Source organism: Hyla sarda, chromosome 3 (genome assembly GCF_029499605.1).
Source record: "Hyla sarda isolate aHylSar1 chromosome 3, aHylSar1.hap1, whole genome shotgun sequence".
NCBI classification, from domain to species: Eukaryota; Metazoa; Chordata; class Amphibia; order Anura; family Hylidae; genus Hyla; species Hyla sarda.
In genome coordinates this window covers 73,150,171-73,256,783 of record NC_079191.1, presented here as the reverse complement: position 1 = coordinate 73,256,783, position 106,613 = coordinate 73,150,171, and the positions used below count along the sequence as shown (strand labels likewise).

The following is a 106,613-nucleotide window of genomic DNA, read 5'->3' as shown; positions in this document are numbered from 1 at the left end:
TATGATGAGTGATATACTGTTCTCTGTATAATATAATAGTGTATACAGTGCTGTACTGTAGATATATATGATGGGTGATATACTGTTCTCTGTATAATATAATAGTGTATACAGTGCTGTACTGTAGTGATATATATAATAGTGTATACAGTGCTGTACTGTAGAGATATATATAATGGGTGATATACTGTTCTCTGTATAATATAATAGTGTATACAGTGCTGTACTGTAGTGATATATATGATGGGTGATATACTGTTCTCTGTATAATATAATAGTGTATACAGTGCTGTACTGTAGAGATATATATGATGGGTGATATACTGTTCTCTGTATAATATAATAGTGTATACAGTGCTGTACTGTAGAGATATATATGATGAGTGATATACTGTTCTCTGTATAATATAATAGTGTATACAGTGCTGTACTGTAGATATATAGATATATATATATATATATATATATATAATGGGTGATATACTGTTCTCTGTATAATATAAGTGTATACAGTGCTGTACTGTAGTGATATATATGATGGGTGATACACTGTTCTCTGTATAATATAATAGTGTATACAGTGCTGTACTGTAGTGATATATATGATGGGTGATATACTGTTCTCTGTATAATATAATAGTGTATACAGTGCTGTACTGTAGTGATATATGATGGGTGATATACTGTTCTCTATATAATATAATAGTGTATACAGTGCTGTACTGTAGATATATATGATGGGTGATATACTGTTCTCTGTATAATATAATAGTGTATACAGTGCTGTACTGTAGTGATATATATGATGGGTGATATACTGTTCTCTGTATAATATAATAGTGTATACAGTGCTGTACTGTAGAGATATATGATGGGTGACATACTGTTCTCTGTATAATATAATAGTGTATACAGTGCTGTACTGTAGATATATAGATATATATATATATATATATATATATATATATAATGGGTGATATACTGTTCTCTGTATAATATAAGTGTATACAGTGCTGTACTGTAGTGATATATATGATGGGTGATATACTGTTCTCTGTATAATATAAGTGTATACAGTGCTGTACTGTAGTGATATATATGATGGGTGATATACTGTTCTCTGTATAATATAAGTGTATACAGTGCTGTACTGTAGATATATATATATGATGGGTGATATACTGTTCTCTGTATAATATAATAGTGTATACAGTGCTGTACTGTAGATATATAGATATATATATATATATATATATATATATAATGGGTGATATACTGTTCTCTGTATAATATAAGTGTATACAGTGCTGTACTGTAGTGATATATATGATGGGTGATATACTGTTCTCTGTATAATATAATAGTGTATACAGTGCTGTACTGTAGATATATATGATGGGTGATATACTGTTCTCTATATAATATAATAGTGTATACAGTGCTGTACTGTAGATATATATGATGGGTGATATACTGTTCTCTGTATAATATAATAGTGTATACAGTGCTGTACTGTAGTGATATATATGATGGGTGATATACTGTTCTCTGTATAATATAATAGTGTATACAGTGCTGTACTGTAGATATATAGATATATATATATATATATATATATATAATGGGTGATATACTGTTCTCTGTATAATATAAGTGTATACAGTGCTGTACTGTAGTGATATATATGATGGGTGATATACTGTTCTCTGTATAATATAATAGTGTATACAGTGCTGTACTGTAGAGATATATATGATGGGTGATATACTGTTCTCTGTATAATTTAATAGTGTATACAGTGCTGTACTGTAGTGAGATATATGATGGGTGATATACAGTTCTCTGTATAATATAATAGTGTATACAGTGCTGTACTGTAGTGAGATATATGATGGGTGATATACTGTTCTCTGTATAATCTAAGTGTACAGTGCTGTACATAATATCCACAGGGCAGGTAAGTACATGATATGCACAGTGATATGGGAGCAGGTCCCTCTGTTTACATTAGTCCCAGAAGTTAGATGAGTTTTTGCTTCTGTGTTATAAGGACTGGGTGAAGCGCAGCTATTCTAGAACTACAAGTCTCAGCATGCACAGTGACAAGTCACCTATCTGTATGAACCTGGAGCTTAGACATGGGGGAGGCAGATGCCCCCTCAGACACTCACCTGACGGGCTGGGTACGGGCGGGGCAGCCTCTTGTTGTTGGCGGTCAGTGTGCTCAGCTCTGGGGCTTTCTCCATGTCAGGAGGGCAGTGTGTGAGGGCAGGGGTGCAGTGCGGCCTACAGCCTCTAGAGGGCGAGGAGGAGGCGGCACTGACAAGGGTGTGGGGGATGGACGCCCCTCACCGCTCCTCCGCCTGTCTGAGTGACGACCACCGACTGCAACTGTGACAGGAGAACATTTCCTCCAGACTTCATATACAATCTGATACAATTTAATGCGATTTTATGGGCAACACTGTTCTTATTCACCAGTTATGTCAAAAGTAATAGAAGCTTTAGGTATGTGTTTCCCATCCAGGGTGCCTCCAGCTGTTACAAAACTACAACTCTCAGCCTTCGGCTGTCTGGGCATGCTGGAAGTTGTAGTTTTGAAACAGCTGGAGGCACCTTGGTTGGGAAACACTTCTTTGTGTTATGTTAACACAGCAGATTTTCCGTAAAGAATTTACTTTAATGGTCTATCCACAGGTACAGTATTCTGTGCAGATTTTACGCGCAGATTTGTTGCGCAGGATTTTCTGCTGCAGATTTCAATGTAAACTGAACACAGCTTGAAATCCTGCGCATCAAATCTGCGCAGAATACTGTACGTGTGAATAGACCCTAAGGCTAAAATTCCACTGAGGTGTTTGCACTGCGTTTTTTTTTAGGCTTAAAAACATCAGAAAAACTACCACTGTCTTTTGCCGTTTTTTCTGGCGTTTTTAACTGTGTGGAATTTGCCTTTTTTGCAGTAGGGATGGAGAAAAATGTATTTAACAAAATGTTTATTTTTTTTATTAAATTTTAATTAATTTTGTAATAAACTGTGTCTGTTTCACTTTTTTTTCTTCCCTTTTTTATTTTTTTATTTTTTACATTTTTTAGGTAGTACTACTACTCCCAGCATGGAACAGACTGTTCCATGATGGGAGTAGTAGTACCTGTACTAATAGACATATCGCCCCTGGTGTCACTTCTGACACCCGACGCGATCGTCCATAATATAGCAGAGATGTGGAGCGGCTCTATACAGCGCTCGCATCTCTGCTCTGTACTCCGGCCAGTGATGTGAATAGAACATCACTTATTCATATTTTCCGCCCAGAGTGGTGATTGGCCGGATGGTTGCAGCCAATCACAGCTCTCAGAGGGAAATATGAATGAGCGATGTTCTATTCACATCACTGGCCGGAGTATGGTGCAGAGATATGGAGCGCAGGAGAAAGTCGCTCTGCATCTCTGTAATAGATTGGACGATCACAGCGGGCATCAGGAGTGATACACGCTGTGATCTGTTCTTAACTGCAGGTACAACTACTCCCATCATGGAGCACACTCTGCTCCATGTTGGGAGCTGTAGTACCTGCATTAATAGGCAGATCGCAGCGAGTGTAACTTCTGACACCTGTTGCGGTCTGTTTATTAATGCAGGTACTACAGCTCCCAGCACTGAGCAGAGTGCGCTCCATGTTAGGAGTAGTAGTTCCTGCAGTTAAGGACAAATTACAGCAGATGTAACTCCTGACACCCGCTGTGATCCTCCGGTATAATGTATAGATGCGGCAGCCGCTCTTCTATGGTCTCCTGCACTGCCGTATATATACACCTATTCATGTTTCCCACAAAGAGTTGTGATTGGCTGGAACCATCTGGCCAATCACAGCTCTGCGGGAAATATGAATATGTTTATATACGGCAGTGCAGGGGAGCATAGAAGAGCGGCCGTCACATCTATACATTATACAGGAGGATCGCAATGGACCGGGGGGATCTGTCAATTAGTACAGGTACTACTACTCCCATCATGGAACGTTGTGTTGCTGGGAGTAGTAGTACTACCTAAAAAATGTTGAAAAAAAAGTGAAAAACACACACACTAAATTTTTATTATTGTCGGCTACATTTTTAGTGCCCTACCCACACACATAAATTAATCCCTGTTTAAAAATTAATAGAAATGTCATTATAAAATAGATACATTTCGTTAAATACAATTTTTACCATCACTACTGTATCTTTTTTATTATAATTTCAAGTACAAAAAAGAATAAAAACCGCCGGAAAAAACGCCTAAGTTAAATCAACATGGCGTTTTTCTTGGCATTTTTGCTCTCCCATAGACTTCTATGGGAGGAAAACGCCACAATTTCTGTGCAAAAAAACGCCAAACTAGGTTATGTTGGGCGATTTGAAAAAACAGCCTCTGAGCCCAAAATTACTGAAAAATGCCAAAAGGATAAAAAAAAAAAAAAAAAACGCCAAACTGAAAAACGCCAAGTGGATCTGGCATTTTGCAGCTTACTTTTGACTTGCAGTTAAAACATCTAGACACAGCGTTTTTTCGCTGAAAAAAAAACCACTGTGCCGGAAAATTGGCATTTTTTACGGCGTTTTTGCAAAAAGATCCTCAGTGGAATTCCAGCCTAATGGGATTCTGCTGTCTGTGGCAATTCTGCTGCCTAGATTCCGCAAAATTGAAAGACCTGTGTTTAATTTTGCGGAATTTAGCAATGGAATCCCATTAAAGTCAATGGGGCTTTGAATTTCAGTAGAATTATGTGTCTTGAGAACACAGGATTCTGCCAAAATTCCTCTGAAATTCTGCAATTCCGGCATTTGTGCCAAATTCTGCCGTGTGAACATGGCCTTAGGCGTATTTGCAAATACCATCATGTCTTCTATTCACAACAGGTATGAGGGATGCTAACCAGAGCCATAGAGGGGTGCAGAGGTTTCCAAATTTGTTACACAGGGTACATCTCTGTTCTTTTTTTTTTTTTTTCTTTTGCCCAAACACCAGGCAAATTTCCCAACATCTTCAACAATTACATACATAGACGCCTGTTACAAAAACAATAATAATTGTTTTGCGCTGTATTTATTTTTATTTTGTTTCAATTTTTTATTTTTTATTTTTTTGCAGGATGCATTGCAATAATAATATACCAAAAAAAAGGAGCTACTCACAAATCCAGTGAAAAAGATATATAAATTTTATTAGGACAAGTGTAATACACAATAAAAACATTTAAAAAGGAGGTATAGACAACAGATGGCTGGCATCACCAGGACTGAAAGATATAGAAGAAAACAAATTTTCTCTTACCTGCTTAGGCTCCCCCGGTGCTCCAGTACAGGTGTTCGGTCCCCGGGCTGTATTCTTCTTGCTTCCTGTTAGCCCGGCACGTCACACGGAGCTTCAACCTATCACCGGCCGCAGCCATGTCCCGCCTCGGCCAGTGATAGGCTGAAGCTTCGTGTGACGTGACGGGCTAAAAGGAAGTAAGAAGAATACAGCCCGGGGACCGAACACCTGCACCGGGGGAGCATAGGCAGGTAAGAGAGAGCCTATTTTCTTTTTTTTTTTTTTGCAGCCTGGAACGGATACAATAAGAAAAGTGAGCACTGGACATGTCCTTTAATGATTAATAGGGAGGTACAACAAACAATATAAATGCAAGGAATATAGAATGCTCGTTGCTAGGGGAAACCCCCGGACGAAGATCTCTGGACTGAAACACGTGTTGGGGGTAGTAGTTTTGCAATTGCATAGTGGTTGGTACCTTTGTTTTACTGTTTCTGCTAAACTCTGTTACTAACTAGTCAGCCAGTCTTTGTTTGGTTATACTTGAAGTAAAGAAATCCCAGTGTGAGGTGGTTTTTTGCGCGCAAAAAAAACACCTCACACCGGCACTCGTAGTATTTTTCCAATGAATTTTTTACTTGTCAATGGTATATAGCACACATAGGACGCAGCACACGTTCCGGCTCTGTAGCCTTTCTCAACTGCCAGGCAGTTGAGAGGCTACAGAGCCGGAACGTGTGCTGCGTCCTACGAGTGCCGAGATTTCTTTACTTCAACTATACTCATTCATCCACGTGCACCGGACTTTTAACTGCAGTGCCGACTGATTATTATACCTTTGTTTGGTTATACAGCCGATGCACTTTGCACTTTATATGTTGCCTTTTTGGGCTTTCCCCTAGCAACGAGCATTCTATATTCCTTGCATTTATATTGTTTATTGTACCTCCCTATTAATCATTAATTATGGTCAGGTATAGACCCTTCTATATCTTTCAGGCCTGGCGATATCGCCAATTTGTTGTCTATTTCTTCTTTTTAAATGTTTTTATTGTGTATGACACTTCGCCTAATAAAATGTATATGTCACGGAAGAAATGCGGAGCACTCACCAGGTATGTAGATCAGGGGCTTCTTTATTGTGGTTCGGTACAGTCGGGTTTACTTGGAGCGAGATGGAATAGTTGCGAGGGTATACAAGCTGGTGATGGACCGTTTACGTGCCGGATCGCTTCATCAGGCCGGTGGCCTGATGAAGTGCTCCGGCACGTAAGCGGTCCATCACAATAAGTCACAATTGCTTTTTATGCCATTTGTCATATACAACAGTATACCTCCCTGTGTGTGTTTTTTGCTTCTTTGGTATTTTTTATGCGCTGCATTAAAGCATAGTCAACTTTGTAGAAAAAAATTAAGTTATGCCGATACAACCCATACAAACCTATGCTAAAAGGATAGTCTTCTTTCTTACATTGATTCCACTGATGCCCATAGATGTTTTTGTTATTGAAAGAGCTTTATTGATCGTTCAGCTATTTCATGTCATACAATAAATTGCTACAATCACACAAAGCATTACAGTACAATACATAGCACAGGTTCCCTAAGCTATACATCGCACCGCATGCTACTCTAACACTCCGACGCTTGATCCTGAAAGAAAAAAAGCAGCAAAAATCAAAATAACCAAACAATACAATCTGTGATTGGGGGAGGGGCATGAAAGACTATGGGGGTAGGGAGGTGAGGGATCACAGGGCCAAACTACTGGGCAATAACTTCTGGGGGACATGGAGAAGGAGGGGGGGGTCTTCACTCCTCTTCTTCATCGACAACTGGGCTGTCTAAGATGGCATAAATGTGTTTGTTGTATGTATGTATGTAAAGAACTAAGTGTAAACATACCATATGTTATCCTGTCCTCCTAGGACTTGGGGACCACAGTCCCATCCCTCATGGTTCCTGGAGATCTGAAGGTAAAGTCTAGTGGCCATGATAAGGAGCCACTTACCTCCAAGTGCTGCAAGGACAGACAAGTGGTGAGCTGGCAACTGGCTAATGTGTGCCCAAGGCTCATTGATGCATGTGTGGGACAAAGCCTAGCCTAGCAGTTTATAACTCTATAAAGTGTGTATGTGCTGAAAGAAAAATTAACCCTTAAATCATTACTGTCTACACAGAGAAATGGACCGATCTCTCTGCTGGCCAGAAGGCTGAGCTCAATGCCGGCAACCCTTCCGACTAACAACTCATGATGCATTGGCATAGCACTGATCAGTCTGAAAAGTCTCACAAAGCCCCACAGATATTTTAGATGCCGTGATTAGTATTGATCACGGCATCTAAAGGATTAATGGCAGGCATCAGCATGATCAGTGATGGCCGCCGTTAGCGGCAAGTCCCAGTGGTCTATGAAGTGAGTGCTGTTCCTACACTTCCTTCATAGATCGGACATCCCACCACAGGGCGTAAATGTATGCATTGGTGTGCTAAATTCCAGACAGCCAGGGCTTTTATTCATGCATCCTGTGGCCTCTAGGGGTTATACATTTTAAAAATTATAAAAATAAAACCACTAAAAAAATGTAAATAAAATAAACATATTTGGTATTGTCACATGTGGAATTGTTTGAACTATTATATTATTACATTCTTGATCCTGCATGGTCAGTGGCGTAAATGCAAAAAAATTCAAAGCTCCTAAATTTCTGATTTTTTTTGTCACGTCACGAACAATAAAAAATGTAATAAAGTGATCAAAAAGTCAAAACTATGCAAACATATCAACATGAAAACTACAGCTCATGGCACCCAAAAAAATTAGCCCTCACACAGCTTCATAAGTGGAAAAATAAAATAAAAACGTTTATAAGGGTCAGAACGTGGTGTTGCATAGATTATTTAATTATTCCTTAGGTTTAATTTTTTTACTTTTTTTTTTTTTTTTACATTTGCCTTCAAACAAATCTGGCCATATAATACATTATATGGTAAAATAAAAGGTGGCAGTATAAAGCAGGGGTGTAGAAATAAAAATAAAATAAAAACTACTTGTCTACTACTAAAACAGAGTCCCTCATGAAAATCCACTTGTCCTGATAGACAAAATAATTTCAACCAAAATAGTACGTAAATAAGGTCTTTATTAGTTATTGCCCTTTCGGTTTTTCCTCCATGTCCTATAATAGCCCCAACTCTTATTTTTCCATCTACAGACTCATATGAAGCTTGTTTATTACAGGACCAAGGATACTTTGTAATGACACCTTATGCTCGGAAATTTGGGGGTTTTCTCTTTTTTTCGCCATTTACCTTGTGATTAAACTTACATATTATTTTAATACTTTAGGTCAGCCTGATTACACCAATACCAAATATAATTTTTTTTTAACTTTAAATTTTTTTTTTTGACCCCTATAACATTTTTATACTGGGCTGTATGATGACAAATTTTTTGGGCCGTCATCTGCTGTTTGTATCAGTACCATTTTGGTATTGATCTGACCTTTTGAACACTTTTTACTTCATTTTTTTCTGGGATATGATGTTATAAACATAACAAACGCAATTCTGATTTGGTATTTTTTTTCTACGTTAACGCCATTGACCGTACAGGATATAAAACACAGTCATGGCGGTAAATGTTGGCACCCCTGTAATTTTTCTAGAAAATGAAGTATTTCTCACAGAAAAGGATTGCAGTAACACATGTTTTGCTATACACACATTTATTTCCTTAGTGTGTATTGGAACTAAACCAAAAAAGGAAAAAAGGCAAATTGGACATAATGTCACACCAAACTCCAAAAATGGGTTGGACAAAATTAATGGCACCCTTAACTTAATATTTGGTTGCATACCCTTTGGAAAAAAAAATAACTGAAATCCGTCGCTTCCTATAACCATGAATAAGCTTCTTACACCTCTCAGCCGGAATGTTGGACCACTCTTCCTTTGCAAAGTGCTCCAGAAGGGCGCCTTTATTGGAAGGGCGCCTTTTCCCAACAGCAATTTTAAGATCTCTCCACAGGTGTACAATGGGATTTAGATCTGGACTCATTGCTGCCACTTCAGAACTCTCCAGCGCTTTGTTGCCATACATATCTGGGTGTTTTTGACATATGTTTGGGGTCATTATCCTACTGGAAGAAGCAAGATTTCGGACGCAAACCCAGCTTTCTGACACTGGGCTGTACAGTGCGACCCAAAATCCGTTGGTAATCCTCAGATTTCATGATGCCTTGTACACGTTCAAGGCACCCAGTGCCAGAGGCAGCAAAACAACCCCAAAACATAATTGAACCTCCACCATATTTCACTGTAGGTACTGTGTTCTTTTCTTTGTAGGCCGTTTTCTGTAAACAGTAGAATTATGTGCTTTACCAAAAAGCAATATCTTGGTCTCATCTGTCCACAAGACGTTTTCCCAGAAGGATTTTGGCTTACTCAAGTTCATTTTGGCAAAATGTAATCTTGCTTTTTTATGTCTGTGTCAACAGTGGGGTTCTCCTGGGTCTCCTGCCATAGAGTTTAATTTCATTTAAATGTCGACGTATAGTTCACGCTGACACTGATGCTCGCTGAGCCTACAGGACAGCTTGAATATCTTTGGAACTTGTTTGGAGCTGCTTATCCACCATCCGGACTGTCCTGCGTTGACACCTTCATCAATTTTTCTCTTCCGTCCACGCCCAGGGAGATTAGCTACAGTGCCATGGGTTGCAAACTTTTTGATAATGTTGCGCACTGTGGACAAAGACAAATCTAGATCTCTGGAGATAAACTTGTAACCTTGAGATTGTTGATATTTTCCCACAATTTTGGTTCTCAAGTCCCCAGACTGTTCTCTTCTCCTCTTTCTGTTGTCCATGCTTAGTGTGGCACACACAGACACACAATGCAAAGACTAAGTGAACTTCTCTCCTTTTTGTCTGCTTTCAGGTGTTATTTTTATATTGCCCACCCCTGTTACTTGCCCCAGGTGAGTTTAAAGGAGCATCACATGCTTGAAACAATCTTATTTTTCCACAATTTTGAAAGGGTGCCAATAATTTTGTCCAGCCTATTTTTGGAGTTTGGTGTGACATTATGTCCAATTAGCTTTTTTCCTCCCATTTTTGGTTTAGATCCAATACACACAAAGGGAATAACATGTGTATAGCAAAAAAAATTATTACTGCAATACTTTTCTATGAGAAACACTTAATTTTCTTGAAAAATGTCAGGAGTGCCAACAATTACGGCCATGACTGTATTCGTTTTTAATAGGTATTAATATGGTATTATTTTTATTATGTTTACATATTTTGTATATGGAAAATGGGGAAAAGGGGGGTGATATGAACTTTTAATATGGAAGGGGTTAAGGGGTGTTTTTAAAACATTTCTTAAACTTTACTTTATTAGAATGAATCCTTAGATTTCTCATACAGATGAATGCAGTTCTATTGAACTCCATTGATCTGTGTTCATTTTGTTGAGCTTGCTCAAGGTAGGCTCAATCAAATGCAGATCCATGGGGGCATCCAGGCTATTAGTGGCAGCCCTCGGCTACTGAAATTAGTATGGAGCGGGCTCGAGTCAGGAGCCCGCTCAATACACCCTTGGTGCCGTTGTGAGGTGCAGACTTGTGTCCTATGCAAGTCTGCATCTGCTCCTGCACCTCACACTGGCATTATAAATAAAAAGGGGAAGTCGGTCCGGCCCTGCTTGCCCGATACAGGGCTAAATCTATGAAAAATTCACCTGCCCGGCATCCAGAACTACATGTCCCGGGTGTCGGGCAATAGGATTTGCACATCCCTGATAAAGTACAACTTGCTTCACAAAAAAGAATAATAAAAAAAAAAACCTATTACAACTAAAGAAGTTAGGTTTTAGAAGATGAGGAGGAAAAACACAGACGCTCCAAAAATTCTGTCTGTGTGCGGTTGGGAGAAACTTCCAGAAGGACAACCATCACTGCTGCACTCCCCCAAGCTGGTCATTATGGCATAGTGGCCAGAAAGAAGCCCCTCCTCAGTGTGAGAAGGTGAAAGGTATTGTGGTGGATGGGCATTATGTGTCACCAAGGCTCCTGGCTTTGGTGAAGTAAGAGCTTCAGTGTCTGTGCTGCGATGCAGACTGACACTGTGGCCGTAGTATGGTTGGAAGGCCAATCCGGGACGGCTCTTACTGGGAATGACCAAGTGCAGGGTGGGGATCATTCCCCACAATCCAGGCCGCCTTTTGTTGGATTTTAAGGCAACCTGTTTCACCAGCTGAGGGGGATATGCTAGTTGTAGCTCACACTGCCAGAGAGAGCTGCATGTGGAGTTCGTCCCTGCGTTTTCTCTAAGGTTGGAAGCTGGTGAACAGCATGCCTGAAGGCCTGGAAAAGACTTGTTTGATGCCTCATGGCATGGACTCAGGTGTGAACAAACACCTAAGGAAATAACAGGTTGTCTTTTGTTATGTTTTCCTTTTTGTTCTGCATTCAAAGACTGCTGTGTGACAAGTGTGAATAAAACACTAAACTTTCATTTGAAAAGTACTGTTTCCTTGCCTCTATACTGCAACCGCATCTATTTGCAAGAGCGAGTCATCACAATTGGTGGAGGATGCGGGCAATGCAGAGAGGTCAGCAGTTGAATTGCAGTACGCAAGCCTGGGAGATCCCATTGGAGATGTTGCTAGGGGCAAGGAACCTGCCGACAAGTAACAGTCTGTTTCTCCAGTGAGAGGCAAAGCAGTGCTCCAGTGTCTGCAGTGATTCGGTATCTGCAGTCTTGCCAAGATGGAGGCTGTTGTAAAAGCACTCATGGAGGCCAACTTGCAACTGCGGCAGTCCAACAAGCACCAGCAGGAAACCAACCAGCTGCTGTTACAGCACGTGATGGCACTACAGACTGCAGTGATAACCCGGGCCTGCCCCGATGCCTGGAAAGCTGTGTGGACAGCGATCCTCAAGATGACCCCCTCGGATGATGTCAAGACCTACCGGGCGGTCTTCGAGAAAGTGGCCACAAGCGAGAAGTTACCCCAAGAACAGTGGGCCGAGGTCATCCCTCTGTTCCTGTCATTGGGACCCCAGCAGGCCTACTTCGACTTACCCGACGAACAGGCTGTTGACTACGAGGTTGTCAAAGGTGAGATCTTGGCAAGACTTGGGGGTGAATGTGTTGGTCTGGGCCCAGCGGGTTCATCAGTGGGAATACAAGCCGGCTGAGCCTGCCAGGCCCCAGTATTACGACCTGTTGCACCGCCTGCAAAAATGGCTGCAGCCAGAGGTACTAAGTCCCCATGTATTCTGGAGGGCTTTGCCAAATTCTCTGCAAAGCTGGATTGGCCAGGTAACCCCTGACAACGCCCTTGGGATGGTGGACCTGGTGGAGGAGTTCAAGGCCACCATGAAACTGCGGGAGGGGGCTGTGAAACCCAGGAGGTCCCCACCCTTGCCCAGGCGGCTAGAAGGCCCTAAAAGTCCCTGGGAGGTGTTTTCAAAGGTCCCACTCTGTTGCTGTGTTGGGGGTGTCAACAACCGGGACATGTTAGGGCTAATTGTCCCCAGCAGGAAAAACTTATGGAGACCAACTACGCACTCCGCTCGTCCCTGTATGCCCATAGACTGTGTGCCACAGGTGTTCCCAGGGCAGCAGACTCTGATCATCTCTGCCAGGTGAGGGTGGGAAATACTGTCATGGTGGCCCTGATTGATTCAGGTAGCATGGTGACTTAAGTGAGGTCCAACCTGGTGCCGCCCACCGAGTACACGGGACGACAGGCTGGAGTGTTGTGCATACACGGGGACTTAAAAGACTATCCAACTGCCTTGGTGACTGTCAACAGCAACTGGCTGCTGGACTCATGAGATGGCCGTTACCACAAAGTTGCCATATGAGATAATAGTTGGGAGAGACTTTCCAGGGTTCGTGTCTCTGTGCCCCCAGACATGAGTTCCCCAGATCTGCGAGGCAGGGGTGTCCCCAATAGACTGGCTCTACTCAGGGGTGACCCCGGAACCCGAGTCAGAAACAACGGCAGTTGGGGTGACTACCACTATGGTGGAGGAGGAGAAGGTGTCGTCTCCACTGAGGGTAATGGTAGGAGATGTGGAGGATCTGCCATCAGGGCCAGAGTTGGCAGACCTCAAGGTTACAGAAGAAAATTTTGGCACAGCACCAGGATCCAACACTATCTCGGGCCTGGGAAAATGTTTTAAAGGGGTTTTCCAGTGCTTAAACATCTTATCCCCTATCCAAAGGATAGGGGATAAGATGCCTAATCGCGGGAGTCCCGCAGCTGGGGACCCCCGGGATCATGCACGCGGCACCCTGTTTGTAATCAGTGCCCGGAGCGTGTTCACTCCGGGACTGATTACCGGCGACCGCAGGGCGGCGGCGTGTGACGTCACGTCTCCGCCCCCGTGTGACGTCACGCTCCGCCCCTCAAAGCAAGCTGACAGGAGGGGGCGTGATAGCTATCACGCCCCCTCCCGTAGGCTTGCATTGATGGGCGAAGCGTGACGTCACAGGGGGCGGAGGCGTGACGTCACCCGCCCTGCGGTCGACCATAATCAGACCCGGAGCGAACACGCTCCGGGCACTGATTATAAACGGGGTGCCGCGTGCATGATCCCGGGCATCCCCAGCTGCGGGACTCCCGCGATCAGGCATCTTATCCCCCATCCTTTGGCTAGGGGATAAGATGTTTAAGCACCGGAGCACCCCTTTAATTGTTGAAAGTGCTGAACAACAACAGGGAGCTGAAATTGTCTACCCCCGTTTTGTGGTCCACCAAGGGATGCTGCACTGGGTAAACCAAATTCGGGGTGAGAATGTGGAACAATTGGTGCTGCCTAAAGCATATCGGAGGCTGGTGTTAGAGTTAGCCCATCAGCATGTTCTAGGGGGACACCTGGGCCAGCAGAAGACGCAGGACCGAATTTTGAAGCGCTTTAACTGGCCCAATGTGTATAAAGAGGTCGAAAGGTATTGTGAATCCTGCCCAACCTGCCAAATCACTAGCCCCCAGCCACATTACCATAGTCCCCTGGTCCCTCTCCCGATCATCAAGGTTCCATTTGAGTGGATCGCTATGGATCTGGTCGGCCCATTGCCAAAATCAGCTAGGGGGCACCAACACATCCTGGTAGTCCTGGACTATGCGACTCGGTATCCTGAGGCGCTGCCTCTGCGACATACCTCGGCCAAACTAATGGAGCTAATGGAATTGTTTTCCCGAGTGGGCTTACCTAAATAGGTATTGACTGACCAGGGCACCCCCTTAATGTCAAAGGTAATGAAAGAGGTTAGTAATTTACTGCAAGTAAAACAGCTACGGACCTCAGTCTACCACAGATGCAGACGGCCGGCCTGGTATAAAGGTTTAACCAAACGTTATAAAATTTGTTAAAACGGGTGGTGGCTAGAGATGGAAAAAAATGGGATCTTTTGCTGCCCTATCTCATGTTCGCAGTGCGAGAAGTGTCCCAGGCTTCTACTGGGTTCTCGCCCTATGAACTGCTATACGGCAGACATCCACGTGGTCTGTTAGACATAGCTAAAGAGGCGTGGGAACAACAGCCCACACCGCACAAAAGTGTAGTTGAGTATATCACTCAGTTGCAGGAACGGATGGAGACAGTGTTCCCCTCAGTTAGGGAACATATGGAGGCAGCACAGCAAGCTCAGAGCAGAGTTTATAATCTCCAGGCACAGGTTCGGAATTGTAACCTAGGAGATCAGGTTCTGGTACAAACGGTCAATATAAAATTTCTGGCTAGGTGGCAGGGTCCCTACAAAGTGATCGAAAAGGTAGGGGAGGTGACGTACAGGGTACACCAGACTCGGTGAAGGAAGCCAGAGCCAGTGTACCATGTAAACTTGTTGAAGCCTTGGAAAGACAGGGAAACTAGTATGGATGACAGCCCCTGGCCAGGTTACATAGTTACATAGTTAGTACGGTCGAAAAAAGACATATGTCCATCAAGTTCAACCAGGGAATTAAGGGGTAGGGGTGTGGCGCGATATTGGGGAAGGGATGAGATTTTATATTTCTTCATAAGCATTAATCTTATTTTGTTCCAGGAATGTATCTAATCCTGTTTTAAAGCTGTTAATTGTTCCTGCTGTGACCAGTTCCTGAGGTAGACTGTTCCATAAGTTCACAGTTCTCATGGTAAAGAAGGCGTGTCGCCCCTTGAGACTAAACTTTTTCTTCTCCAGACGGAGGGAGTGCCCCCTCGTCCTTTGGGGGGGTTTAACCTGGAACAGTTTTTCTCCATATTTTTTGTATGGGCCATTAATATACTTATATACGTTTATCATATCCCCCCTTAAACGTCTCTTCTCAAGACTAAACAATTGTAACTCCTTTAATCGCTCCTCATAGCTAAGATGTTCCATTCCCCATATTAGTTTAGTCGCGCGTCTCTGCACCCTTTCCAACTCCGCAGTGTCCCTTTTATGGACAGGTGCCCAAAACTGAACAGCATATTCCAGGTAAGGCCGTACCAATGATTTATAAAGGGGGAGTATTATGTCCCTGTCCCTTGAGTCCATGCCTCTTTTGATACATGACAATATCCTGCCGGCTTTGGAAGCAGCAGCCTGACATTGCATGCTATTCTGTAGTCTGTGATCTACAAGTACACCCAGATCCTTCTCTACCAGTGACTCTGCCAGTTTAATCCCCCCTAAGACATACGATGCATGCAGGTTATTAGTACCCAGATGCATAACTTTACATTTATCCACATTGAACCTCATTTGCCAAGTGGATGCCCAGACACTTAGTCTATCCAAGTCATCTTGTAACTTATGCACATCCTCTATAGACTGTACTGTGCTACAAAGCTTGGTGTCATCTGCAAAGATAGAAACAGAGCTGTTAATACCATCCTCTATATCATTAATAAATAAATTAAACAACAGCGGGCCCAGTACAGAACCTTGGGGTACACCACTAATAACCGGGGACCAATCAGAGTACGAATCATTGACCACCACTCTCTGGGTACGATCCATGAGCCAGTGTTCAATCCAGTTACAAACTAAAATTTCCAAACCCAAAGACCTTAACTTACCTGTCAGGTAAGAGGTTTGTTAGGGGTGGAGTTTTGCGTCCCTCAGTCTGGTGCGAGGGAAAATTGCTGACAGCCTTTCCTCTGCACAGACTCAGGAGGCCAGGGAGTTAGTCAGTAGGAACCCTGATGTGTTCTCAGACCTTCCTGGGCGTACTTCTGTCATCCGCCATGACATTTTCACTGAATCCCAGGTAAAAATACGGTTGAAACCATTCCGGGTACTTGAGTGGCGGCGACAAGCCATCTCAGAAGAAGTACAGCAGATGTTAAAATTGGATGTCATCGAGGAATCAAAGAGTGAGTGGGCCAGTCCGATAGTCTTAATACCCAAGCCAGACGGTACTAAACTTTTTTTTTTTCTTCGAAATTTAGATACGTGAATGCGGAGGACTATGTCAGATTTGGTGGATTGCGACGATGAACAGCGTTTTTTTTTTTTTTTTAAATGTCCATAAAAAGGTTAACGAGTGCTGTGGGGGGAGTGTTTTTTTTTTTTTATTTTTTTTTTTTTAATGTGTTGTGTTTTTTAGAATTTAATTTTCAGGCTTAGTAGTGGAAGACATCCTGTAGACAGAATCTATTACTAGGCCGGGGCTTAGCCCCCAAATCAGCTAGCGCTAACCCTCAATTATTACGCCGTTACCCACCGCCACAGGGGTTCTGGGAAGAGCCGGTACCAACAGGCCCGGAGCGACAAAAATGGCGCTCCTGGGCCTAGGCTGTAACAGGCTGGTGTTGTTTAGGCTGGGGAGGGCAGGTATCAATGGTCCTTGCTCACCCTCGTAACGTCAGGCTGTTGCTGCTTGGTTGGTATCTGGCGGATAATGAAAAAATGAGGGAACCACACACTTTTTTTTAAATTTATTTATTAAAATAAATATAAATAAGAAACTGCATAGGGTTCCCCCTATTTTCAGTATCATCCAGATAGCAACCAAGCAGCAACAGCCTGACGTTACGAGGGAGGGCGAGGACCATTGTATCTTGCCCTCCCAAGCCTAAATAACGCCAGCCTGTTACCTCTTAGGCCCAGGAGCGCCATTTTTGACACTCCAGGCCGCGGGTACCGGGGTAATAATTAGAGGTTAGCGTTATCTGATTTTGAGGCTAACACTAAGCCCGACTTAGTAATGGATTCCGTCTATATGACAGCTTCCACTACTAACCCTGAAAATTAAATTATAAAAAAGACGACAGATTGAAAAAAAATTTCTTTATTTAAAAATAACACTTCCCCACAGCCCTCGTTAACCATTTTATTGAAATAAAATCGTCCCAGTCCACCGAATCTGACGTAGTCCTCCGCATTCAGGTATCTGAAATGAGAAAGAACAAAAAAAAAATGTGGGTTAGTACTTTTTTTTTTTTTGCGCTCTCCCCTGCGAAGAGCGCACATAATGCAGCGTGTTCCTAAACAGGGAGCCTCCAATTGTTGCTAAACTACAACTCCCATCGTGGGGGGGCTGTAGTTAAGCAACAGCTGGAGTCTCCCTGTTTGGGAATACACTGCCAGAAAGGCTCTGTTTCCATTATGCAAAATGCATAATGTGAACAGAGATCTGTCCCTCTGCCCTTGGACTACTACTCCTATCATGGGACAGAGTCAGTCCTATGATGGGAGTAGTTGTAGTACCGCGGTGTTGCTGAGAAATGGCACTTGCACATCCCCCGGCTGCAGGACTTTTAGAACTACTACTCCCATCATGAACAGACTCTACCTATGATGGGAGTTGTAGTCCAGGGGCTGAGGTGCAGAGACCCGCATTTAACAACTATACAAACCGGCGGTACATGCGTCTACATTGCGCTGCCGCCGGCTTCTATATACAGCTGTCATAATTCATAATCCCCGCCGCCATGAGAGGGGAGCTCTGATTGGTCAATAGCTATTCACCAATCAGAGCTCCCGTGTTCCGGTTGCGGCAATTATGAATTGACAACTGCATATAGAAGCCGACGGGGTGCGCAGTGTAGATGCATGTACCGCCGGTTTGTATGGTTGATAAATGCGGATCCCAGCGGATCTCCAGAGAATGATCTGCTGAGATCCGCATTTAAATTAAAAAGCAGGTGGTACATGCGTCTACACTGCACTGCACGTCGGCTTCTATATACAGCTGTCATAATTCATAATCCCCACCACAGGGAGAGGGGATCTCCGATTGGTCAATAGCTAAGCTATTCATCAATCAGAGCTCCCCTCTCTCACGGCGGCGGGGATTATGAATTATGGCAGAGTATATAAAAGCCTGCAGGCAGCGCAGTGTAGCCGCATGTGGTAGTCACTCACAGTTTAAGGCCTCACATTAAGGCATCCTTGACACTACTACTCCCAGCATGGACAGGTCGCCCCTGGTGTCACTCCTGACACCCGATGCGATCGTCCTTTATATTGCAGAGATGTGGAGTGGCTTTCTCCTGCGCTGAACTCTGGACCGGCCAGTGATTCATACTTTCCGCCCAGAATGGTGATTGGCCGGATGGTGGCAGCCAATCACCGATCTCAGCGGGAAGTATGAATCAGTGATGCAAATTTGGAAAGGAGGTGGTAATCCAGCTACACCCTAAAACATCCCAACTGCAGCACAGACAGGGACAGATCAGTTTCCGAAATTCAAATGGAGCAAGCAAGGATTGTTCAGCGCAGTAGTTTTCTGTAAAATCTTATTCTTTATTCCAAACAGACATGAAGAGTAACATGTGAAGCGTTTTGGCTGTCTTACGCAGCTTTAGTCGTACAAGTTACAAAAGTGAAGCTCTTATATAGCGAGTGCAGGGAAATCAGTCGTCACCCATAACAGGTGCGGCCAATATATTAACCCTGCAATCACCATTAACAGTTAACCAATGAGAATAAACATTAATACCACTGATATTAAAAGCATAGGTATAAAGCATGGTACAAAGACCAAGTAACAGCAGATATTAAAATTCCCTGAGAAAAATGTATAAATCAGCACTAACGAGATCACATATACATATATCAATATATAAAATGATTATGATCAGTGAACTCACCCATTAGGGGGAGATTAATAAAAATTAAACATATCTTATATTTATTAGGCTGTAACAACTATAGTCATATGATAGAACCTAGAAAAAGCAGCAAAAAACAGTAATAGAAAAAAACGCACCAATATGAACTGTGTCCAATGTGAGGGCCCTCAAGATTGATTCATACAGATATATATATATATATATATATATATACACACACACATTGAAGTGGCAAGTGGGCTTGTACTTTTTGATCAAATTGTATACTAACAACCTGTTAATTTTTGAATTTATGCTGAGAAGCAATCAGATCAAAATACAAATTGTGGATGTGCGACCATGTCTGTTTTCTCTTCTTGAATTCACATTGTGTTTTCCATCTCCTTTTCTTTTTGTTTTTCTTTCTTGGTCTGCACTCTAGCCCAACCCTATATAAAATGAGCAGGAAGCTGCTCAGGGCCCTTTCTTTTCTGGTAGCCTCCCAGTCTGACTGGGAGCACATTGTTAGGGAGCTTTTACACCTTGTTCACACTGGGTTGGTGCTGTGTGGCGTCCATTGCTGGCGTGGCACAGTGTCTGCGGGGAGGTGTGGCCCAGGGACTGGTTTGAGTGCCATTGGGGCTGCACTGCCAGTGGGTCGTTCCCCCTGTGGGCACTGGTGTTGCGGCGGTGGTGGTCGCCGCCCAGTGCTACGCCATTTTATGCTAGGGACCTACTCTAAATAGGTGGCCTTGATGTGGCGAGTGGGCTTGTACTTTTTTTAATCAAAATGTATACAACAACCTGTTAGTTTTTGAATTTATGCTGAGAAGCAAGTAGATCAAATTACAAATGGTGGATGTGCGGATATGTTTCTGTCTTGTCTACGTGAATTTACATATATATTTGTGATCTCGTTAGTGCTGATTTATAAATTTTTCTTGGGGAATTTTAATATCTGCTGTTCCTTGGTCTTTGTATCATGCTTTATACCTATGCTTTTAATATCAGTGGTATTAATGTTTATTCTCATTGGCTCAGTGTTAATGGCGATAGCAGGGTTAATATCTCAGCCGCACCTGTTATGGGTGATGACTGACTGCCCTGCACTCTCTATATAAGAGCTTCACTTTTGTAACTTACTTGTACGACTAAGGCTGCGTAAAACAGCCAAAAATGCGTCACGTTACTCTTCATGTCCGTTTGGAATAAAGAATAAGATTTTACCAAGAACTACTGTGCTGGACAATCCTTGCTTGCTCCAAGTGATGTGAATTTATAGCCACATCACTGACCGGCCTGGAGTTCAGAATAGAGATGCAGAGGGCAGGAGAAAGCCGCTCCGCATCTCAGAAGGATGATCGCAGCGGGTGTCAGGATTGACACCCGCTGCGAATTGTCTATTAATGCAGGTACTACAGCTCCCAGAATGGAGCAGAGTGTGCTCCAAGTTGGGAGCAGTAGTACCTGCAGTTAAAGGGGTTCTCCACTGCCCTGCCTTCCGGAGCTCCGCTTACAGCGTCCAGAAGTTTATTACTCTGAACGCTGTGTGCGTGCTTCCGTGTTTGAGTCCGCCCCCTCATGACGTCATGCCCGCCCCCTCAACGAAAGTCTATGGGAAGGGGGCGCGACCGCTGTCACGAGGGGGCGGCCTTGAACACAGCGTTCGGAGTAATAAACTTACGGACGCTGCGAGCGGAGCTCCGGAAGCCAGGGCAGTGGAGAACCCCTTTATGGACAGATCACAGCGGATGTCACTCCTGACACCCGATGCGATTGTCCTGTATAACGTATAGATGCGGGCAGCACAGCAGCTCTTCTATGGTCCCCTGCACTGCCATATATATATATATACCTATTATTCATATTTTTTTATGATTAAGGGATCATTAAAATTTTGATAGGAGAGGGGATTATTTGTGGGGGTATGTGAAAAAGAAATGTGACCAAGATGCCAAGTTGCGCCAAATTCATCCTGCCACATATGACCAAGCTTTTTCTGCTTCCCAAGACACATTTATGTGTACAGGGCCACTGCTATCCACTTAAAGGGGTACTCCGCTGCTCAGGGTTTGGAACAAACTGTTCCGAATGCTGGAGCCGGTGCCGACAGCTCGTGACATCATAGGGGGCGGGGTGTGACAGCATGAGGCTTGGGGCTATGACGTCACGAGCTCCCAGTGCCGGCTCCAGCAATCGGAACAGTTTGTTCCAAACGCTGAGCAGTGGAGTACCCCTTTAAAGGCTGCAGATGAAGCCTGAGCTGGTGACAATGGAACAGCGCTCAGAAGACTAGAGAATTTATGAAGACTGGCAAATAATTTTTTAACGTGCACAGTTATTTATATCACAAAATGTCCTAAAGCCCAAAATATAAATCTATAATTACTCCTGCCAAGCATAGATTTATTACGTTTTCTGGCTTTAAACTTATCACATTTGTTGGATTATAAATGGCCATGACTGATGCTAAACCCCACTCAAACTACAGGGTAAATATCCATCCCAATATTGGACTTAACAACACAAAAATGGTGCAAATTAAATAATAGATTCCCCACAGTTTGCCCATTACATGTATACAATAGTATGTTTTGACTACAGCCGTGAGCAAGCACCATGGCGCCCTTTATCTGGAACCAAGGTCTGTGTTTATTCACACCTGAGAACCAACAACAAAAGACAAGAAAGTTTAAGCAGTTTAAAATGTTTAATTTATAAAAACAGAACCTAAAAAATATTAAATTATCCAAATGCACGGCAATCTTTACAAGGCAGCATGCAGATTAATAAGCTTCCTTTATAATGAGCTGTCAGCAGGGGGAGCCGGTGAGGGCATGTGTAGAGAGGTGCAGGCTTTCTGCTGATAAGCTGGAGTAAAAGAGTGATTGTTGTGTTCAGCAGAAGAAAACACTGCGTTCCCTTTATACCTCATACCAGATGCCCTGAAGGAAGAAGGGGAATACCATCATGGTAACGTCACTTGTAATCCTCTTGAGGAGGATGTCTGCTGCAATAGCATAATTCCTAATAATATTAATGAGGTATCCTAATAATTCTTAAATCCTCGTCAATCAGATGTGCTAGAATTTGTTCAGGCCTTGCTTTTTTTTTTTTAAACCACAAGATCCCCACGTGTGGACAAGCCCTTTGAGCAGTGTTCCTTAACATGCAGCTCTCCCACTGTTTGAAAACTACAACTTCCATCATGTCACAACGGCCAAAGGCTGTCATGGCATGATGGGAGGTATTGATCTGCCACCCCTTGGAGATCTATAGGGTGGAAAACACTGCTTAATGGTACGTTCACACAAGTGGATCCCCAACGTGTATTATGCTGCGGATACGCCGCTGAAGGACCGCTGTATGCTGCCTTTACAGGTGCCTGATCAGCAAGCAGACACACTGCTATGTGTGATATCCCCGCACATCGCGGCAACTCTTGGCCTAGCTCATAGACCAGGGGGAGCTGCCGCAATGCGTGAGAGTACACCGCGCATGCGCAGCGACTCGCACATCGCTTCAGTGTGTCTGCTCGTAGCGGCGTACTGCCGCTCCGAGCAGGCACCTGTAAAGGCAGCATAGAGCGGTCCTTCAGTGGCGGATCCGCAGCATAATACAGGTATTTTATGCTGAAGATCCGCCGCGGAAGGCCTGCTGCATGGTGGCTTTACATGTGCCTTCCCGGAGCAGCAGTACGCCGCTATGAGCAGACACACTGCTACGTGAGAGTTGCCGGGCATGCGCGGTGTAATCGCACACATCATGGCCACTCCCCCTGCTCTATGAGCTTCACAGAGCTCCAGCGATGTGCGATTATACTGTGCATGTGTGCTGCGACGTGCACACCGTGTGTCTGCTCGTAGCGGCATATTGCCGCTCCAAGTAGGCACATGTAAAGCCACCATGCAGTGGTCCTTCAGCAGCGGATCTGCAGCATAAAATACTCTGTGGGTCCGCTCGTGTGAACGTACCCTTAGAGAGGTTGGGTTTTAGCAGCCACCAACATTTTGCTATGCAGTTGTTACAGTCGTTTTTCTAAAGCACTGTTTCCCAACCGGGGTTCCTCCAGCTGTTGCAAAACTACAACTCCCAGCATGCCCGGACAGCCTTTGGCTGTCCGGGCATGCTGGGAATTGTAGTTTTGCAACAGCTGGAGGAACCCTGGTTGGGAAACACTGTTCTAAAGTGACAACAGAAGTGCAGCCATATTGGTTGTCACTATTGAAGTGAAGTCATTTTTTATTTAAGATGAATAAGTGCACAGCACGGCTACATGAGAGTCACTGCATAACCCTTACCCGTCAATCCAATAGAAATTGTTAGAAAATAGTAACAGGGAAAATGGCCCAGAAGAGAGACAATGAACCAAAGACTGTCATGTCTGTGGAGGCAAAATGGTTGGTACGGACCATAAAAAAAAAAGAACGTAAAAAAAATTATCAGTCAAGCTTAAATGCATCATACACCATTGTTTTTGTCATGAATATTAGAACAATCATTGTTTCATGAAGAAATGATAACAAAAGTTTGAAGAAAATGTTTCAGCTTGTGGATTCACACATGGCTTAAAGGGGTACTCCCGTGGAAAATTTTTTTTTTTTTTTTTTTAAATCAACTGGTGCCAGAAAGTTAAAACAGATTTGTAAATTACTTCTATTAAAAAAATCTTAATCCTTCCAGTACTTTTTAGGGGCTGTATACTACAGAGGAAATTTTTTTCTTTTTGGATTTCTCTTCTGTCACGACCACAGTGCTCTCTGCTGACCTCTGCTGTCCATTAGGAACTGTCCAGAGCAGCATGTGTTTTCTGATGGGGATTTTCTCCTGCTCTGGACATATCCTAAAATGGACAGCAGAGGTCAGCAGAGAGCACTGTGGCTGTGACAGAAGAGAAAGCCAAAAAGAAAAAAACATTTCCTCTGTAGTATACAGCCCCTGAAATGTACTGGAAGGATTAAGATTTTTTTAACAGAAGTAATTTACAAATCTGTTTAAAAGGGGTACTCCTTTGCCTTGCTTTCGGAGCACCGCTCCCCAGCCTCCGGAAGTTTATTGTTCCGAACGATGTGTGTGCGGGCTTCAGTGTTCAGGGCCGCCCCTCGTGACGTCACACCCGCTCCCTCAACGAAAGTCTATGGGAAGGGGGCGTGACGGGAAGCCCGCACACACATCGTTCGGAACAATAACTTCCAGACGCTGGGGAGCGGAGCTCCGAAAGCAAGGGAACAGAGTACCCCTTTAACTTTCTGGCACCAGATGATTTAAAAAAAAAAAAAAAAAAAAAAAAAAAAAAGTTTCCACGGGAGTACCCCTTTAATTTTACGCACACAGGTATTTGCTGCACAATCTGCACATTTTAAATGAGGATTTCAGTCTTTGGATTTAATGGAGTAAAATCCACAATGTGCAATTGGGACATGCAGATTTTGTGGCGTAATGTTACACAATGTATGACTCCACCACTAAGAACCATTAATCTTGCATGCTCTGCCAGGAAGTTTACCAGTGATGATAACCACTTATAACCTACTTATTGCCACAATAATACTGTAAAGCAGTGGTCTCAAACTGTGGCCCTCCAGATGTTGCCAAACTTCCACTCCCAGCATGCCCGGACAGCCATTGGCCCTCCAGATGTTGCGAAACTTCCACTCCCAGCATGCCCGGACAGCCATTGGCCCTCCAGATGTTGCGAAACTTCAACTCCCAGCATGCCCGGACAGCCGTTGGCTGTCCGGGCATGCTGGGAGTTGAAGTTTCGCAACATCTGGAGGGCCACAGTTTTTGACCACTGCTGTAAAGCCATCTGGAGCAGAAATATCTGCAGAAGAAACCTGAGGGGAATGGGTTGTTGTGTAAGTAAGTGCACCCTGCAATACAGAACCTCACAGTGTAAAGCGGTACAGGGGGCTCAGCAGTCTTCAAGGCAGCGCGTCTGCACACAGGGACAAAGATAGAGCAAGGCATCCAGGACAAGCCCCCTGGATTTGTACAGTGTTCACAGTGCTGCTTAGATTTCACACACACAGAGATCCCTAAGCGCCAATCTCGTTCCCTCAGATGGAGATGCCCATTGCCGATGCCTCCTGGACTAAGAGTCCCTTAAAGGTTCTGTGGTTTTCTGCTGTCTCTGCACCAGGACAGCATTCTGCAGCTGAGCTTCCTGAATGGTGACCGACTCATCCAAAAGGTCCCGCAAAGGGAAGGAGGTCGCCAGTGTGAAGGGGATCTTCTCCGATTTACACGGGAGGCGCTCCACAAAATTCCTGACATCACTGATCCTGAGGAAGTAATAACAGAGAAGGAGTAACGGTCAGACTGTGAGATGCACATTATAAATGCATATGACAGGAAATAAAGTATTAAAGAAGAAGTGTGCAAGATTGCACATCAGATATTCCACTTAAAGGGGTATTCCAGGAAAAAACTTTTCTTTATATATATATCAACTGGCTCCAGAAAGTTAAACAGATTTGTAAATGACTTCTATTAAAAAATCTTAATCCTTTCAGTACTTATGAGCTTCTGAAGTTAAAGTTGTTATTTTCTGTCTAAGTGCTCTCTGATGACACGTGTCTCGGGAACCGCCCAGTTTGGAAGCAAATCCCCATAGCAAACCTCTTCTAAACTGGGCGTTTCCCGAGACAGGTGTCATCATGGAGCACTTATGCAGAAAAGAACAACCTTAACTTCAGAGGCTCATAAGTACTGAAAGGATTAAGATTCTTTAATAGAAGTCATTTACAAATCTGTTTAACTTTCTGGAGCCAGTTGATATATATAAAAAAAGTTTTTTCCTGGATAACCCCTTTAATATATATTTCAGTCTGAAGTATTAGAGTATGGAGGATCTATAACACCCTGGACATTACAAATCCTCTGTGCCCTGGAATTGTTTACATATAATACAATCTACTAAAACTAGAAGATGCTGAGGACATCTACTGGGCAGATCTTGTACTGCAACAATTAAAGGGGTACTCTGGAAGAAAATGTTTTTTTTTTTTTTTTTTTTTTAAACAGCTGTTGCTAAAAAAATTAAACATATTTGTAAATTACTGAACGTCTATTTAAAAATCTTAAAAGGGGTATTCCTGGAAAAAAAAAAAAAACATTTTAATCATAATATATATATATATATATATATATATATATATATATATATATATATATAATATTTTTTTTAAATTTTTATTTTTTTATTTATATATAATCTCAACTGGCTCCAGAAAGTTAAACAGATTTGTAAATTACTTCTATTAAAAAACCTTAATCCTTCCAATAATTATCAGCTGCTGAAGTTGAGTTGTTCTTTTCTGTCTGGTGCTCCCTGCTGACATCTCTGCTTGTCTCGGGAACTGCACAGAGTAGAAGAGGTTTGCTATGGGGATTTGCTTCTAATCTCGACAGTTCCCGAGACACGTGTCATCAGAGAGCACTTAGAAAAGAACAACTCAACTTCATCAGCTCATAAATACAGAAAGGATTAAGATTTTTTAATAGAAGTAATTTACAAATCTGCAAGGTAGAGAAAAAGATGGCACTCACCCACTTCAAAGGACTTGTGAAGGTGACTTTAATCCGAACTAGTCATCCAAAAGTGCATGTCCATAGCAGTTTTCAGCAAACAGGCAGGTGAAGGCAGGCAAAAACGCCGGGAGACCCAGCGTGCAGGTTACAGCTGTCTCATATGGTCTCATGAAGCACGGAGGTGCGAGACAGCTGTAACCTGCACGCTGGGTCTCCCGGCGTTTTTGCCTGCCTTCACCTGCCTGTTTGCTGAAAACTGCTATGGACATGCACTTTTGGATGACTAGTTCGGATTAAAGTCACCTTCACAAGTCCTTTGAAGTGGGTGAGTGCCATCTTTTTCTCTACCTTGCATTTTTGGAAGATTTCTGCCATTTTCTGTGATTGAGCACCACCCCTAGGACTGTATTCACACTGCACCCAGTCGCGGTTTTTGTTCACTCCTTGCACAGCAGTGCCGGATAGTGTTTCTCTCTGGTTTTACTGTAATTTACAAATCTGTTTCACTTTCTGGAGCCAGTTGATCTATATAAAAAAGTTTTTTCCTGGATAACCCCTTTAACCCATTAAGGACCAGGGTTTTTTCAGTTTTTGCATTTTCGTTTTTTCCTACTTACCTTTAAAAAATCATAATTCTTTCAATTTTGCACCTAAAAATCCATATAATGGCTTATTTTTTGTGCCACCAATTCTACATTGTAATGATATCAGTCATTTTACACAAAAATGTATGGCGAAACAGAAAAAAATCATTGTGAGACAAAATAGAAAAAAAAACCCCACAATTTTGTAAATTTTGGGGGCTTCAGTTTCTACACAGTACATTTTTCGGTAAAAATGACACTTTATCTATATTCTGTAGGTTCATATGATTAAAATCATACCCTATATATGTAGGTTTGATTTTGTTGTACTTTTGGAAAAAAATCATAAATATATGTAGGACATTTTATACATTCAAAATTCTCATCTTCTGACCCCTATAACCTTTTCTGCGTATGGGGCGGTATGAGGGCTCATTTTTTCCGCTGTGATCTGAGGTTTTTAGCGGTACCATTTTTGCATTGATAGGACTTTTTGCACTATTTTGGACTTTGGAATTTTTTTGCGCGCACGCCATTGACTGTGCGGTTTAATTAATTATATGTTTTTATAGTTCGGACATTTCCGCACACGGTGATACTACATAGGTTTATTTTTATTTACACTTTTTTTTATGGGAAAAGGGGGGTGATTCAAACTTTTATTAGGGAAGGGGTTAAATGATCTTTATTCACTCTTTTTTGCAGTGTTATAGCTCCCATAGGGGACTATAACACTGCACACACTGATCATTGTTATCCCATAGGGACCTATAACACTGCACACACTGATCTTTTACATTCATCAATGGTTTCTCATAGGAACAGGTACACAGGGCTGCAGTCAGGGGGTACAGCCAATACATCAGTAAGGGACCCAGGCTCCCAAGGGACCCTGGCCCCCACTGCACCCCCCTGCAGCAGTCCCAGCACAGAAGTCCGCTGTTTAAACAGTGGTCTCCTGCTTCTGTACGTTCAACAGCCACATCATCCGTCCCCCCGATACCCTTGTGCCACTTTATTACCCCCTGTGCCACATCATTTCCCATTGATCCACACCACCCAACCCCCCCCGGCTATTTTATTCCTCCCTTTATTACTTTTTGTGCAAATTCATCACCCCCTCTTTACCATCCCCTGGGCCACTTCATCCCAATTGTGACATTTCATCCCCCTTTCTCCCAAAGTGGCACAGGGTATAAGGGGGGATGAAATGGTACAGGGGGTTGATAAGGGATGATTAAACGGCACTGGGAGATCCTACTGTAATAATGCTTTATTTTTTTTATTTTAGTATTCAGTCATTTAGAAAGATTTTTGAGCCTTTTTTCTCAATAGCAGACACTTTTTTTTTTTTTATTCCCTGTGAGTGTCCGCTATTGGGAGATTTTTATTTTTGGAGAGGCAAAATGAAAAAAAAGATTATTATTATTTTTTTTTCTAACCCCTTCATGACCCAGCTATTTTTCTTTTTTGCTTACTTTTTTGCTCCTCACATTCTAAGACCCATAACTGTTTTATTTTAACACTTATGGATCATTTCGATTTCAACGATACCAAACTTGGGAAATTTTTGTTTCACTTTAAAAAGGTAAGAAGAAAAAAAAATAAATAAATAAATAAATAAATATGGGTTTAATGCCATGTTTTACCCCTATAAAACTTTTATAATTTGCCACCTACAGAGCTGTGTTAGGGTTTATTTTTTGCGCCATAATCTGTAGTTTTAATGGTTCCACTTTTCATTATGTATGACTTTTTGATCACATTTTATTGCGTTTTTTCTGGGACGTGAGGTGACCAAAAAACATCAATTTTGGTGTCTGGAACTTCTTTGCGTTTACGCCTTTTACCGTGCAGCATCAGGAATATCATCTAATAGTTCAGACAATAACGCTTGCGGCGATACAGAATAGGTTTATTATTATTTTTACAGTGTTTTATTAGAACAATGGGCAAAGAGGGGGGGGGGGGTGATTTGAACTTTTATTGGGGGGAATTTTTTCATAGTTTTTTTTTTTAAACACATTTTTTGGCCCCCATATTTTATTTATTTATATAGCGCCTACAGATTCCGCAGCGTAGATGGCTTACATAGATCAGTATAATTCTATTGCGGCACTCGATTGCTAAGGGCTGCCTTAACCCCTTCCCGCAGAATGTCATATATAAACGCCGGGTTGTGCAGTGCGTTCGCGCATCCCGGCGTTTATAAATGACATGCAGTTAACCCGGCGATGCGCAGCATCGCACGGGTTAACTGGCAGAAGTCCCGCTGTTTCCAGCAGGGGACAACTTCTGCTTCACCCCCAGGACCATCCATTGATGGTCCTGGTCAGCGATCACTGTGATTGGTCCCTGTGGACCAATCACAGTGATCTGGGGTGAAAGTTCAGATCCCCCGCATTGCCCGCCCCTGGAAGTCGGGCAGAACGGGGGACGAAGGCTGCAGGGGCTCGCGGGGACCTGCGGCATTCGGGGGGAACACGTGGGGACCGGCGGACTTACCTGATCCAGCGGCGGGACCGAGGAGCAGCGCGGGACCGGCCACGTGGACGAGCAGCGACGGGTAAGTATGTGGTCCTCAGAGGCAGCAGTGAAGATCTTCACTGCTGCTTCTAGGAGTCTGAAAACTACAACTCCCAGCATGCCTAGACAGCCTTTGGCTGTCTGGGCATGCTGGGAGTTGTAGTTTTGCAACATCTGGAGGGCCCCCGTTTGGAGACCATTGTATAATGGTCTCCAATCTGTGCTCTTCCAGCTGTTGCAAAACTACAACTCCCAGTATGCACTGACTGTCCAGGCATGCTGGGAGTTTTAGTTCAGCAACATCTGGCCATTCAGATGTTGCCGAACTACAACTCCCAGCATGCCCTTCAGCTGTCTGGGCATGCTGGGAGTTGTAGTTTTGCAACAACTGGAGACACACTGGTTGGGAAACATTGTCTGTTTCTAACTCAGTGTTTCCTAACCTGTGTGCCTCCAGCTGTTGCAAAACTATAACTCCAAGCATGCACTAACAGACCATGCATGCTGGGAGTTGAAGTTTTGCAACATCTGGAGGGCCCCAGTTTGGAGACCATTGTATAATGGTCTCCAATCTGTGCTCTTCCAGCTGTTGCAAAACTACAACTCCCAGTATGCACTGACTGTCCAGGCATGCTGGGAGTTTTAGTTCAGCAACATCTGGCCATTCAGATGTTGCCGAACTACAACTCCCAGCATGCCCTTCAGCTGTCTGGGCATGCTGGGAGTTGTAGTTTTGCAACAACTGGAGACACACTGGTTGGGAAACATTGTCTGTTTCTAACTCAGTGTTTCCTAACCTGTGTGCCTCCAGCTGTTGCAAAACTATAACTCCAAGCATGCACTAACAGACCATGCATGCTGGGAGTTGTGGTTTTGCAACAGCTGGTGCACCCCCCCCCCCTGTGAATGTACAGGGTACATTCACATGGGCGAGGCTTTTACAGTTGGTTTCTCGCATCTTGAGATGCAGCAAATTTTGCGCTGGGAAACTCGCTGTAATCCCCCGCCCATGTGACTGTACCCTAAAAACACTACACTACACTAACACAAAATAAAATAAAAAGTTAAAAACACTACATATACACATACCCCTACACAGCCCCCCTCCCCCAATAAGAACGTCCGGTACACCACTGTTTCGAAAGCAGAGCCTCCAGCTGTTGATAAACAACAACTCCCAGTATTGCCGGACAGCCGTTGACTGTCCACGCATGCTGGGAGTTTTGCAGCAGCTGGAGGCACCCTGTTTGGGAATCACTGGCGTAGAATACCCCTATGTCCACCCCTATGCAAATCCCTAATTTAGGCCTCAAATGCGCACGGCGCTCTCACTTTGGAGCCCTGTCGTATTTCAAGGCAACAGTTTAGGGCGACATATGGGGTATCGCCGTACTCGGGAGAAATTGCGTTACAAGGTTTGGGGGGCTTTTTCTTCTTTAACCCTTCATGAAAAGGAAATGTTGGGGTCTACACCAGAATGTTAGTGTAAAAAATTAAATTTTTTACACTAACATGCTGATGTTGCCCTATACTTTACATTTTCACAAGAGGTAAAAGGGAAAAAAGCCCCCCAAAATTTGTAACGCAATTTCTCCCGACTACAGAGATACCCCATATGTGAGCGCAAAGTGCTCTGGGGGCGCACAACAAGGCCCAGAAGGGAGAGTGCGCCATGTACATTTGAGGTGATTTGCACAGGGGTGGCTGATTGTTACAGCGGTTTTGACAAACGCAAAAAAAACAAAACCCCACATGTGACCCCATTTCGGAAACTACACCCCTCACGGAATGTAATGAGGGGTGCAGTGAGAATTTACCCCCCACAGGTGTCTGACGGATCTTTGGAACAGTGGTCCGTGAAAATGAAAACTTGTACAGCCCACTGTTCCAAAGATCTGTCAGACACCAGTGGGGGGCAAATGCTCACTGTATCCCTTGTTACGTTCCTCAAGGGGTCTCGTTTCCAAAATGGTATGCCATGTGGTTTTTTTTGCTGTTCTGGCACCATAGGGGCTTCCTACATGCGATATGCCCCCCGAGCAAAATTTGCTCTCAAAAAGCCAAATATGATTCCTTCTCTTCTGAGCATTGTAGTTCGCCCATAGTGCACTTCAGGTCCACTTATGGGGGACCTTCATACTCAGAAGAGAAGGGGTTACAAATATTGGGGAGTATTTCCTGCTATTAACCCTTGCAAAAATGTGAAATTTGGGGGGAAACACACATTTTAGTGGAAATTTTTTTTTTACATATGCCAAAGTCGTGAAACACCTGTGGGGTATTAAGGCTCACTTTATTCCTTGTTATGTTCCTCAAGGGGTCTAGTTTCCAAAATGGTATGCCACGTGAGGGGTTTTTGCTGTTCTGGCACCATAGGGGCTTCCTAAATGCAACATGCCCCCCAAAAAACATTTCAGAAAAACGTACTCTCCAAAATCCCCTTGTCGCTCTTTCCCTTCTGAGCCCTCTACTGCGCCCGCCGAACAATTTACATAGACATATGAGGTATGTGCTTACTCGAGAGAAATTGGGCTACAAATATAAGTATACATTTTCTCCTTTTACCCCTTGTAAAAATTCAAAAATTGGGTCTACAAGAACATGCGAGTGTAAAAAATGAAGATTGTGAATTTTCTCCTTCACTTTGCTTCTATTCCTGTGAAACACCTAAAGGGTTAAAATGATGACTGAATGTCATTTTGAATACTTTGGGGGGTGCAGTTTTTATAATGGGGTCTTTTGTGGGGTATTTCTAATATGAAGACCCTTCAAATCCACTTCAAACCTGAATTGGTCCCTGAAAAATAGTGAGTTTGAAAATTTTGTGAAAAATTGGAAAATTGCTGCTGAACTTTGAAGCCCTCTGGTGTCTTCCAAAAGTAAAAACTCGTCACTTTTATGATGCAAACATAAAGTAGACATATTGTATATGTGAATAAAACATTTTTTTATTTGTAATATACATTTTCCTTACAAGCAGAGAGCTTCAAAGTCAGAAAAATGCAAAATTTTCAAATTTTTCATCAAATTTTAGGATTTTTCACAAGGAAAGGATGCAAGTTACCACAAAAATTTACCACCATGTTAAAGTAGAATATGTCACGAAAAAACAATCTCGGAATCAGAATGATAACTAAAAGCATTCCAGAGTTATTAATGTTTAAAGTGACAGTGGTCAGATGTGCAAAAAACACTCTGGTTCTTAAGGCCAAAATGGGCTTGGTCCTGAAGGGGTTAAGCAATCGATCTACGGAGCATCAGAAAAGGCGGTTAAGTCCCCGTTCTTCCCCGGCAACCCATCTGCAGCGATTGGATAACGTAGCTGCAAATGGGTCCCCTAGACCCCAGGGATTACCAGCATTTAATGTTTAAATGGTGTGATTGCTATTGATCACGGCATTTAACCATTTCAATGACAGACATTGGAGCCAGCTCTGATGTCCATCATTACCGGCAGATGTCAGCTGCTGATAGCAGTAGGGATCTGACGGTTATGACGCGGACTCAACCCAAGGGCCCGCGTCATGTTCCCCACACCTGACCCATGACGTACCAATATGTTATAGGTCGGGAAGGGGTTGTGCATTAAAATTACATGTTACCATTATGTGGGTCAGAACAATTCTGGTCCCAATTTTTTAGGTTTATTTTTTGTGTTTTTCATCCTTTTTACAACAAAATCTTACAACTTTTTTTTACGTTGCTATACTCTGACAGCCATAACCTTTTACATTTTTGTACTTTATGCGAGACGAGCTATACTTTTTATTGGTACCATTTTTTGTGATACATGCTACCCTATGTCCATTTTAATATGCAATCCTGTAGATACATTGGTCAGGACTGATCATCTACAGGGTTTAACTGCCAAGACCCATGCAATCTGCAATCTTTGCAGTTGCCTTTAGCCCTGCATCTTGCAAGCAGGGCCGGTGAGGTGCAGAATGGACGCGGTTCGCACCTCACACCTGACCTCTAATCGCCATGGTAACTATTAACCCTTTAGATCGCTGCTGGTAGCTTTGACAGTGGCGATCTAAAGAGATCTTACCACAATCCCTGATGGTTCACCCCCAGTGCAATCGTGGAGGGGCGATCCACTATGGAGGTAGCCGGAGGGCTTACCTCTCATCCCATGGCTCCGATCTGTATTTGATTGAGCCTGCCTTGAGCAGGCTCAGCCAAATGGGCACAGATCACACAGTTCAATGGAGTATGGAACTCTATTGATCTCTATGAGGAATCTAATGATTCCTTCTCAAAGTCCCCTAAGGGACGAATAAAGTGTAAAAAAAAAAATAATAAAAGTTTAAAACACACACATTAACCCCTTCCATAAAAAATAAAAAAAATCTTTAAAAAAAAATCACATCACCCCCCTTTTCCATATAAAGAACATGTAACCATGATAAAAAATAAACATTTGGTCTTGGCGTGTGCGTAATTGTCCTAACTATTAAAATATAACATTAAATATCCCATACAATCAATCGCGTTAACGTAATAAAATAGTAACCTTAGAATTTAGTTTTTTTCATCACAGAAAAAATAAAGTAAAAGTGATCAAAAAGTCCCATCAATACCAAAATGGTACTGATACAAACAGCAGATTATGGCGCAAAAAGTGACCCTCATACAACCCAGTATACAGAAAAATTAAACTGTTATAGGCATCAAAAAATATATTTTTTTAAATTAGTAAAACATGACGGAAACCAAACAAATCTGGTATTGCTGTAATCAGGTCAACCTAAAGTATCAAATAACAGGCAAGTTTGACCACAAGGTGAAAAAAAAAAAATTGCTAAATTATTTCACATCACAAATAATAATGTTTTTTTGTTTTGGAGCATTTGTTATGGAAAAATGAAAAGGTGTCATTACAAAGAATATTCGGTGCTGCAAAAAAGACCTCATATGGCTCTGTAGATGGAAAGAGAAGAGTTATGGTTATTATAGGGTGAGGAGCAAAAAAGAAAAGCACAAAAACTAAAACTAATAAAGACCTTATTTACATGCTATTTTGTTTCAAATTATTTTGTGTACCAGGACAAGTAGATTGTGCTCTGTTTTAGTCCCTTGGACAAGTAGTTTTATTTAAAATTTCATTTCCTGTGTGTGTGTGTGTGTGTGTGTGTGTGTGTGTATATATATCTATCTATATCTCTATATTAGAGATGAGCGAACTTACAGTAAATTTGATTCATCACAAACTTCTCGGCTCGGCAGTTGATGAGTTATCCTGCATAAATTAGTTCAGCTTTCAGGTGCTCCGGTGGGCTGGAAAAGGTGGATACATTCCTAGGACTTTATCCACCTTTTCCAGCCCACCGGAGCACCTGAAAGCTGAACTAATTTATGAAGGAAAAGTCATCAACTGCCGAGCCGAGAAGTTCGTGACGAATCGAATTTACTGTAAGTTCGCTCATCTCCACTCTATATATTACACACACACACACACACACACACACACACATCAGACTCCAGAAAAAAAGGCGAAATGCAGCACTCCAACAATCCAATACAAATTTTATTATTTACGCATCCACACAGGTACAGTAGGGTGTGTGTGTGTGTGTATATATATATACACATACACATATACATACATACACACACATGGGTGTGGAAATTAATAAAACAAACAACTACTTGTCCAAGGGACTAAAGCGGAACACAATCTACTTGTCCTTCAAGAAAATCCACTTGTCCTGATAGATTAAATAATTTCAACCAAAATAATACAATAATAGGGTCTTTATTAGTTTCTGCACTTTCGTTTTTTCCTCCTCATCCTATAATAGCCATAACACTTATTTTTCCATCTACAGACCCATATGAGGCTTGTTTTTTGTGGGGAAGTATACTTTGTAATGACACCTTTTCATTTTCCCATAACTGAAACAAAAAAAAATATATTTGTGAGGTGAAATTGAAAAAAAAAAAATGAAAATTTTGAGGTTTTCTTTTTTTCGCTATTCATCTTGTGGTCAAAATTATATATTATTTTGATACTTTACGTCGGCCAGATTACACCAATACCAAATTTTAGTTTCCGTCACGTTTTAATAATTATTTTTTTAATTTAAAAAAAAGAGAATCCCTGACCCCTTTAATATAAATTTTTTCCCGTATACTGAGCTGTATGAGGGCTTATTTTTTGGGCCGTAATATACTGTTTGTATCGGTACCATTTTGGCATTGATCAGACTTTTTGAACACTTTTTTACTTCATTTTTTCTGGGATATGATGTTATAAATATAAAAAAGCAATTCTGTGATTTGTTTTTTTTTTTTAACGTCAACGCCATTTACCGCACGGGATATAAACATTTTTAATAGATCACTCAATTATGCACGCACCAATACCAAATATGTTTATTTTTATTATGTTTACATATTTTTATATGGAAAAGGGGGGTGATATGAACTTTTAGGGTATGTTCACACGGGCGGAAAAATCTGCTGTGGACAGCAGAAAAGAGACCGCGCCCTTTCAAATACACAGCAGGAAACCTGCAAATAAATCCGCCCGTGTGAATGTACCTCTAATATGGAAAGGGTTAATGGGTGTTTTTAAACTTTTATTAAACTTTTTTTTTTTATACATTTTTTTTTTTAAAGAGGAATCATTTAGATTCCACATATATTAATGCATTTCTATTGAACTCCATTTGATCGGTGTTCATTTGATTGAATCTGCTTATTGGGGTCTTGCGATCCACCCCACTAGACCACCAGGGATGGTTAAAAGATCCCTTTAGACACCGCTGTCAACTCAGCGGTGATCTAAAGGGTTAAAAGCAGCCCGCGGCGATCACCGCAAGCCGGGCTATTAGCGGCGGCCCCCGACATCTGAAATCAGCCGAGGGCCGCCGAGTACAGATCGGGCAGGAGTCAGGAGCCCGCTCTGTAAACCGATCGCCGGTGTGAGGTGCAGACTTGCGTCCCATGCAAGTCTGCATCCGCTCCCACACCTCACACCGGTATTATGGAGAAAAAAAACGGGGTGGGTGTCGGCGGTGGGGCTTTCGCAGCGGCCCTGCTTGCCCGATACAGGGCTAAAGCTATGAAAAATTCACCTGCCCGGCGCCCGGAACTACATGTCCCGGGTGTTGGGCAATAAGATTTCAACATCCCTACACACACACGTGCCAATTTGCAGGACATGTTCCTTCCTGTGAGGAATATATACACATGCAAAAGGGTAGGATGGGGTTAATGGAGTTAGCAATGTACATGCACTATCCCCTCTTCATTCAGTCTCTGTCTAGATATAGAAGTGACAAGTTGCTTGTTGATAACTAGGAATTTTCTTCTATACTGCACATAACCAAAGCCGATTATAAGGTGGAGCTTCAGTATATATTTTACAATATTGATAGAAGGAATGTTGTATGACAACGCGTAGTCACGAGTAGCAGCATTACCTGTGCGTAGTGTTAAATTTCTGAACTATCCTCTTGCCATCAGAGAGCCAGATCTTGATGTTGGTTTGAGGTTCCTTGGCATCCAGCACTACAGTTGAGAGAACCTGTTCATCTCCATTCTCTATTTTGGTGATTAATTTCGGGGTTGCACTGTGGAATAACAGAAATGTATAGGAACATATTCACATCCTTTTCAACCCTCCTACAATTTCACAATTTGTAGCAATAAGACAAAGTACATAAACTCCCAGATCTCTCTCTTACTGTGACCTTGATTGCTGTGGGTAGGCCTTCAAATCTTATGTGCCCTCTAAAAACAAACAACCTAGCTTTATATCTTGTTGCCACATTTAAAGCATTAATACCCCTTAAATGGAAATAAACTAACCCCCTACATTGGTGGAATGGAGAAATAAAGTTAATCAGGGGGTCGCTTTGAGGAACTTATCAGTTAGGGAGAAAGGTCACATGACAAAGGTTTTAAGGAAGGAAGGATGGAAGGATTTAAACCTCTACTCCCCACAATCGGAGGTTCCCCAGAACCCAGAGGTGCTTCTATAAGTGACTGAGAAGTCTTTGTTGTCCCATTGTACATTCTCCTACTATTTATAACTCACATAATATACATCCACTCTCCCCCCATTGTCTCTCTTTTCTTATTCTCTCCTTTACGTTTTTGATTGGCTTCTCATGACTTTTTATTTTATTATTCTTGTGGGATTGTAGTTTCTACATTTACCTTTTTGGCGCACATATACAATCACAGTCCGTCTCACACTGAACTGCTCTCAGCTTTATGTAGCAGAGCGAGGGAGGAAGTTCTCCCCTGTATGGCTTCAGATGATGTCACGCCTGCTGGGGAACACCCCTTCGCAGTCTGTGGAGACTACTGAGACTGAGCAGAATATACAGCACAATATCAAGGTAAAAAACTGGGAGGAGTCAACTTGGAGGATTAAAAAATGTATCAGGATCATGACAGGTACTCTGACTATTCCCAAGACAGATGTACAGAGCGTTGTACAGGCCTCACCTTCCCAATCGGTGACCCTGGCCAGAGAATGGATCCACAAGCTTCTTTCTTATGAAGTACTCTTCACTTTTTCTGTCTTCAACATTCACTGACACTTCTTTCTTTTCAAATGTCTTGTGAAGCTCTGGGGGGAGCTCTCTGATATGGGAGAATATAAAACATCCATTAATCTTGTGCAAGGGCAGAAACCGTTTCTAGTACATTACTCTGTAATCTGTGCAACTCAATTTACAATTACACTTAGATTAGTTCCTGGTCTATGTAATCTGACATCACCAGCAATGAACATCACTAAATGGTTTGAACTGCCAATGCTGTTGGTCAACTATTGGGAACCTATGAACCAATGTTTTGTCAACCAAACCACCATAAAATAAAAACAAAAAACATACATTCGGTTGTCCCGATTCCCCCGAGTGTCCATCCCATGGTGCCTGAATCTGGCTAAGCAGAAATTCCTATTTTTGTTTTAACATACAGCAAGAGCCCGCATGTCCCTGCATCCAGGCTTGGACTCTGTGGGTCAGACATGGCAGGGAATCAGGGCAGGTGAATGCCAAGCCAGAATGCATATTAATTTTCTTAGAACATTTTTAAATTCAAGGGGTTCAATAACTGATTTTCTCCAAAAACAGCACAACTGTTCATTGTTCTGGTTTAGCTTTAGTTAAAAGGGTTTTTTTCAGAACTACAACATTTAAAACTACGCTTAGTGCCCTTTTAAAAGGAAGAAAGAAAAAAAAAATGTACTCTCCTGTCACTGATCACAATCCCCCCCCCCCCCCAAGTGCAGTTTACAGTATCAGCACCACCTCTTCTCAATCCTAACATTCCCAAAGTGTCCACAATACACAATCTCACAAGCAGCGGAGCGATCCTCAATTGTCAGAGATTTATTAAATAAATTGTACCAGACTGGTACCACAAAATAACCCAAAATATGCAAAACATAATGCAAGCCAAACAAAATCACTTGTTACTCCTACCTCTCTGAAGTGAATAAGAGAAAGTAGGTGGCAACAGGAGTCATATAATAGGGGGCTAAATATGTGCATTATTGCTGCAGATTACTGGTACACATGTACACCAGCCATGAGGGGGTGTAATGAAGAAGCATTTGAACAACAGGCCTAGCAAAATGTATCAATATATTATGCCACGTGCAGGATTCTAATTAGTTTGCCAACAGATATACTATGATTGTCATTATTGGTAGCACAGCATTGATCAGTGTTATTGACACTCCACTTCTACAGGCTGCCTGCAGTGTTGGAGCACCAATCGGACAGGATAAGAGACCTGCACCCGTCACTTTGAGGTGATCAGGGCCACACAATTTCCCTGATCCCTGATCAGCAACCCTGATATACCGGCAAGCTCAAGTCAGGACTATTAAACGTTGTTGAATTTTGATTGTGGCATTTATAGGGTTAAATGCAGGACATTGGCGCGATCGGAAATGTCTGGCATTAGCCATGGCTTTTGTCTGCTAATAGCAGTGAGGACCAACCTGGTATGAAGCACACTCAGCTCCTGAGCGTACTTCATAGAATGGGAGGGGGCGCACATTTACGCCATGCATCCTTAAATGGGCACTGTCAGATATAAAAAGTACCTGTACGCCCTGCACCCGGTCCCGGTATTTAAAACGGGGTCACGCCTTGACCCCGCATCATACCGGGTCGGTCACGGCGGCTTATGATAGCCGGGACCCTGAGCTAATAGCGTGCGGCACCGATCGTTGTGCCGTGCACTATTAACCCTTTAGACACAGCTATCAAAATTGATTGGCGCGTCTAAAACAAAAGGAAAAGCTTCCCGGCAGCTCAGTGGTGCTGATCGGGACTATCGCGATAAAATCACGATGTCCCGATCAGCTAGGACACGAGCGGAGGCCCCCTTACCTTGCTCCGTTGCGTCCGATCGGCGTTTGATTGCTCCAAGCCTGAGCTACAGGCTTGAGCAATCAACCCCCTATAACGCTGATCCATGCAAAGCTATGGCTTTGCAGGGATCAGTGTGTACAGTGTTATAGCCCCCTAAAAAAGTGAGAAAAAAAGTTAATAAAGGTCATTTAACCCCTTCCCTAATAAAAATTTGAATCGCCCCCCTTTTCCCATAAAAAAAAAAACTGTAAATAAAAATAAACATGTATATAGCCGCGTGTGGAAATGTCCGAACTATAAAAATTTTAAATTATGTTGTTAATTAAACCGCGCGGTCAATGGCGTTCGCGCAAAAAAAATCAGTCCAAAATTGTGTATTTTTGGTCACTTTTTATATCAAGAAAAAAAATGAATAAAAAGCGATCAAAAAGTCCAATCAATACAAAAATGGTACAGATAAAAACTTCAGAACACAGCGCAAAAAATGAGCCCTCATACCGGCCCATACGTGGAAAAATAAAAGTTATAGGGGTCAGAAGATGAGATTTTTTTTATGTATAAAATTTTCCTGCATGTAGTTATGATTTTTTTCAGAAGTACGACACAATCTATATAAGTAGGGTATCATTTTAACCGTATGGACCTACAGAATAATGATAAGGTGTCATTTTTACCAAAAAATGCACTGCATAGAAACGGAAGCCCCCCAAAAAATGAAATTTTTTCTTCAATTTTGTCGCACAATGAATTTTTTTTGCGTTTAGCCGTGGATTTTTAGGTAAACTAATGTCACTGAAAAGTAAGCCATCATATGGAATTTTATGTGCAAAATTTAAAGCGTTCTGATTTTTAGAAGGTGATGAGGAAAAAAGAAAAATGCAAAAATGGAAAAACGCTGAGTCGTTAAGGGGTTAAAGAAAACTGCCTTTGAAAATCCCATCACTAGGGGGTCCCCATACCTCCTAGGACAGTGATGAGTCCCCCAGCAGCATGAGGGTGTCCAAGGGTCATGGACACGAGATGGCTGATTGAAAAGGAAGCAGGAGAAACACAGCCTGCAGCAACACTGCTGTAACAGAGTTTTACCAAACATGTGCCTCCAGCTGTTGCAAAACTATAACTCCAAGCATGCCTGTACAGTCAAAGGCTGTCTGGGCATGCTGGAAGTTGTAGTTTTGCAAAAGCTGTAGGCACATAGCTGAAGGAAACACTGCTGCAAAATAAGAGTTATCCAAACACTGTACCTCCAACTATTCCAAAGCTACAAGTCCCAGCATTACAGGACTGCCTAAGGATGACACACATGAATGACATAGTAAGATGTAAGTTATACACTCACCATATTGTCTTTGGTAGAGTACAGGCTCTCTCCAATAATCACGGTGTGTGGGTGTGTGGGTGTACAGCATAAATCCAGAGAGGAAAGGGTTACAGAGCAGGGCTGCCAGGCTCCTCCAAGAGCAGTGAGTCAGCAGAGTGAGGGAGGGGTCCTCACAGTGCAGGCAAGAGAAGGACACACCCCCTCCCTTTGAGAAGATGGAAAAGACATTAAAGGGGTACTACCCTGGAAAACTTTTTTTTTTAATCATCAACTGGTGACAGAAAGTTAAACTGATTTGTATATTACTACTATTTAAAAATCTTAATCCTTCCACCACTTATCAGCTTCTATTTGCTCCACAGGAAGTTATTTTCTTTTTTAATTTCCTTTTCTGTCTGACCACAGTGCTTTCTGCTGACACCTCTGTCCATTTCAGGAACTGTCCAGAGCAGGAGAGGTTTGCTATGGGTATTTGCTCCTACTCCATTCCTCTGTTTAGTTCCTGACATGGACAGAGGTGTCAGCAGAGAGAAAGGAAATTCAAGAAGAAAAGAACTTCCTGTGGAGCAAATAGAAGCGGATAAGTACTAGAAGGATTAAGATTTTTAAATAGAAGTCATTTACAAATCTGTTTAACTTTCTGGCACCAGTTGATTTAAAAAACAAATGTTTTCCAGGGGAGTACCCCTTTAAGCAGCTGTAATATGCTATTTTGTAGTGAAATATGGGTGATAGAGACATACAAATGACATGTACATGATCAAGATGAGGTACTGAGTAACAATTTTTGTGGGATCTGACAGGTACACTTTAAGGTGTTCAAGCATCTCTTTTAGAAGATCAAAAGACTAAGTAAATATAATAAAAGGAAGACCAGATGGACCTCGTGGTCCATTTCTGCCAACAAACTTCTGTATTTTTTAAAATTCACCCGTAAATCATAACAGTGCACTTACCCCTTCCTCATGGAGTCCATAAACTGACGATTTGCAGCATCTGTATAATCCCTGAGTTGACCGTCATTGATTGTAAACCCATTCTTCCACATCTTTATTACAACTTCAGCCTGGAAAATTAAATCAACAATCTAAATGTATTGCAAACAATATGTGCAATGCCTGGCCATTATAACTCTGTTGGCTCAGTCATTTGAGACTGGCAGCAGAATAAGCCTAAGGTGTAAGGGAATTCTGTCAGCCAGCACTACAACTGAGAGACAGTAAGACAGTGTTTCCCAACCAGGGTGCCTCCAGCTGTTGCAAATCTACAACTTCCAGCATGACCGGACAGCCGAAGGCTGTCCAGGCATGCTGGGAGTTGTAGTTTTGCAACAGCTGGAGGCACCCTGGTTGGGAAACACTGTAGTAAGGAGTCTATTCGCACACTGCAGATGTTTTTGAACATCTGTTCCATACATCAAACATGGTTGTGTTAGTGACAAAAAGTTTACTTCATTTACCCTTAAGTGCTTCCAAAAATGCTTGTGCTTGTCAATAAAACAACTCCACTTTAGAACAGATTTTTAAGCATATCTATATTTCAGGTAACTTTTCAGGGTAAGTGTGTGTACATGAGGGGCAGCATTATTTCTTTATTATATTACTTGTGTATGGAATTTCCCCCTAACTTTCCTTTCTGCAGGCTCCACCTCTAACTTTCTATTGTCCCTGAGCAAGTGGGTGGAGCCCAGCATATATTAAATCTCCTATATACACTGCACGCATACAGAACAAGGGATCCTATAGCACATGCTTAGAAAAAGCAGCAGCATGGAGGACATTATAGATCAGTACTGAGAAGTCTAAGCTTACAAGGTTGTCTGTCTCTCATCAGTCTTTCCGCTCATGTATGCCTAGCTTTAACCAGATCTACAAACTCTAAACGTAGATATGTAAGGTCCCACGTTAGACCGCGCTCTGGCGCATAATCCACCCAGCATATAATAGAATCAATGAACAACAAATTATAAGTGTGTTCAGGGTAGTGCCTAAAATATAACTTTTATTGGGATCATTAAAGAATAATAAATCACCCATGTATGTGTTCAGTGACCAACACCAGTTAAAATAAGTATATACAGACGACACCTTCTACAGGCGGCTAAAACGGTAATCCCGCGACATTGGCGCTCCTCAGAGGCCCCTACTGTGGAGGAATGGGTTGCTGAAGTAGCCTCTACTCAACGCATGGAAGAACTCTTGGCTGTGTCCCCCCTGACATCACCCGTTACGCTGCCACTTGGTTGCCTTGGTCTAGTTTTTGTTCTTCTGATGCCTTTCGCTCTGGGCCCTCCTCCCTGAGGGCTGCTACTGGATAGTCTCTCGGTTTTTCCGCTCCTCCTTCCCCTCCCCTCCCTACTGCCTCGGCTGCACAACCTGTTCTTTTACCCCCTTCTACTCCTTTTGTCTGTACTCTCTACCTTTGATGTCGTTTTTGACAGAACTCTGTTATTCTACGATGTTTTCTGATTTACATTCATTCCTGCTCTGCTTTCGTCCATACTCTTCCTCCTCTGCCCCCTTTATTCTGTTCTCCTTCTTGCCCCTTCTATGTGCTCCTCTTCTGCTCTCAACCCTTCTCCCCCTTGTTGAAAATATTATGCCATTTATTCTATGTTTGATACCGTTTGAGCATTGTATGTGTTACCCGGACCTACATGGTCATCTATGTATCCACACTGCCTTTCATTGCATGCTCTATGTATGTTCATGTGTTATTTACTTAATAAAACCTTTTTGAATTGGAAAAAAAAATAAGTATATACAGGCCACAGGGAGCTGAATCATGCCTTAGGCAATTAGCGCTCACCCTGTGCCACAGATAGATAGTGACAATGGGTTTGTCACCAATGTCATACATCCGCCAATATATTAAACCACTGACGCGTTTCTACCATATATATTATAATGGCGTCCTCAGACAGACAGACGCCGACAGTTCGCTCACTGTAGCAAATAGAGCTGGACGGAGCCAGCTCCCTGCGTCACAGCAGGTTGTCGCACCCGCCCCGTAAACCAGGGAACCGTGGACCAGCGGACTCTGTCCTGGCAGACCATATAGGGACAGCGGTTTACTGCTATATGATTACACTGCTATTGTCTTTTCCCCCTACAGGAAATTAGGGACAGTCCACTTTTCTTTTGCAGCAGGATCGACTGTTACATATGCCAAGGACATATAAAAAAAAAAATTCTATACCGATCTAGTATATTGTATATGCCTCCCTGAGGACGCCATTAAAATATATATAGTAGAAACACGTTGGTGGTTTAATATATCGGCGGATGTATGATGTTGGTGACAAACCTATTGTCACTATCTATCTGTGGCACAGGATGAGCACTAATTGCCTAAGGCAAGATTCAGCTCCCTGTGGCCTGTATATACTTATTGTAACTGGTGTTGGTCACTGAACACATACATGGGTGATTTATTATTCTTTTAATTAGTGTTAGTGTAGGGGTTAGTGTAGGCTTGATGAGAGGAGGAAATAAATAAATAAAGAAGCATTTTTCTCTGATGATATCTAACAAAATTTCTTATATTCTCTCGTACTATTGACTTTAATATTGAAGTGAAAGTGAATGGTAACAAAGCCTGCACTGTACATTTATCAATGTGTGATTTTACTCTGAATATCCTTGAATACACTGTGTCTGATCAGCTTTTTACACAATGACACACAACGTACATCATCTTCTGGTGAAGCGTTAAGGACGCCTGCGTCGTTTGCTTCTTCAAACAAGCTGTTCACAAAGGAGTCACATCTCTTTCTTTCGCTGCTCCTCTCCCCCATCCTGAAAATTCTGAAACAATGCAAAGACAACATACAAAGGATTTAGACCAGTTGTGCCAAGGAATACTATCAACACTTTAGTCAATGTACAGTATATTAACATGGGAAATACTGATCATCAATATGTGACTGGTGGAGGCCTGACTCCAGGAACCCCTACCAATCATCTGAGCGAAGGGGCTTTGGCGTTTTTAATTGGCAGGAGACTGCATATGGGTTTCCACCTAGCATTCTCGCAGCCCTCTGGCAGGGAGCACATGGTAGGTGTTCACACTGGTGTGGTGCTCTGTGGCGGTCATTGTCACTGTGATGTTTTGCCTGTAGGGTGGTGTGGCGCGAAGCCAGGGGATTGGTCAGGCAGCAGTGGGGCTGCCTGGTCATTGCGTCATTCCCCCGGTGGGCTTTGTGTCGCAGGGGTGGTGGTTGTCGCCCGGCACTACGCCAGTGTTAGCTTAGGGACCCACTCTGACTAGGTGGCTTGTACTTTTTGATTAAGATGTATACTAACAACCTGTTAGTTTTTGAAATTATGCTGAGAAGCAAATAGATCAAAATACAAATTGTGGATGTGTGGCCATGTTTCTCTATTTTTGTGGCGCTTATGAGAGTGCTGACGCCCCTTCACTTCCTACGAGGCTGTACCTGGTATTGCAGCATGTCCTACTGAAATGAACAGAATAACCTAGAGTCCCAGGTATTTTCCCCACAACCCTGTCAATCAGGTGATAAGCGGGGGTCCCAGGAGTCAGACCCTGCAACCTAACATTGATCGGACCCTGAAACCTAATATGGAAGGCCTATCCTAAGCAAAAGTAATAACACAGTCAATTCGGTCAAAAATATTTCATTTTGTAAGGCCCCTTTCACACTGGTGTTGGTGCCCGCAGTGTGACGGCCACTGCAGAAAAGCAGAGAGAAATTACAGCATGTGCCGTCTTATTCTCCCGCTATTCATTACAGCGCCCCCCATAATAGTAAATGGGAGCCGCCGGGACCAGTTGAACAGCCGTTCTCTTAACGGGGAGCAACAGCAAACAAGTCAGAAAAAAACAAAGTGACTGACTTTCGACGGGGAGTGTGAAAGTAGCCTAGGACTTTAGGCTGTTAGTAAGTGTCCTATGACTGCATCAGGTTAGAATATTTATAAAGCAGGAGACTCACAGTAATGTACTCAACAATTATTTATTACATAATACCCAGTTGTCCTAATATAGAAAACAAGAGACAAGTAAAACCCTATGAAGAGACTCCGCACCTGTCTTGAGGCTTCATTGTGTCCGTCTTGTCAGCTTCCCTCATCTTTGCACCGCTTCATCTTCCTGTACATAAGAAAAACTGGGATAAGTTGGTTTTTACATAACGCTGCACAGAGAGCTGGCTTATTGGCCAGAGTCACCTATACCGAAACAGACCTCCAGACCTTTTGTATAACCATTGTTACACCCCCACTGCTAGGGGGAACACTGTGTAAATCAACTCCATAATAAAACATTGCGCTGTAAGTGCTCCAGGTCACTTCGTTACATTCGGGAATATACACATTATACATACTGTGAGAAAGAAACAGGAATGGTCATTGGGAATCGCTTTACTTCCCCAAGGTATGGGGATACAAGGTTCAGGGAAGAGCTTATCTTATCCAGAGAAAGTTGGGGGAGATATAATATAAGAAAGTTAAGGGGGTACTCCAGCAACAGACTTTTTATCCCCTATCCAAAGGATAGGGCATAAGATGTCTGATCACGGGGGTTTCGTCACTGGGACCCCCCGCGATCTTGGAGCAGCACCTGCATTCTAAACTGTATGATTAGAACGCTGGGTTTGGGCAGCTGGAGATGTGCCATGATAGCATGCCCCCTCCCATAGACATGAATGGAGGGGGGGGGTGGTGTGACATCACTTCTCTAGCTGGGTGCTGCAGGGAAATTGCAGGGGATCCCAGCAGCAGGACCCCCTGCGAACAGACATCTTATCCTTTGGATAGGGAATAAGATGTCTGTGGGCAGAGTACCCCTTTAACCCCTTCAGGACATTGGGGGTTAAATGTAAACCCTTGTTCTGCTCCTGTTGTATGAAGTGCTAGGTGCTATGGCACAGCATGGTTCGGAGTCTGCAATGGAAAGTTTGCATGTAATAGTTCCCTATGGGAAACAAAATTGTTACAGCGGTACTCCGGTTTTAATCAATTGGTGCCAGAAAATTTAACAGATTGTAAATGACTTCTATCACAAAATCTTAATCCTTCCAGTACTTGGCTGCTGTATGCTCCACAGGAAGTTCTTTTCTTTTTGAATTATTTTCTGTCTGACCACAGTGCTCTCTGCTGCCACCTCTGTCCATATCAGGAACTGTCCAGAGCAGGAACAAATCCCCATAGCAAACCTATCCTGCTCTGGACACTTCCTAACATGGATAGAGGTGTCAGACAGCACTGTGGTCAGAATGGAAAGAAATTCAAAAAGAAAAGAACTTCCTCAGTATTATACAGCAGCTGATAAGTACTGGAAGGATTCAGATTTTTAAACAGAAGTGATTTACAAATCTGTTTAGCTTTCTGGCACCAGTTCATTAAAAATAAATGTATTATTATTCCCCTTTAACAAAAATGTAAATAAGCCTCTTGCCTAATAAAAGATTAAATCACCCTTCCCTTCTATTTTACCATTTTTAAATAAAATATTGCGAACAATAAACATGATGGCCGTAAATGTTGGAACCTTTGAAATTTTTCTAGAAAATGAAGTATTTCTCACAGAAAAGGATTGCAGTAACACATGTTTTGCTATACACATGTTTATTCCCTTTGTGTGTATTGGAACTAAACCAAAAAAGGGAGGAAAAAAGCAAATTAGACATAATGTCACCAAACTCCAAAAAATGGGCTGGACAAAATTATTGGCACCCTTTACTTAATATTTGGTTGCACAACCTTTGGAAAAAATAACTGAAATCAGTCACTTCTTCTATAACCATCAATAAGCTTCTTACACCTCTCAGCCGTAATGTTTGACCACTCTTCCTTTGCAAACTGCTCCAGGTCTCTCTTACTGGAAGGCGCCTTTTACCAACAGCAATTATAAGATCTCTCCACAGGTGTTCAATGGGATTTAGATCCGGACTCATTGCTGCCACTTCAGTACTCTCCAGAGCTTTGTTGCCATCCATTTCTGGGTGCTTTTTGATGTATGTTTGGGGTCAGTGTCCTGCTGGAAGATCCAAGATCTTGGACGCAAACCCAGCTTTCTAACACCGGGCTGTACAGTGCGACCCAAAATCCATTGGTAATCCTCAGATTTCATGATGCCTTGTACACATTCAAGGCACCCAGTGCCAGAGGCAGCAAAACAACCCCAAAACAGCATTGAACCTCCACCACATTTCACTGTAGGTACTGTGTTCTTTTCTTTGTAGGCCTCATTTCGTTTTCGGTAAACAGTAGAATGATGTGCTTTACCAAAAAGCTCTATCTTGGTCTCATCTATCCACAAGACGTTTTCCCAGGTTTTTGGCTTACTCAAGTTCATTTGGTCAAAATGTAATCTTGCTTTTTTATGTCTCTGTGTCAGCAGTGGGGTCCTCCTGGGTCTACTGACATAGTGTTTCATTTCATTTAAATGTCACGCTGACACTGATGCTCCCTGAGCCTGCAGGACAGCTTGAATATCTTTGGAACTTGTTTGGGGCTGCTTATCCACCATCCGGACTATCCTGCGTTGACACCTTTCATCAATTTTTCTCTCATGTCCACACCCAGGGAGATAAGCTACTGTGCAATGGGTTGCAAACTTCTTGATACTTTTGCGCACAGGGGACAAAGGCAAATCTAGATCTCATAGGATGGACTTGTAACATTAAGCATAGAATATGTGAACTTCTCTCCTTTTTATCTGCTTTCAGGGGTGATTTTTTATATTGCCCACACCTGAAACTTGCCCCAGGTGAGTTTAAAGGAGCATCACATACTTGAAACAATCTTATTTTTCCACAATTTTGAAAGGGTGCCCATAATTTTGTCCAGCCCATTATTGGAGTTTGGTGTGACATTATGTCCAATTTGTTTTTGGTTTTTTTCTCTCCTTTTTTTGGTTTAGTTCAAATACACACAAAGGTAATAAACATGTGTATAGCAAAACATGTGTTACTGCAATTCTGTGAGAAATCATTTTCTAGAAAAATTTCAGGGGTGCCAACTAGAGATCGACCGATTATCGGCTTGGCCGATATTATCGGCCAATATTCACGATTTTGGACGTTCTCGGTATCGGCAATTACCTTGCCGATAATGCCCCGCCCCCCGCACCGAACCCTCCACCACCGCCCCGGCCAGAGACCACCGCCGCCGTTGCCCCATTGCCTCCCCCATCCATGGTTTTATAATTACCTGTTCCCGGGGCACGGGCTACTTCTGGCTCCTGTGTTACGCGGTGCGCTGCGCAATGACGAGTGACGTCCTCAATGCGACGTCACTGTCAGTGCGCACAGTGAAAGCTCAGGAGGACGCCGCCGGAGCCAGAAGTAGCACGGACCGCAGACCCCCGGAACAGGTAATTATAAAACCGGGAATAGGGCAGCGGCGGCGGTGGTCTCTGGCCGGGGCGGTGGGGGGTGCGGCAGCGATCGCGGTGATAGGACTCAGGAGGACCCCAGGACAGGCAGGGGGAGAGAAGCAGGTGGCGGTGGCGGTCTCTGGCACAGCAAAAGCCGGCTGCAGTTCATTGATTTAAAGCGCCCACTTTAAATCAATGATCTGCAGCGGTGGGATATATAGCCAATAACTTATACCGGAATATCGGTATAAGTTATTGGCTATCGGCCCTAACCTCCACAGAGTATTGGTACTAAAAAAAAATAAAAATCGATATCGATCGATCCCTAGTGCCAACATTTACGGCCATGACTGTATCTTGATCTAACGATTCATATTGCATTAAAAGAGTTGGATACAAGTTGAGGTGAGTTACTTACCTGCCCCATCACTACCAATCCAATGGTGCCCGAGTCTCCACTTTCTAGTCCTGTATCAACAACACCAAGTGCCGCTCAGTCAGTCACTGGTTGAGGCAGGTCAGTGCTGCAGCCAGAGACTAGATAAGGGAGACGAAACCTGATCAGACAGTAGAGATCAGCGAGTCCCGGGCACTGTCTGAAAAGCAGAAGCTGTGACTAAGGCTGGCGAGTCATTTTCTTTATTATTATTTTTTTTATCTTTTTGTAATGCCAGCCTGACCTCTTTATTTAAACACACAACTGTATCGGAGCACGAAAAGCCCTTAAATATACTCTGCTCTGGTTCCTGTGTTCTAACCAGGGAGCTGATCCTCCATACAGGTAATTATAGAGTTACAGGGCTTCCAGATGGCAGCATACGCCACATGATATTTACAAGTGACAGATGGCAAGAAAATGCTGAGTTATGGGATATGAGTCACTGAGATTACACGGGATCCAGCCTCAGCACAGCTATATATACAGGTACAAAGCACACATAATACCATATATACGCCCAGCAACAACAACTGCCCACAATTATAAGGAGTGCCAGCCTGTGTCTACATGCACAGTGCTGGATTACCCTGCAGATCTTAGATCAGTGTTCCCCAACCAGGGTGCCTCCAGCTGTTGCAAAACTACAACTTCCAGCATGCCTGGACAGCCCGTGCAACACATTCTAGTCCTAATAAAAAAATATATAATATAATAATTAGGGGTGTGGAAATTTAACAAAAAACTACTTGTCCACGGGACTAAAATGGAGCAAAATCTACTTGTCCCTCATGACGATCCACTTGTCCGGCCAATTTTTGTTTTTACGCTCTGATTTTTTCCTCCTCGCCCTATAATAGCCATAACTACCTACTATAATGACACCTTTTAATTTTTCAATAACATATTCTCCAAACCTAATATATATATGTATATATGTATACATATCATAGGTGAAGTGAAACTGAAATAGTAAAAAATTATTTTGCAAATTTGGAGGTTTTCTTTCCTACACCATTGACCTTGTGGTTGAGGTAACATGTTATTTTGATACTTTAGACCGGCCTGATTACAGCAATACCAGATTTGTATCTTTTTTTCCCCGCATACCAGGCTGTATGAGGGCTCATTTTTTGCGCCATAATCTGTTTTTTGTATCGGTACCATTTTGGTATTGATGTGGCTTTTTAATCACTTTTTTTTTCTGGGATATTATAAAAATTGCAATTCTGTGGTTTGGTATTTTTTTTACATTTACGTCAGTTACCGTATTGGATACATAATGTTATATTTTAACAGTTCGTACAATTACGCACGCAGCAATACCAAATATGTTTATTATTATTAGGGTTACATGTTTTTATATAGGAAAAGGGGGTGATTTGAACTTTTAAACATGGAAGGGCTTAAAGGGGTACTCTGGCGCTAAGGCATCTTATCCCCTATCCAAAAAGGATAGGGGATAAGATGCCTGATCGTGGGGGTCCCGCCATGATCTTGCAGGCCGCACCCCGTTAGAATCAGTCCCCGGAGCGTGTTCACTCCGGGTCTAATTACTGTCGATCATGGGGACGGAGCGTTGTGATGTCACGGCCCCGCCCCCGTGTGACGTCTCGCTCCGGATCCTCAATGTAAGCCTATTAAAAATATCTTAATCCTACCAGTACTTATTAGCTGCTATATGCTCCACATTAAGTTATTTTCCTTTTTAATTTCCTTTCTGTCTGACCACAGTGCTCTCTGCTGACACCTCTGTCCATTTTAGGAACTGTCCAGAGTAGGAGCAAATCCCCATAGCAAACATATCGTGTTGTGTACAGTTCCTGATATGACAGCAGAGAGCACTGTGAAACAGAAAGGAAATTCAAAAAGAAAAGAAATTCCTGTGGAGCATACAGCAGCTGATAAGTACTGAAAGGATTAAGATTTTTAAATAGAAGTCATTTACAAATCTGTTTTACTTTCAGTTAAAAAAAAAAAAAATGTTTTCCAACAGAGTACCCCTTTAAAGGCTCGTTCACACGGACAGATCTGCAATGTATTTTACGCTGGGGATCTGCCGATGATGGATCCCTAAAGTGTGCCTCCAGATGTGCCTGCTCTGAGCGGCAATACGCTGCTACGAGCAGACACACTGCTGTGATGCGTGCGAGTATACTGCGCATGCGTGCGGCGACTCGCGCATCACAGTGTGTCTGCTCAACACTGTAGGGGTCCATGGTTCGTGGATCCGCAGTGTAAAATATGCTGAGGATCTGCAAATGTGAACAAGCTCTAGAAATTCAGATAGGAAATTCTGCTACATAAAGTTAACATTGTGGTAAAAGGGATTTCCACTGTTCCAGTCACACAGATTTTCTGAAGCGGAATTTCTGCAATCCTGATTCAGCAAAAAAATGAAAGTGTCAATTTTATTGGCGTTTAATGTGCGTGAAAACACATGGCTGTGGATTTTCTATGTGTGTTCCTGCAGTGCCGACAACTTTAAAAAAAAATGATAAAATAAAATCATGACGGTTCCTCATTCTTGGCTGCTTCATCCGAGCTGCTGAGCTGTGATTCACAAAAGTGGAAGGATGACTGAAGAGTCACCGGCCGGCAAAAACCAGGATACTTGGTTACCTGCAGAAACAAACATTGTAACCAAAGCACCATGTGTGACATAAGCCAAAAATCCTATGACAGCTGACAGCAAGACAGCGCAGCGACAGTAACATGGCATTAAATGGAATCCGTCACCAGAAGAAGTCAACATCACCTAAAGGAGTGTCATGTGACCTGAATCAGAAAATAAATGTATTGGGTGACAATGTTATATGAGTGCCTTTAAACGCCCCCTCCCCCCAAAACCTCACTCATTTAGGGTATAATCTTGTAACAGCACCAGGTAGCACCCACACAAGTCACAAGAAACTTTATACTTGTATTTACAGTTGTGGGTCTATGTCCGTATTCAAGGGATCAAAGCATTAGAGCAGTGTTTCCCAACCAGGGTGCCTCCAGCTGTTGCAAAACTACAACTCCCAGCATGCCTGGACAGCCTTTGGCTGTCCAGGCATGCTGGTAGTTGTAGTTTCGCAACAGCTGGAGGCACCCTGGTTGGGAAACACTGAGTTAGGGTGCATTCACACCACGTTTTTTGCAATACAGTTCCCGTATACTTTTCAATTTGAAAACCGTACAGAACCGTATTGCATCCTGTACGGTTTTGTCAGTTTATTTCCGTACCCAAAACCGTAGCCTACCACGGTTTTCGGTCCGGGTGAAAAACCGTATTGAAACCGTGAACATTTATTTTTTTAACATGGGAGTCATTGGGAACCGTACAAAATCGTATGTGCATAAGGTTCCATCCGGTTTGCACAGGTTTTTTTCTTGGAATTTTAATCAAACAAGTGAAACTTTATTCATAATGGAATGAAAAGTTAAAAACGTATACAGTATTTTTATAAAAAAAATGGATGCAACCGGACATTTTTCAAACCGTATACGGGTTAAAATTTGTACACACGTTTTGATATAGTTTAGTCAGGTTTTGAGGAATCCGTTTTTCATCAAAAACCTTATACGGGAACTGTATTGCAAAAACGTGGTGTGAATGCAGCCTTAGAGGGATGGTAATGCTAGATGTGGACTTCAGGAATTAAAGGGGTATTCCAGGCAAAACCTTTTTTTATATATATCAACTGGCTCCGGAAAGTTAAACAGATTTGTAAGTTACTTCAATAAAAATTCTTAATCCTTCCAATAGTTATTAGCTTCTGAAGTTTTCTGTCTAACTGCTCAATGATGATGTCACGTCCCGGGAGCTGTGCATGATGGTAGAATATCCCAATAGGAACTGCACAGCTCCCGGGACGTGAGTCATCAGAGAGCAGTTAGACAGAAAATAACAACTCAACTTCAGAAGCTAATAACTATTGGAAGGGTTAAGATTTTTTAATAGAAGTAATTAACAAATCTGTTTAACTTTCCAGAGCCAGTTTTCACCTTAAGGACTGAGCCCTTTTTCGCAATTCTGACCACCGTCACTTTACGAATTAATAACTCTAAAACGCTTTTACCGAATATTCTGATTCTGAGATTGTTTTTTCGTGACATATTCTACTTTATTTTGGTGGTAAATTTTCGCCGTTAATTGCATTCTTTTTTGGTGAAAAATTCCAAAATTTCATGAAAATTTTGAAAATTTTGCATTTTTCTAACTTTGAAGCTCTCTAATTGTAAGGAAAATGGATATTCCAAATAAATTTTGTTGGCATCATAAAATGGACATATTTTTGCTTTTTGAAAAATTTAGAGAGCTTCAAAGTAGAGCAGCAATTTTCAAAAATGTCATGAAAATTGCTAAATCTGAAGGGACAGATGTTACAGAACTACAACTCCCAGCATGCCTGGGCAGTCAAGGCATGCTGAGAGTTGTAGTTTGGCAACATCTGGAGGGCTACTGTTTGGGCACCACTGTAACAGTGGTCTCCAAACTGTGACCCTCCAGATGTTGCAAAACTACAACTCCCAGCATGCCCAGACAGCCTTTGGCTGTCTGGGCATGCTGGGAGTTGCAGTTTGGCCCCCCTAGTGGTTGCCACAGTAAAGATAGATTTACTTTCACTTTCAATTCCCTACCTGATCAGGATCCTGCAGGCTCCAGCGAAGATCCCAGGTCCCCAGGCATCTTCTCCTGAAGGTACGGCATCCATCTTCTTCCCAGAGCCCCTCGACATCCAGGGGCGGGCAGAACGGGGGGGTTGCCATGGCAACCCCCTGTCCTGCACTGCCATTGGTCAGAACTCCGTTCTGAGTAATGCCAGGGGATAGGAGTAGATCACAGCTTTGCGACCTCACTCCAATCCTTTAGGCTGATCGGGGCTGTTGCCGGCAACTCCGATCAGCCCTATTTTCCGGGTGATCGGGTCACCAGAGACCCGATCAGCCCGGAATTGGAGAAAATCGCATGTCTGAATTGACATCCGATTTTCTCCGATCGCCGACATGGGGGGGGGGGGGGGGGTGTCTCAGGACCCTTCTGGGCGATGTGCCAGGGTGCCTGCTGAATGATTTCAGCAGGCATCCGGCTCCGGTCCCCAACCAGCTAGCGGTGGGGACCGGATTTCCCATGGGCGTATGGATACGCCCTCGGTCCTTAAGGACTCGGAATGCAGGGCGTATCCATACGCCCTGTGTCCTGAAGAGGTTAATCTGATCCCCATGGATCTGCCAAGTGAAAACTTTGGGGGAAATTTATCAAAACCTGTCCAGAGGAAAAGTTGCTGAGTTGCCCATAGCAACCAGATTGCTTCCACGCTACTTCTGGCTCCTGCAGCGTCCTGCAGTGTTGCTGTGCGCTGCGCCATGACGAGTGACATCCTCAACGCGACGTCACCATCAGTGGCCCGGCGCACAGTGACAGCTCAAGACACCGCCGGAGCCAGAAGTAGCGCGGACCCCGGGTACATGGGGATGGGGGAGGCAATGGGGCAACGGCGGTCTCTGGCCAGAGGATAGGCAGGACCGGTAGGGGGAGAGAAGCGGGTGGGGGCGGCGGTCTCTGGCCCCGCAAAAGCTGCCGCAGGGCAGCGGCGGTAGTTGGACTCAGGACAGGCAGGGGGAGAGAAGCAGGTGGCGGAATATCGGTATAAGTTATCGGCCTGAAAGTTCACATGTTATTAGTATTGGCTCTAAAAAATCAATATCGGTCGATCCCTCGTATATAGACAAGATACTAATCTATGACCCAGATGGTGCTTCCAGGAAGTTACTTGTGAGCGGATCTAATTTACATTTTTCTGCTAGACAAACTTGGCACCAGGGTCAGGATCGTCTGGCACAAAATCTATACCACTGGCATCACTCACTTGTTTTAATGTATCAGAAGATAGTATGAAGACCCATATACTGAACAAGCTACCATATATAAAGTGACACCTCCCCAAAACACCACCCCCTTACACAGATTGTATTTCCCGTATTATACATACAGTCATGGCCGTAAATGTTGGCACCCCTGAAAGATTTCTAGAAAATGTAGTATTTCTCACAGAAAAGGATTGCAGTAACACATGTTTTGCTATACACATGTTTGTTCCCTTTGTATTGGAACTAAACCAAAAAGGGAGGAAAAAAAAAAAAATTGGACATAATGTCACACCGAACTCCAAAAATGGGCTGGACAAAATTATTGGCACCCTTTCAAAACTAGGGAAAACTAAGATTGTTTCAAGCATGTGATGCTCCTTTAAACTCACCTGGGGCAAGTAACAGGTGTGGGCAATAGATAAAATCACACCTGAAAGCAGATAAAAAGGAGAGAAGTTCACTTAGTCTTTGCATTGCGTGTCTGTGTGTGCCACACTAAGCTTGGACAAGTGCAAGATAATGCACCTGGAGCGTAAAAACCCTCGGGCAGAATATAGAAAATTTGACACAGCCCTGACCTCAGTATCTGAGGAAAGGGATTTAGGAGTAATTATTTCAGAAGACTTAAAGGTAGGAAGACAATGTAATAGAGCAGCAGGAAACGCTAGCAGAATGCTTAGATGTATAGGGAGAGGTATAAGCAGTAGAAAGAGAGAAGTGCTCATGCCGCTGTACAGAACACTGGTGAGGCCTCACTTGGAGTATTGTGCGCAGTACTGGAGGTCGTATCTCCAGAAGGATATAGATACTCTAGAGAGAGTTCAGAGAAGATACTTAACTAGTACATGGATTGTAGGATACAACTTACCAGGAAAGGTTAAAGGACCTTAACATGTATAGCTTGGAAGAAAGAAGAGACAGAGGGGATATGATAGAGACATTATATATATATATATATATAAATATAAAGGGAATCAACACGGTAAAGGAGGAGAGCATATTTATAACAAGAAAAACTACCACAAGAAAACATAGTATTAAATTAGAGGGGCAAAGGTTTCTGCAGTAATATCAGGAAGTATTACTTTACTGAGAGAGTAGTGGATGCATGGAATAGCCTTCCTGCAGAAGTGGTCGCTGCAAATACAGTGAAAGAGTTTAAACATGCATGGGATAAGCATAAGGCTATCCTTCATATAAGATAGAGATAGGTATAAGGCTATCCTTCATATAAGATAGGGCCAGGGACTATTCATAGTATTCAGATTATATGGCAGACTAGATGGGCCAAATGGTTCTTATCTGCCGATACATTCTATGTTTCTATGAAAGAGGAGAAGAGAACAGTCTGAGGACTTGAGAACCAAAATTGTGGAAAAATATCAACAATCTCAAGGTTACAAGTCCATCTCCAGAGATCTAGATTTGCCTTTGTCCACAGTGCGCAACATTATCAAGAAGTTTGCAACCCCTGGCACTGTAGCTAACCTCCCTGGGTGTGGACGGAAGAGAAAAATTGATGAAAGGTGTCAACGCAGGATAGTCCAGATGGTGGATAAGCAGCCCCAAACAAGTTCCAAAGATATTCAAGCTGTCCTGCAGGCTCAGGGAGCACCAGAGCGAACTATCCATCGACAAGTAAATGAAATGGAACACTATAGCATGAGACCCAGGAGGACCCCACTGCTGACACAGAGACCTATAAAAGCAAGACTATATTTTGCCAAAATCCTTCTGGGAAAATGTCTTGTGGACAGAGGAGACCAAGATAGAGCTTTTTGGTAAACACATCATTATACAGTTTACTGAAAACGGAATGAGGCCTACAAAAGGAAAGAACACAGTGCCTACAGTGAAATATGGTGGAGGTTCAATGATGTTTTGGGGTTGTTTTGCTGCCTCTGGCATTGGGTGCCTTGAATGTGTACAAGGCATCATGAAATCTGAGGATTACTAACGGATTTTGGGTCGCACTGTACAGCCCAGTGTCAGAAAGCTGGGTTTACGCCCGAGATCTTCCAGCAGGACAATGACCCAAAACCAGGGCTGTCGAGTTGGAGTCGAGGAGTCGGACGAAATTTTGGGTACCTGGAGTCGGCAAACAATGCACCAACTCTGACTCCTAATAAATTTAGATTGGAATTTAAAAAAAAAAAAAGCAAGTTTAAATGTCCCAATTCACAAAAAGTTATAATTAATGACTAATAAAGACCAATGCATGCAGTGCCTCACGTAACCGCAAAACGAACACATTAAGTGACCGTGAAGAAGCATGCTTTTCATGTGCTTTACTATATGGCACGCAACGCACAATTAGGAGCGGCAATACTTATACTTTCCATAGTGTTGTGTTCTGCTGTTACAGGGAACCCATGGGTAACCTAGCCTCTCACTGATAATGGGTTAAGGAAATATGTTTTTTGCAGGTCTAGAGACACTTATATAAGTGAAGGGAATGGAGGGTCAATAGTTCAAGACTGAAGCTGTAAACCATTGGAAAAACTGCTGCCATTCAGCTAAGGCTATAAAAATTTGTAAACTCGATTGTTAGCTTAAAGGGGTACTACGCCCCTAGATATCTTATCCCCTATCCAAAGGATAGGGAATAAGATGTCAGATCGCCGGGGTCCCGCTGCTGGGGACCCCCGGGATTGCCACTGCAGCACTGCGCTATCATTACTGCACAGACCGAGTTCGCCCTGCGCGTTATGACGGGCAATACAGGGGCAATACAAGTCTATGGGAGGGGGAGTGGCGGTCATCACGCCCCCTGCCATAGACTTGCATTAAGGGGGCAGGCAGTGATGCCACAAGGGGCGGAGCCATGACATAACGATCCCGGTGGTCCCCAGCAGCGGGACCCCAGCGATCTGACATCTTATCTTATAAGATGTCTAGGGGCGGAGTACCCCTTTAAACATGACTATGGGATTCTACTAGGGAAATCATGTTTTATAATAAATGCCCCTTCCTGGATCCTCCCACTGCCCTATCTTCAGCAGCAGATCAGCACACAAACTGTTCAATACAGTAGACTGTTGGCTTCCCAGCCAGTAGTCCTGTGGTAATGGCATGTATGTTGCCTTTCTTTCCTTCAAGGAATGTATAAAATACATTCACATATTAATACAGAGGAGTCGGAAGTACAGAAAACTGCAGAGTCGGATCATTTATCTACCGACTCCACAGCCCTGTCCAAAACATCCGTCAAAAATCACCCAGAAATGGATGGCAACAAAGCGCTGGAGAGTTGTGAAGTGGCAGCAATGAGTCCAGATCTAAATCCCATTGAACACCTGTGGAGAGATCTTAAGCGTACGTTCACACGAGCGGACACACAGAGTATTATACGCTGCAGATCCACCGCTGAAGGACCGCTGCATGGTTGCTCTACATGTGCCTGCTCGGAGTGGCAATATGCTGCTATGAGCCAACACACTGCTATGTGCGAGTCGCAGCGCGCATGCGCAGCATACTTGCACATCGCAGATGCTCTCTGCCTAGCTCATGGAGCAGGGGGAGCGGCCGCAATGTGTGCGAGTAGCCCACGCATGCGCGGCTACTCACACATCGCTTGTAGCGGCGTATTACCACTCTGAGCAGGCACATGTAAAGACACCATGCAGCGGTCCTTCAGCGGCGGATCTGCAGCATGAAATACGCTGTGGGTCCGCTCGTGTGAACGCACCCTTAAATTGCCGATGGGAAAAGGCGCCTTCCAATAAGAGAGACCTGGAGCAGTTTACAAAGGAAGAGTGGTCCAACATTCCGGCTGAGAGGTGTAAGAAGCTTATTGATGGTTATAGGAAGTGACTGATTTCAGTTTTTGATCCAAAGGGTGTGACACCAAATATTAAGTTAATGGTGGCAATAATTTTGTCCAGTCCATTTTTGGAGTTTTGGTGTGACATTATGTCCAATTTGCTTTTTTTCCTCCTTTTTTGGTTTAGTTCCAATACTTCATTTTCTAGAAAAATGTCAGAGGTGCCAACATTTACAGCTATGACTATACATCCCTACTTCTTTGAAAAGACCGCATTTAATGCAATAACGGGTGTTCTAAGTCTACGCTACCATTAACCCATTGAGGCAGTATACCATAGGATAAGTCAATGGGCCCCATAGGTGTCTGTTATGCCCTGGATCATGTGGCTCCATTTTTCTGTAGTGAATGAAATCTGTGGTGCAGCATCTGACGTAAATGTGAAGGACACCATATATGTACATCATGTTAATCCAACTGGCTAAGGCTGGATTTACACAGGCGAAAAATGTGCATGCGATGAGGGGACACTAATGACTGACACACAGGGAGAGATGAGGGGACACTAATGACTGTGACACACAGGGAGAGATGAGGGGACACTAATGACTGACACACAGGGAGAGATGAGGGGACACTAATGACTGACACACAGGGAGAGTTGAGGGGACACTAATGACTGACACACAGGGAGAGTTGAGGGGACACTAATGACTGTGACACACAGGGAGAGATGAGGGGACACTAATGACTGTGACACACAGGGAGAGATGAGGGGACACTAATGACTGACACACAGGGAGAGATGAGGGGACACTAATGACTGTGACACACAGAGAGAGATGAGGGGACACTAATGACTGACACACAGGGAGAGATGAGGGGACACTAATGACTGACACACAGGGAGAGATGAGGGGACACTAATGACTGACACACAGGGAGAGATGAGGGGACACTAATGACTGTGACACACAGGGAGATATGAGGGGACACTAATGACTGTGACACACAGGGAGATATGAGGGGACACTAATGACTGTGACACACAGGGAGATATGAGGGGACACTAATGACTGTGACACACAGGGAGATATGAGGGGACACTAATGACTGTGACACACAGGGAGAGATGAGGGGACACTAATGACTGTGACACACGGAGAGATGAGGGGACACTAATGACTGTGACACACAGGGAGAGATGAGGGGACACTAATGACTGTGACACACAGGGAGAGATGAGGGGACACTAATGACTGTGACACACAGGGAGAGATGAGGGGACACTAATGACTGTGACACACAGGGAGAGATGAGGGGACACTAATGACTGACACACAGGGAGAGTTGAGGGGACACTAATGACTGTGACACACAGGGAGAGTTGAGGGGACACTAATGACTGTGATACAAGATTAGATGGGACACTAATGACTGTGAAACAGGGAGAGATAATGGAGAAACAAAATGACCAATCACATGACACAACACAACATTAGCGATGTATGGCGTACTAGCTCCTAACTTTATTTGCTGTCTGCCGGATTCACAACAAATCTGTTTCCTACAACCTGTCCCAGAAAAAACAAACCCTGACACCGCTACATCATACAAACATTGTGGTCACACAGATTATTATTTTTCTATTCATCAGGTTTGTATGGTGAAACTTTATCAAAATGTAAACAAAAAACAAACAAACTAACATTCACACAGACCTATAGAATAAAATTAACTTGTCATTATACTGCACTGTAAAAGGCAAAACCAATGCCAGGATTGAAGGGTTATGTTTATTTAGGATTATTAAGATTATGATTATTTTTTATTTTTACTGCAAAACTACAACTCCCAGCATGCCAGTTTTGCAACATCTGGAGGTTTAGTTTGGAGACCACTGGTACAGGGTGCTCATTGCACTCCTGATGATCCTGGGGGTACCAGCAGTCCCCCCCCCCCCCCCCCCCAATACGGTGGGGAGGAGATTACCTGTGATTTTGGAAAAGGTCCTTTAAAATGAATTGTCCAATACCAATGACATCATGGGATGACGTCATCTACAGACGTCCCCATCCTCAGCATAGACCATGTCAAGGCTGCTTTTACTGAAAGCGCCGACACACATGACGTCACCGGGGGGGGGGGGCTACAACCTTCCCCCATATACCTCTGCCCCCCACAGTCACCACCGCACCACGTACACTTACCGCTGTCACCGCAGCCGCAGCCCTTGGCACGGACCTTCTTCCATTTCTGCGCAGCTACCAAACACCGGAAGTGACGTTCGCGCCGCATGACGTCCAGACATATTTTTCCCGTGCGAGGTCCCGCGAGATGATGAGAGGATATGATTGCGAGCCCGCCATTTTTATTTTGGGACGTGCCAGGAGATATGAGTACATTTTTCTTTAATCGCTTTTGCAAAACAAAAAAATTTTCATGGTATTAAAAAAAGTTTTATTACTTCTTTTTTTTTAATTTTTTTAAAGGTGATGCCCATTTTATTATACTGTTTGCTGATCTGTGTCTGTTGAAAAACTACAACTCTCGTCAGGCTCAATGAGCTTTAGATATGGGGAGTGTCCAGGGTTAGGAACATAAAACAGCACCACACGTGTCCTAAGGTTGTGTGCAGTATTACAACTTGTTTCCATTCACCTCAATGGAACAGAACTGCAATACCACACGCTACCTGAGGACAAGAGGGGCGCTGTTCCTGGAAGAAAGAAGCTATTTTTTCTAGTCCTGGACAGGCCCTGTATATGTATGATAACTGTGGGATCCCACCCCTGAGACCCAAACCTATCAAGATTAAAGCCAAATCTAAGCTGGAGGTGATCATGAAGCCAAAAACAAATGAACAGGTATTTTTATGACAGTCATGAGAAATGCGCAACTTGAGAGTTATATGAACAGTGCAGATTGTGGTGCTATTATACTGTCTCCACAACTCCCACATGTTGTTTATCAAGGTGCGTACATCAAGATAAAATTCCTTTAATGGTTAAGGTGCAACGCGTTTCATTGTGCAGGCGCAGCTTCCTCAGGCATCTGAGGAAGCTGCGTCTGCGCAGTGAAACGCGTTGCACCTTAACCATTAATGGAATTTTATCTTGATGTACGCACCTTGATTGACTTCTCCTCGATCAGCGCCACGAAAATTCCCGGTCTCTCCGTAGTTCCCTGGTCTCCTTAATCTTCACAGGAAGGCTGCAGATGGGTCCATGAATATTGGGTCCATTGTTGTGTATGCCGGTACACAACCAGAGTGGGTAAGTGGCCATTGTGCCCCCCCCTCTGTATAATTACCATCCAGCGCGTGTGATCCTCCACAGGGAGCGCCTTTTTGTTGCTTTTATATTTCACATGTTGTTTATGGGAGTTACACAAAATATTATGGGAGTTACACAAAATAAATAAAACAGATCTGGCTTCCAGATCAGATGGGACCTTCATCTCAAGATAGGTTTAGGTCACAGAAATGAGACATGCACCTATCAGACATTAAGAGCTTATTCAGTGGATATGCCATAGCTGTCCAGATAATGTATATAAATCCAGTATAAGCAAATGTAAAGAATATGGCACAATTCTAGAGAATGCTTCAACCAAAACTCACAGAAAGGCCAAGGATGGCATTAACCAGAGAAGAAAACCTTTGATATGTTGTAGTGTTCAGACCCTGACTAATCACAACACTGGAAAAAAAACAATGACAATGGTGAGGAATGGAAACACAAAGGCCCTGACTTACTAAAATCCGAGCGTTCTTTCTGGAGTGTTTTAGATTTCACTCCTCTTTTTCTGGGAGCTGATTTACTAATGTGTCGCACGTGTTGGTTCATTTTCTGTCGCACAGGTTTGTTTTTTTTGTGTCGCACAGGAAAATGTGTCACACATACTCTGAGTTAAAAAAGAAACAAAAAAACATGAGTATAGCATCCAAATCATCAAAAGCATGTGCCAAACCAAACAAGCAAGATTTACCGGGAATTAAAGGGTTATCCAGGAAAAAACTTTTTTATATATATCAACTGGCTCCAGAAAGTTAAACAGATTTGTAAATTACTTCTATTAAAAAATCTTAATCCTTTCAGTACTTATGAGCTTCTGAAGTTAATGTTGTTCTTTTCTGTCTAAGTCCTCTGTGATGACACGTGTCTCGGGAAACGCCCAGCTTAGAAGCAAATTCCCATAGCAAACCTCTTCTAAACTGGGTGGTTCCCGAGACAGGTGTCATCAGAGATTACTTAGACAGAAAAGAACAACCTACACTTCAGAAGTTCATAAGTACTGAAAGGATTAAGATTCTTTAATAGAAGTAATTTACAAATCTGTTTAACTTTCTGGAGCCAGTTGATATATAACAAAAAGTTTTTTCCTGGAATACCCCTTTAAGCAACAAAATAGAACTAAAAAAATTAGATGACTTAGACCGTCTAATATAGGAGTTTAAAAAACACACACACATGAAAAATACAATTACAGTGATCCCTCAACTTACAATGGCCTCAACATACAATATTTTCAACATACAATGGTCTTTTCTGGACCATTGTAACTTGAAACCAGACTCAACATACAATGTACAGACAGTCCAGATCTGCGAAACATGTCACAACTGGAGGAACTGACCAATCAGAATGGGCATTTTAGTGGTAAACCACCTGTATTACTGAAGTGCACGCACTGACTGGTGTCTGGTAGCGCCCACTACAGTACAGGGAGGAACTACAAGTTCTGTACTACTCCTTACCTGTGCCAGGGTTAGCTGCTCCTTTGGACACCAAGTAAAGGCGGCTCCATTTGGGACACTGTGCGTACTGTATAGGACCCTGAAGAAGCTCCTGTCCTCCACATAAACCATTGTTTCCCAACCAGGGTGCCTCCAGCTGTTGCAAAACTACAACTCCCAGCATGCCCGGACAGCCAACGGCTGTCCGGGCATGCTGGGAGTTGTAGTTTTGCAACAGCTGGAGGCACCCTGGTTGGAAAACACTCACATAGACAGTGATTTACAGCTTTCTTACTCTTATATGTAAGGATTTGCTTTATCTGTATTAGTTATCTACTTATTTTTCTTTAATCCTCACCTTTTCCTATTTTTTGGATGACATTTTGGTGGCTCCAGAACCAATTACCAGGTTTCCATAGAGTTATGGTCTCAACATACAATGGTTTCAACATACAATGGTCGTCCAGGAACCAATTAATATTGTAACTTGAGGGATCACTGTAAAGGCATATTTTAAAGTTTAAAATGCATTACATATTCTAAAAAAAAAAATTCTTGTGTAGAACTGTATAACAATGAAAAAAGACAAAAATAGTTTAAGCACTCACCACCACGTTAAGCTGTGCCTTTTCCAAAATCACTCACTTTTGGGGTGCGTTCCCACCTGGCGTATACCATATCGGGGCCATGTGGCGGCGTGACTGTGACACGCGGCTCCGCCTCCAAAACTCACTGCACACATAGCGCTGCCGCTAGAAAGCCCTGTGTGTATAGTGAGCAAGGAATACGCAGCGTATTTCCCGCTGCTGCTGTAAATTTTGCGCAGCGTGAAATACGCCAGGTGGGAACGCACCCTTGGTAGTTCTTACACATCCTCTTGGTTGTCGGTTTTTCAGCAAACACAATTCACACAATTTACAGAGCGTTTTCCAACATACTCGGAGTGTTTTTAGCATTTTGTCGGGACCACGCCCCTTTTAACAAAAAACACGCATTTTCTTGGTTCAAAAAAATACTCTGTTTGCAAAACTGTCGGTTTTGCGGTGTAAATTTTTGGCGCACATTTGGACGCACAAACCGATAAAAACAGTCAGGAAGCCATTAGTAAATGAGGGCCAAAGAATATTAGAGAACGGTAAAGCTAATATTACCCAAATTTTATTTATATAAAACAAGATGTTCCTTTAACCCTTCTTGCCCCAGACGGTTCTGACATTTTGCATCTCTTAAAGCCAGGACAATTTTCAAACTATTGACACGTACAAATGGCAGATGAAAAAATCCACAATTATACACACAAACACCTTTAGTGATAATTGTTCATAAAAAATATATAAAAACTCATGTTTGTGGCTAAAGGTGTGATCCAGGCTGAAGAGTCGACACTCATCACCACCTAAAAATAGGAGCTCAGGATGTACATACCGTATTTTTCGCCCTATAGGACGCACCGGCATATAAGACGCACCCTATTTTAAGGTGCAAAATCTAGAAAAAAAAGATTCTGCACCCAACAGGGATCTTCAACCTGTGGACCTCCAGATGTTGCAAAACTACAACTCCCAGCATGCCCGGACAGCCGTTGGATTGAGCCCTTTTTTGCAATTCTGACCACAGTCACTTTATGCATAATTAATAACTCTGAGATGCTTTTACTGTTTATTCAGATTCCGAGATTGTTTTTTTGCGACATATTCTACTTCAACATAGTGGTAAATTTTCGTTTCTTGGTGAAAAATCCCCAAATTTCATGAAAATTTTGAAAATTTAGCATTTTTCTAACTTTGAAACTCTCTGCTTGTAAGGAAAATGGATATTACAAAAAAAAATATTGATTCACATATACAATATGTCTTCTTTATGTTGGCATCATAAAATTGACATGTTTTTACTTTTGGAAGACATCAGAGGGCTTCAAAGTTTAGCAGCAATTTTCAAATTTTTCACGAAAATTTTAAAATCTGAATTTTTCAGGGACCAGTTCAGTTGAAGTGGATTTGAGGGGCTTTATGTTAGAAATACCCCATAAATTACTCCATTATAAAAACTGCATCCCTCAGAGTATTCAAAATGACATTCAGAAAGTTTGTTAACCCATTAGATGTTTCACAGGAATAGCAGCAAAGTGAAGGAGAAGATTCAAAATCTTCATTTTTTACATTTGCATGTTCTTGTAGAGGCATTTTTTCAATTTGTAGAAGGGGTAAAAGGAGAGAAATCACCCCAAAACCTCATTTCTCTAGAGTAAGGAAATGCCTCATATGTGGATGTAAAGTGCTCCATGGGTGCACTAGAGGGCTCAGAAGGGAAGGAGCGACAATGGGATTTTGGAGAGTGAGTTTTTTTTAAATAGCTTTCGGGGGGCATGTGACATTTAGGAAGCCCCTATGGTGCCAGAACAGCAAAAAAACACATGGCATACTATTTTGGAAACTACACCCCTCAAGTAATGTAACAAGGGGTACAATAAGCCTTAACACCCCACAAGTGTTTGACGACATTTCGTTAAAGTTGGATGTGTAAATGAAAAAAAAATATTTTTTTCACTAAAATGCTGGTTTTTCCCCAAATTTTACATTTTACAAGGGGTAATAGAAGAAAATGCCCCCAAAATTTGTAACCCCATTTCTTCTGAGATTGGAAATATCCCATGTGTGGATGTCAAGTGCACTGCGGGCGCACTACAATGCTCAGAAGAGAAGGAGCGCCATTGGGCTTTTGGAGAGAGAATTTGTTTGTAATGGAAGTCGGGGGCCATGAGCATTTACAAAGTTCCCCGTGGTGCCAGAACAGTGGATCCCCCCCCCCCCACATGGGACTCCATTTTGAAAACTACACAGCTCACAGAATTTAATAAGGGATGCAGTGAGCATTTACACCCCACTGGCGTTTGAGAGATCTTAAGAACAGTGGTCTGTGCAAATGAATCAAATTAAAATTTTCATTTTCACGGACCACTGTTCCAAAAATCTGTCAGACACCTGTGGGGCGTAAATGCTCACTGCATCCCTTATTACATTACATGAGGGGTGTAGTTTTCAAAATGGGGTCATATGTGGGGGGGGGTCCATTGTTCTCGCACTATGGGGGCTTTGTAAACACACATGGCCTTAAATTCCAGACAAATTTCCTCTCCAAAAGCCCAATGGCGCTCCTTCTGTTCTGAGCATTGTAGTGCACCCGCAGAGCACTTTACATCCACATATGGGATATATTCTTACTCAGAAGAAACGGTTACAAATTTTGGGGGGCTTTTTTTCTATTTTCCCTTGTGAAAATGAAAAATTTAGGGTAACACCAGCATTTCAGTGAAAAAAATGTTTTTCTTCATTTTCCCCATCCAACTTTAATGAAAATTCGTCTAACAACTGTGGGGTGTTAAAGGGGTACTCCGGCGCTAAGACATCTTATCCCCTATCCAGCCTCCAGCTGTTGCAAAACTACAACTTCCAGCATGTACTGATCGCCAAAGGGCATGCTGGGAGATGTAGTTATACAACAGCTGGAGGTACGCAACTACAACTCCCAGCATGGCGAGACAGCCGTTTGCTGTTCGTGCATGCTGGAAGTTGTAGTTTTGCAAGATTTAGAGGGCCACAGTTTACAGACCACTGCACAGTGATCTCCAAACTGTGGCCCTCCAACTGTTACAAAACTACAAATCCCAGCATGCCCAAACAGCAAACAGCTGTCTGGGCATGCTGGGAGTTGTAGTTTTGCAACATCTGGAGGGCTACAGTTTAGAGACCACTGTATAGTGGTTTCCAAACTGTAGCCCTCTAGATGTTGCTAGGCAACTCACTGGCTTCCGTAGTCTGCACAAGGGAGCCAGCCGCACGCCATCGCCGCCTGCTGCTGATGGTAAGTGACCTCCGGTCACAGGACAGTTCCCCCGTTCTGCCCGGACTACTGTGGGTGGGCAGAACGGGGGAACCGATCTGCTGTTGGTTGGTGCTTCTGACTGACCAATAGCAGGGATAGGAGGGGTGGCACCCTTGCCACCTCACTCCTATCCCTTCAGGGGGATTGTGGGTGTCTTGGGCAGCTCCAATCCCCCTAATTTTCCGGATCACCAGAGATCCGTATGACCCGGAATCGCTGCAGGGCCCCCCTAGGCGATGTGCCGGGATGCCTGCTGAATGATTTCAGCAGGCATCCCAGTCCAGTCCCTGACTGGCTAGTGGCGGGGTCCGAAATTCCCATGGGTGTACCTGTACACCCTCAGTCCTTAAGGACTCTGAAATGGGGGCATACAGGTACGCCCTCTGTCCTTAAGGGGTTAAGTAATGTAATAAAAATAATGATATGTGGTACCGCCACGTGCATAAATGTCCGAACTATCAAAATATAAGGTTAGCTAAACTGCATGGTCGATGGCGTACACGTAAAAAAAATACCAATCCTCAACATACTAATTTTGGTGTATGTAGTTATAATTTTTTAAGTAGTAAAATAAAATAAAACCTACATAACTTTGGTATCCTTGTAACCCTATGGACCTACAGAATGATAAGGTGTAATTTTTACCGAAAAGTGCACTGCGTAGAAACGGAAGCCCTAAAATTAGCAAAATGGAGTTCTTTTTTTAATTTCCCCCCACAAATATATATTTTTTTGTTTTTCCGCAGATTATGTTATAAAATAAGTGATGCCATTACAAAGTACAATTGGTGATGCAAAAAACAAGCCCTTATTTGGGTATATAGGTGCAAAATTTAAAGCGTTATGATTTTTAGAAGGGGAAGAGGGAAAAAAAGAAAATTCACCTTAAAGGGGTACACCTTTTTTTTTTTTAAATCATCTGGTGCCAGAAAGTTAAACAGATTTGTAAATTACTTCTATTAAAAAATCTTAAACCTTCCAGTACTTTTTAGGGGCTATATACTACAGAGAAAATGCTTTACTTTTTAGATTTCTCTGATGTCATGAGCACAGTGCTCTCTGCTGACCTCTGCTGTCCATTTTAGGAACTGTCCAGAGCAGCATATGTTTGCTATGGGGATTTTCTCCTGCTCTGGAAAGTTCCTAAAATGGACAGCAGAGGTCAGCAGAGAGCACTGTGGTCATGACTTCAGAGAAATCCAAAAAGTAAAGCATTTCCTCTGTAGTATACAGCCCCTAAGAAGTACTGGAAGGATTAAGATTTTCCAATAGAAGTAATTTACAAATCTGTTTAACTTTCTGGCACCAGTTGATTTAAAAAAAAATCGGGAGTACCCCTTTAAGGAGTTTAACCCCTTCCCGACCTATGACATACCTGTAAGTCATGAGTGGCAAGGTGTTCCCGACTCATGACATACAGGTACGTCATGAACATTTTTGCCGCTACTCGCGGCATCCCGCAGCGCCCGGTAAGATGGTGGCTATCACTGATAGCCAGCCATCTTACCATGCGACCACGGGGGGTTTCATCCCCCACCCCCCCCCCCAGCGATCGCTGCTATCAGCTGGTCAAATCTGACTAGCTGATAGCAGCGTTTCGCTATCAGAATACTTAGCAGCGCGGTGTGTGAGTCCCGATCACGGGGATCGGGACACACACCGCTCCCCCCGTGTCACTTACCCGGCCATGAGGTGTCCCAAGCGGTCCCGGCACGAGCGGCATCCTCCAGGCTGTCCCGGAGGTGGTGCGTCCCAGAGGTGAGTTTCCGGCAGCAGTGCGGCATCTTCATTGGCAGCAGTGAGATCGCCGTAAAGCGATCTCACCGCTGCCTCTGGGAGTTTCAAAACTGCAACTCCCAGCATGCCCAGACAGCCTTTGGCTTTCTGGGCATGCTGGGAGTTGTAGTTTTGTAACATCTGGTGGTCCACAGTTTGGAGACCACTGTATAATGGTCTCCAATCTGTGCTCTTCCAGATGTTGCAAAACTACAAATCTCAGCATGCTCAGTCTGTCCAGGCATGCTGGGAGTTGTAGTTCTCTAACATCTGGAAGAGCACAGATTGGAGACCATTATACAGTGGTCTCCAAACTGTGGACCTCCAGATGTTGCAAAACTACAACTCCCAGCATGCCCAGACTGCCCAAGCATGCTGGAAGTTGTAGTTCGGCAACATCTGATCCTTCAGATATTGGCGAACTACAACTTCCAGCATGCCTGGGCAGTCTGGGCATGCTGGGAGTTGTAGTTTTGCAACAACTGGAGGCACACTAGTTGGGAAACATTGTCCGTTTCCTACCTCAGTGCCTCCAGCTGTTGCAATTGTTGCAAAACTATAACTCCCAGCATGCACTGACAGACCATGCATGCTGGGAGTTGTAGTTTTGCAACAGCTGGAGGCTCACTGGTTTGGAAACACTAAGTTTGGTTGCAAAACACTTGAAAGTTTATTACTTAACTTAGTGTTTCCAAACCAGTGTGCCTCCAGCTGTTGCAAAACTACAACTCCCAGCATGCACGGACAGCCAAAGGGCATGCTCGGAGTTTGCAACAGCTGGATGTTTGCCCCCTCCCCCCAATGTGAATGTACAGGGTACACTCACATGGGAGGAGGTTTACAGTGAGTGCTGCAAGTTTGAGATGGCGCAAATTTTGCGCTGCAGCTCAAACTTCCAGCGGCAAACTTGCTGTGAACCTCTGCCCATGTGACTGTAACCTAAAAACACTACACTACACTACACTAACACTAACCTAAAATAAAAAGTAAAAAACACTACATATACACATACCCCTACACAGCCCCCGTCCCCCAAAAAAATGAAAAACGTCTGGTACGCTACTGTTTCCAAAACGGAGCCTCCAACTGTTGCAAAATAACAACTCCCAGTATTGCCGGACAGCCATTGACTGTCCAGGCATGCTGGGAGTTTTGCAACAGCTGGAGACACCCTGTTTCGGAATCATTGGCATAGAATACCCCTATGTCCACCCCTATGCAAATCCCTAATTTAGGCCTCAAATGCGCATGGCGCTCTCTCACTTTGGAGCCCTGTCGTATTTCAGGGCAACAGTTTTGGGACACATATGGGGTATCTCCGTACTCTGGAGAAATTGCCTTACAAATTTTGGGGGGCTTTTTCTTCTTTAACCCCTTATGAAAAGGTGAAGTTGGGGTCTACACCAGCATGTTAGTGTAAAAAAATAAATTTTTTACACTGACATGCTGGTGTTGCCCTATACTTTTCATTTTCACAAGAGGTAAAAGGGAAAAAAGACCCTCTAAATGTGTAATGCAATTTCTCCCGAGTACGGAGATACCCCATATGTGGGCACAAAGTGCTCTGGGGGCGCACAACAAGGCCCAGAAGGGAGAGTGCACCATGTACATTTGAGGTGATTTGCACAGGGGTGGCTGATTGTTACAGCAGTTCTGACAAACGCAAAACAATAAATATCCATATGTGACCCCATTTTGGAAACTACACCCCTCACGGAATGTAATAAGGGGTGCAGTGAGCATTTACACCCCACTGGTGTATGACAGATTTTTGGAACAGTGGTCTGTGAAAATGAAAAATAAAATTTTTGATTTGCACAGTCCACTGTTTCAAATATCTGTCAAACGCCAGTGGGGTGTAAATGCTCACTGCACACCTTATTAAATTCCATGAGGGGTGTAGTTTCCAAAATGGGTTCACATGTGGGGGGGTCCACTATTCTGGCACCATAGGGGCTTCCTAAATGGGACATGCCCCCCAAAAACCCTTTCAGAAAAACTCACTCTCCAAAATCCCATTGTCGCTCCTTCCCTTCTGAGCCCTCTACTGCGCCCGCCGAACAATTTACATACACATATGAGGTATTTCCTTACTCGAGAGAAATTGGGTTACAAATTTTAGGGTGATTTCTCTCCTTTTACCCCTTGTAAAAATTCAAAAATTGGGTCTACAAGAACATGCGAGTGTAAAAAATGAAGATTTTGAATTTTCTCCTTCACTTTGCTGCTATTCCTGTGAAACACCTAAAGGGTTAAATCACTTACTGAATGTAATTTTGAATACTTTCGGGGGTGCAGTTTTTATAATCGGGTCATTTATGGGGTATTTCTAATATGAAGACCCTTAAAATCCACTTCCAACCTGAACTGGGCCCTGAAAAAGTAAGATTTTGAAAATCTTGAGAAAAATTGGAAAATTGCTGCGGAACTTTGAAGCCCTTTGATGTCTTCCAAAAGTAAAAAACTTATCAATTTTTTGATGCAAACATAAAGTAGACATATTGTATATGTGAATCAATATGTAATTTATTTGGAATATCCATTTTCCTTTCAAGCAGAGACTTTCAAAGTTAGAAAAATGCAAAATTTTCTAAATTTTCATGAAATATTTTGATTTTTTACCAAGAAAGGATGCAAATATCAGTGAAATTTTTACCAATAACATAAAGTAGAATATGTCACGAACAAACAATCTCGGAATCAGAATGATAAGTAAAAGCATCCCAGAGTTATTAATGTTTAAAGTGACAGTGGTCAGATTTTCAAAAAATGCCCAGGTCCTGAAGGTGAAAATGGGCTGGGTCATGAAGGGGTTAATGGGAGCACACTTGGGACGACTGACATGGAAAAAGACTTAGGGGTCTTAGTTAACAGTAAATTTAGCTGTAGTGACCAGTGTCAGGCAGCTGCTGCCAAGGCTAATAAAATCATGGGGGGCATCAATAGGGGCATAGATGCCCACGACAAGGAAATAATTCTACTGCTATACAAATCACTAGTCAGACCACACATAGAATAATGTGTACAGTACTGGGCACCTGTGTACAAGAAAGATATAGTGGAGCTGGAGAGGGTTCAAAGACGGGCAACCAGAGTAATACGGGGAATGGGAGGACTACAGTACCCAGAAAGATTATCAGAATTAGGGTTATTTAGTTTAGAAAAAAGAAGGCTTAGGGGAGACCTAATAACTATGTATAAATATATCAGGGGACAGTACAGAGATCTCTCCCATGATCTATTTATACCCAGGACTGTATCTATAACAAGGGGGCATCCTCTACGTCTAGAGGAAAGAAGGTTTCTACACCAGCACAGATGGGGGTTCTTTACTGTAAGAGCAATAAGACTGTGGAATTCTCTCCCGGAGGAGGTGGTCATGGGGAACTCTGTAAAAGGGACAGAACGTTGATCCAGGGATTTATTCTGATGCCATATTTGGAGTCGTCGAGGAATTTTTACCTCTAGTATGAGTGTTTTTTGCCTTCCTCTGGATCAACTCAGTAGGGACTCATTAGGGTTATAGGTTGAACTTGATGGACTCTGGTCTTTTTTTGACCTCATGAACTATGTTACTGTTACAAGAAAAAGGGGTAAACTCAATGATAAATCTCCCCCACTGAGCAGGTTGCCTTTGTGACTTTGCGATATGTAATGGACCCACAAGTCCTAAGCAAAATGAATGAAATCAAAGAAGAGTGTACCTTTATCTGTGTTTTGCCACACTTAGCGTTTTGTGGGGCCAAAATGAGGAACAAATATTGTCAAATATAGAGTTAACCCAGCCTTAGGGTATGTTCACATGGTGGAATCTCCGTACGAAATTCCGCCGGAATATTCTTCACGGACATTCCGCTGAAGCAGAGTCCCATTGCTTTCAATGGGATTCTGCTCCACTGTGCACATGGTGGAATTTTTGTGTCAGAAACATCCCTATTCTGGCGTTCGAAGAAAGAATAGACTTGCCTATTCTTTCTGCGGATTCTGCTCAGAAATGTATTGACAGCGCATTTCCGAGTGGTCCTAGTGCCCGCCAGATTATGCAAATGTACTGAATGTCCTCCCGTGTGGAGATTTTTACACATTTTCAGCCGTGTGAACCCAGCCAAACACTTCCGAGGGTTTCCAAGTACAGAACTTTCTGCATCTAATTGGAGCTTTTTGGGCTTGTTGGGTCCAGGGAGGGGACCTCCAGTCCACTGCTCAGAATTACAGCAAGCCCCATTAAATGTAATACCTCTGAGATCCTTGTCCCTGCAAAATGAAAGAAATTGAAGCCAGAGGGTTAACTTACAGTTAACTTACCCACTGCAGAATCTCGGGCAGTGCAAACAAAATCAGTCAGCGCTATGACCACATAGACATTGCCATCCCCGTAGACGGCAATGTCTGCGGACTGGAGATCCACCAGAACATTGAATGAGTTCAATGTTCTGGCGGACATTTTCGAGGGGATTTTCTGGTTGGATAGTCCTCCTAGAGAACTCTGCAGTGTGCATTATGCAGCAGAATCCTATTTGCCAGCAATGGGACTCTGCTGCAACGGAATTTAAAAACGGAATTCCACTTGGAAATTCCTTAGTGTGAACCCGGCCTAATTGATTGCCAGGGATAGCTAACAAAGTACTGATTTTTTTTTTTGCTTGCTTTTCCACCTGCCTGGCCTCACTGTTGACTAATTTTAAGGCTGCCTTCTCTTTAAAAGACTTCAGTCATTTAGAAACTAGGTGGCTATGTTCTGTTCCCTGCTACACATTAATACAGTGAGTTTGGTCTCCTCCCGGTTTGGCAGGAGTCCAAACTCATGAAGTGCTCCTCGCTGCACTAAGCTTGATTGACAGCTGCACAGAAAGTGAAAGCTCCACAGATTCTCACAGGAAGCCACACACAGACTGAAATCTCAAGGAGAGCCTCACTGATAGCAACACAGACTGAAACATGCACAGAGCCTGAGGTCTTCTATTCATCACAGCACTGCAACAATGTGAGGGCAGAAGTGGTCCCCCAGCAGGCTACAGTGATGTCATGCCTGCTGGGAAATGCCCACTTTCTCCTGCTGGGAAATTGCACTATGTGAGCAAGAAGAAAGGTATGATACACTGCTTTTTAAAGCTCTGAATTTTTTAAGGGCTAAAGGAGTGTCAGGAGTAGTTAGGGAACATAGCCTGAGTTAGTTTACAAAAGTTAATTTGGTGACAGGTACTTTTTAAACATTTTCCATATAAGACACCTCCGGAATATTAACCCTATTGCACACTTTTGTGTCATTAGCAAACAGGGAAACCCTACCTTCCAAACCTTCTCCTATAGAAAGTAGAAGAAAAAAACAGGGATATGCGCCCCTAGTGAAGGATGTTTATAGGTGAGATGAAAACAAGTTAAGTTGTAACACTCACCTATTTTCGTTGTGCTGAGAGCACAACATCTGTGATAGCCTTAGGTGATGTCTCAGGTCTGCAGCCACGGTCCTCTGGAGCAAAGGTGATGTCCCAGCAGTGTAAATAACAAGAAAAAGGCAAAAGTTGGGCCGTTGGTGGCGCTGGTCCTGATGAAAAGAAAGCTCTGTAGACCCTTCTCAGTGTCTAAATGTGGTTTTATTAGCACAGAAAGCAACGCGTTTCTGGTCCGAACTGGACCCTTCGTCTGGCAGTGTGCATGTGCTGCTTAGAATAATTGATGATGCTATGTGGGTGCAGACCACAACCAGGTGACACCTTAAAGTGGGGTTGACACCATCGAGCCGACGTCTTGTTCGCTGTCCATAAGTAAAAACCATCAGCAAAGAGCGAGAAACACAATCTTCCCATGCAACAGGCGTAGGAAAATTGCATAATTGCCATCAGGAAAGTAGAATACTATACAATCTGCTTAGGAAAATTGTGTAAACCTTTAATACACAGCTGCCACAGCTTCCTCAGACATCCTGCTGGCCTGCCACATGACACCATTTATCACCGCACCAGGTGACACTAACCTTAGTGATGGCACTACTCAGAATACACACCATTACCAACAGTCCTTCAGCCAACTGCAAATCCACTGAACTATCCAGGGATTATGTCCAATTTTCAGTAACATATCTATCAGCTCTTTAAGTGGACTTTCCCTAGTGTCCTTCAGCAGCACAATGTGGGGGGTGTCTCCACCCCTGTGAGCCAAATAGGACATGGTAAAAAAAGAAAAAAAAAACTAAGGACCCCCCCCCCCCCCCGGTATAAATCACCAGGCTCACATTAGGACAGTGAGTTTTTGTCTGTCCTAGCGTGGGCATGGACGTCCAGGCTCCCCCTATCTTATATTTACTTATCTTTTTTCTTCTAGACATGGAGTCCGCTGTTCCGGTGCATGCCGCCATCTTTCCTGGGCCAGGAGAAGACTGTGGGTCCTTGCTCTAGGCGCACTTCTGGTTTGGGCACCATTTTCCCATGCCCGGGCGGAACGTCACTTCCGGCGTAGATGCGATCAGCAGAGGATTCACGTCTCTAAGGGGGGGGCCTAAATTATTTATATTAAGGGCCAATTTAGGTGTAATTACCCTATTAGGTTATAGTATAAGATTCTGCAGTTTTTCTCATAAGGATTAGATAATTTTTTTCAGCTCCGGGTTCGTGACCCGGAAATGGGCGGCTATTTATACACCCCCCCCCCCCCCCCTTGCTTAGTTCGGTCTCGGAGCCAGAGGAAGTATTTTCTCAGCTACTTCTTGCACTTACTAGACCTAAAGTCTAGATACTCCTTCTAACTCTTGTTAGGTGTATTTTATCTATACTTGTGAATTTATTTTTTCTTCAAATATTTAATTTCTCTTATCCTTAGATGTCTTCTATGGAGTCAGGAGGTTCTGGAGGACGCAGAGAGGCCTATGGGAAATCCTCCCATAAAAGGAAGCATTTAGAGTGTAACTCATGCAAAACTCCGCTTCCAGATGGATATGATTATCCTATCTGTTCCGCCTGTCGCCCTAGGTTACCAGCAGACACTGAGCCGTCTATGCAGGATATGTTCTGTTGGGTTAAGGACTTTGTTTTCTCTTCCATCAAGGAGTTGAAGGATTCCTTAGCTACTGCTCCTCGACCAAAGAAGAGACCTAGACGTGGTGACACTTCCGTGGTTATGCACTCTGATGAGGAGTTCAGAATTATAGATGAGACAAGATCATCTAGTTCAGAGGAGGAGGAGCTGCAGGGAAAGATGTATTTCCCTGTGGAAAAATTCCCAAAATGTATTAGAGCGGTGCAGTCAGAAAATGCACCGGCCGTTCAGGAAGATGCTCCTTCCACATCTAAGGGGCCCAGAGTATTTTCAATTGATGATTCGATCCTAGAATTGATGAAAGCTGAATGGATCAACCCAGAGAAAGAACCTGTTCTAAACAAGAGGTTTAAAACCCTTTACCCCTTAGAACTGTCAAGATCCAAGGATTGGGTTAACCCACCCAAGGTGGATTACGCCATAGCCAAGCTCTCTAAAAGAACCATTATTCCATCTGATGAGGGTTCCAGCCTGAAGGATCCCATGGACTGTTGCATGGAGGTTACCCTTAGAAGGTCCTATACAGCATCCTCCAGCCAGTGTGCTGTAGGGAAAGCCTCTTTTGAGGTCATAAGAGCAATGAAATCTTGGCTCTCAAAAATACAGGATGACATAGACTCTGGGGTCAGTAGACAAGACATACTTAGGTCTTTTAAATATGTTAGCCTAGGTATAGACTACCTTTATGATTCTAACTGCCAACAAGTAAAGTTAGTATCCCGAAATATGGCCCTATCCTCCGCTGCTAGGAGGGCTCTTTGGTTAAGACCATGGCCTGGTCTTGGTTAAGTACATCCTTGGTAACCTGGAGTTCAATCCGACCAAGCTATTCAGTTCTGAACTTGATACCATTATGGAGGAACTCTCCAATAAGAAGGGGAAGAACCTTCCATTATGCGAGAAGTCCTTTCGAGGGCGCTATAGTCAATCTAAGAGAGATCGATTTCCACTGAGAACCAGGCAATATAGAAGTTCTGGACGTGGCAGAGGATCATGGCCAACAAGAAGAGGTTCCTCTAGAGCCAGAGGCTCAAAGAAGCCAGAATTCTGACACGAGATGTATACCTGTAGGCGGCCGTCTTCAACTCTTTCTCGAGGCTTGGAAAACTCTAATAAAAGATGTTTGGGTGATAAACAAAGTGGAGAGTGGTTACATAGTTACATAGTTAGTATGGTTGAAAAAAGACATAGGTCCATCAAGTCCAACCAGGGAATTGAAGGGAAGGGTGTAAGGGGATAAGGGAAAGGGATGTAGTTTTATAATTCTGCATAAGCATTAATGTTATTTTGTTCCAGGAATGTATCTAACCCTGTTTTAAAGCTGTTAATTGTTCCTGCTGTGACCAGTTCCTGAGGTACACCGTTCCATAAATTCACAGTCCTCACGGTAAAGAAGGCGTGTCGCCCCTTTAGACTAAACCTTTTCTTCTCCAGACGGAGGGAGTGCCCCCTCGTCCTTTGGGGGGGGGGGTTTAACCTGGAACAGTTTTTCTCCATATTTTTTGAATGGGCCATTTATATACTTATATACGTTTATCATATCCCCCCTTAAACGTCTCTTCTCAAGACTAAACAATTGTAACTCCTTTAATCGCTCCTCATAGCTAAGATGCTCCATGCCCCATATTAGTTTAGTCGCGCGTCTCTGCACCCTTTCCAACTCCGCAGTGTCCCTTTTATGAACAGGCGACCAAAACTGAACAGCATATTCCAGGTGAGGCCGTACCAATGCTTTATAAAGGGGGAGTATTATGTCCCTGTCCCTTGAGTCCATGCCTCTTTTGATACATGACAATATCCTGCCGGCTTTGGAAGCAGCAGCCTGACATTGCATGCTATTCTGTAGTCTGTGATCAACAAGTACACCCAGATCCTTCTCTACCAGTGTCTCTGCCAGTTTAATCCCCCCTAAGACATACGATGCATGCAGGTTATTAGTACCCAGATGCATAACTTTACATTTATCCACATTGAACCTCATTTGCCAAGTGGATGCCCAGACACTTAGTCTATCCAAGTCATCTTGTAACCTATGCACATCCTCTATAGACTGTACCGTGCTACAAAGCTTGGTGTCATCTGCAAAGATAGAAACAGAGCTGTTAATACCATCCTCTACATCATTGATAAATAAATTAAACAGCAGTGGGCCCAGTACTGAACCTTGGGGTACACCACTAATTACCGGGGACCAATCAGAGTACGAATCATTGACCACCACTCTCTGGGTACGATCCATGAGCCAGTGTTTCCAAGCCCAAGGACCTTAACTTACCTGTCAGACGTCTGTGAGGGACAGTATCAAACGCTTTGGCAAAATCCAGAAACACTATATCCACAGCCATTCCTCTGTCAAGGCTTCTACTCACCTCTTCATAAAAGCAAATTAGATTGGTTTGACAACTTCTATCCTTAGTAAACCCATGCTGGCTATCACTTATAATACTATTATCCCCTATGTATTCCTGTATGTAATCCCTTATAAGTCCTTCAAACAATTTACCCACAATGCACGTTAGACTTACCGGTCTATAATTGCCTGGCGAAGACCTAGAGCCCTTCTTGAAGATTGGTACCACATTCGCCTTGCGCCAGTCCCTTGGCACAATACCAGACACCAGAGAATCTCTAAATATCATGAACAAGGGTACAGATATTACTGAACTTACCTCTCTAAGAACTCTTGGGTGTAGTCCATCCGGCCCTGGAGATTTGCTTACATTTACTTTACTTAACTTACCTTGTACCATCTCTACATTAAGCCAGTTCAGTACATTACATGATGTGTTACCAGCACTGACCTGGCCAATGTCAGCTCCTTTTTCCATAGTGTATACAGAACTAAAGAACCCATTCAGTAGCTCCGCCTTCTCTTGATTATTAAGGGGTCCTACATGCTCTGTCCTTGGTTTTTTTGTATTTATATATCTAAAAAAAATATTTAGGATTAGTTTTGCTTTCTTTGGCCACCTGTCTCTCATTTTGAATTTTTGCTGTTTTTATTACATTTTTACAGATTTTATTAAGCTCCTTGTACTGTTTAAATGTTATAGCTGACCCATCAGATTTGAATTTTTTGAAGGCTATTTTTTTGTTGTTTATTGCTCTTTTAACCTCATTTGTCATCCATGTAGGATTTAGTTTTAATCGTTTATATTTGTTCCCCTTTGGTATATATTTAGCTGTATAGTTATTTAGAGTTGATTTAAAGATGTCCCATTTACCTTCTGTATCAGTATTTGAGAACACCTCCCCCCAGTCTATGTCCTGTAGTGCAGCCCTCAGCCCAGGGAAATTTGCCTTTTTAAAGTTATATGTTTTTGCTTTCCCCGTCTGTCTTTGTTTTCTACATTTTAAGTCAAAAGTAACTATATTGTGGTCGCTATTACAAAGGTTTTCCCGCACAGTTACATTACCAACCAGCTCTGCGTTGTTGGAAATGATCAGATCCAACAAGGCATCACTTCTTGTTGGGTCCTCCACAAACTGGCCCATAAAATTATCCTGCAATAAATTTAGGAATTGTCGCCCCTTTGTAGTTTTAGCCAACCCCGGACCCCAATCTATATCTGGATAGTTAAAATCTCCCATTATTACCACTGTACCTGCCCGGGCGGCCCTCTCTATTTGTTTATACAGCCGACCTTCTATCTCTTCAGTGATATTAGGGGGTCTGTAGATTACACCAAATATAATTTTTTCAGTATTTCCCTCCTTTTGTAATTCTACCCACAGTGATTCCACATCCTCAGAATCATCACACACTATGGCATCGTTCACACTGACTTTCATACCACTTCTTACATACAGACAGACTCCACCACCTTTTCTGTTCATTCTATCCTTGCGAAACAATGTAAACCCCTGCAGATTGACAGCCCAGTCATGCGAGGAGTCCAGCCATGTCTCAGTGACCCCAACTATATCAATATGTTCCTCCAGTATCAAGGCCTCAAGCTCCCCCATTTTATTTGCTAGGCTTCTGGCATTTGTGAACATACACTTTACATTTCCATTAAGTTTTACACATATAGTCTCACTAATGGGATTTTCAGAGTTATTGGGGTTAATGTTATTATTTGAGTTATAAGGGCTAATTGTACTATTTAAGTTATTGGGGCTAATGGGATTTTTTGAGTTATTGGGTCTAACGTTATTATTTAAGTTATTGGGGCTAATGGGATTTTTTGCGTTATTGCGTCTAACGTTGTTATTTAAGTTATTGGGGCTAACGGTATTTTTTGAGTTAATGGGGCTTATTGTAGTCATTGAGTTATTGGGGCTAATGGAATTTTTTGAATTATTGTGATTACAATTTTTCGGGCTACATTTATTTTTACAGCTGGTTTGTAACGCATGAATCTCCTTATCCACTGCTCTTAACCTCCCCCAACAGGACTCCTCTCCACCCACCATTATGTCCTGACCCCTCTCTAACCTATCCATCCCACTGTCTGCTTTCTTTGCTTTATTATCCTCCCCCCACTCACCTAGTTTAAATACTCAGCCACCCCTTCCAGGATTCTCTCCCCCAGCACAGCAGCCCCCTTCCATTCAGGTGCAAATTATCCGTAGAATAGAGTTTGTACCCCAATGAAAAGTCAGCCCAGTGCTCTAAAAACCCAAACCCTTCCCCCTCACACCACGACTTAAGCCATGCATTTAACTCCCTAAGCTCCCGCTGTCTTTCCTGCGATGCGCATGGCACAGGAAGTATTCCAGAGAACACAACCTTAGAGGTCCTTCCCTTCAGCTTGGCACCTAGTTCCTTGTAATTATTCTTCAAGGACCTCCACCTGCCATGTATTCTGTCGTTGGTTCCCACATGGACCATGACAGCTGGGTCATCCCCAGCCCCCCCTAGTAATTTGTCCACCCTTTCCACCACATGCCGAACCCTGGCACCAGGGAGACAGCAAACCATTCGGTTGAGGTGGTCTTGGCGACAAATTATTCTATCCGTCTTCCTGATTATAGAATCCCCTACCACAACTAACTTGGCCTACCTGCGTTACCATCCCCCACACTACTAGTTGAGCTGTTCCCCCGGCTGTTAGGGAGACCAGTATCCACTAGGGTTGCCATCTCTGATACTGAGGCCCTCGCATCATCGCCCAACTTGGCAATTTTACTTGGGAGATCAGAAGCAGAAGTGACCTTCCTTTTCCTTGCCCCCTTTCCAGTCCCTCTAACTACATTAACCCAGCTCCCTACTTGGGCCTCCTGGCTAGTTTCTCCAACCTCCATTTCTACCCCACTAACTGCTTGCTCTGTAAGATTGTCAATCGCCCCCAATGTTGCATTTTGCTCCTCCAGATCTCTAATACGAGCTTCCAGGTGGGCAACATGCTCACATTTGTCACAGCGGTATTCACCCTGAAGCTGCTGCTCCAGAGATGTATACATGTGGCACAATGTGCACTGAAGAAAACCTCCAATCCTGCTGTCCATATCCTTGGTGACAAACAGCTGTTATTAACTATTAAGGAAAACTACTTTTATCAAGGGAGTGTAATACGTACAGTTACAGTGGGTCCTGCTTACAACTCCTGCTTTTTAAACTTCTCAGATGTAACACTTAATAATACAACACTTTAGAATACAGACCCAGCTTCAGTGAGACTCAGTCAGAGCAGGGCTCACAGAGTTTCCCAGTTAGTTTTATACACCTGAGAGCAGTTAATCAATTAACCCCTCCCCCAGGTGTGCTACAGACAGGAGGGAAAAAAAAAATGCAAGGGCTATGCAACCGCTGGAGACACCCTGTTTGGAAAACAATGATCCACAGTATACTCAGCACATGAACTTCTGCTTATAAAACTTCTCAGATGTAACACTTAATAATACAACACTTTAGAATACAGACCCAGCTTCAGTGAGACTCAGTCAGAGCAGGACTATTTTCTTCCCTTAACGTGTCACCCCCCCCCCCCCCAAGAGAGGTGTCTAATATCCCCCTCTCTAGGTTCACCAAAACAAGGTTTTCTGGAAGAAGCTATCCTAGAACTTGTTACAAGTTCTGCAGTATAAACTGTTCTCCTGTTCTATTCAGGAAGGATCGGACAAAGCAGAAAGGGGGAGGAGTTTGTCTTCATGTAGAGTCCAGTCTGAAGGCCGTACTGCGGGAGGATATATACGGGAGGGAAACGATATTGTGGAGTCATTATGGGTAGAAATATATGGAGATAAAAATTATAAAATTCTGATAGGGGTTTGTTATAAGCCACCAAACATAATGGAAGAGGCAGAAGATCAATTAATGAGGCAAATAAACTGTTAGACATAACCTTTTGGGGCTAAACAAAGGACAGGCAGACAGTCTGTTGTTTCACTGAACACTGCAACAGGAACTCTTTTATTACTTATGAGGCATAGACAAAACATGAACTCACAAACATAACACTGCCATCTAGTGGTCATACAATGTAGTAGGCACACAGCAATGACATACAGTGGTTGTTGCTCATAAAATACAAACCTTGTATGCTAACATAAACAAGGCAGCAAATCAGAATGATGTGATAATAATGGGGGACTGAGTCCTGTGAATCTCATAAAGGAAATAGGTTTAAAGACAATAATCTGTCCCAAATGGTGCAGACCCCCACCAAAGGGGGCACCCTACTAGACTTAATATTAACCAACAGACCTGACAGAGTAACTAATGTGCAAGTTTAAGGACACCTAGGAAATAGTGATCATAATATAATACATTATAACTTGTTTTCAATAAGGGAATCTCTCGAGGGGCCACAAAAACAATGAACTTTAGGAAGGCAAAGTTTGACCAACTCAGAGAAGCCCTTAACAATATAAAATGGGATAATGTACTCAAAAACAAGAATACTGACACTAAATGGGAGACTTTTAAAAATATCTTAAACTTTCACTGTAAGAGGTATATACCTTATGGGAATAAAAGGGTCAGAAATAAAAGAAAACCAATATGGATGAATAAAATGACAAAAATAAAGCATTTAAACTACTAAAACAGGATGGCAGTGAAGAAGCATTTAAAAGATATAGAGAAAAATGTAAAATATGTAAAAAACAGATAAAAGCCTCAAAAATAGAGACAGAAAGACTCATTGCCAAAGAAAGCAAAACTAATCCCAAAATGTTTTTTAACTATATAAATAGCAAAAAGGTCAAAAATGAAAGTGTAGGCACTTTAAAAAATGATAAAGAAGAAATTTTAACAGGGATCAGGAAAAAGCAAATATATTAAACAAATTCTTCTCCACTGTATTCACGGAGGAAAATGAAATGCCAGGTGAAATACAGTGTGATAAGGTAAACTCCCCTTTACAGGTCACCTGTCTAACCCAGGAAGAAGTACAGTACCGCCTACAAAAAATCTAAATAGAAAAATCACCAGGTCCAGATGGCATTCACCCCCGTGTTCTAAAGGAATTACGTAATGTAATAGACAGACCTCTATTTTTAATATTCAGGGACTCTATAGTGACAGGGACTGTTCCCCAGGACTGGCGCATGGCAAATGTGGTGCCAATATTTAAAAAGGGGACAAAAAGTGACCCCAGAAATTATAGGCCTGTTAGTTTAACCTCTGTTGTATGCAAATTGTTTGAGGGTTTTCTAAGAGATGCTATTTTGGGATATCTTGATACAAATAAATGTATGACTCCATATCAGCACGGCTTTATGAGGGATCGGTCCTGTCAAACTAACATGATCAGCTTTTATAAGGAGCTGAGCTCCAGACTGGACCATGGACAATTGCTGGATGTCGTATATCTGGATTTTTCCAAAGCATTTGATTCGGTTCAACATAAAAGGTTGGTGCATAAAATTAGAAGGATTGGGCTGGGGGAATGTGTGCACAGTAAGTAGGTAAGTAACTGGCTCAGTGATAGGAAACAGAGGGTGGTTATTAATGGTACTTATTCTGATTGGGTGACTGTAACTAGTGGGGTACCACAGGGGTCAGTATTGGTCCCTGTCCTATTTAATATATTCATTAATGACCTTGTAGAGGGGTTGAATAGTAAAGTAGCAATCTTTGCAGATGATACTAAACTCTGTAAAGCGGTAAACAATAGAGGACAGGGCACTGTTACAAATGGATCTGGATAGGTTGGAGGCTTGGGCTGGGAAGTGGCAGATGAGGTTCAACACTGATAAATGTAAGGTAATGCACATGGGGAGGAAAAATCCGGCCTGGGATTATGTATTAAATGGGAGCACATTAGGGACAACTGACGTGGAAAAGGACTTGGGAGTTTTAGTTAACAGTAAATTTAGCTGTAGTGACCAGTGTCGGGCAGCTGCTTCCAAGGCAAATAAAATCATGGCGTGCATCAATAGGGGCATAGATGCCCATGACAAGGAAATAAGTTTTCCACTGTACAAATCACTAGTCGGACCACACATAGAATACTGTGTACAGTACTGGGCACCAGTGTACAAGAAAGATATAGTGGAGCTGGAGAGGGTTCAAAGACGGGCAACCAAAGTAATATGGGGAATGGGAGGACTACAGTTCCCAGAAAGATTATCAGAATTAGGGTTATTTAGTTTAGAAAAAAGAAGGCTTAGGGGCGACCTAATAACTATGTATAAATACATCAGGGGACAGTACAGAGATCTCTCCCATGATCTATTTATACCCAGGACTGTATCTATAACAAGGGGGCAACCTCTCCGTTTAGAGGAAAGAAGGTTTCCACACCAGCACAGACGGGGGTTCTTTACTGCAAGAGCAGTGAGACTGTGGAATTCTCTCCCGTAGGAGGTGGTCATGGGGAACTCTGTAAAAGAATTTAAAAGGGGACTGGATGCATTTTTGGAGAGTAAATTGGAATTAGAGGGACAGAACGTTGATCCAGGGATTCATTCTGACTGCCATATTTGTAGTTGGGAAGGAATTTTTTACCTCTAGTATGAGATTTTTTTTGCCTTCCTCTGGATTAACTCAGCAGGGACTCATTAGGGATATAGGTTGAACGTGATGGACTCTGGTCTTTTTTCAACCTTATGAACTATGTTACTATGTTACACGAAAGGGGCAAGGGGGTATATTCCCCAGTGTTCTTAGTACCCAAGCCAGGAGGAAGATGGATGCTTATAATAGATCTAAGATTTCTCAATCAGTTTATAATCTAACGGAAATTTCGGATGGAGACTATAAAGTCTGTAAAGTCCCTCATTCTGACAGATGATTACATGGCGTCATTAGACCTGAAAGAGGCCTACTTCCACATACCCATATTTCCAGGGCACAAAAAATTTCCTACGAATTACAGTCTTTATCAAGGGAGTTCTCCATCATCTCCAGTTCAGAGTTCTACCTTTTGGCATCTCAACAGCCCCATTTGTATTCACAAAGGTGGTCTCGTCCATGATGGCGGTACTCAGAATACAGGGTATCAGAATCTATATCTGGACGACTGGCTGTTATTAGCCAGGACTCAGGAAGAGCTCAGCCATCACATCACTACCACGCTGGACTTACTCCAAAGACTAGGTTGGTTAGTAAATCAACAGAAGTCACACCTAAATCCAACCAAGGAGATAACATTCCTGGGTTTCTATCTAGATTCCCACAACATGAGAATTTATCTGTCTCCAGCACGGAAGGACAGGATATCCAGGGGATATCAATTCCTTAGAGTCCCTCGCAGGGTATCACTGAGGACTCTTATGAGATTCTTAGGTCTCCTATCCTCCTCAGCAGAAGCCGTCCCATGGGCACTCTGGCACATGAGACCACTCCAAGCAGAGATTCTTCAGGCTTTGGACAGGAGAAATTCCTCCCTAGAGATGTCTCTAAAACTTTCTCCCAAAGTTCGCAGGTCTCTGTGCTGGTGGGCGATTCCCCAGGACGGAATGTCTCTTATAGACAGTGTTACTCTTGACGACAGACACCTCAGGGTCAGGATGGGGAGCCCACTTGCTAGGAAGAAATGTGAATGGGAGTTGGAGTGCAGAAGAACTTCCTCTTTCTTCCAATATGAAGGATGCCCTTCTTCACTTTGCCCCCCTTTCTGCTGGGACAAGCCATCAAGGTAAGAACGGACAACATGTCGGCGGTTTATTACATAAACAAGGAGGGAGGAACAAGATCAGTTCCGCTACTCCAGGAGGTGGCAAGGATCTTTCGGTGGGCCAAAACTCGAGTTCTCAAACTTTCTGCAGTCCACATAAAGCGAGTCCACAATATCATAGCAGACCGTCTAAGCAGAGACTTACAGTACCGGGAGAATGGGCTCTGAACCAGGATATATTCCTTCAGCTTGTAGACCATTGGGGTCTTCCAGAAATAGATCTAATGGCCACAAGATCTAATTGCAAACTAGACAGTTTCTGCTCCCTTTACCCAGCGGACAAGCCTCTTTATGTGGATGCCATGACGATTCCGTGAAAATTAAAGCTGGCCTACATATTTCCTTCAATCTCAATGATACCCAGGGTATTAATGAAGATCAGACAGGATCAGACATCGGTAATTGCCATCACCCCCTTTTGGGCGAAGAGATCCTGGTTCTCCCAGCTCATCCAGATGAGCAAGGGAATGTACTGGAAACTTCCTCCCAGGGCACTCAGTTCTGCCACAATCTCAAGACACTCAGTCTGACAGCATGGAGGTTGATAGGTCCTTATTAAAAGCCAGAAGGTTTTCGGACCGCATTCTTGAAACGCTATCTCACTCTAGGAGTGAGGCAACTAACAAGACCTATGCTAGAATCAGGAAGATTTTTATCTCCTGGTGTGTTGCTAAGAAGATTGATGCTTCTTCTCCATCTATTCTTTCTATTCTCAAATTTCTGCAGGGCGGTTTTGATAAAGGACTTTCTCCAAATTCCATTTAGGTACAACTAGCAGCACTTTCTGCAGCTTTACAAATACGACTTTTTCAAGAACCAGTGATAAAGTCATTCATCAAAGCCATCACTAGAATCTGTCCTAGATCTGTGAAACCAGTTACTCCCTGGCATCTGGCATTGGTCTTGCAACAATTGTGTGCTCAACCCTTCGAACCCTTTAGAAGAAGTGGAACTCAGGTTCCTCACTCTTAAGGTTGTGCTGTCACCACTGCTAAAAGGGTTAGTGAACTACAAGCCTTAGCTTCGGCAGAACCTTACACAGTGTTCTTACCTGACAGGGTCCTTCTGAGATTTCTTCCTTCTTTTTTGCCTAAGGTTGCCTCTTTCGCAAATATTAACCAGGTTCTCTCTCTTCAACAGTTTCCTGAGTCTACATCTTCTCAGAAGGACCTTACTTCCCTCGATCTGGTAAGATGTCTAAGGATTTACTTAGAAAGAACCAAACCCTTCAGAAGGGTTGAGAATCTTCTTATCTTATACCAGGGTGCAAGGAAAGGTGCCAAGGCATCTAAACCTTCCATTTCTAGATGGATATGTGAATGTATAAATTTATGTTATACCTATGGATGAGTACTGCACCTCTGTTATACCCAGAGTTAACTAGAGCGGACTCCACAAGATAGCCAGTCCGCTACCTGGAGCTCGCGACTCACCTGTCTTAAACACTACAGAATGGATACCTTTTTATCTAGCGAAACAACTTTCGCTAGATCTATCATACAGTCTGCTATGCAGGAAAGCCCTCCCTAGGGGTGATTCTTGCTAGATCCCCACATTGTGCTGCTGAGGGACGCTAGGGAAGACAAAATTTAGAAAGTGAATTTGCTTTCACTTAGTCTCCTCAGCAGCACAAGCTTCCCTCCCTTATATTTTGCTTTATAATTTACTCACTGTCCTAGTGTGAGCCTGGTGATTTATACCAGGGGGGGGAGGTCCTTAGTTTTTTGTTTTGTTTTAATCATTAAAAAAATCGCATGTCCTATTTGACTCACAGGGGCGGAGACACCCCCCACATTGTGCTGCTGAGGAGACTAAGGGAAAACAAATTAACTTTCTAAATTTAGTCTTATCAATGGCTTTGCTGAAGTCCAGATAGGCAATTTCTACATCACAACCTTCATCGAGAACATTAGTAACATAGTCAAAGAAATCAATGAGAATTGGCTGACATGATCTGTCATCTGTAAAGCATAGCGTGGCATACAGGATGGCTCTGTGTCTCCATTGCGCACTGAAGAGATTTAGCATAATAGAAACTGAGTCCATATCTTCTAAATGACTGGACCTATTTCAGTAAGTGATACCTCTTTGCACTCCTGTTCAACCCAGTGTAGTGGGTTTAGTGCAGGTGAACAGGGTGTCAGTTTCCCTTTAAACAGGCAAGTTCCCCTAAGGCTAAGTTTCTACTTGTTTTTTTATTTTCTTGGGAAAAACGCCAAGAAAAACATCAATTCTGCCGCATGGCGTTTTATCGGCCAAAAAATGCTGCAGCCAGATGTTAGCTGTAAATCAATGAGAAATCGCAAAATTCTTATTCCACTTGGCGTTTTTCACTTTGGCATTTCTTTAATCCTTTTGCCGTTTTTTCACTCTTTTTTTGGCGTTTTTCAGCTCCTTGGCGGTTTTCCAAAATCGCAGCATGTTGAGCGGCAATTTTCTTCCATAGAAGTCTACGGGAGTGAAAAAACGCCAAGAAAAACGATATGTGGGTTTTAACTTTGGCATTTTTTCAGGAGGTTTTTATTCTTTTTTGGACTTAAGCGACTTTCTCCTGCGCTCCACATCTCTGCACTATACTCTGACCGAACAATGATATGAATAGAACATCACTCATTCATATTTCCCTCAGAGCTGTGATTGGCTGCAACCATACGGCCAATCACCACTCTGGGCGGAAAATATGTTCTATTCACATCACTGGCCGGAGTATAGTGCAGAGATGTGAGCGCTGTATAGAGTCGCTCCGCATCTCTGCTATATTATGGACAATCGCATCGGGTGATATGTCTATTAGTAAAGGTACTACTACTCCCATCATGGAACAGTCTGTTGCATGCTGGGAGTAGTAGTACTATCTAAAAAATAGAGAAAAAAGTGAAACACACACAAATTTTGTAATAAAATATATGAATTTCGTTAAATAAATAATTTTCCATCACTACTGCATCCTTTTTTTTTATAATTATTTTTTTTTGGTACCCAACAAATTTTGGGTACCAAAAAAAAAAACTACAAAGGTGCAATTTCCATTAAAATGAAAAGACACCAGAAAAATGCCAGAAAAAACGGCAGATGCAGGAAATTGCACTGACGTTTTTTCAGGCGTTTTTTCTTGTGTTTTTTTTCAAACAAAAAAACGCAGGACAAAAAACCAAGTAGAAACTTAGCCTAAAACATTGGGGGGGTATTCATGAAGAGTGGTGTAGGTGAACGGCGTGTTACCCCATTAATTCATGTGGTGGAAACGACAGAATACATGGTAGGTGGAGGTCCTTGAAGAATAATTACAAGGAACTAGGTGCCAAGCTGAAGGGAAGGACCTCTAAGGTTGTGTTCTCTGGAATACTTCCTGTGCCATGCGCATCGCAGGAAAGACAGCGGGAGCTTAGGGAGTTAAATGCATGGCTTAAGTCGTGGTGTGAGGGGGAAGGGTTTGGGTTTTTAGAGCACTGGGCTGACTTTTCATTGGGGTACAAACTCTATTCTACGGATAATTTGCACCTGAATGGAAGGGGGTCTGCTGTGCTGGGGGAGAGAATCCTGGAAGGGGTGGCTGAGTATTTAAACTAGGTGAGTGGGGGGAGGATAATAAAGCAAAGAAAGCAGACAGTGGGATGGATAGGTTAGAGAGGGATCAGGACATAATGGTGGGTGGAGAGGAGTCCTGTGGGGGGAGGTTAAGAGCAGTGGATAAGGAGATTCATGCATTACAAACCAGCTGTAAAAATAAATGTAGCCCGAAAAATTGCAATCCCAATAATTCAAAAAATTCCATTAGCCCCAATAACTCGATAACTACAATAAGCCCCATTAACTCAAAAAATACCGTTAGCCCCAATAACTTAAATAACAACGTTAGACGCAATAACGCAAAAAATCCCATTAGCCCCAATAACTTAAATAATAACGTTAGACCCAATAACTCAAAAAATCCCATTAGCCCCAATAACTTAAATAGTACAATTAGCCCTTATAACTCAAAAAATGACATTAACCCCAATAACTCTGAAAATCCCATTAGTGAGACTATATGTGTAAAACTTAATGGAAATGTAAAGTGTATGTTCACAAATGCCAGAAGCCTAGCAAATAAAATGGGGGAGCTTGAGGCCTTGATACTGGAGGAACATATTGATATAGTTGGGGTCACTGAGACATGGCTGGACTCCTCGCATGACTGGGTTGTTAATCTGCAGGGGTTTACATTGTTTCGCAAGGATAGAATGAACAGAAAAGGTGGTGGAGTCTGTCTGTATGTAAGAAGTGGTATGAAAGTCAGTGTGAACGATGCCATAGTGTGTGATGATTCTGAGGATGTGGAATCATTGTGGGTAGAATTACAAAAGGAGGGAAATACTGAAAAAATTATATTTGGTGTAATCTACAGACCCCCTAATATCACTGAAGAGATAGAAGGTTGGCTGTATAAACAAATAGAGAGGGCCGCCCGGGCAGGTACAGTGGTAATAATGGGAGATTTTAACTATCCAGATATAGATTGGGGCCGGGGGTTGGCTAAAACTACAAAGGGGAGAAAATTCCTAAATTTATTGCAGGATAATTTTATGGCCCAGTTTGTGGAGGACCCAACAAGAAATGATGCCTTGTTGGATCTGATCATTTCCAACAACGCAGAGCTGGTTGGTAATGTAACTGTGCGGGAAAACCTTTGTAATAGCGACCACAATATAGTTACTTTTGACTTAAAATGTAGAAAACAAAGACAGACGGGGAAAGCAAAAACATATAACTTTAAAAAGGCAAATTTCCCTGGGCTGAGGGCTGCACTACAGGACATAGACTGGGGGGAGGTGTTCTCAAATGCTGATACAGAAGGTAAATGGGACATCTTTAAATCAACTCTAAATAACTATACAGCTAAATATATACCAAAGGGGAACAAATATAAACGATTAAAACTAAACCCTACATGGCTGACAAATGATGTTAAAAGAGCAATAAACAACAAAAAAATAGCCTTCAAAAAATACAAATCTGATGGGTCAGTTATAACATTTAAACAGTACAAGGAGCTTAATAAAATCTGTAAAAATGTAATAAAAACAGCAAAAATTCAAAATGAGAGACAGGTGGCCGAAGAAAGCAAAACTAATCCTAAATATTTTTTTAGATATATAAATACAAAAAAACCAAGGACAGAGCATGTAGGACCCCTTAATAATGATAATGGGGAGGTTGTCACGGGCGATCAAGAGAAGGCGGAGCTACTGAATGGGTTCTTTAGTTCTGTATATACTATGGAAGAAGGAGCTGACATTGGCCAGGTCAGTGCTGGTAACACATCATATAATGTATTGAACTGGCTTAATGTAGAGATGGTACAAGGTAAGTTAAGTAAAGTAAATGTAAGCAAATCTCCAGGGCCGGATGGACTACACCCAAGAGTTCTTAGAGAGGTAAGTTCAGTAATATCTGTACCCTTGTTCATGATATTTAGAGATTCTCTGGTGTCTGGTATTGTGCCAAGGGACTGGCGCAAGGCTAATGTGGTACCAATCTTCAAGAAGGGCTCTAGGTCTTCGCCAGGCAATTATAGACCGGTAAGTCTAACGTGCATTGTGGGTAAATTGTTTGAAGGACTTATAAGGGATTACATACAGGAATACATAGGGGATAATAGTATTATAAGTGATAGCCAGCATGGGTTTACTAAGGATAGAAGTTGTCAAACCAATCTAATTTGCTTTTATGAAGAGGTGAGTAGAAGCCTTGACAGAGGAATGGCTGTGGATATAGTGTTTCTGGATTTTGCTAAAGCGTTTGATACTGTCCCTCACAGACGTCTGACAGGTAAGTTAAGGTCCTTGGGCTTGGAAACTTTAGTTTGTAACTGGATTGAACACTGGCTCATGGATCGTACCCAGAGAGTGGTGGTAAATGATTCGTACTCTGATTGGTCCCCGGTTATTAGTGGTGTACCCCAAGGTTCAGTACTGGGCCCACTGCTGTTTAATTTATTTATCAATGATATAGAGGATGGTATTAACAGCTCTGTTTCTATCTTTGCAGATGACACCAAGCTTTGTAGCACAGTCTATAGAGGATGTGCATAAGTTACAAGATGACTTGGATAGACTAAGTGTCTGGGCATCCACTTGGCAAATGAGGTTCAATGTGGATAAATGTAAAGTTATGCATCTGGGTACTAATAACCTGCATGCGTCGTATGTCTTAGGGGGGATTAAACTGGCAGAGTCACTGGTAGAGAAGGATCTGGGTGTACTTGTAGATCACAGACTACAAAATAGCATGCAATGTCAGGCTGCTGCTTCCAAAGCCGGCAGGATATTGTCATGTATAAAAAGAGGCATGGACTCGAGGGGCAGGGACATAATACTCCCCCTTTATAAAGCATTGGTACGGCCTCACCTGGAATATGCTGTTCAGTTTTGGGCACCTGTCCATTAAAGGGACACTGCGGAGTTGGAAAGGGTGCAGAGACGCGTGACTAAACTAATATGGGGCATGGAACATCTTAGCTATGAGGAGCGATTAAAGGAGTTACAATTGTTTAGTCTTGAGAAGAGACGTTTAAGGGAGGATATGATAAACGTATATAAGTATATAAATGGCCCATACAAAAAATATGGAGAAAAACTGTTCCAGGTTAAACCCCCCCAAAGGACGAGGGGGCACTCCCTCCGTCTGGAGAAGAAAAGGTTTAGTCTAAAGGGGCGGCACGCCTTCTTTACCGTGAGGACTGTGAATTTATGGAATGGTCTACCTCAGGAACTGGTCACAGCAGGAACAATTAACAGCTTTAAAGCAGGGTTAGATACATTCCTGGAACAAAATAACATTAATGCTTATGCAGAATTATAAAACTACATCCCTTTCCCTTATCCCCTTACATCCTTCCCTTCAATCCCCTGGTTGGACTTGATGGACGTATGTCTTTTTTCAACCATACTAACTATGTAACTATGTAACTAACTATGTATACCTGCACTAAATTTATTACATAGAGGGAGAGGCGGGGAGGCACGAATGCTGGGGTCTCCCCCATAGAACTGTATGGGGACGGGGAGGAGACGGGGCGTCACCGTTGACCTCTAGGTCGATGCTACGCGCCTTAGCGCTCACCATGAGCGCTAATGGCAGCGCCCCGTTAGGGAGATCGCGGGGGGGGGGGTCCCAACGGTCGGACCCCCCGCAATCAAACACTTATCCCCTATCCTGTGGATAGGGGATAAGTGTCATACCGCTGCAGTTGTACTTTAAGGTTGTTCTTTTCTCTCTCTGATGACACTTGTCTCGGGAACCGCCCAGTTTAGAAGAGGTTTATGGGGATTTGCTTCTAAACTGGGCGGTTCCCGAGACACGTGTAATCAGAGAGCACTTAGACAGAAAAGAACAACCTTAACTTCAGAAGCTCATAAGAACTGAAAGGATTAAGATTTTTTAATAGAAGTAATTTACAAATCTTACAAATAGATTCCCTGACGAAGGAAGCCGATATTGCTTCTGAAACGCGTTGGAAGGAACTTTAAGTCTTCTCCCATTCCGTAGTGACGTCACTAACAGGACACGATCTGAAACCTTAGCAACCATCAAGCTAACCGCAAAGCAGGGTGAATACGGTTGAGACGCCACCGGCCGGGGCGTGCTCCTGTTATCCCCAACTGGACTTTCCACAAGAAGCATTCAGGAACGAAAAAACCGCTGCAGAAACGCATCGAAACCGCAAGTACAAACAAAACAAGAAGCAACCTATAGGCAACACTGTGCAGGTTAGGTGTGTTCATGCAAACAATTAGCGGGCACTCTTGCACGTATAGTGCCAAAAGTGTGCACCACTAATAGGTATCTCTTGATTTACAGGGCCGTTGCCACAACCGCTAATCACATACCACTCTACTAATAGTGCTAAGATCAAACTAGTCCTCACTACAGGTCAATACAGGTATACGTACGAACCCTATACCCCGTATATATCTTTACATACCGTTATACCATCTTTTTAGAAACATTCATTACTAATGGGCATTCTTTGACTTGTAGTGCCGCCCTTTCAACTCTATATATAGGAAAAGCAACCAAATACCACTATTGGGCGACTATAAGGATCATCTACTCCTTATCACCACCATATATAGGTATATATACCTCCTTCAACTTCTTTATATACAATATATAATCTTTGTATATTACAATCACTTATACTTGTTTTTATCCGTAACTTGCTACTATTCATTGTTTTACAATTCTTCATTTCTACCACTAGTGCATTTTAATTATTTTATCTATATCTACTTATTGTCAATTACAGCACCAGTGCACTTTATCTATCTACATTGACCTATTGCTACTTTATATACAGCACTAGTGCACTTTATTCTATCACATTCATTTATGTTCTCATTGTAAGAGCTGAATTAACCCTGCATATATCACAACACTGCAGCTACTATATTAATCCGATCAACGCAGGTATGTGTTATCCCATATATCATTAACTAAGCGCGTACTGATGTATATGTGTATTTTACACATATATAAATTATTCATTTAAACTATTGCACTATATGAGGAACGGGTACTCCTATCTCAGTATCGCAGCTAGTTACATCCACAAATGTTCAAGCTCACAGCGCTTATCATATACTAAAAAAAATTTTTTAGTACCTTCTACTAATTTACAAATCTGTTTAACTTTCTGGAGCCAGTTGATATATATATAAAAAGTTTTTTTTCCTGGATAACCCCTTTAATGCTGTTTGCAGTCAGTTTGTAAGCCAAGTCAGGGCTGATGTAAATTTGTGCCTAAGTTAGCGCAGTTGCGACAAAAGATGAGACAAAATGAAAAGTCGCTCCTCAAAAATTCCTTACTACTGCATGATATCACCTGAAATCATGACTTGATATGTTCTTTTTGAAAAGTTTTCTAAAGCAGCATCTGAAACAAACTGTGCGACAAATGAACACCACAAAACCAGGGTAAAACCAATGATCCCCCCCATTGCTCTTTGAAAACACTGGAGATGAACCCAACTGGCGGCAATGCTATGTCCAGGAATATACACTTTCAGGCTCTTTATATATCTCTTATAGGCAGTTTTTATTTTACTATGATACTTCTCTTATAAACCACAATGTTTAACTTGTTTAATTTTTGGGACAGATTTTTATTCCTTGGGAGTACACAATGACGGTTCCCATTGAATCACAGCATGCAGTATAATTGATACAGAAAGTTTATTGAAAAATAGTATCACTTTTCATTAAATAAAAAACAGCATTTATTAGTTGAAGGCGGAGGTGTGCACTACTGAGATTTAATGAACATGAAGTGGGAGCTAAGATGTGGAAGCTGTTCAGTGTCCCTTTCTGATCTGGCAGCTTAACTATATGCCATCTGGAATAATATGCCGGCTGGGGAATTACATAATTTGCTTTCCCTAACATGAAGCGTGAACAATTCAGTGACTAGGATTGTAATGTAAAAATGTCCTCATTCAGAGTCTATAAAATATCATAGAATAAAATACATAGAATTTAATGAACAATTCAGTTTGAGAATCTTCTTTTTTATATGATCAAGATGGTGTGTTGGTTATTTTAAAGAAGACTGTGAATTTAAGCTACAGTATATATATATATATATATACATATATATATATATATTGTGATGACTCGCAACTTGCAGATAGGTGCGGTTGCAGTATAGGGGCACGGAAACAGTACTTTTCAAATCAAAGTTCAGTGTCTTATTCACACTTGGCACATAGCAAACAGTCTTTAAATGCAGAACAAAGGAAAACGTAACAAAAGTCCACCTGTATTCCTTAGGTGTTTGTTCACACCTGGGTCCATGCCATGCGGCATCAAGCAAGTCCTTTCCAAGCCTCCAGGCAGGCTGTTCATCAGCTTCCAAACTCTCAGGGAAGAACTCCACATGCAGCTCCCTCTGGCAGTGTGAGCTGCAACTAGCAAATCCCCCCTCAGCTGGTGAGGCAGCCTAGCTTTAAGGCCAGCAAAAGACGGCCTGGATTGTGGGGAATGAACCCCACCCTGTACTTGACCATTCCCAGTAGGAGCCGTCCCGGATACTATGGCCATAATGTCAGTCTGCATCGCAGCACAAAACCTGAATAAATACTGGCTCTTACTTCACCAAGGCCAGGAGCCTTGGTGACACATATCGCCCATCAATCACCATGCCTTTCACCTTCTCAGAATATATATATATATATATATATATATATATGGAAGGGGCACTAATACAAGGCACAAGGTAAAGCAAAAAGTAGTTTACCTTTAACTTGTTAGGAATCACATGTCATAAATGTACTTGATTTTGGTCAATAGACCGACTGCACTACCAATGTACAGTGGTCCCTCAACATACGATGGTAATTCGTTCCAAACGACCCATCGTTTGTCGAATCCATCGTATGTTGAGGGATCCGTGCAATGTAAAGTATAGGAAGCTGTACTCACCTGTCCCCGTCGCTCCGCACCAGGTCCTCACCGCTCCCGCTGCTGTTCCAGGGGCTCCCGATGCTGTCCCGCTGCTCCGGTGTCTTCTTCGCGATCCTCCGGTGTCTTGCACATCTTCTGCAGGGTCCGGGCCTCGCTTTCAGGTGACGTTATTACGCTGCTGCGCCGGCGCGGCGTGCGTAGTGACGTAATAACGACGCCGGAAAGCAAGGCCCGGACCCTGGAGAAGATGCGCAAGACACCGGAGGATCGCGAAGTGGACCCGGAGCAGCGGGGATAGGTAAGTGAACCTGCTGGGGCACATTACACTGCTATCCGACAGCAGTTTAAGCATTTTGCGCTGTCGGATAGCAGTTAATGCGATGGCCCCGACATATAAAAGCATCGTATGTCGATGCTGACATCGACATGCGATGGCCTCTGAGAGGCCATCGTATGTCGATTTTATCATATGTCGGGGCCATCGTAGGTCGGGGGGTTACTGTATAGTATATGATCCTGTCTATAGATCCACTCCACTATACATGTACAGTGTGTGATCCTGGTCTATAAACTAACTTCACTATAAATATATAGTATATGATCTTGGTCTATAAACGAACTTCACAAAAAATGTACAGTGTGTGATCCTGGTCTACAGATCCACTTTACCATAAATGTATGGTACAGTGGGGCAAAAAAAGTATTTAGTCAGCCACCACTTCTTCCACTTAAAAAGATGAGAGAGGCCTGTAATTTTCATCATAGGTGTACCTCAACTATGAGAGACATAATGAGGAAACAAAATCCATAAAATCACGCAAATTATGGTGGAAAATAAGTATTTGGTTACCTACAAACAAGATTTCTGGCTTTCACAGACCTGTAACTTCTTCTTTAAGAGTCTCCTCTGTCCTCCACTTGTTACCTGTATTAATGGCATCTGTTTGAACTTGTTCTCAGTATAAAGGACACCTGTCCACAACCTCAAACAGTCACACTCCAAACTCCACTATGGCCAAGACCAAAGAGCTGTCGAATGACACCAGAAACAAAATTGTAGACCTGCACCAGGCTGGGAAGACTGAATCTGCAATAGGCAAACAGCTTGGTGTGAAGAAATCAAATGTGGGAGCAATTATTAGAAAATGGAAGACATACAAGACCACTGATAATCTCCCTAGATCTGGGGCTCCACGCAAGATCGACGCCCTGTGGTGTCAAAATGATCACAAGAACAGTGAGCAAAAATCCCAGAACCACACGGGGGGACCTAGTGAATGACCTGCAGAGAGCTGGGACCAAAGTAACAAAGGCTACCACTACCATCAGTAACACACTAAGCAGCCAGGGACTCATATCATGCAATGCCAGATGTGTCCCCCTGCTTATGCAGTACATATCCGGGCCTGTCTAAAGTTTGCTAGAGAGCATTTGGATGATCCAGAAGAGTATTGGGAGAATCTCATATGGTTAGATAAAACCAAAGTAGAACTTTTTGGTAAAAACTCAACTTGTCGTGTTTGGAGAAGAAAGAATGCTGAGTTGCATCCAGAGAACACCATACCTACTGTGAAGCATGGGGGTAGAAACATCATGCTTTAGGGCATGTTTTTTTACTAAGGGACCAGGACGACTGATCCTTGTAAAGGAAAGAATGAATGGGACCATGTATCGTGAGATTTTGAGTGAAAACCTCCTTCCATCAGCAAGGGCATTGAATATGAAATGTGGCAGGGTCTTTCAGCATGACAATCATTCCAAACACACTGCCCGGGCAACAAAGGAGTGGCTTCGTAAGAAGCATTTCAAGGTCCTGGAGTGGCCTAGCCAGTCTCCAGATATCAACCCCATAGAAAACCTTTGGAGGGAGTTGAAAGTCAGTGTTGCCCAACGACAGCCCCAAATCATCACTGCTCTAGAGGTGATCTGCATGGAGGAATGGGCCAAAATACTAGCAACAGTGTGTGAAAACCTTGTAAAGACTTACAGTGGCAGTTGAAGGCAGTAACCCCGCCCTTGCCAGTTAGCAGCTAATTTGAATACACCGAAAAAGAGCTATAACGGGTGAACGGCGCAGCGGATCTGGGCAAGGTAGGACTCAAAGTGTTCAACGTCTCCCGCACCATCCACAGGTACCCGTGGATAGTGCGGGACAAAACATGTGACAGTTTTCCTTTAAAAATCAGACAATGTGATTTTATGGATTTTCTTTTTCTCATTATGACTCTCATAGTTGAGGTATCCCTATAATGAAAATTACAGGCCTCTCTCATCTTTTTAAGTGGGAGAACTTGCACAATTGGTGGCTGACTAAATACTTTTTTGACCCAGTGTATATGATCTTGGTACAGAGGCGGCTCCCCTATTAGGCAAGTTAGGCGGCCGCCGCCTAAGGCATTGCGCTGGAGAGGGCCTCGCAGCCACCTAACTCCACTCATTACCACTCTGCAGAGCCCGCAGGTGTACTGAAGAAAACTGTGTCCCTGTAGCGGAATGTGACCTTCCGCACAGGGACACTCACTCCATCGGGCCGCTCGGCTGTGATGACAGAGCAAAGAGCAATTGGCTCCTCACTCTTTTAATCCCTCTTGTGGTCACCCAACATGAGGCCCAGTGTCCTTCCTCTGCGCTCTGGCGCATGAGTGATGTCATCATGTGCAGGAGCAGAGAGTGGAGGGGAAGAAAGGAGAGAGGACACACCACTAACTACGTTAGCCAGGTGAGTATCTTTGTCTTTTTTTAATTTTTTTTATTTACCATTGTTAAGTGGGCTGCTGCTACTTAAAGTGGACTGCTGCTACCTAAAGGGAACTGCTGCTACCTAAAAAAGAGCTGATGCTATCTAAAGGGGATTGCTGCTACATAAAGGGGGCTGCTGCAACATAAAGGGGACTGCTGCTACCTAAAGGGGGCTGCTGCTATCTAAAGGGGACTGCTGCTACCTAAAGGATGCTGCCATTGCTGCTACCTAAAGGGGCTGACGCTACCTAGAGGGGGCTGCTGCTGCTGCTAACTAGAGGGGGCTGCCGATGCTACTACCTAGAGGGGCTGCCGCTGCTACCTAGAGGTTGCTGCCACTGTTGCTACCTAGAGAGGGCTGCCTCTGCTACATAAACGGGTCTGCCGCTGCCACATAAAGGGGTCTGCTGTTGCTGCTACCTGAAGGGGGTTGGTTCTGCTACCTAAAGGGGGTTGCTGCTGCTACCACTATTACCTAAAGGGGGCTTCTGCTACCACTGTCTCAAGGGGGACTGCTATTATATGCGAGCGGGGGGGGGGGGGGGGGGTTGGGGGGGCTGGTGCTGCTGCTACTACATGCACCTAACCACCTATATCCAGTGGGAGGGCTACTTACTCCTCCCCCAACCCACTTATCTACCCACTCTACTGTATAGGACACGCAGGGGGTTATTATTACTGTATAGAGTGCTGTAAGTGTTGGAAAAGTGTGGATCCTAAAATGTTTGTCTGCCAGGTTCTGTGGAGATGAGTTGTGGCTGGACAAAATCATCATGACGGTCTGGGACGGATGGAGAAGAAAAAGAAAAGGGGAACAACTTCAATTAGAGAGGACGTCACCTGATGTTATTGTATGTAATCACTTATATTATCTGTAGAACCTATGTAGAGCCGAGGTCACTAACATCGGTATACAGTAGTTTATTAAGTATCAGTATGGTAGTATTATCCCGTTACTGTGTGGGGGTATTGTGTAGTCATGGTGTGGTATAATTATTTGTTGCTTGTAAAGTGGTGTTGCTGATGATAATGGTCTTTGTATAGTGGTTTTATTTAGCATCAGTATGGTAGTATTATCCCATCACTATATAGTGGTAATGGTAGTGGTCATGGTGTGGTGGAATTATTTATCTCTTGTATAGTGGTTTTATTCAGTATCAGTATGGTGGTATAATCCCATCACTATATGGTGTTAATGGTAGCGGTCATGGTGTGGTGGAATTACTTATCTCTTGTATAGTGGTGTTATTGGTGATACTGGTCTGTGTATAGCGGTTTTATTCAGTATCAGTATGGTGGTATAATCCCATCACTATATGGTGGTAATGGTAGTTTTCATGGTGTTGGGCAATTATTCATCCCTTGTGTAGTGGTGATATTGGTCGGTCTATAGTGTTTTTTTTTTTTTTTTATATATAAATAACAGTATGAAGGTATTTGCAGGAGTAATATGTTGTCCTGGTGTGTAGGTATTATTTTGGGGGAGCTTCGTCAAAACCTGTCCAGAGGAAAAGTTGCCGAGTTGCCCACAGCAACCAATCAGATTGCTTCTTTAATTTCTGAAAAGGCCCCTGAGAAAATGAACATGCAATCTGATTGGTTTCTATGGGCAACTAAGCAACTTTTCCTCCGGACAGGTTTTGATAAATCTCCCCCTTTATGTTTTTAAACTTATGAGAAAATCCTGTATGAGCCCCTGATAAGCGGCGATAAATACACTGGGGGAGATTTAACAAAACCTGTGCAGAGTAAAACTTGTCCAGTTGCCCATAGCAACCAATCAGATCGCTTCTTTCATTTTTAGGAAGGCCTGTGAAAAATGAAAGAAGTGATCTGATTGGTTGCTACCTAAGTTCACCTAAGGCCTCACAAGGTCTAGAGCCACCTCTGTCCTGGTCTATAGACTGACTTAACTATATATGTGTTAAGTTGTTAGGGCTCGTTCACATTTGTCCGGGGTCAAGCATCATTTCCCTCTGTTGCTTGCTAAAAAGCACCAGAGAAAAACTGATGCTAGAACTGATCCTATTCATTTCAATAGGACAGTTCATATTTATTCGGCACCTCAATATGGACGCCAGATGGTTGGACATGCCGGACAGAATTGCCCAACATTGCCACAAGATTCAAATCTCCCAGTTCCTGCACCAAAATGTCAATCAGAGCCGCTGATCTTCTGTGGGGCAATTCAGTTCAATGCAGAGAACTGCACTACCACCACCATTCCGCATTGGTTTCCTCTCGGAACCGATTACAGACCATTTTTTGCGGATCTGTGATGTCCCAGTACGGGATGATGTGGCCCCGTACTGTCCTCCTGCCCTGTGAGGCAGAGTCCCTGAATGTCCCCAGGGCTCCCCTGCAGCATACCCCCATTATGTATATATGTTGGCATCATTTAATGTACTGTTTGTACCACATGATTGTTACCCAGAGGGCTCCAGTGACCAGGTGACCCCCCCAAGTGACCTATGCCTCCTTGCACAGCCCCCCTATATAACCAGGGGAGGGGCTGCAATCTCTCTCTTAGCACATTGCTACTTCTGCTGAGGTCAAGTCAAGTCAAGTTGTTCCAGCATCTGTGTCCAGAGCATTGGAGGCCTCAAGCCTAAAGTCCTGCAGCCAAAAGTCGGTCATCAGTAAGTCACATCATCTTATTGTCAGTCACCATCTCTGTCAAGTCAAGTCCATCTGTAGTCACCGTGGCCTGCACTAAAGTCAGTCTAACTACTGCAAGTCCCAGCAAGCCTGTGAGGTCCCCCTGTGTCACTGGTCACCTTCCTGGGATATTTGGCTGTACTGTAAAGACTATGGGGGAGATTTATCAAAACCTGTGCAAAGGCAAAGTTGCCCAGTTGCCCATAGCAACCAATCTGATTGCTTCTTACATTCTTAACAAGGCCTCTGAAAAATGAAAGAAGCGATCTGATTGGTTGCTATGGGCAACTTTGCCTCTGCACAGGTTTTGATAAATCTCCCCCTATATCACCTGTCTTGCGTCAGTAAAGCTGCCGTTATCCTTAATCTGGCGTTGGTGTCTTCACTGCCCCTGCCTAACCCAGGATCAAAGGTATTACCTTTTGGGTGGTTAAGGGTAAACCACACCCTGGCGTCACAACAAGAAGGGGTTAATAACATCTGCAAGAAATATATAGAGATAGTAGTCCGTTCGGCACTGCGGCTGTCCCCTTAAGCAGCTGGGGACATCAGGACCAGGGCTCTGTAGTATTGGTACTTGCTAGTGTTGGTGGTGCTCTGGCTTAAAGGGGTACTCCGGTGCTTAGACATCTTATCCCAGGGGCGGACAAATCAAATGTGCAGCATGTTCAGCTGCACAGGGGCCCGCCACTACACAAGGGCCCTCAGGCACTGGCCAAGGGCCCCCTTGAGAGAGAGGTGCAGCTGGTGAGGATCCAGGACAGTTGTCCCGATCCCCACGCAGACAAGCACTACTTTTTTTTTTACAATCACTGCGCTGCTCCTGCTCCGGTATCATTAGGGAGACAGGCAGTAGCGCAGGGATGAAGTCACCTGATTCATGGCTCCGCCCCCAGCACAGGAAGAGGACGGAGGCCGAGAGCTGACAGGCCTCCCAGGAGCACCGCGGCTGTGAGGGGAAGTTATGTCCCCTGTCCTGCCTCTCTTCTCACTAGCAGTATAACCTGGGGCTGGGGGGTAGCAGCCCAGTGGGGTCACTTTCCCTGCTCCGGTGTCCACAGGTCACCTACAGGTCACATTACAAGAACAATTTTTGGGAAAAATTGGGGCCAAAATGGGGCGGTTTTTACCGCGATTTTTCAAAAAAAAATTCTTGTAATGCAACCTGTAGGTGACCTGTGGACCCCGGAGGAGGGAAAGTGACCCCACTGGGGCCACAACATGTGGACACACTGCTTGTTTATTTATCATTAATCCATTAAGGCAGTGTTTCCCAACCAGGGAGCCTCCAGCTATTGCAAAACTACAACTTCCTGACAGCTAAAGACTGTCCGGGCATGCTGGGAGTTGTAGTTTTGCAACAGCTGGAGGCACACTGGTTAATAAACACTGAGATAGATAGATTGACTGGGCATAGATCAGTGTTTTCCTACCATGGTGCCTCCAGCTGTTGCAAAACTACAGTCCAGGCATGCTGGGAGTTGTAGTTTTGCAACAGCTGGAGACACCCTGGCTGGAAAACACTATCTACCTACCTATCGATCTATCCATCTCACAAGGTGCCTCCAGCTGTTGCAAAACTACAACTCCCAGCATACCTCAACAGCCAAAGTCCCAGGAGTTGTAGTTTTTTAGTTTTGCAACATCTGGAAGCACCCTGGTTGGTAAAAAGATATCCATGTCCTATCATCTATCTATCTATCTATCTATCTATCTATCTATCTACTGTATCTATCTTATATCTATCTATCTATCTTATATCTATCTCTATCTATCATCTATCTATCCATCTAATATCTATCTATCTATCTATCTATCTCATATATATCTATCTCATATCTATCTATCTATCTATCTCATATCTATCTATCTATCTCACATCTATCTATCCATCTAATATCTTTCTATCTATCTATCTCATATCCATCTCATCAGGGGCGGACACAGACAGCAGAGGGCCCCTGTGCAAAGAATGTGCCCCCCCAGCGCTGTGCCCCCTCATGTACCTAGACCCCATCAGAGTGCCTCCACTTACCCCGCGCGTGTAGTGTCGCCACAGGTGGATGGAACAGCTCCCAAGGTGGGCTCCGGGTGGCCCCTGCCCCTTTCAGTGACTACAGCTCTGATGGGACAGTTAGGAAAATACACAATGATATCAGTGACTACAGCTGATGGGACAGTCAGGAGAATACACAATGATATAAGTAACTACAGCTCTGATGGGACAGTTAGGAAAATACACAATGATATCACTGACCTGAGTGACGTCTTCTCTGTTGTCTTTACTTTTCTTCTTCATCTGGTCCAGACACCAGGATTTCTTCCATCTTCTCTGCAGAGTCTGAAACCTGGACATCATTGGTTCCTTAAATTGTCAGTAGATCCTCATCCTCTGTATGATGACAATAATCATTATAATAATGTACCCCCTGAATATAATACTGCCAACCACTGTACCCCCTAAATACTGCCAACCACTGTACCCGAATATAATACTGCCAACCACTGTACCCCTGAATATAATACTGCCAAATACTGTACCCCTGAATATAATACTGCCAACCACTGTACTCCATGAATATAATACTGCCAAATACTGTACCCCTGAATATAATACTGCCAACCACTGTACCCCTGAATATAATACTGCCAACCACTGTACCCCTGAATATAATACTGCCAACCACTGTACTCCATGAATATAATACTGCCAACCACTGTACTCCATGAATATAATACTGCCAAATACTGTACCCCTGAATATAATACTGCCAACCACTGTACCCCTGAATATAATACTGCCAACCACTGTACCCCTGAATATAATACTGCCAACCACTGTACTCCATGAATATAATACTGCCAACCACTGTACCCCTGAATATAATACTGCCAACCACTGTACTCCATGAATATAATACTGCCAACCACTGTACCCCTGAATATAATACTGCCAACCACTGTACTCCATGAATATAATACTGCCAACCACTGTACTCCATGAATATAATACTGCCAACCACTGTACCCCTGAATATAATACTGCCAACCACTGTACTCCATGAATATAATACTGCCAACCACTGTACTCCATGAATATAATACTGCCAAATACTATATCACTGAATATAATACTGCCAAATACTGTACCCCTGAATATAATACTGCCAACCACTGTACTCCATGAATATAATACTGCCAACCACTGTACCCCTGAATATAATACT

General features: G+C 43.0%; 2 protein-coding genes across 4 annotated transcripts in view; both read right to left on the bottom strand.

Moving 5' to 3' along the window:
• Positions 1-2,279, bottom strand: part of MFSD2B (MFSD2 lysolipid transporter B, sphingolipid) — a 99,787-nt gene extending 97,508 nt beyond the window's left edge. The window contains exon 1 of the mRNA XM_056564332.1: positions 2,172-2,279. Within this exon, the coding sequence (XP_056420307.1) occupies positions 2,172-2,246 (75 nt within the window). The 5' untranslated portion in view covers positions 2,247-2,279. The remainder of the gene's footprint in view (positions 1-2,171) is intronic.
• Positions 2,280-24,368: 22,089 nt separating this feature from the next.
• On the bottom strand, positions 24,369-105,665 carry UBXN2A (UBX domain protein 2A). Of its 3 annotated transcripts, none has more exons than XM_056564329.1 (7): positions 105,644-105,665; positions 46,705-46,768; positions 45,345-45,459; positions 42,610-42,719; positions 38,447-38,584; positions 37,414-37,563; positions 24,369-25,624 (listed from the first exon to the last, which is right to left on the bottom strand). In XM_056564329.1, the coding sequence occupies exons 2-7, from the start codon at positions 46,746-46,748 to the stop codon at positions 25,435-25,437; spliced, it is 747 nt and encodes a 248-aa protein (XP_056420304.1). In that variant the 5' UTR covers positions 46,749-46,768; positions 105,644-105,665; the 3' UTR covers positions 24,369-25,434. The 3 variants fall into 3 exon arrangements, with proteins under 3 accessions (XP_056420304.1, XP_056420305.1, XP_056420303.1); XM_056564330.1 differs by lacking the exon at positions 105,644-105,665 and adding an exon at positions 50,415-50,437; XM_056564328.1 differs by lacking the exon at positions 105,644-105,665 and adding an exon at positions 62,262-62,352 and having other exon boundaries at positions 24,370-25,624.
• Positions 105,666-106,613: the final 948 nt, after the last annotated feature.

What these genes read in the sequence shown, in the direction of transcription:
- UBXN2A (XM_056564329.1), bottom strand. Translation starts at nt 46,748, where the DNA reads ATGAGGGAAGCTGACAAGACGGACACAATGAAGCCTCAAGACAG. An exon ending in ACGCTTCACCAGAAGATGAT is followed by an intron (nt 42,720 to 45,344) that starts GTACGTTGTGTG and finishes TTAATTTTCCAG; the next exon opens with GCTGAAGTTGTAATAAAGAT. An exon ending in AAATTTAACACTACGCACAG is followed by an intron (nt 25,625 to 37,413) that starts GTAATGCTGCTA and finishes TTACTTCCTCAG; the next exon opens with GATCAGTGATGTCAGGAATT.